Source organism: Narcine bancroftii, chromosome 5 (assembly GCF_036971445.1).
Source record: "Narcine bancroftii isolate sNarBan1 chromosome 5, sNarBan1.hap1, whole genome shotgun sequence".
Classification (NCBI taxonomy): Eukaryota; Metazoa; Chordata; class Chondrichthyes; order Torpediniformes; family Narcinidae; genus Narcine; species Narcine bancroftii.
The window spans coordinates 188550949-188657115 of NC_091473.1; the positions used below are offsets into that span (position 1 = coordinate 188550949).

The window sequence follows — 106167 nt, forward strand, 5'->3', positions numbered from 1 at the left end:
AACGAAGGCCGGGGCTCTGATCCCCCCCCCAACGAAGGCCGGGGCTCTGATCCCCCCCCCAACGAAGGCCGGGGCTCTGATCCCCCCCCCAACGAAGGCCGGGGCTCTGATCCCCCCCCCAACGAAGGCCGGGGCTCTGATCCCCCCCCCAACGAAGGCCGGGGCTCTGATCCCCCCCCCAACGAAGGCCGGGCTCTAACCCCCCCTCCCATGGTCGGGGCTCTAACCTCGCCACCCCCCCCCCGCCCCACCACCCCCGTCCCAAGGGCTGGGTTGTAAACCTCATCTCATCTCCAGACCACAGTCGGTGAAGATTGGTTTGAACTTCTCAATCTCCATCAGTAGTGGAGTACCACAGTGCCTTGCCTTAATCCCTGCTCTACTTACTTTAGACCTGCAGTTGTAACTCAGTGCAACTATAACATCATCAACAAATTTGCTGATGACACCATTGTAGTGGGTTGTAGAAAGGATTGAGATGAGTCAGCAGACAGGATGGTGAGTGAAAATTGGGCAGAATCGTGCACCAACAACAACCTAGCACTCAATGTCACCAAAACTAAGGAGCTGATTGTTGACTTCAGGAAAGGGGTGGGGTTGGGGGGGGGATGTTAGGGGAAGGTCAGAGATGTAGAGGGTGAGCACATTTATGTTTTTGGGATTTACTATCCAGGAGGACCTTTCCTGGTCCCCAACACACCAATGGTATTGTGAAGAAAGCATGACAGTGCCACTACTTCCTCAGGAGGTTTGGTATGGTGTCAGAAAGCCTGGCAAATTTCTGCATATGTGTGATGGAAAATGTGCTGACCAGCTGCATCGTGGTCTGGTATGGGAACACCAACACCCCTCCAAAAGGTAGTGGACACAGCCCAGGGCATCGCAGACAAAACCCTCTCCGCTAGTGAGAACATTTACAGGGAATGCTGCTGGCGGAGGGTAGTAGTGATCATCAAAGATCCACTCCACACGTTTTGTTCTTGCTGCTGCCATCAGGAAAGAGGTGTCGGTGCCACAAGACTCGCACCTCCAGGTTCAGGAACAGCTACTCCCCCTCCACCGTCAGTCTCCTCAACAACAAACTCAATCAGGGGCTCGTATAGGGACTCTTGTACACTTTATTGATTTTATTTATCTCTCTCTCGCACAGTTTGTATACATTTGTTACCTTTTACATTTCTTTTGATTGTTTCCATGCTTACACTACGTGCAGTTAATTTTTGCATTACCAATTAGTGTTAATTCTTCCATGCCAGTAGCAAAAAGGAATCTCAGAGCTGTATGTGATGTCATGTATGTACTCTGACAATAAATCTGAACCCCCCCCTCCCTGAGGGCCGGTGCGCGGAGCTCCCCCCTCCTCTTGGCCAGTGTACAAACCCCCACTTCCTGTGCGTCTACAGCGCAAATTCCTACTCCCTTAATCAGTGGGGGAACAGCTCCTCCTCAGCTTGTCCTACAGTTTCACCTGCCCCCCATTCCTTATTCCTCCTCAGCTGGCCATCCTTGACCCTTAATATTATCACCTTGCTTTGTGTTAAGGGAATGGTGTGGTTATGCTGAAGGAAAGCCCTGCCTTTGAGCAGTGCCATCCATTATACAAGTATTTCTATTGTCAAGACTTCCTTTTGATGCAGAGAGCATGGTTGTCATCCAGGAATTGTTTGTGTTGAGGATTCACATGGGAGTTTGCGTTGTAACTGTCCTGCTGTCTCTGTGTGTGTGTGTGTGTGTGTGTGTGTACAGAGGATACCAATGGTCAGTGCCATTGTCATTCATTGATCGGGAGCAAACAACGAGAAGCTGAAGGAACTCAGAGGGTCAGGATGGTAATACACATGCTGGAGAAATTCTTTCTGAGCACTAGAGCACAGTACAGGCCTTTCGTCCTTCGATGTTGTGCCAACCCATATTTTCCTACCAAAGAAAACTAAACCCTCCTTCCTCCTTCTATTTTTCTTTCACCTATGTCTAAAGTTGCTTTCAGGTGGCCAGAATACCCCGACTGTAAAGCAGCCTGTTCTACCCCAAAGTGGCTGTCGGGTGGCCCCCTGAAAGTGGAGGACCCGGCCTGGAGGAGCACTTACCCAACCCTCTTCCTGTAGGTATATTCTCTGGCTCGGGAAATCCCTGGAAGCAGCACTGGGACTCCGGCCACAGTCCACAGGAGCACGGCGTTCGCTCAGTCACGGCTCTCCTTCGGGCGGCAGAAAGGCGTTTTCTCTCTGCGGCCACCTGAACGTCCCAGCTGCCCTCCCTCAGCTGCGTCTGCCGGCGCATTATCTGCGTCTAAGCATCTGAAAGCGGCTTAAGAGTCTCTTAAATGGCCTTAAGGTTTCAGCCTCCACCACCACTATTCCAGGCACCCACAACTGCCTGTATGTTAATTAAAAAAAAGTCCCCCTGATGTCTCCCCTAAACTTTCCTTCTTTCACTTTGTACAGCTGTCCTTTGGTGTATGCTATTCCTGGGGAAAAAAGTGGCTGTCCACCTTGTCTATGCCTCTCAGAAACTTGTAACCTCTACCAAGTTACCTCTCACCCTCCTTCCCTCCAGAGAGGAAAGTCTTTACTCTGCTAACCTTGCCTCATAGATACATATTTTCCAATCCAGGCAGCATCCTGGTAAATCTCTGCACCCTCCCCATATCTTGCAGATCCTTCCCAAAATGAGGTGATCCGAACGGAACACAATATTCCGAGTATGGTTTCACCAGAGATTTGTACAGTTGCAAAGTGACCTCTCTACTGAACACAATTCCCCCCCAACTTATGAAACCCAGCATCCCAGGGGCATTCTTAACTATCCTATCAACCAGCAACCTTGAGAAGTCAGAAGTCAGCATCTATAAGAAGTTAAGGGTGACCAGCAGTTCATACTTGGGCCTTTCATCAAGGTATAAGCACAGGTGGCACACTTAATGGATGGTTAGCCCAATGTTATTTTGGTGGGTGCCAGTGACCCCGGTTTGAATCTGGCGCTGTCTGTCAGTATGTTCTCCCTGTCTCTGGGCGGGTTTCCTCCAGATGCTCTGATTTCCTCCCACCCTTCCAAACATTGAAGGGTATTTTGGGTGGTATGGTCTTGTGGGCTGAAAGGGCCATGTTACCATGCTGTATGTCTACATTCAATTTTTAAAAATTAAATTAAAAAGGGGGAGAGGAGGAGGAGGGGGCAGTGGCACAGGCTAACAGGTAAGAGTTTATAGTTGCATGCAGGTGGGAGCGTAGGTGATGGGGAGAGGCAGGTCTCTGAATGGAGAGGGAAAGGGGCGGGAAGCTCGAGAAAAGGAGACCGAATGGCAAAGAGACTTGCAGAAGTGGGGGGGGGGGGAGGTGATTAACAGAAACTGGAGAAGTCAATGCTAATGCCGTCTGGTTATAGAATGCCCAGTCAGAAGACCAGTTGTTGATCCTCCAATTTTTGTACCCTGGGCGGTGAGGGTCCTTGAGGTTGGAGGCTGCTTCCCTGCCTCCTCTCATCTTGCCCTACCCCCATCAGTTCTACAATTCCTGCTTTAAATGCTGGGCGAATTTATATTGGCATCAGTCAAATTTAGGACAAATTGCAGTTTTGAGGCAACTCGCAACTGGAGTCTTGTGGCCTGGTGTCCGTAGAGTTTTTCAAAGAACTATTACATTGAGGGTGTAAAAACGAATTGCCAACGTCCCGGTCAGTTATGGGGTCTCTTGTTTGCTTGCTAAATGCCCAGAAGTGAGTTGAAAGGAGGCAATCTGGTCCTTGTTCTTGAATCTACTGCATCTTGTGTTCCCATTATGACCTTCTTCACATCGGAGAGACTGGGTCCAGGCTGGGACATAATTTTTTGAGCACCTTTCCTCCGTCCACATTGGGGATAGGGATCTCCCAGAGGCCGACCATTTCAATTCTGCGCCCCACTCCCACGCCAACATGCCTGACATGGCCTCGTACACTGCTAAACTAAGGCAACCCGTAAATTGGAGAAGCCACACGTAATACAGTAAAACCTCCAGTATCCGGCATCTATGGGGATCGGTAGATACCAGATTTTCTGGTTGCTGGAGATTGCACGTTACATGATTGGCGAACTAACCGCAAGGGGGCACCAATTTTAAACTTTTGTATGTTTTACCTATTTATTTTCTGCAACTTTTTTTGTTGTGTGCTTGAATTCCAGATAACTGAGATTTTACTATGTTATGTCTGGGCACAATTCAACCAGATGGCATCAACTTCTCCGGGTTTCTGATTGCCCACTTCCTGTTCTCCCTCTCTTCCCCATTCCCTCTGTCTCCTTTCCTCCAGCTCTCTACCCCCTCCTCTCCATTCACAGAACAACCCCTCCCCTTGTTTGCTGGTGTTCTCTCCCTCCCATATCCACCTATTACTTGTGGGACTGTGCTCCTCCCCCCAGCTTCTCATTCCCCCACCCTTTTGTTCAAGCATCTGCCTACTTTTTGCTCATACTTTGAAGGGCTCAAACCCGAAACCTTGGTTGTGTATCTTTATTTTTACTACATTAAATACACATGACCTGCTGAATTGTGTTTTTACCTTGTCCTTGTGCTGTTTTGATTTGTCTTTTCTGCTATTGATCTTGACACCTCTCTGCAGACCTGTATGATCCACGTATTGGGTGGGAAGCACTGCCTCTTCTTATTCTGGGCTGCTGGGAAAGCTTAGGTGTTGCTTCACCTGGTCATAAAGACTTCCTGCCACAGCAAGTAATGGCATGTTTGATTCGTAATGGAATCTGATTAAATTTTGAAGTTGTAGCGGCTACTAAAGTAATAAAAAACACACACGCCAGATTAGTCAACTCAAAACTGATTTACTCAGAGTTTATATACCTCACGGGACAAGGTGGGACGTCACTACGAGTTTGCTACCGATCCACGGGACCTTGTGAGTGTCCTGCGCCTTCTGGCAGGAGACTCAACAGATCAATGTGCCATTCCCCAGCACTCAGAATCTCTTGCATGCAGTCCACTAGGTGAGTATTCAGCTGACCATATTATGGTTCCGCAGAACCGTGCTGTGTGCCCGCTCGGCCCGCTACACGGCCGCTACAAAGTCTTGGTTACTCTGTAGGGTCAGTATCCATCCACACACTTGAATTTGTTTCCTTGCTCTTCACATTCATTGCAGTCTCTTTCCATGGAATGTTACTGCTCGGAAACGGACCCTTCACCCCTTCTAATCTGTGCCAAACTATTAATCTGCTCAGTCTTACTGATGTGCACCCAGTCCATACCTCTCTCATCCATAGGACATTATAGCACAGTCCAGGCCCTTTGCCCTCTGTTGACCTACAAATTCCTACCCCCAAAAAATACTAAACCCTTTCTTCCTTGTATTTTTACATTTCTTTCATCCATATGCCTGTACACTGAAACCTCATTAGAATGCGATTCATTAATCCGCAGAATCGCTTGTAACGCAGGTGTCTGTGGACCCCAAACTTTACAAATAAGTTGATTAAAATTCAGAATCCCAATATTAAAAGAATGTGCTTGCTTTCTTTCATTGAAATTGTTAGTTATAGACAGTGGATCCTTCGAAAAATGGTAATATTTGGGTTTGATTATTCGTGGGCACTGACATATATGCATCTGTTCAGCAACTCGGCTGGAATGTGGTATGAAATCTTGGACTCCAACTACCGCGTTCTAACGAGGTTTTAGTGTATAAAAGTAGTGCCTCTAATGTTTCACCCTCCACCACCACCAGGCATTCACAATTCTCTGTGCAAAAAAAACTTAACCCTGATGTCGCCCCTAATGGTTCCTCCCTTCACTTTGTACTGTTACGAGTCCAGAGGACCTCAAAACCCAGCAACAATAGATATGCACCACGACAAAGGATTATTTAACAAAAGTTGCTTTTAATTATCTTTGAACATGAAAATAGAATCAAACTTTAACTTATCTCATTTGACTCTCTTAACCTACTTAACCCCCTTCTAATTCTAAGTGCACGTCTGTGTAATGTGTGTGTAAGTTCAGAAGAGTTCTTTGGTTCTCAGTCCAATCTCACTGGTTGCAGACAATTCTTGTACTGTGCACAGAAGTTAACATTTTTAATAAAGTTCACCAGGCTTTGGTGCTTGAAAGATAAAAGATAACTACTCAGAAAGGTTTTTGGCGGTTTTCAGAGAGAGAGTTTTTCTTGTTCCAGGACATCCACAACTGATTCCTTTTTAATCAGCCACTCCAATGTCTTGCTGACGAAACTTGCCCCCATCAGGGTTCTCCTTTCAGGTCACCACAGATTTCCTTTCTGTTTCCCCTATTCCAAGGGAAACTCTCCTTTGACCAAGCTGTCTTTCAAAGCTTGCCAGCTTGTCCCTCTGGAACCAATGTCTGTTTCTCTTCTCTCTCTCTCTCTCTCTCTCTCTCTCTCTCTCACACACTCCCTCCCTCCAACTCCGAGAGCAAAGCCTCTTTTTTCTGCTCTGTCTGCAAAGATCACATGACCTTCCAGACAATAAATGCCCTTTTCCAGACAGCTGCTACTGCCTGTTGTTACATTTGTTGCCTTTTGCAAATAACAGTCCATCATGAGATTCTCGCAAAAGCTCCTGCAAAAATTCTGTGTTTTAAAGTGTTTGTGTGTGTATTCTCTAACACACCTTTCCCAATTTATCTCCCAAACACCTTGATATACTCTGTCACAGTACAGATGACCTTTGGTGTTTGATACTCCTGCCCGGGGGAAAAGATGGTGGCTGCCCACCTTATCAATGCCTCTCAGAATCTTGTAGACCTCTATTAAGTCACGTCTCATCCTTTTTTGCTCCAAAGAGAAGCCCCAGCTCTGCTAACCTTGCCTCTCAAGATTTATTTTCCGATTCAGGCAACATCCTGGTAAAATTCCTCTGCATAGTTTTCAAATCTTTCCTGTGGTGAGGTGACCTGAACTGAACACACTACTCTAAGTATGGTCTCATCAGAGGTTTGTACAATTGCAATATGACTGCTTGACTCTTGAACTCCAATTAATGAAGCCCAGCATCCCATAGGCCTTCGTAGCTATCCGATCAACCTGTGCGGCCACCTTGAGAGATGAATGGATTTGGTATCCAAGCTCCCTCTGTTCCTCCACGTGTCTGTCCAAATTTTTTTTCACAACGTTAAAATCGAACCCAACATTCACCAGTTCAGCTTGTAGCTCATTCCACACTCCCACCACTCTCTGCGTGAAGAAGATTTGCCCCCCCCTCTCCCACCCCAATGTTCTCCCCTTTCACCTTCAACCCATGTCCTCTGGTTTGTATCTAACCTCAGTAGAGAAAGCTGACTTTTATTTTGTATTTACCGTAATTGTGCGTGTATAATGCTAAAAATTTTGTACCAAAATTCAAGCTCAAAGAAGGGGGTCACATAATACACACATTTTTACGGCAGCGTGAATCAGGCGGGCGAGGAGGAAGAGAGATAGCAGCGCAAATCGGGTGGGCGAGGGGGAGAGAGATGGCAGTGCAAATCGGGCTGATGAGGGGGAGAGAGAATGCAACGAAAATCAGGTGGGCGAGGGAGGAAGAGAGATGTCAGCGTGAATCAGGTGGGCAAGGGAGGAAGAGAGATGTCAGCGCGAATTGGGCAAGGGAGGGAGAGAGACGGCAGCGCAAATTGGGCAAGGGAGGGAGACGGCTACGCGAATCGGGTGGGCAAAGGGAGAGGAGTCGTATTATACATGGGGGTAAAATTTTTCTCCCTTTTTCCCCTCAAAAATGGGGGGGGTCGTATTATACTAGACACGTATTATACACGCATATTTTAAAAAAAAAATTATTTTTCTTATTGACCAAGATACAAACAGACATTTTTCTTCTTAAATATATAGTGTCATTTTCTCCCCCTTTTCCCCCCTCCCTTCCCTCCCTCCCTCACTCCCTTTCCCATTTATTTGGTTCAATCTATAAGATACATTAAACCCGTTAAACAATGTTGTCACTTAATAAAAATAAACAAGAAATTTTACTGAGTCAGTTCTTTTCGTTGTCTTCTCCTTCTGTCATTTTAGGTGGTGGAAGTCCATGGTAGGATTTCTCTATTGTATTTCATGTATGGCTCCCATATTTGTTCGAATATTGTGATGTTATTTCTTATGTGTTATTTTTTCTAATGGAATACATTTATTCATTTCTATATACCATTGTTGTATTCTCAAGTTGTCTTCTAAATTCCAGGCTGACATAATACATTTTTTTGCTACAGCTAGGGCTATCATAACAAATCTTTTTTGTGCTCCATCCAAATCGAGTCCAAATTCTTTGTTTCTTATATTACTTAGGAGAAAGATCTCTGGGTTTTTTGGTATATTGCTTTTTGTGATTTTATTTAATATCTGGTTTAGATCTTCCCAAAATTTTTTCACTTTCTCACATGTCCAAATTGCATGAATTGTTGTTCCTGTTTCCTTTTTACAGCGAAAACATCTGTCTGATACTGTTGGGTCCCATTTATTTAACTTTTGAGGTGTGATGTATAGCCTGTGTATCCAGTTATATTGTATCATTCGTAACCTCATGTTTATTGTATTTCTCATAGTTCTGGAGCATAGCTTTTCCCATGTTTCATTCTTTATCTTTGTTTCGATCTTGTTGCCATTTTTGTTTAGGTTTACCGTTTGTTTCCTTGTTCTCCTTTTCTTGCAGTTTGATGTACATGTTTGTTACAAATTTTTTAATTATTATTGTGTCTGTAATCACATTCAAAATTGCTTCCTTCTGGTAACCTCAGACTGTTTCCCAATTTGTCCTTCAAGTAGGTTTTCAGTTGGTAGTGTGCAAACATTGTATCGTGAGTTATATTATATTTATCCTTCATTTGTTCAAAGGATAATAATTTATTTCCTGAAAAGCAATTTTCTATTCTTTTGATCCTTTTTCTCTCCCATTCTCCAAAGGAAAGGTTATCTATTGTGAAAGGGATTAGTTGATTTTGCGTCAATATTAGTTTTGGTAGTTGGTAATTTGTTTTATTTCTTTCTACATGAATCTTCTTCCAAATGTTGAGCAGATGATGCAATACCGGTGAATTCCAACGTTGCACCAATTTTTCATCCCATTTATATAGTATATGTTCAGGTATCTTCTCCTCTATTTTATCTAGTTATAATCTGGTCCAATCTGGTTTTTCCCTTGTTTGATAAAAATCTGATGGGTATCTTAATTGTGCGGCTCTATAATAATTCTGAAAGTTTGGTAGTTGTAAGCCTCCTTGTTTGTACCATTCTGTTAATTTATCTAGTGCTATCCTCGGTTTCCCCGCTTTCCATAGAATTTCCTTATTATTTTCTTTAACTCCTTGAAGAATTTCTCTGTTAGGTGTATTGGTAATGACTGAAATAAGTATTGTATCCTTGGGAAAATGTTCATTTTAATACAGTTTATCTTTCCTATCTGTGTTAGTGGTAAGTCTTTCCAATGCTCTAAGTCGTCTTGTAATTTTTTCATTAATGGATGGTAATTTAGTTTATATAGATGGCCGAGGTTTTTATTTAGTTGTATACCTAGGTATTGCATTGCTTGTGTTTGCCATCTAAATGGCAATTCTTTCTTAAACTTTGTGAAATCCGCATTATTCATTGGCATTGCTTCACTTTTATTTGCGTTGATCTGGTACCCTGATACTTCTCCATATTCCTTCAATTTCCTATGTAATTCTTTTATTGATATTTCTGGTTCTGTTAAGTATATTATAACATCATCTGCAAATAGACTGATTTTATATTCCTTCTCTTTTATTTTTATCCCTCTTATTTTATTTTCTGTTCTTATCAGTTCTGCTAGTGGTTCTATAGCTAACACGAACAGTGAGGGAGATAGTGGACATCCCTGCCTTGTTGATCTGCTTAAGTTAAATTGTTTTGATATATATCCATTTACTGTCACTTTTGCCAATGGCCCCTTATATAATGCTTTAATCCAATTAATATATTTCTCTGGTAGGCTGAATTTTTGTAGTACTTTGAATAAATAATTCCATTCTACTCTGTCAAAGGCCTTCTCTGCGTCTAAAGCAACTGCTACTGTTGGAGTTTTATTTCCTTCCACTGCATGAATTAAGTTAATAAATTTACAGATATTGTCTGTTGTTCGTCTTTTTTTAATAAATCCAGTTTGGTCTAGATTTACTATTTTTGGTACATAGTCGGCCAATCTGTTTGCTAATAGTTTAGCTATTATCTTATAATCTGTGTTAAGTAGAGATATTGGTCTATATGACGCTGGTGCAAGTGGATCTTTCCCTGTCTTTGGTATTACTGTAATTATTGCTGTTTTGCATGAATCTGGTATACTTTGTGTTTTATCAATCTGGTTGATTACTTCCAGGTGGGGAGGAATTAATAAATCTTTAAATGTTTTATAGAATTCTATTGGGAATCCATCCTCTCCTGGTGTTTTATTGTTTTTTTAATATCTCCTGTAATTCTTCTATTTCAAATGGTTTTATTAATTTATTTTGCTCCTCTGTTTGTAATTTCGGTAGTTCAATTTTAGTTAGAAGTTCATCTATTTTGTCTTCCTTCCCTTCGTTTTCAGTTTGATATAGTTGCTCGTAGAATTCTCTGAAGTTTTCATTGATCTCCGTTGGATTATATGTAATTTGTTTGTCCTTTTTCCTTAATGCTAATACCATTCTTTTAGTTTGTTCTGTCTTAAGCTGCCTCGCTAGAATTTTGTGCGTTTTTTCTCCTAGCTCATAATATTTCTGTTTTGTCTTCATTATGTTCTTCTCCACCTTATATGTTTATAGTGTTTCATATTTTATTTATTTATCTGCCAATTCACTTCTTTTAGTTGTATCTTCCTTTATTGCTAATTCTTTTTCTATATTTGTTATTTCCCTTTCCAACTGTTCTGTTTCCCGATTGTAGTCCTTCTTCATCTTAGTTACATAACTTATTATTTGCCCTCTGATGAACGCTTTCATTGCGTCCCATAGTATAAACTTATCTTTCACTGATTCCGTATTTATTTCAAAGTACATTTTAATTTGTCGTTCAATTAATTCTCTAAAATCCTGTCTTTTAAGTAGCATGGAGTTTAATCTCCATCTATACATTCTTGCTGAGATGTCCTCTAGCTCTATTGCCAATAACAGGGGTGAGTGGTCCGATAATAGTCTAGCTTTATATTCCGTTTTCTTAACTCTCCCTTGAATGTGGGCTGATAACAGGAATAGGTCTATACTTGAGTATGTTTTATGTCTACTCGAATAATATGAATATTCCTTTTCCTTTGGGTGTTGTTTCCTCCATATATCCAAAAGTTGCATTTCTTGTATCGATTTAATTCTAAATTTGGTTACTTTGTTCTTTCTGTTAGTTTTTTTTCCAGTTTTATCCATGTTTGATTCCAAATTAAGGTTAAAATCCCCTCCTATTAGTATGTTCCCTTGCGTATCTGCTATCTTCAAAAAGATATCTTGCATAAATTTTTGATCTTCTTCATTAGGTGAATATACATTGAGTAAATTCCAAAATTCTGAATATATCTGACATTTTATCATTACATATCTCCCTGCTGGATCTATTATTTCCTCTTCTATTTTGATTGGTACATTTTTATTGATTAATATAGCTATTCCTCTGGCTTTTGAATTATATGATGCTGCTGTTACATGTCCTATCCAATCTCTAATTTCTTGTGTTCCACTTCAGTTAGATGTGTTTCTTGTACGAATGTTATATCAATTTTTTCTTTTTTCAGTAAATTTAAGTTTCTTTCTTTTGATTTGGTTATGTATTCCATTAATATTTAAAGTCATATAGTTCAACATAGCCATTTCATACTTTATCTTTCCTTTCCGTTTCCTCATCATCACCTCCCTTCTTATCCATTTCTGCTTTCTTTTTTTTGAACACATTATAAGACAACATTTCTAAAACATAAAATATTTCCACTATTCTCATATCTAAAATTCCTTTAACCCCAATAGTCCCTCCCCTTTCTGAGTTGCCCTTTGTCGGGCAACCACATCTCCCCTCTCCATTTGGATTTGCGAATCTGCTCGCAAGCGTCAACTGATTTTGCAGTGACTGTAACTCCTCCCCACCCAGCGCCCCCAGAAAAGATTTTAATCTTCATATATAACATATATACTTCCTTTCTTCCCTTTCTTTCCCTTCTTAGTTCTTACCTATACTATATTTTTTATATATACACACACACATCACACACGCACACATATATATATATGCATGCACACATATACACATGTGTATATGTATATATATATATGTATGTATGTATATATGTGTATATATATATGTATGTATATATATATATATGTATATATATATGTATGTATATACACACACACACACATACCTACATACACACATACATATAGTTTGTTGTCATTTTTGTTCTTGTTACATCTCTTCATCTCTCTGTTTTGTAGTTGTTCTGCAAATTTTAGTGCTTCTTCCGGATCATAGAATAGTTTGCTTTGCTGCCCCGGAATAACTATTTTAAGTCCTGCTGGGTATTTTAACATAAATTTATAACTTTTTTTCCATAGGGTCATTTTTGCTACATTGAACTCCTTCTGAAGAAGTTCAAAACTTATATCTGGATAGAAAAAAATTTTTGACCCTTGTATTCCAGTGGTTTTTTGTCTTCTCTTATTTTCCTCTTTGCTTTCTCCAATATATTTTCTCTTGTTGTATATCTTAAGAATTTTACTAGAATGGATCTTGGTTTTTGTTGTGGTTGTGGTTTAGGTGCTAATGTTCTGTGTGCCCTTTCTATTTCCATTTCTTCCTGTAATTCTGGTCTTCCTAGGACCCTGGGGATCCATTCTTTTATAAATTCTCTCATATTCTTGCCTTCTTCATCTTCCTTAAGGCCCACTATCTTTATATTGTTTCTTCTATTATAATTTTCCATTATATCTATCTTCTGAGCTAACAGCTCTTGTGCCTCTTTAACTTTTTTATCAGATTCTTCTAATTTCTTTTTTAAGTCATCTACCTCCATTTCTACGGCTGTTCCTCATTCTTCCACCTTGTCCACTCTTTTTCCTATATCTGACATGATCATCTCTAATCTATTCATTTTTTCTTCTGTACTTTTTACTCTTTATTTCACTAAATTCTTGTGACTGCCATTCTTTTACTGTTTCCATATATTCTTTAAAAAAAAAATATCCATGCACTTGCCCTTCCCTTCATCTTCCATTTCTCTGTGTTCTTCCTCCCCTTCTTCTGAGTCCACTCCAGGATCTGTGTCCTTTACCTCTGTCTCTTCTGGTTTTCTTGTTGGGTTGTTTATTTTATTTTGTTGGGTATTTTTGGTCTTCTTATTTTTATTAAAAGTGTCTTGGTGTTGGTCTCCTTCCTCTGGGTGGTCATCTGTTGTTTCTTTGATTTCCTATTTTTATTCTCTTCCTTCTTGTTCCCATTATTTTCTATGTTTTCCTGTTGAGAGTCTTGCTGTCGTGTTATTCTTGTATGTTTCGGCTGTGGAGGTTTACTCCTCAGCTGGTCCCCTCTCCCGTCAGTGTTATTTTTGTCTTGCGCATCGGAGGATTCGCGCATGTGCAGTTGCGCACTTTTGTTTGGCTCCGTGAGCTACGGCGGGCCTCCTCGTACCGGTAAGGCCTTCCCCTTCCTCCTCCAACGTCTTTCCTTCTTCTTTTCTTCCCATTGTCTTTGGTTTTTCTTTCTTCGCTGCCATTTTCTCCACACTTTCACTTTCACTTTGTTGTGGTTTCTATGTGCCTTTGTTTTTTCTCTATCTTTTTTAAACTTTTCTGGAGAGGGCTGGAGTTCCCCTACCGGCCACTACTCCATCACATGACTCCCCTTATACACGCATATTTACGGTACTCTATGCCCCTCATAATTTTGTAGACCTCTATCATATCTCCCCTCATTCTTCTATGCTTGAAGTTTTGTTTACTCAAAAGGAGCCGCATTTCCTTGCCCTCGGCATTCATTGCACATTTTGTTGCCCATCTCTTGGAATCAGAATTTATTGTCATTAACATGTCCAAAATTTGTTGTTCTGCGGCAGAATGACAGATTGCTATAAATTACGTTAAAAAAGTTGTGCCTGTGGTTCATTGTCCATTCAGAAATTTGTTGGCGGTGGGGAAGAAGCTGCCCTTCTGCCATTAGGTGTTTGCCTTCAGGCTCCCGAACCTTTTTCCCCGACCGTAGTGGTGTGAAGAGGGCCTGGCCTAGGTGGTGAGGGGGTGTGAAGATAGACACTGGCCAAGTTCACAACTCTCTGTTGTCCTTTCCTGTCCTGTGCGTTGACCTCTCAATGCCAGACATTGATGCAAGCAGTCAGAATGCTCTCCACGGGACACCTATTGAAATTTGCATAAGTCTTTGGTGACATTCCAAATCTCTTCAAACTCCTCACAAAGTATTACCTCTGGCGAGCCGCCTTCATGATTGCATCACCACACATCTTTAGAGATGTTAACTCCCAGGAATTTGAAGTTCCACTGGTGACTCCTCGATGAGGACAGGTTCTCTTTCCTTGTCTGAGCCATTAATATATGTAATGTAAATTTGAAGCTTTGGCTGAGATCCTGAAGCATGTTGGAGACTTTGTGGCCCATACCTTTCTCTTTTTCTCTTTCTCCCTCCCCCTCATCTGAAGTATTAGGTGAAAACAGGTTCCAGTACAGAAAAATGCTAATTGTAAATGCAAAAACAAAGAACAGTATCAGTCTGACCCAAAGTCATCTCTTTTTCCTACCTTTGTATTAAAATTGGATTCCGATTTCTTGTCGGGGTATATGCATGATATTGCATACCACCCTGAGATTCCTTTTTCCTGCAGGCCAGACAGAATTACTACTTATTTAAAAGCTGTTCTCAATGTACACACCTAGACCTCTTTCCTGATGGCAGCAGTGAGAACAGAGCATGTGCTGGGTGTTGTGGGCTTTTGATGGTTACTGTTGCCCTCCGCCAGCAGCGTTCCCTGTAGATGTACTCAATAGTGAGGAGGGTTTTGCCTGTGATGTCCTGGGCTGCGTCCACAACATTTTGAAGGGCTTTAACTCTCAGGGGTATTGGTGTTCCCCGTACCAGACCGTGATGCAGCCGGTCAGCACACGTGCAGAAATTTGCCAGGATTTCTGATGCCGTACCAAACCTCCGCAAACTCCTGAGGAAGTCGAGGCACAACATGCTTTCTTCACGATGCCATTGGTGTGTTGGGGCAGCACTCAGTTCAGTGACGAATTGTGGCAGTTTGTCACTTAATGCCCCACAAAAGGCTGCAGCAGGAACCTTGGGCTGTTTTGCCACTCTTGTGGTTTGGATTAGATTCACTATTCCTTGAAAGCCTTTATCTGAATTATTAATAGTGCAGAAAACGCACTGGATTTTTGGTTGTATTTTAAAATTAGGCCGTGTCCTCTCTGGAGTCAAGTCTCACTCACTGCCTCTGCTTGCTTTTATACTTTATTTTCAAGTTCAGGTTGATTTGGCTGTACATTTACAAGCAGACAAAACAGTGTTTCTCTGGACTATAATCACATAAATATATTAATTAAAATAAATATAAATATTTTGGGATACTTGGTCACAGGATACTGTTCGTCAATCTCACAGCCTGAGGGAAAAAGCTGTTTCCTAGCCTGGCAGTCCTGATGCTCCTGTCCCTCCTTCTTGATGGTAGTGGGTCAAAGACTCTATGTGCCAGTTTGAAAGGGTCCTCAATAATTCTTTGAGACTACTAAAAAATGCAATGCTGGAGAAACTCAGCAGGTCAAACAGTGTTCTTTATATAGCCAAAATAATGATACATCACCAACTTTTCAGGCTTGAGCCCTTCGTCAGGGTATGAGCAAAATGTAGGCGGGTGCCTGAATAATATGGTGGAGGGGAGGGGGAGGAGGAGGAGCATGGTCCCACTGGTAAGGTAGATAGAGGAGGGAGGGCACTCCTTCACACAAGTGAGTGTTGAGGGAAGGGGGGGGGGGGTGGAGAGCTGGAGAAAAGGAGACAGAGGATTAGGGGAGTGGTCTACCAGAAATCAGAGGAGTCGATGCCATCTGGATGAAGAGTGCCCAGATGGAATATTCGATGTTGCTTCCCCAATTCTTGGTTTGTGAGTGCATGAGGCCATGGACAAACATGTCAGTGCCAGAGAGGGGCACAGAATTGAAATGCTTGGCCACTGGGAGATCCCTGTCATTCACGCACACAGAGCAAAGGCGCTCAGTGAAGTGGTCTCCCAGTCAACATCCAGTCTCTCCGATTATGGACAAGGCCTCATCGAGAGCACCAGATGCCTCCAGCGGATACACAGGTGTCGCTTCACTTGGAAGGGCTGTTTGGGGCCCTGGAGTGTGGTGAGGGGGGAGGTGTGGGTGGAAGTGTGGCACTTTCTGAGGTCACATTGATAGGAAGGGATGAATGAACGAGGGAGCGGTGCCTACGGAAGGCAGAAAGGAGAGGGGAAGGTGTGTGTGGTGGTGGGATCATGTATGTGACAGACATGGTGGGGTGGGTGGTGAGGACAAGCAAAATCCTGTCTTTGTTGTATCTCAGGGCCTAGGGGGTCAGGACAGGAGTGGGAAATGGAGGAGACGTGGATAAGGCTGAGTTGATGGGGGTAGAAGGAAGACATGTTTTTTGAAGAGTGACATCGCAGATGAACCTATTTAAGCAATGCTCCCAGTAAATAGCATCAGTAGAGGAATAGGAGACCCCAGTGATCTTCTTGGCCATTTTGATGATCCTCTGAGTTGACATCCAGCCCAATGCTTTCCAGCTACCGTCCCACACAATGAAGCATTGTAACAACGAACATAGAATGATGAGAAGTGTTCTGTGAACAGCCCTGCATGAACATTACATGCAGCCGTGTAAAGGCCACAATCTACAGGGTTACAATGAAAAGGGAAACACAGTTATGGTGTTCATTCAAGAGCCCGATGCGTGCAGGGATGAAGCTGTCATTAAGCCTATTGGTGCATGTTTTCACACTCTTAACCCTTCTCCCTGATAGGGCAAAGAAGAGAATGTGTCCAGGGTGCAATAGGCCATTCAGTATGTTGAACCCAGGTTGAGGGAACTTGGTCTTTCCTCTTTGGAATGGATGGAGGATAAGGGGTGACCTGAGAAGAGGTATTAAAGACGACGAGCGGCATCGATCGTGTGGACGGCCAGAGGCTTTTTCCCCAGGGCTAAAATGGACAGCACGAGGGGGCATAGATTTAAGGTGCATGGGAGTAAGTACAAGTGGTATGTAAGAGGTAAATTTTTCACACCGAGAGTGGTGGGGGCATAGAATACACTGCCAGCAATGGTGGTGGAGGCAGGGACAATAGAATCTTCTATTAGATAGGTTTGTGGAGCTGAGAAAAATGGAGGGTTATGCAGTGGGGACATTCTAGGCAACTGTCAGAGTAGGTTATTAGGTCAGCACAACACTGTGGGCCAAAGGGTCTCTTCCTATATTCTATGTCTGTCTGAGAGTCTTTTGAACTTTTATGTAAATAGCTGTGAGTGACCTGAACCTCCCCACTCGAGCCACCGAAAGGAAAATTGCTGGTTATCACAATTAGAGGTTTAATTTTCAGTTTCTGATAACCCTTACTTCCTGTGTTCCCCTCACCACTCGACCTGAAGTGTCACCACGAGGCACATCCTCTACTCTCCGCCTTCTGCAGGGACCACTCCCTCCGTGACTCCCTTCCCTCTGGATGCCCCTATGGTTCCTACTGCTGTGATTGCAGGAAATGCCATACCTGCGCTCACACCGCTATTTGGGGCCCCAAAAAGTCCTTCCAATGATCCACTTGTGAATCTGCAAGGGGGTCATCTACTGCCTCTGGTGCTCCCGTTGAGGCCGGGAGATCTCTTCGATGAGCACCATTGCTCTGTCTGCTGCAAAAAGCATGGTTTTCCCCTTTAATTCCCCTCCCTGTACCCATGCTGACATGTCTATCCGTGGTCACATGCACTGCCAAACTGAGACCTCCCGCATATTGGAGGAACAACTTCTTATCTTCCATCTGGGCACCCTCCATACCGATGGTATTAACACTAACTTCTCTGATTTCTGTTTGCTCTCAACCCATTTCCCTATCCCTGTCTTGTTTTCTTCAGTTCCCCTCCTCTTGTGTGTGTTTGACTCTTTCTCTCTCTCCCCTGTCCCTCTGTCTCCTTTCTCCTTGCTCTCTCTCCCAGATGTCCCTCGGTCTCCTTTCTCCTTGCTCTCTCTCCCAGATGTCCCTCGGTCTCCTTTCTCTCTCTCCCCTGTCCCTCTGTCTTCTTTCTCTCTCTCCCCTGTCCCTCTGTCTCCTTTCTCCTTGCTCTCTCTCCCCTGTCCCTCGGTCTCCTTTCTCTCTCTCCCCTGTCCCTCTGTCTCCTTTCTCTCTCTCCCCTGTCCCTCTGTCTCCTTTCTCTCTCTCCCCTGTCCCTCTGTCTCCTTTCTCTCTCTCTCCCCTGTCCCTCTGTGTCTCTCTCTCCCCTCTGTCTCCTTTCTCTCTCTTCCCTGTCCCTCTGTCTCCTTTCTCCCCTCTCTCTCTCTCTCTCTCTCTCTCTCTCTCTCTCTCTCTCTCTCTCTCTCTCTCTCTCTCTCTCTCTCTCCCCCCCCCCCCGTCCCTCTGTCTCCTTTCTCCTTGCTCTGCATTCACAGAATTTATTTTCAGGAACACGTCACCAAATTTGCTGTTTTGCGGCAGCATCACAGTGCAAACATTTATATTAACTACTTTACAAAAGAAATAGTAAGGTAGTGTTTATGGTTCATTGAGAAATCTGATGGCAGCAGGGAAGAAGCTGACCTTGTGCTCGTCTTCAGGCTCCTGCACCTTTTCTCGGATGGTAGCAGTGTGAAGAGGGTCATGCCCTTGGTGGTGGGGGTCCTTGAGGATAGAGGCTGCTTTCTTAAGCCACCCCCTCTTGTGGATGTCCTTGATGGAGAGAAGTCTGGTGCCCGTGATGCCGCTGGCTGAATTAACCCTCTGAAGTTTTTTTTTCTTGTCCTGAGCGTTGATACCTGACAGTGACGCAACCAGCCAGAATGCTCTGCATGGTCCACCTGTAGAGGTTTTCGAGAGTATTCAGTGGACATACTGAATCTCCTCCAACTCCTCACAAAGTATAGCCGCTGGCGAGCCTTCTTCGTGATACTGTTGTTCCAAGAGTTGTTCTGATCTGCAATCTGCTGCTTGGGAGGGTAATAGTAAAAGATTCTCTGATAATTTTCTGAAGACTCTTGGATAACTTTGGCAGTAAATTATGATGTAGGATTATTGGCCAATTGTAATGATCTTTTTGCAAAATCTTTGCAAAAATCTGCCCAACCTCAATTTTTCCTCTTGTGTTCTGTTGAGATGCCGTCGAAATGAAGGTTGTTTGTCGTACAAGATGAGTGATCCTGCAAATGCATTTTCGTGACCTGTCCCTTGTGTCACATGCTGAAAAAAATATGCGCAGCAGAAGGACGCTGTTTCCAATCTCCAGGACTGCACTCTGACCGTGGATATAAGAACATAAGAAATAGCAGGAGTCGTCCATCCAGCTCGTCGAGCCTGTGGACATAAGAAATAGGGGTCGGCCATCCAGCTCATCGAGCCTGTGGACATAAGAAATAGCAGAGCCAATCCAGCTCGTCGAGCCTGTGGACATAAGAAATAGCGGGAGTCAGCCATCCAGCTCGTTGAGCCTATTCTGCCATTCATTGAGTGCTAGGCTGATCTGATGATCGGCTTATCTCTACCGACCTACCTTTTTCCCCTTATAAAAATCTATCCAGCCTTGTCTGAAATACTTTTACTGAGGTTGGCTCCACTGCTTCAATGCAGATTCCCCACTCTCTGGGAAAGGCAGTTCCTCCTCATTCCTGCCCTAAATGTATCCCCCTGAATCTTGAGGTTACATCCCCCTAGTTTTAGTCTTCCCCCACCAATGGAAGCCGCTACCTACCACTTTCTTACCCGCGTCAGGTTTCTGTTGACCTGGCTTTTGTTGCTTGAGGTGAACAGAGTAGTGAGCTTTACCTTTTCCTGTTGCTTATTGCGGGAAAGTCCCCATTTTCACAGGCTTCAAATTAAGCTCTCTCCCTGTGTCAGTGCATCTGGAGGTAACATGTTTCTGCTCGCTGAAGCATTAATCCAGGCTGACTGTGAAACCCACAGATATTATTATACAAGGCTTTATTCCTTTTGAAGAAATTAGCAACTGAGTGAAATTGTTTAAATTCAAGAACCTTTTTTTTCTCGAAATTTGCTTTCAGTGCGAGAGTCTGCCTGTGGGGTGAGGGGGGGGGGAACCCTAAAAAAGCAGCTTCTTTTTTAAAATCAGGACTGCACTACTTACATTTTTTTCCTTTTGTTTTGTCTGGTGTATATTCTAATGAACTATCATTACCAATAGATCCCATTTACTACGAAATTTTAACAAGGGAGTGGGGAGTGGCGCTGACAAAACCAAGTAATTACATGAAAATGTAAATTAAGGCTGTGATCCTCCAGGTATTTTCTGAGGCTGTAGCCTTCACGATGGAAAATTTCAGCAGTCTTTTCTCTTGTAGCAGTCATTAAAGATATCGAAATGGACGTGACTATTGTTCTTGTGCATCAGTTAACAGTCTCTCCCAGCCTCCGAATGAAAGCCTCGCTTGTTCCCGCTCAGCTTTGATGCTTTGACGATGCGATCGCTTCCTCCTTTCGAGGAACGAAGTCGGTCTGATGGACTTGTGGACGCTACTTGGAATTCTAGGTCTGGTGTCCCAAGTCGGCAGAGTACAGACCACAGTGTTTGCAGCAGAAGTACAGAGTAGGCAATTCAGCCCTTCAAGATTGTTCTGTTCTTAAATACGATGGTGTTGGTTATTCCAGATTCAAAGCAGACAGACCCCAGGTTAAAAATGTCCGATTTACGAACAATCCGTAGTTAGGATCCGACAATCCGGCCAGAAGTAGAAAGGCATCAACTTCCTGGGGGGGGGGGGGGAGGAAGAGGAGGTGAAGACGAAGCAGAGGTGATTGTAACACCACTGTCAGGCTACGCCACTGCACATGGGCCTGGGCAAAGCAGCAGGCGGGCGAGGGGACGTCCAGTCCTGCGGCGGGGGGTGGAGGAGGGGGAGAAGAAGAAACAGCAGCATGCACCATTGCCATGCTGCTTTCAGGTTATGCTACGTGCGGCCTGGGCAAAGTGGTGGGTGGGTGAGGGGCCATTGAGTAGGGAGGGAGGAGTGAGTGAAGAAGCCAAGCGCAGATTGGAAGGAGTGAAGATGGGGGAGGGCCGTGGGGTACCTGTACTGTAGCCATCTCTCCATCATCATCTTCTGTAAGAGTTAACTTTTATGTAGTTACTTTTATTAATGTGTGCAGTTCTGTATTACCTGGATTCTTATGTTTAAGATGTTTTAGTGTATTAACGCTAAATAAGAGCCATATGTACCTGTTCCGACTTGCATACTGTTATGGGATATGTTAGAATAGTTATGGGTAAAATATGTCTTTAAAAGAGAGGAACTGAGGGGGGTTTAGGGTTTTTAGGGTAGGTTATACTTCACAAATAGAATAACACTTCACAAAAGGCATCTCATTTAAAATGCAAGAGCTTTGCTGAAGCTAGACATTGAGGCCCCGGTTGGCTTTGCAGAAGCAATGCTTATGAGGAATAAATTCCAGGCTCAGAAATACTGATAAGATCTTTCGACTATTGGGTTTGGAGCCCTGGAAGAGGTAATGTGGTTTTTACAAGCAGAGAGAGAATAAACAAACAGGTGATTTCTCTTTTTGGGGAGAGAGAGAGGTCAGTTCTACAATAATAGTTGAGGCTAAAAAATGGCGAGCTGGCAGGCTTGTTGAAAAACCCCATTTTGAAGGTGGGTTGTGAGTTCTGAGTTCAGCCTGTTCAAACCCTTGTAGTCCTTCCAAGAGGAAATGGCTGGCTAGAGTGTTTCTCCTGAAAGAAGGTAAACAAGAGGAACTCTGTGGTGACCTGGAAGAAGAGGTTATCATTTGGAAAACCCATGATGGGGCAAGTTTCTTTGGTAAGACACCCTGAAGTGGCTGACCGGAGGAAATCAGTTTGTCTGTCCCACAAGCAACAAATCTCTCTTTGAAACCAATAAGAACCTTCCTGAGCAGTAACCATTTAACTTTAAGCACCAGAACCTGGTGAAATATTAAATTCTGTGCCCAGTATGAGAATTGTCTGATACCGGTGAACTTGGAGAAGTGAATGATTAGACTGTGTATCAGAGAAATTTCCTGAACATATGCATATTACATACACGTGCGCTTTGAATTAGAAGGGGGTTAAGTTAATAATAATAATGTTAAATATTGATCTGTTATTATGTTTAAAGAAAATTAAAAGCAACTTTTGTTTAAGTAACCATTGTCTTGGTAAATTTCTATTGCTGCTGGGTTTTGGAATCCTCTGGGCTTGTAACAAGACAAATTTGAATTAAAGACAAACCTAGGTAACAGAACTTGTTTTTTAATCCGGGGACTGCCTGTACCCTGTTCTTGCTTTCACCCCAACCAGCACTTCGTAAAAAGAAATGAAAAGAAAATTTGAAGCAAACAGGTCCTGAGGTTGAACACATCCATGTTGACCAAACCACATACACCTCACTTTTCATGATGTGACAACCAATCCTAAATCCTCAAAACTGCATAAAAATTACAAGTCCATCTTAATTGGCTGTCACTTTCTTCTGCCGTTGACAGAAGTTGGGATCATGAAGAAAGCACATCAGGGCCTCTGATTCCTCAGGAGTTTGTGGAGGTTTGGTATGAGATCAGAAATCTTGGCAAATTTCTACATGTGTGTGGTGGAAAGTGTGCTGACTGGCTGCATCATGGTCTGGTACAGGGACACCAATACCCCTGACCGGAAAGCCCTGCAAAGGTAGTGGACGCAGCCCAGGACGACACAGGCAAAACCCTCCTTTCCACCATCCAAAAGATCGACAGGGAAATGCTGCCATTGGAGAACACCAGTGATCATCAAGGGTCCACACCGCCCGGCACACACTCTGTTCTCATTACTACCATCAGGAAAGAGGTCTCGGGCCACAAGACTCGCACCCATCAGGTTCAAGAACAGCTGATCCCCCTCCACCATCAGACCCCTCAATGACAAACTCAATCAGGGACTTATTTAAGTTTATCAATAAACTTTTGCACTTTATTGATTTTTTTTTCTCAGTACTGCAAAGTCAGTTTGTTTACATTTCTTTATTTGTCTGCATGTGTTCATTGGGTACAGCTTTCTTTTGCATTGTCAATACGTGGTAATTCTGCCTCGCACGCAGGAAAAAGGAATCTCAGGGTTGTATGTGATGTCATGTTTGTCCTCTGACAATCAATCTGAAATATGAGATCAAGCAAGTAGGAGATTGGGACTGAAAGGATTACTCAGAGAGCCAGCATAGACTTAATTGGCTGAATGGCCTCTCCATTAAGTGGAAGTATTCGATTTGTGTTGTGATAAATTCTTCATAATATTCTGCTTGAATATTGTGTTTTAAAGTTCAGACATCGGAAGTTGCAGAAATGGTACTCGAGAAGATGTATGCAAAAGAGATAAATATAAGCAAAGAAAGAAATGTTAAGATAGAAAATAAATATTCAGTGATAAATGATGTGCAAGTAAGAGTCCTTAAATGACTCTTTTATTGAATTTATTGTTGAGGGTTTGCAGCTGCTCCTGAACCTGGTGGGGGCGAGTCTTGTGGCAGCCACATCTTGTTCCTGATGGCAGCCACATCTTGTTCCTGATGGCAGCAGCGAGAACAGAGTGTGTGCCAGGTGGGGTGGATCCCTGATGATCGCCACTGCTCTCCGACGCCAGCGTTCCCTGTCGATGTTCTCGACGGTGGGGAGAGTTTTGCCTGTGATGTTCTGCTCTGTTTCCACCACCTTTTGCAGGGCCTTCTGCTCAATAGTATGGATGTCCCCATATCAGAGCTGCGATGCATCCGGTTGGCGCACATCTGTAGAAATTTGCCAGAGCTTCCGATGTCCTACCAAACCTCCGCGGACTCCCGAGAAAGCAGAGGCACTTGACGTGCTCCCTTCACGATGCCATTTGTGTGTTGGATCCAAGATAGGTGCTCCGAGATGGTGATTCCCAGGAATTTAAATTTGCTTTATTTGCTCTACCTCTCCCCCGCACACCATTGGTTTTCCCTTCCGAAAGTCCATGATCAGCTCCTTGGTTTTGGTGACATTTAGTGAGGGGTTGTTGTTAATACACCATTCAGCCAAGTTTTCAATCTTCTCCCCTGTCCGCTGACTCAAGCCCCTTTTTTTATAAACCCACTAGTGTGTTATCGTCAGCAAATTTCATGTCCTTTTCTGATGTAGAAAATGGTTTGTTTTTCCTTTAAGTCTGTCTCCTGGAGAATTAAGAATAGCCCGTGTATGTGGGATGGCCAAGTGAGTGCACACCAGTGCAGCTACAGTTTGTGTTAATGTGATTCTGCAATTTCTAATCAATTAGTGCATGTTTATCATCGAGCTCTGACTATCTGCTTTCAAAATGCTTCTGAGGACAATGAAACATGAACTTTTGTTTTATCTTTCCAGAGAAACTCTCCCTGTTGTGGTATTTGTTGTATTTTTGGCAGAGCTAGCTGAGAGATGGAGAGAAATGATATTTGGCTCTGTTGTTCTTACCACATGAAGGCAGAAAATCCTGGAAACAATTCTGTAGCAATTGTGGAAAGAGAAATAATTAATATTTTACATTGAAGATCATTTGTTAGTTCAGCTGAGTGTTTCCAGCAATTTTTCTGTAGGTACCATTCTTCTGTTTTCACTGCCCGTCTAAAAGAGGGGCACAAGTTATGGCGTGGAGAGATTGGATAAATTTGAGTTGTTTTCTCTGGAGTACAGGAGGTTAAGAAGAGATCTGCCATGAGAAGTTGGACAGTCAGAAACCTTTCCCCAGGGTACGTTCATTTATCATCTGATTGTACTACCTGATGAAACAGCGTTCTCCAGTCCTTGGTGCAAAACATGCAGACGCACAAATAGACATAACACACATACAGATAAGCAATACATCTTCTCTTTTTCTTCTTTGGCTTGGCTTCGTGGTCGAAGATTTATGGAGGGGTATGTCCACGTCTGCTGCAGGCTCATTGGTGACTGACAAGTTTGATGCAGGACAGGCAGGCACGGTTGCAGCGGTTGGAAGGGAAAATTGGTTGGTTGGGTGTTGGGTTTTTCCTCCTTTGTCTTTTGTCAGTGAGGTGGGCTCTCCGGTCTTCAAAGGAGGTTGTAGCCCGCCGAACTGTGAGGCGCCAAGATGCACGGTTGGAGGCAATATCAGCCCACTGGCGGTGATCAATATGGCAGGCACCAAGAGATTTCTTTAAGCAGTCCTTGTACCTCTTCTTTGGTGCACCTCTGTCTCGGTGGCCAGTGGAGAGCTCGCCATATAAAACGATCTTGGGAAGGCGATGGTCCTCCATTCTGGAGACGTGACCCACCCAGCGAAGTTGGGTCTTCAGCAGCGTGAATTCGATGCTTGCGGACTCTGCCAGCTCGAGTACTTCGATGTTGGTGATGAAGTCACTCCAATGAATGTTGAGGATGGAGCGGAAGCAGCGCTGATGGAAGCATTCTAGGAGCCGTAGGTGATGCTGGTAGAGGACCCATGATTTGGAGCCGAACAGGAGTGTGGGTATGACAACGGCTCTGTACACGCTGATCTTTGTGTGTTTCTTCAGGTGGTTGTTTTTGTTGTCAATCCTTGCATCAGATGAAATGGTGCAGCCGGGGTAGGTAAACTGGTTGACCGTTTTGAGTTTTGTGTGCACGATGGAGATGTGGGGGGGGGGCTGGTAGTCATGGTGGGGAGCTGGCTGATGGAGGACCTCCGTTTTCTTCAGGCTGACCCAGGCCAAACATTTTGGCAGTTTCCGCAAAACAGGACGTCATGCGCTGGAGAGCTGGCTCTGAATGGGCAACTCAAGCGGCATCGTCTGCAAAGAGTAGTTCACGGACAAGTTGCTCTTGTGTCTTGGTGTGAGCTTGCAGACACCTCAGAGTGAAGAGACTGCCATCCGTGTGGTACTGGATGTAAGCAGCGTCTTCATTGTTGAGGTCTTTCATGGCTTGTTTCAGCATCATGCTGAAGAAGATAGTAAAGAGGGTTGGTGCGAGGACGCAGCCTTGCTTCACGCCGTTGTCAATGGAGAAGGGTTCGGAGAGCTCATTGCTGTATCTGACCCGACCTTGTTGGTTTTTGTGCAGTTGGATAACCATGTTGAGGAACTTGGGGGGGGGGGGGGGCATCCGAGGCATTCTAGTATTTGCCAAAGCCCTTTCCTGCTCACGGTGTCGAAGGCTTTGGTGAGGTCAACAAAGGTGATGTAGAGTCCTTTGTTTTGTTCTCTGCACTTTTCTTGGAGCTGTCTGAGGGCAAAGACCATCTCAGTAGTTCCTCTGTTTGCGCGAAAACCACACTGTGATTCTGGGAGGACATTTTCGGCGACACTAGGTATTAGTCTATTAAGGAGAATCCTAGCGAAGATTTTGCTTGCAATGGAGAGCAGCGTGATTCCCCTGTAGTTTGAGCAGTCTGATTTCTCGCCTTTGTTTTTGTACAGGGTGATGATGATGGCATCACGAAGGTCCTGAGGCATCTTTCCTTGGTCCCAGCAGAGCATGAAAAACTCATCACTTTGGTATGCAGAGTTTTGCCGCCAGCCTTCCAGACCTCTGGGGAGTGGGGGGGGGTGGATTCCATCCATACCTGCTGCTTTGCCACTTTTCAATTGCCTTGTATGTCACTTCCCGGGTAAGGACCTCATCCAGCTCTAGACTCAAGGGCTGTTGAGGGAGCTGGAGCAGGGCGGATTCTTGGATTGAGCGGTTGGCACTGAAAAGAGATTGGAAGTGTTCTGACCATCGATTGAGGATGGAGATCTTGTCGCTGAGGAGGACTTTGCCATCTGAGCTGTGCAGAGGGCTTTGGACTTGCGGTGAGGGGCCGTACACAGCCTTTAGTGTCTCATAAAAACCCCTGGTCGCCAATGTCGGCGCTAAGCTGGGTTCGTTTGGCGAGGCTAGTCCACCACTCATTTTGGATCTCCCGGAGTTTGCGCTGAAGATAGCTGCATGCGAGACGGAAGGCTTGTTTTTTTTCTCTGGCCAGAAAGGCTTTGCAAGGTGAGCCTGGTGGGCAGATCGCTTCTTTGCCAGCAGCTCCTGGATTTCCTGGTTGTTTTAGTCACACCAGTCCTTGTTTTTCCTGGAGGAGAAGCCCAGTACCTCTTCAGTGGATTGCAGTATTGCCATTTTCAGCTGATCCCAGAGGGTTTCAGGAGATGTGTCCGTGAGGGAGTTTGCATCCTCAAGCTTTGCTTGGAGGTTTGCCTGGAAGTTTCCTCTCACTTCGTCTGACTGCAAGTTTCCAACATTGAACCTCTTTCTGGGGGCTCCACTGTTCTTGAAATTTGGCTTGACAGACAAGCAATACATATACAGGGCAAATATACATATCTAAAAAGTGAATAACTATTGTTTAATAAATAGTAGAGTATTAGATTTGTGTTATCCAGGAGGGTCAATGCGAGCAGATCCTTTGGTCGTTCAGCGTTCTCACTGCCTGTGGGAAGAAGCTGTTCCCCAGCCTGGTGGTGCTGGCTCTGATCCTCCTCTATTTCTTCCCTGGTGGGAGCAGCTGAAAGATGCTGTGTGCAGGATGGAAGTGGTCCTCAATGATTTTGCACACCCTCTTCGGACAATGATCCAAGTAAATCATATCCATTGTGGTGGGTGGGGGGAGGAAGGATCCTCTTTACCACTCTTATGCAGGTGTAAAAGGGGCTTATAGGATATTTGTACAAAGTGAAGGGAGGAAGGTTTAGGGGAGACTTCTGGGCTTATGGTTTTTTTTTATATATATATAGCCAAGGAATGGAATGCATTGCCAGGGAGGCTGGAATAATAGGATGAAGAACGGAGAATTCAGGATTTTTTTTGCAGGTATACACAATGAGCAAAACATCGTGGGTCAAAGGGCCTCGACTGTGCTTCTATGTTCTATGAACTTCCAATGGCTAGATGATTTCTTTCTGAGCCACATCAAGTGCCAGGAGATGAGTGCAAATTGAGTTTAGCACCTCTGCCTTAGACATTGCATCTGCTGGACTCTTTTTATTTTATCTATTGAGTTGGACATTGCCTCAAAAATTTATTGCATCTTTCAAAAATGACTTGAGCTGGTGGATCTCTGCTTGCTGACTTGGATTTTTTTTTTTTTTTTTAAATTTTTTATTTTTCACACCATAAATCACATTAGCCATGATATACACTTTTTCTTTTTCACACATATACAGTCTGACTTGGATTTGATGCACGGTTTTGACGTGGTGGGTTTTAAATTCTGCCCTTTTGATTATGCAAAGTAGATGGTAATGCAAAGAGACATGACGTGCATAAAATTCTATGGAATGGAGGTGGGAACATGCTGGAAAGGCTGTTTTAGCTGACAAGTCTGGGGTGGTGTAGTTAGCACATTGCTGTTACAGCGCCAGTGACCCGCGTTTGAATTGGCCGCTGTCTGTAAGAAGTTTGCACATACACCCCGTAACTCAGTGGCTGCGTCGGGGCCGGTTGGTGCAGGCATGGCTGCATCTGGTGTCGTCGTAGTGGGGTTAAGACTTCCCTGGCTGTGTCCTGTCTGGTTGGAGTTGGCTGCCTTCTCGGAAGATAAGGTCTAGACAGAGGAATATACTTTGTAGCTCCTCGAGTTTGCTCCAGCATTCAATTCTGATCCTGTGACTCAACTTGCTTTTCCTGCCCGTCTTCCTAATGCTTGAGATTTTTGAATGTAAGCAATCAATCTAATTCTGGAGTAGAGAATTCAAACCAAGAAACCATCAAACACCACAGCACAGAATCAGGCTATTTGGCCCATCTAGTCCATGCTGAACTGTATGCTTCCTGGTCTCACTGATCTGTACCTGGACCGTAGCCTTTCATGCCCCTTCCATCCATGACCTAGCCAAATTTTTCTTAAATGTCCAAATCGAACCCACGTTCACCACTTTGTTCCGCACACCCACCACTCTTTCACCTTAACCCATGACCCTGAGATATTTCTATTTGGAAATCTGTGGTTGGAAAGGTAGATCAGGCAAAGTTGGTTCATGTTGTTTAAGGGAGTGTATCAGTGAGGCCAGTAGCTTCATAGTCACCTTTATTTAATGTCTTTGAAATTCACCAACTGTGTATGTGCGACAACCAGGCCTCTGAAGGAACTTTACCCCAGTAGTACCACACCCTTCATATTTTTATCTGTTTCATCCAAATTGCCATGAGCTGGAGACCAGTCTTGTACTCAGAATATCAGAATCAGAATTTATTGTCATGAACATGTCACAAAATTTGTTGTTTTGTTGCAGCATTACAGTTGCAAATATTGTTATAAATTGCATTTAAAAATCAATAATCTGGTGGTTAAATATACTTTAAGGATCTGGATACAATTTGGAAAACATTTCAGACGCTATTTTTTAAAATTATTTCTTTAAGCCTTCCATGATTGATGTAACCTTTAAAGAATGGTATAAATTGGGCACAAAATATTTTAAAGATTTATTTGTAAAGGGGTCTCGCTTCTTTTGAACAACTTTCAGTTAAATAGGACTACCAAATACTTAGTTAGATTTTTTTTCAATCTCAATTACATACATTTCTTAAGAGAACTGATAAGAATTTAATTGATGTAATTTTAAAATTTACAACCTTTCTATTACGCTTCAATATCTTACGTTTATGATGTTGGGAATGAGAGACTCCCTCAGATAAAATTTAAAAAAAAAAGCTTGGGAACAGGACCTACAGCTTTTAATTTTTGAAGAAACTTGGAATGTAATTTACAAATTGGTTAATACCTCATCTTTATGTGCTCGCTACTCTCTCCTACAATTTAAAGTAGTCCATAGAGCGGATGTATCTCTTCGCTTTGATAAATGCAACAATGGATATGCTTCACTGAGAAGATTAGATGCTCAATTTCTGATTTGAATTTAAAATTTCAAACACTGTGGGGACCCTTTTTGAGTTGCTTTTATAATCTTTGATATGAAGGTAGAAATGCTGACTAATGAGGTAATTTAATCCTCTGATAAGAATTCTCTTTTTTATTTGGCCAAACAGCTTCTTTTTTGGTAGTGGGTTTAGATCTTATTCATAAAATATTAATACAATGTAATTTGTTTGATTGAAAATGTGGGTATCTTGTATGAAATTGATATGATTTAAGTGTATCTTTTTGACTTTTAACATCTATCTTTTTTTAATGTGATAAGAAAAATCAATAAATTAGTGCAGAAGAAGTGAAAGTGAAACCACAATGCTGGAGAAACTCAACAGGTCAAACATTGTACTTATATAGCAAAGATGAAGATTATATAACCAATGTTTCAGACATGAGCCCTTCATCAAGGTAAGAAAGTGAGGTAGTGTCCGTGGTTCATTGTCTATTCATAAATCTCACAGCAGAGGGGAAGAAGCTGTTCTTGTGCCTGTGGGTGCTCGTTTCCAGGCTCTTGTACCTCTTTCCTGATGTAACAGTGTGAAGAGGGCATGACCTGGGTGGTTGGGGTCCTTGCGGATGGAGGCTGCTCTCTTGAAATGCTGCCTCTTGTAGATGTCCATGATGGAGTGAAGATTGGTGCCCATGACTGGCCGAGTTTGTAGCCTTTTCCTACCCAGTGCGTTGACACCTCCCTACCAGACCAATGACGTAACCAGTCAGAATGCTCATCACCCTACACCTGTAGAAATTTGCAAGTCTTTGGTGACATTCCAAATCTCCTTAAACTCCTTGTGAAATATAGCCCTTTGTGATCGTGTCGATGGAGATGTTGACACCCAGGAACCGGTAGCTCTTAATCCTTTCCACTGCTGACCCCTCGATGAGGACTGATCCGCGTTCTCCTGATTTTTTTTTCCCCTCCTCCTGAAGTCCATAATTATCTCCTTGATTTTTCTCCCATTAAGTGCAAGGTTTCTGTTGTAACACCACTCAACCAGCTGATCTGTCTCCTTCCCTGTACGCTTCCTCATTGCTGTTTGCGATTCTGCCGAGACTGATGTCATTTACAAATTTGTAGACGGCATTTGAATTGTGCTTAGCCACACAGACATGGGTGTAGACTGAGTGGAGCAGTGGGCTAAGCACACATCCTTGAGGTGCATCTAGTGAAGAGGAGACGTTGTTTCCAATTTGTGCTGTCTGCGGTCTTCCGATGAGGTCAAGGATCCAGTTGCAAGGGGATGTGGAGAGGCTCGGGTGTTGGAGCTTGTTGAAAAGTACTGAGGGGATAATGGTATTGAAAGCTGAGCTGTGGTCGATGAAGAGCAGCTTGATGTGTGTCTTGCTGTAGTCTGGGTGGAGTGCCAATGATATTGCATCTGCAGTGGAGCGATTGTGACAATGTGCGAATTGCAATAGGTCCAGGAGGTAACTCATGTCATTGAAATACACCAACTGCCTTTGTGAGACAATCCAGGCCCCTGAATCCCAGTCAAGGAGCTTGATCACAGTGGGATCATACCCCTCAAACTATGTCTTGTATATGTTACATCCCAAATTCCCAGAATTGCACTCAAACTGTCCTCATGGGACAGTCTGCTCATCCCAGGATTCCATCTGATGGGTTTCCACCACACTGATTTCAAAATAAGTGTATCCTTACAGAGCCAAAAACTGTGCAGGTGCACCAACAGTGGTCTCCCAAAACTGACAGCATCTCTTTACTTTTATATTCTTCAGACTATTGAAATAATAATATAATTTACCATAGTATTTGCTTACTAGCTTTTCCTGCATCAGGATTCCAAAATTCCTCTCATTTGCACTCACATTTACCAATCTGTTTTTCAAATGTTTATTCTTCTAACCAAAGTGAACATCTTTGATGCATCTTCCCCAATTCTTCCCTCTCTGCCCTCCATAGAGTCTGCTATAACGGGTTGTATTAGTATGATTATGGATAAATATGTCTTTAAAAGAGATAGATTGTGGGGGTTTAGTGAAGGCCACTTCACAAACAGTGCAAGACTTCATAAAAGACAGGTAAAATGCAAAAGCTTTTCTGAAGCTAGACATTGAGGCTCCAGTTGGCTTTGCAGAAGCAATGAAGAATGCTGATCTATTGTGTAGGGGCAATAAAAGTCCAGGCTCATAAGTACTGATAATATCTTTCAAATATTGGGTTTGGAGCCTTGGGAGAGGCTTTTGGTTTTTTACAAGCAGTGAGAGGGGAAAAAAACAAAGAGGATTCTTCTCTGAGAGAGAAGTCAGTTCTACAGAATCAGTTGAGGGTGCAAAAAATGGCAAGCTGGCCAGGCTTGTTGAAAGACCCCATTTTGAAGATGGGTTGCAAGTTTTGAGTTCAGCCTGTTCAAAACCCTTGTAGTCCTTACAAGAGGGAATGGCTGGCTAGTGTTTCTCCTGAAAGAAGGGAAACAAGAGGAACTCTGTGGTGACTTGAAAGAAGAGGTTATCATTTGGAAAACTCATGATGGGTCAAGTTTCTTCAGCAAGACACTGAAGTGACTGATTGTGTGTCTTTGACGAGCAACAAATATCTCTCTAAAACCATCAGGAACCTTTCTGAGTGGTAACCATTTAACTTTAAGCACCAGAGCCTGGTTAAAATTCATAAATGTTAAATTCTGTGCCCAATATAAGAATTTCCTGATACTGGTCAACTTGGAGGAGTGAGAAGTGAGATTGGACTGTAAAACAGAGAACTTTCCTGAGCACATACATCATTTGACATAGAAACTTTGAAATTATTCTGGAAAAAAAATGAGCATACTTACCTCCGCTGTGTCCCATGGTCGCCGTTTACACAGGGGTACTTCTACGCAGCTTTCCTGTGTTGCAGAGTTTGTCGGAGGGGGAACTTCTTATTCATTAGGCCTATTTCTTACAGAGTGGCTGCAGTCAATTTACACTGTGGCCGCTCCTTAAAAATGTGTAGAGGTATGAGTAGGAAAATTATGGGATGGAATTTGCCACCAGAGCTGAAATTTTCTGTAATTCATTTGCTGAGTAAAAGAGCCTAATGTTGTGATGTAGGATTCATCCTTCCATAATAATTGACCTACATTATTTGCTAGTTCACATCATTCTCCTGTCTCCCATTACATGTATAAAATCAATCAATAATTTATATTTCATACACTGTCCTGTCTTGAGGTAATCGAGCTTGCAGCATGGCAACAGACATGGCAACAATCCAGCCCCGTTTCAGAATTTATTATCATGAAATTAGTGGACATCTTGCTTTAAATTACATTTTAAAAATAAATAAATTGGTGTACAAGAGGAAGTGAGGTAGTGCCTGTGCTTCATTGTCCATTCAGAAATCTGACGGCAGCGGGGAAGAAGCTGTCCTTGTGCCCCTGGGTGCTTGACCTCGGGCTCCTGTACCACCCCGATGGTAGCAGAGGGCTTGGCCTGAGCACATTACCCACCTGAGCTCGTACATTTGCCGATGCTTGGCCCATATCCCTCCCCCATGCCGGCGTCCATGCCGACTCACCAATTCCTGCATCAACCTCAGCCTCCGCAAGGCTGACACCTTGGATATCTCTGTGGCTGGATCCCACAGGCTCATTCCCCACCCACCTTCCTTACCCTTCTTCATTCTCTCAAACATCTCCCTACTCAAACCCCCATCTCTTCCTTTGAGCTCTTTTTTCCCATCCCATCCCTTCCCAACCCTTTGTGTTTTTACTGCATTCAAGGTGTTTGCAGACTTCCATGGTTTACTCTTATCGTTTTTGTAACTTGTGTTTTGATGCTCAGACTTTATTATTACATTAATTCATTGTGTTTTTTTTCTTTATTTGCTTAGAGATCATATGGACTTCTGCTACTAAATTTTTGAAATTAAATTTAAATTTAGACATACACCACAGTATAACAGGCCATTTTGGCCCATGAGTCTATGCCGCCCAATTTACACCCAATTAACCTACTCCCCCGATATATTTCAAATAGTGGGAGGAAACTGGAGCCCCCAGGGAAAACCCGCGCAGACAGGGGGAGAACAGTGGATTTGAACGGACGTTGCGCTAACCACTACACTAACTGTGCCACCCCCTACAGTATTTTGGATTCTAAGATTGATTTCATCCCCTCACAAATAGTGTCTTTGTAATAGTCGACCCAATAAATTTAACATTTAAAAAATAATCTAGAAAATTTGACTTTTACTCACGTACATGCGCAAATATTCTGAACCACATTTTCTGAGCCAGAAATTCTGAACTCTTTCTAAATCCTTCTAATTCCATGCACCTGAATTAACTCTAATTGTTCCTTCAATTTTTAAGGAGGGAGTAGGGTGGGGGGGAGGGGGAGAGAATTTCAGTGAATTTGCATATTGTTCTTCTGTCTATAGCCAGCACAGTTAGTGTAGCAAGCAGTGCAATGCTGTTGCAGTGACAGCCACAGGGGATCGAATCCACTGCTGCCTGGAATGAGTTTGTATGTTCTCCCCGTGTATCCCCACATGCTTCCACTGGGTGCTACATTTTCCTACCACACTTCAAAACACACGCAAGTTGTACGTAACTTGGTTGGGCCCCGTGCTATGAGGATAACCTCTCCTGCCTTGAGTGTACGTGAAGAATTTTCTCCGAAACTTTGCCTAAGCAATGTTCGTTTTTGATTTGCCGCAGAGTTCCGCTTCAGCATGTCCCTGAACCCTCCCACCAGCAACGATGCATGCCTGAGCATCGTGCACAGCCTGATGTGCCACCGGCAGGGTGGGGAGAACGAAAGCTTTGCCAAGCGCGCCATTGAGAGTTTGGTGAAGAAGCTCAAAGAGAAGAAAGATGAATTGGACTCGCTGATCACAGCCATTACCACGAACGGAGCCCATCCCAGCAAATGCGTAACGATCCAACGAACTTTAGATGGCCGATTGCAGGTAAGGGAAGATTCTGTGGATCTATCTGAGTAGTGGTCTTTATTACTGTGGCATTGCGTTCGTGCTTTGTGTGAAAGGTTTAAGGCAGATAATTTTTTTTGAGATTCAAGATTTGTCATGTAACAAAGCCGAAAATGTGTTATGACATGAAATTTCGTTTAGGCTACTGTAAGACCAAGATTTGCTATCAGCAGAAACTGCCCTTACAGTCGGAGAAAGAGAAGCAAATGAAAGTCACCGAGCGTCCATGGATTCGCTGCCAGTGCTCCCACAGCCTTCAGTCCAAACCATCAGCCACCTGAGCTCCAGATCCGAACTTCTGACACAGTCAGGAAGCCCTCGGCACCCTCTCGCAATCCGGTTCCGATACCTGGTAACCCTGGCAGCCAATTTCCAACCCATCTCCAGCAGTCCGCAGCCTGGTTTGAGTCCCTTGACCGCAGCCTGCAGGGGGTTCTCCTCCTCGAGTTACCAACTGTGTGTTTTTCACCCTCTGAGCCCCTCACTGGTCCGCCGCCATGGTCCCCAGAGTATGCTACCCTGATCACAAACCCAGACTCTGTGGTTACAGGATTTTAAAATAAACCACCATCAACTCCTTTAACAGGCTGTTTAAAGCCTGTACAGAACCAACGACAGTTGGACTGGGTGGTTCGGGGTAGCGCTCCGTCTCCGCTCCCAGCCCTCCCAGGGTCCACACCAGTGGCAGCACTCCCATTACTGCAACTCCGGCACTGCCCCCACTTTTTTTCTCACCAAGTCAGGGAGATGTTGGGGTCCAGCTCCATTGACCCCCTCAAGGTTGCCACGTGAGTTGATGGAGTGGTTAAGAAGGCAAATGGTGTGTTGAGTTCAAGATCTGTGAGGTAATGTATTAAACTCTGGTTGGACCACACTGGGTGTTTTGCGTTCATTTCCGGTTGTCCCATTACAAGAATGATGTGGAAGCTACGGAGAGGGTGCAGAGATTTACCAAGATGTTGCCTGGGTTGGAGAACATGTCACATAAAGCAAGGCTGAATGAGCTAGGGTTTTTCTCTTTGTTTGAAAGATTATTTAATAGAGGTGACGGCAATAAAGGCCAGAGGATATCTGTTTAAGGTGAATTGTTCAAAAGTGAGAATGGCTAGCCACAGGTTTTGAGGTCAGATTTGATTGCTGTGTACAGTTTTTGATCGATGCAGAGTGATGCAGTTATCTTGGAGTGAAACAAGAAAGTCTGCAAATGCTAAGATTGTAGTTAAAACACAAAAGTGCTGTTAGGCATGGTTATCCATAGAGGTGCAGCGGCGGTTCATATCCAGTGTTACCTGTAAGGATTTTGTACGTTCTCCCTGTGTCTGTACGGGTTTCCTCCCACCCTTCAAAAATGGACGGGGTGGGGGGTGGTGTAGGTTAATTGGCTGTCATTGGGCTCTTGGGCTAGAAAGGCCTATAATCGTGGTGTATGCCTGAATTTAAAAAAAACTGTTGAATCCCGCAGCATCAATAGGAGGGAAGGTATAATACCTATGTTTCGGGCCTGAGCCCTTTCATCCAGATATACAGTATAACCAACATGTTGGGCACGAGCCCTTCATCAAGGGTTCAGGCCCGAAAAGTTGGTTATATATCTTTGCAACCTACCGTATCGATGCTGCAGGACCTGCTGATTTTTCTCCAGCACTTTTGTGTGTTACCTTGGAGGCGATGCAGAGAAGGTTCCCTGGATTGATTTGGGAATGAAAAGGTGGTTGGTTGAGCAGGTTGAATCTAAAACTTGGTTGCAAGAATGTAAAGCAGTATCACTGAAGTGCAAAGGATTCCTTAATTCGACAGCAATGTTGCAAGAATAGGTCCTGATGGGGAAATCTTGAACAAGAAGATGTGGTTGGTGGGTAGAATACACCACTTAATATTCTGAGCCGCTGAGGTTCATCTAGCTGAGTTAGATGTGTTCATCTAGTAAGTACATTGTGCTGTTGGCATCAAGTTCATTATTTTTTGATTGTAGAACTGGACAAAATAATGTCTCTCCAGATCATCTTGGGCGACGCCATTTTATTCAAACACAACTTTATTGAAACTTTGTTCAAGCAGCTGCTGTGGGCGAGACATGATTGGGGTGCTCCGCTGGCTGGATGTTTGTTCCCATCTTCACTAAGGGGTTGTGTGTCACTTCAGAGAACATTTACTTTTACAATTTGAAATAAGTGTTATTTATTTCAAATGTTATTTCCCCTTATTTTGCCGGTTGCTTAGCTTTCTGCTTGGTTGAATTCCAGATAATAGGGATTCTACTGTGGTATAAACATCTTCCAGCCACGTGCTGCAGAAAGAATTTACCCCTCCCTTTGTTTTCACAGCAGTTTTAGCCCTCCTAACTGTGGCTGTATAAGATGCCTTCTCAATTAGCATTCTCCTTCCACACCTTGTCTGTGTTAAGTCACAAGCCACACTTTTGCTGGTAACCAGGCCCTTGGCATTCTCTTAGGAAAAGCTGAGAAGAAAATTATGAAACAATCTGTTTAATTCCAACCCTTCAAATCATTTTTTTTGTTGGCTTGAGCTATTGCCTGTGCTGCTCAACATCAGAGTCGCGTCTGTCTGCACGGCACAATAGCAAGTCTCTGGTTTCACAGATAGTTTACTCTGCTACTTTAACCTCTGAGCATGTTTTTACTATTTAGTGCACTAAGCATAGCTCCCCTGGGAGCTTGTTTCTCATTTGGCAGAGAGAGAGAACGTGAAGGATATGTTCCTTTCTGTATATAGAACATTACAGAACAGTATAGGCCCTTCAGCCCTCCTATTTATTACTACCAATAAAAACCCGAAACCTCTCCTACTTCATAACCCTCTATATTTTTATTTCATCCATATGCCTAAAGTGTCTTTTAAATGCCCTAATATTTCAGCATCTGCCACCACCCCCTGGCAAGGCATTCCAGGCACCCACAACTCTTTTTTAAAAAAAAGCTCACTCTTAAGCCACTTTCAGGTGCTTGGATGCAGATAAATTTGCTGGCAGACATGGTTGGGGGAGTGCAGCTGGGATGTTCAGGTGGCCGTGGAGAAGGCGCCTTTCTGTCACCCGAACGTGCTGGCTGAACGTCTGAGCGAATGACAGGCTCCTGTGGACGTGGCCATCGTCCCACTGCTGCTTTCAGGTGCAACCGGTGGTGTGGGGGTGGGATTTTCCGAGCCGGGTTCTCCACTTTTAAGTGGTCAACCGACAGCCGCATTGGGGTAGAACAGGCGGCTTCACAGTTGGGTATTCTGGCCACCTGAAAGCGGCTCTGAACTTTCCACCCTTCGCTTTGTAGAGATGTCGTCTGGCATTTGTTATTCCTGCCCTGGACTATCAACTTTATCGAAGCATAACAAAATCTTGTAGACCTTTAATAAGTCGCCTCTTATCCTTCTTTGGTCCAAAGAGAAAAGCCCCAGCTCAACTAGCCTGGCCTCCTAAGACTTATTTTCCAACTCAGACAACAACATCCTAGTAAATCTCCTATAATGAGGTGATCAGAACTGAACACCATATTTAGTCTCACACAGCATTGTCACAGTCGACCAACGTAGCAGTAATTTGAAGACGGAAGTGACGGCAGATGCTGGAATCTGGAGGAAAACAAACTGCTACGTGAATTCAGTAGGCTAGGAAGCATCCGTGGACCCTCCCGTTTCCCTCCACAGCTGCTACTTGACCTGCTGAGTTTAAAAACCGCAGTAAAAGCACTAAAAAGCTGCAAGAACTCAGCCAGTCTCGCAGCGTTCACATTAGGAGGTAAAGATATATATTTTGGGCCTGAGCCCTTTCTCAAGATACGAGTTTAAAAAAAGACAGGTGTCTGTATTAAAAGACTGGTTAAAAAGGGGAGGAAGGGAGGGGTACAGAACAGGGCAGAAGTTGTTAATTGGATATAATGAGGGGACAGGAGAGAGGAAAGGTGAGAATTGATTGGCGGAGGGGTAGTTTTTGACTGTGAAAGGAGATGGGAAGAAATGGGTAGGAGAGGAGGATAGGTGGGGGTGTAGAGAGAGAGAGAGCACTAGAGAAAGATGGAGGGGTGAGGTTCTAACGGAAACAGAAGTCAATGTTAATTCCATCCATTCGGTGGGTGCCCATATGCAGGATGAGGTGTTGTTCCTCCAATTTGCGGGTGGTTTGTGGGAATTTGCAGAACTAAAGAACATTACGGTACAGAATCAGGCCCTTCTAGTCTGTGCTGAACAAATGACTTGCCTCGTCTTACTGACCTGCACCTGGGCCGTATCCCTCCATACCCCTCCCATCCATGTATCTGTCCACATTTTTCTGGTTCCTCCAGTTCTGATGGATGAGAACTGGACCAAGTTGCAAATGGGAATTGAAAATTTTTTAAAATGCAGATTCTGGACATGTCCAGGATGCGGCCTGGATTGGAGAACCTGTCTTATGAAGCCTGGTTGATGGAGCTCAGGCTTTTCTCTGGAGCAATGTGACTTAATAGAGATACAGTAAAACCCCTGGTAGTTTTACAGTAAAACTCTCCACACAGTTTCCCTGAATGGTTCCAGCTGCATGGGGGGATTATGGGTAGGAAAGGCAGCCATTGCTTTGCCGCATTTTGAGTTGCAGAGAGCACCCCTGAAGGCCAAAGCGGCCCGGTGAGGCTTTCAGAGCCTGCTCCCGCCACCCCCCTGATGGCTCCATCCCCTGCCTTGAGGGTGTCAAGGAGGGAGATGGGTGAGTGGGGAGATGGGTCATCAGCCCACCCCTAACAGCGGCTGTACATTCATGTCAGCAGTGCTCTGCCGATCATCCTTCCCTAAGGGTTGGAATAGGCTCCTCAGAGCCGGCCACAATGCATTCAAAGAGGACAGTCTTTAGGTACAAGGGTGAAGAACCTCTGCATTTACAGACGGGCATTTTCCTTGCTGGAAAGGGCCTTTAAAGAATCTTCTTATCCCTGCTTAGTAAGAGCTGCCCTGGTTGGAGGCTTTATCTGTAAACTTGGGGGAAGGGAGTGAAATATCTGTAATGCTATTTGTGTGTCTTTTGGGTGGCTGCGTGGAAGAGGAGAAACCTGCAGATTAGATAGATTAGATTCAATTTTATTGTCCTTGTGCCAAGTGCAGATACAAAGCCAATGCAATTACATTAGGATAATACTATTTACAAGTAACTGTGAATAAAAGCAAGTACTCCAGCAAGGTTCAATTTATTAACATCGTAATAAAGCAGTGCCCTATTACATGAAATTTCTTTTTGCCTGTTGCAAGGCAGACAAATTTGCACTGGCAGGAATGACTTACAGTCAGAGAGAGGGAAGGGAAGCAAAAGAGAGTCTCTCCCACCCCCCCCCACCTCCCTCCCCGGGTCACTGAGTGTCTGTAGACCCACCTCCAGTGCTTCTGCAGCCACACACAGTCTATCCAAACCACTTAGCAACCCAAGCTTCAGATCCGAACCTCCGACACGGGTCAGGAACCCCCTCTCGGCACCTCCTCGCATCCCGGTTCCCATTCCTGGGACCCCTCCAGCCAGTTCAAGCCAGTCTCCAACCATCCGCTGCCCAGTGCGAGTCTCCCAACAGCAGCCCCCACAGCTTCCAAACAAGTATAAAAAATACTGACGGTGCAATGTGGGTACAATGCTGCTCGGCACTGTGATGCAAGGTTCAGCAGGGTCACAGCCTCAGGACAGAAGCTCTTCCTGAGCCTGCTGGTCCGGGAGTGGAGACTTCTGTCGTACCTACCAGATGGAAGGAGAGTAAAAACCATAATTAGGATGAGACGCATCCTTGATGATGCTCTTCACCCGACCCAGGCAGCGTTCCTGGTAGATATTCTCAATGGTGGGCAATTGGATGCCGATAATCCGCTGGGCAGTTTTCACCACTCACTGGAGTGCTTTACAGTCGGATACGGGACAGTTGTCAGACCACACTGAGGTGCCATAGGTGAGTATGCTCTCAATGGTACAGTGGTGAAAATCCATCAGGATCCTGGGACAGAGGTGGGCTTCATGCTCTGCAGAAAATAAAGGCTCTGTTGCATCTTTTGGATCTGTATCGATTGTTCAGGAGCCAGGTGAGATCATTGGAAATGTGGAACACACCAAAGAATTTGAAACTTGGTGCACGTTCTGCTATAGCTCCTTTGAAGTAGATAGGGGCATGAGTGTGGCTCCCAGCACGTTTGAAGTCCACAATGATCTCCTTGGCCTTCTGAGGGTTCAGGGCCAGGTTATTGTTGGCACACCATGCAGCCAGATGCTGGACCTCATCCCTGTTGGACGACGGTTAAATGTATTCAAAGAATGTGACTGAAAATCAAATAATGTTTAAACATTCATGCAATGAAGTTTGTTCAGTGCAAGTACAGTGTAGTATTTTTGTATTTTAAGCTGTTTATTCTTAATGTCAGTATGTTAGTTAGGCATTGTAAGAGTAAGTCTCAAGCAACCGGAAAATACATTTACCTAGCATCCACCAATTACCATAGTGTGACAGTACATAGCTGTTTTTGGGAGATAAATTGGGAAAGGTTTGTCAGAGTAGGTCACATACAAACACTTTAAAACAGATCTTATTTGAAATACTGGAGCTCTGCCCCATGCTAGACATGTTGGGGTCAACATTCTTTGCAAGAGCTTTGGAGAGTGCCCAAGAGACTTCACTAATGGATTGTTGCTTACAAAAAGGCAACAGATAAAAGAGCGTGTCAGAGCCGCCTTCTGTCTGGAAGAGAGGGTCATGTGGTCAAGCAGAGAGAGTCAAACAGGCTTTCTCTCGGTGAGAGAGAGACACACACAAACAGATCAATTCTACAGTGTTACAGCCAGTAAGAGTAGCTGGGACTGGAATAGGACAAGCTGGCAAACCTGTAGACAGCCCATTTGGAAGATGGCCTCGTCTAAGCTCTTGTGGCTCATGCAAGAGGAGAGAACTGGCTGACTAATGTTTCACTTGGAATAAGAAAAACAAAAAGGAACTCTGTGGTGACCTGACAGAAAGAGGTTATCATCTGGAGAACCTTGAAGGGGCAAATTTCGTCAGCAAGACACTGAAGTGGCTGATGGAAGTACTCAGTTGTAGATGTCCTCTCTCTGAAAACCGACGAGAACCTTCCTGAGTGGTAACCATTTACCTTTCAAGCACCAAAGCCTGATGAACTTTATAAATGTTAAATTCTGTGCGCAGTATAAAAATTGCCTGCAACCAGTGATCTTGGAAGAATGAGAAGTGAGATTGGACTGTGAACCAAAGAACTTTTCTGAACTTACACACACATTACACACACACACACACACACACACACACACACACACACACACTTAGAATTAGAAGGGGGTTAAGTTAGTGATAAGTTAAAGTTTGATTCTATTTTCATGTTTAAAGATAATTAAAAGCAACTTTTGTTTAAGTAACCATTTGTCTTGGTGAATATCTTGCTGCTGGGTTTTGGAGTCCTCTGGGCTCATAACAATAGGTACTAGATACCAAGGGATTTACTGCGTGTAAGAATAAGGGGAGACTTAAGGTGGACAGCCACCTTTTTCCCCAAAGTGGCAAAAGCAAACACCAGAAGACATCAGTCTAAGGTGAATGGAGGAAAGTTTTGGGGAGAGTGGTGGGCACATTGCCGAAGTTGGTGGCGGAGGCTGCTACAATAGGGACATTCAAAAAAAACTCTTAGACACATGGATGCAAGAAAAATAGAGATAGGGAAAGAATCAAAGGAATAGCTTTACATAGGACAGCAAAACATCAGTGACCCCTTTACACAAGCTCCACAGCCAAGAAAGTCTACCAGCGCCTCTACTTCCTGCGAAGGCTGAGGAAAGTTTGGAAGCTGTACCACCTCGGACCGCAGGACCCTGCAGAGGATAGTGAAATCAGCGGAAAAGATCATTGAGGTTCTCTTTCCACCATGAAGAACAATCGATGAAGGACTTCACAAACCCCTCAAGTAAACTGTTCTCCTCCCTTCTGCCATCTGATAGGAGGTACTGTAGCATTCAGGCCCTTATGTCCAGATTGGGCAAGAGCTTTTTCCCCCAAGCCATCAGTCTCTTGAACTCCCAGAACATTTGGCGATTGAGTACTGTGGACTGTTAATGTACAAGTCTTAATATTTTAAATGTGTTGAACTTCTATTCTTGCCTATATTTATGTAAATATGCTCTGTGGTCCATGTGAACATGAACAGCAAATAAAAGGGACTTGAATAGCTGAAGGGCCTGTACTGTGCTGTAATGTTCTATATTCTGAATATAAGATAACCAAGAAATGTTAGAAACACTCAGTGGGTCAAGTACAGAGAAGCAGATGTACCTTTTCAGGCTCAAGACCTTTTGTCTGTTCAAGTCGAGGTTATTGTCATCTGATTACACAAGTACAACCCAACAAAACAGCGTTCTCTGCTTGATCTGATGTTATTTTTATTGGGTAATATTAAAATGGTTAGTCTTAAATTAAGATTTAACTATGTATCAAATTGAATTTTACGATTAGCTTTAGCCATTTCTAGGAAGTGTTTAGCCATTACTTGGAAATCAGATATCGATTTAGGAATGCAGAGTTATGACCGTGTATTCCACTTGAACTTTTTTTTTAATAGTTTACGATTTTTTTGAAAAAAATGTAGGCCATATTTACAATACCTTGGTTTGAAGATTTAGAGTTTTCAATAACTCATCCCCAGTGGTGATTTTTCAGCTCTACAGTTGTTGATTTGAAGTTGTGGATGTATTTTGGACAATCTCCTTTTCTTTCATTTTATTTAGGGGAGGGGGAAATACCACATGTATTTTTAAAATAATTTATTATTAATAATTGTAAATGTGGTTTAAAATTTGTAACTAAAATAGTTAAAGAAAAATTTCTCTATGATCCTCAGTTCCAAATGTTATGGCCCTATCCTATTCTGAACCCTTAATCTTGTTTTTTTTCCCACTTATTTTTTTCCATCTCACCTTTTGCCCTCTCGCCATTGGTCTTATCCACCTCCTGTCCCAGTGACTCTATTCCCACTGAACTACAACACGTATTTCCCTTTCTGACACACAAAAGCACGCTGGGGGAACTCGGCTGGTCACGCAGCATCCACAGGAAGTGATGGGCAACCTTCATCAAGGGATGAGCAAAAATAGACAGGGGTCTGAATAATAAGGTGGGAGGGGGTGAGGAAGGAGGAAGGGTTGCGATGGGGAGGAGCACAGGCTTAACAGCAGTAGTCATAGCTTGATACAGATGGGAGGGTAGTGGAAAAATCTAAAGTGATGGGGAGGAGATAGCTCTGATAGGAAAGGGAAGGGGTGGGGAGCTGGATAGAGTGATAGGGAAGGGGAGAGACTCAAAGGAGGGGGTGGGGAGCTGGATGACAGAGGGATAGGGAAGTGGAGAGACTCGAGGGAGGGGATAATGGAAATTGGAGAAGTCGATGTTAATGCTGTCTGGTTGAAATAGGAGTTCCTCCAATTTCCAGGTAGCATTGGTTTGGACAGACATATGGAATGTGGGAATGCAGGGTGGAATTAAAGTGGTCGGTCACTCTGAGGTCCTTGCTATTACAGCAGACAGAGAAAGGTGCTCAATGAAACAATCTCCCAGTCTGTGTCCACTCTTTTCGGTGTAGAAGAGGCCATGCAGTCAATGACCCCATGCAGATTCACAAATGAAGTGTCGCTTTGCTTGGAAGGTAGCATCAAAAGCTTGGCTGCACTGGGCTGACCGTGTGCCCTGCTGGTTGCCATCAGTACCGGGCAGAATGTGGCAGCTTTGGAAAGGTTACAGCTGCCCAAATTAAAGGGTACGAGGTTGAATGAAGGTGGCTCATTTTCCATGGGGTGCCTGAGGCTTAGGGAAGACCTAGTGAGTTAATAGAATTGTGAGAGGTATTGATCGGGCAGATAGAATTTTTCTCTCCAAGGGTAAAAATGTCGATACTTTGGGAACATTCTCTTAAGGTAGGGAGGGGTTTCAGAGCTCTGCAGGGCAATTTTTTTTTTGAAGAGTGGTAGGTCTCAGGAACGGGCTGCTGGGCATGGGAGCAGTCCCAAAGGAAGGGTGGCTTGGAGATGCAGTTCACAGATCCATTGCCTCACAGCCACCATGTATAGTGGCCGTTGGAACAATTTTCAAAGTTGCAATTTTACGTCCACAATGTTCAAAATTGCAGTTTATTGTCAGAGTACAAGGTTGGCACGGTTAGCTGTTACAGGTTTGAATCCAGTGCTGTCTGTAAGGAGGTTGTACGTTCTTCCTGTGCCCGCATGGGTTTCCTCTGGATCTTCAGATTTCCACCCACCCTTCGGAATGTACCGAGGGTTGTAGATCAATTGGGTGACATGAGCTTGTGGGCCAGAAGGGCCCGTCACTGTACTGTAGGTCTAAATCTTTTTTTTAAATTATAATACATGCATGACATCACATATAACCCTGAGATTCCAGTCCCGGAGGACCTTCCACTCAGAGGTATTGATGCCCCATGCCTGGCTGTGATGCATACTTTCCACTGCACATCTGTAGAAGTCTGCCAGGGTTTCCCCATGACATGCCAAAACTCCACTGACTCCCGAGGAAGTAGAGGTGTGCACGATGACATTAGTATCTTGGTATCTGTGCGGGCAGGCTTACGCAGCCAGTTTACTGGGGGGGGGGAGGGGGGGGTGTGTCGGTGTGGTGATGCATTTCGTCTCCCAGAGTGCAGATTGCTGACCCGGAGGATGCATTTTATCCCGCACTAACTGCAGCCATTTCATTCTCAAGGACTGGCAGGCACCCTGTCAGGGCAGATTACGTTGCCGGTTTTGTGCAGCCCAAGGTATTAGAACTGTGGAAAAGGGCCAAGGCTAAAGCTTTACCTTTATCTTTCACTTCCAGCCTGGTCAATGAACCTGAATTTCTCCTGATTCCACACAGCTTTTTGATAAGGCTTTGTACCCAGTCATCTGTAGCCTGAGGCACTGGACTCTGCCAGAGACATAACATGGTCTTGCCCTCTCAGCAACATCCCAACTCAAGGCCAGGGTAACTCAACACACGCAAACCTAGGGGGAAGGGAGGGCTGGGATCTGCTTGCAACCACATAAATCTTTTAAACAAAAAGTCAAAGAATAAATACTAAAAAAATAAATCAGGGATGTGTATTCCCTGCCCCCCCCCCCCCACCCACCACCACCTTTAGTCAGGCAGACCAGCAAATGCCTTAAAGTTAGCATTCTGGCAGTATCTACCATCAGTAAATAAGAACAGCTTTTCCCATTTATGTTCAGTTTTATCTCCGCTGGTTTTTTTTGAAAATGTGGGCAGAAAAATTCACATCTCAGCATAAACACAGGCAAACACGGGAACAGTTTCCATTCACAGAACAATTTCAATGCAGCAAAAACATCTCAGAGGCACAAACTAGGAGAAAAGAAAATGACAGAAAGCAAGAAGATGTTTTCATTTCTGAATCTGTGGAGGCCATCGACTGCATCTTGTGCTCCTGTTGTGTTTTCCTCTACATCGGAGAGACTGGACGCAGACTGGGAAATCGCTTAGAGTACCTTTCTGCATCAGTGACAAGAGATCTCCGTCCATTTCACTTCAGAAGAATCAATATGTACAGAGGATCATCAAAACGGCCGAGAAGGTCACTGGGGTTTCCCTTTTCCCTATTGACGACATTCGCCGGGATCATTGCTTGAACAGAGATTAAAGAAATATAGAAGACCCTTTCCATCCAGCGCATAGTATCTGTGACCCACTGCCATCAGGAAGGCCAACACAGTTAGCGTAGCGGTTTGCAAAATGCCTTTACAGCACTAGCGACTCGGGTTTTTACGGCCTCCTCACGTCTGCATGGGTTTCCTCCAGGTGCTGTAGTTCCCCCCCCCCCCCCCACCCTTCAAAACATACAGGGTTGTAGGTTAATTGGGTGTAATTATGCAGCACAGATTTAAATGGCCGGGCATCCGCTTCTACCGTGTTGTAAAAAGGAGGTACAGCAGGTCAGGCTAAGGACTAGGTTCTTCCTCCAGGCTGTGAGAAATGGTGTCCTGTCACCGAGTAAACCATCCCAAAATATTTATATTTATTTATTTGAAATGATATACAATAAAACATCGTTAGGACGTGGTAGTTGGGGTTCGAGTCGCGGACAGGTGCACACATGAAAACAGGTGCACACAGAAAACTGTGACTCAAACCCGATAATAAGACCTCTAAACTCCACATATTAAAATACACATCTTGTAAATTAGTCATTTTTGAGTTTGTGGCTGTAACCACTGTTAGCCTGGCATCCTAAAATCTATTTTTGGGGTCCACAGACACCCGCGCTATAAATGATTCCGCGGATTAATAAAATTGAGTTCTAACGAGGTTTCACTGTATTTATGTGATTATTATGTGCTGCATCCTCGCACCAACCCTCTTTTCAATCTTCAGCATGATGCTGAAACAAGCCATGAAAGACCTCAACAATGAAGACGCTGTTTACATCCGGTACTGCACGGATGGCAGTCTCTTCAATTTGAGGCGCCTGCAAGTTCATACCAAGACACGAGCAACTTGTCCATGAACTACTCTTTGCAGACGATGCCGCTTGAGTTGCCCATTCAGAGCCAGCTCTCCAGCGCATGATGTCCTGTTTTGCGGAAACTGCCAAAATGTTTGGCCTGGAAGTCAACCTGAAGAAAACTGAGGTTCTCTATCAGCCAGCTCCTCACCATGACTACCAGCCCCTCCACATCTCCATCGGGCACACAAAACTCAAAACGGTCAACCAGTTTACCTATCTCGGCTGCACCATTTCATCTGATGCAAGGATTGACAGCGAGATAGACAACAGACTCGCCAAGGCAAATAGCGCCTTTGGAAGACTACACAAAAGAGTCTGGAAAACCAACCACCTGAAGAAACACACAAAGATCAGCGTATACAGAGCCGTTGTCATACCCACACTCCTGTTCGGCTCCAAATCATTGGTCCTCTACCGGCATCACCTACGTCTCCTAGAACGCTTCCATCAGCGCTGTCTCCGCTCCATCCTCAACATTCATTGGAATGACTTCATCACCAACATCGAAGTACTCGAGCTGGCAGAGTCCGCAAGCATCGAATCCACGCTGCTGAAGACCCAACTGCGCTGGGTGGGTCACGTCTCCAGAATGGAGGACCACCGCCTTCCCAAAATCGTGTTATATGGCGAGCTCTCCACTGGCCACCGAGACAGAGGTGCACCAAAGAAGAGGTACAAGGACTGCTTAAAGAAATCTCTTGGTGCCTGCCTCATTGACCACCGCCAGTGGGCTGATATCGCCTCCAACCGTGCATCTTGGCGCCTCACAGTTCGGCGGGCTGCAACCTCCTTTGAAGTAGACTGCAGAGCCCACCTCACTGACAAAAGACAAAGGAGGAAAAACCCATCACCTAACCCCAACCAACCAATTTTCCCTTCCAACCGCTGAAACCGTGCCTGCCTGTCCCGCATTGGACTTGTCAGTCACCAACGAGCCTGCAGCAGACGTGGACAAACCCCTCCATAAATCTTCGACCGCGAAGCCAAGCCAGAGAAAAAAAGGAAAAATGTACCGTGCATTATGGTTACACTGTGGTCTGGACAAATGCCATTTCGATGGGTTGAATGTGTGCAGTCAGTTGATAGTGACTGTGGTTAGGGAGAAGGACTGGGGTCAAACACGGAAGGTTGGGGAGTTGGGATGCCATCTCACTGGAGATGGATTGAGAAGAAAGAGTGGGTGAGCGTAAAACCTTCAGCAGAGGTGAAACAAAGGAGATTGCTGCGAGCATCAATTTTTTAACCAATGAAATAGACTTTATTCACAATAAATTATTTATAAAAAGAAAACCATTCAGAGTCCCTTTGCGCCATTAGTGTCGTATCCATACATTTCCATCACTGAAAATTGTTACATTAATTTTCTACTTACTCCATTGCTACCACTGCATCACCTTGTTGTTACTTCCCCCTCTGTTGTTTGAGGAGCTTCCCCTCGGTGTCAGTCCCTCAATGCCCAGTGACGGAGGGACTCCAGACCGTGTTCCTTCCCCACAGCCCCCTTGTGCTGGCTGCACCAAGCATCAGCGTGTACTCCTGCACCTGGAATGTGAAAAGACGTGCTGGCGTTGGAGAGGGTTAGGAAAAGATTTACTAGAATTATACCAGGAATGAAAGGGTTAACATATGAGGAATGATTGCCTCTTTGAATGTACTTGTTGGAGTACAGAAGGATGAGGGGGGAACCTCATAGAGGCATTTCAAAACCTGAAAGGCCAAGACAGAGTAGATGTGGCCAGGATGTTTCCCATAGTCGGGGAGTCTAGGGTACAACTTCAGGATAAAAGGGCATCAATTTAAAACAGAGATGCGGTAAAATTTCTTTAGCCAGAGAGTCGCGAGTCAGTGCAACTTGTTACCGCAGGCGTCTTGGAAGCAAGGTTGTTGGGTGGATTTATGGTGGAGATTTGCAGGTAATTGATTAGTCAGGGCATCAAGGGTTACAGGGAGAAAGGGGGGGGGAGCAGGGCTGAGTGGAAGGATGGATCAGCTCCTGATTAGAATGGCGGAGCAGACTCGATGGGCCTTCTGCTCCGATGTCCCATGTCAGTCAGCACCATTCCCTCTCCGACATCCCCGTGTGCTAAAAGACCAACAGGTTTCGGGCGGACAAAAGGTGTATCTTTCACTGTGTTGACTGTTTATGGCCCATTAAACGTGTCTGCTGTGACTAGGACCCCTTCATGCCACATATCTAGTTCTCCATTACACACCAACGGTTCAGTTGTGGAGAGAGAGGGCACAAAGTTCCTTGGTGTGCATTGTCAGGAGCCTCGAGGGATTGCAGAGGACAGGCACAGAAAGCACCCACCCAACCTTCTGTTTGAGGAGGAGGCGACCCACGGGATGGGAACGAGTGAGGGGCTCTGTGGCTGAGGGGGACGCAGGTGGTGGATCGTTGGCGATTCGAGGTGAGGAACCCACGCAGCCTGCTGGTATCTTCAATCAAAAGGATTCACACCAGGCTGCAGACTGCTGGAAACTGGCAGAAGATAACCGGAACCGAGATTGCCAAGGGCGCTGAAGGTTTCCTCATCGTGTCAGAGATTCAGGTTTGGATCTCGGATGGCCGATGATTTGGACTGGAGAAATGTTGGAGGCGAATCCACGGACATTTAGCGACTCTGAAGGGACTCTCTCTTGCTTCTCTTTCTCTGACTGTAAGAGGCGCCCAGCAATTTCTGCAGATGGTTAATCTCTCCGCCTTACACTGCTTAGACCCACAAAACCTCCTCATTCTTACTAATGTTTGTTTAGTTTAAAGATGAGCTGTGTCTCTCCAGGAAAAGATAGGATCTCAGCCAGAATCAGCTCAGGAAGTGGACCTTTGTTTGCACGTGTTTGGTGTAGGTCTGATTTAAAAATACCCTAATAAGATTAAGCCTGTGAACAGCGGAGGTGTGTGCATGTTGGGGTGGGGGGGTGGAGGTGGGGGCGGTATTGCCCTTCTTGCAACATGCCGATGGGTCAGAGCCGGTGTGCATTGCACAGTGGCGCCAGTGTAGCCGGCGTGACTCGATAAGTTTTGACGGTTTGACGTTTTGCCAGAATGCAGTAAACAAGAAACCCTGTGCAGGGTCACTGGGGTCATTGAAGATGAAGGGAGAGTGTCACATTTCAGAGCTGAAGGAATGTTTTAGGGGCCCTTAAGTTTCATGCCATTAACAGGATCTTTTTCTAGCCCTTATCAATTGTTAACTCTTGCTGCACTGATTTGCCTCAAGCTTGCTTTCCTGACATTTGTCATTTGCGACTCTGAACAACTGGAAACGTCCCAGTTCATCGAGAACACAGAACATCACAGCACAGCGCAGGCCTTTCAGCCATGATGTTGTGCCGACCTATGTAAACAGACTCAACAATTATAGAGCGTTACAGCACAAAGCATCAGTATGAACATTTATTGTTAGATACAGAACAACAATGTTCGGGCGCTTGCCTAAATTTTGCTCAAACCTTGATTTTGCTCAAACCTCAAGCCTGAAACATTGTTTATGTAGCTTTATCTCTGTACGGAAAATACATTGTTTGAACTGCTGAGTTTCTCCAGCATCGCGAGTTTCCTTCATACACGGCAGCTGGAGACTTTCATGTACAGGTACACAATTCTTCATCAAAAATCCAGAAAGCTCCAAAAACTGACATTTTCTTCCTGGTGCTGGTACAACGGAGGGTGGGGGGGAGAGAGATACAGCTGCGCGACTTGGGTGGGTGAGGAGGGAGAGAGACAGCAGAGTGACTAGGTTTGGCGGGGGGGAGAGACGGCAGCGTGACTCAGGCGGGGGGGTAGAGAGACGGCAGTGCGACGCGGGCGGAGGGAGAGAGACGGCAGTGCGACTCGAGCGGGCGACAGGGATAAGCGAGACGGCAGTGCGACTCGGGTGGGGGGGAGGAGAGAGACGGCAGCGCGACTCAGGTTGGCGGGGAAGAGAGAGATGGCAGCGTGACTCAGGTTGGCGGGGGAGAGAGATGGCAACGCGACTTTGGCGGGCATGGGGGAAAGACGGCAGCGCGACGCAGGCAGGGGGAGAGAGAGATGGCAGCGCGACTCGGGTAGGCGAGGTGGGAGAGAAACGGCAATGCGACTCGGGGGGGGGAGCAGAGAGACGGCAGCACGACTCAGGTGGACGAGGAGGGAGAGAGGCGGCAGCCCGACGCGGACGGGGGGAAGAGAGATGGCAGCACGACTCGGTGAGGAAGGAGAGAGAGATGGCAGCGCAACTCGGGCAGGTGAGGGGGAGAGAGACGCCAGCGTGACTGGATACGGCAGCACATTTCGGGTGGGCTTAAATCTGTGGTAGCTGGCTTTTGTTCTGAAATCCGGAATTATCATTGTGAACCTCCTCTGAACCCTCTCTTACTTAAATGAAAAGCCCAAGATACTCAAGATACTCCAAGTTAGACCTCACCAGGGCCTTGTAAAGCCTCAACATCACATCCCTGCTCCTATATTTCCTACCTCTTGAAACGAACACCAGCATTGCAATTGCCTCTTCACCACTGACTCCACCTGCAAGTTTACCTTCAGGCAATTCTACACAATGTCTCCCTGGTCCTTTTGCAGCGAAGAATTTTCAGTTTTCTTCCCATTTATTTCTGTCCATTTATTTTTCTCTATCAAAGTGCGTGACCGTACATTTTCCGACATTGTATTTCATTTGCCACTTCTCTACTATTCTCCTTCTGCAGCCTCAGCACTATCTGCCCTCTACCTACCTTTGCTTCATCTGCAAACTTGGCCACAAAGTTTGATCCCTGAATTCCGACACTGATCCTGGCAATCAGCCAACACTTTACCACTCTAGTAAGTGTCCTGTTGCACTCTGCGCTTACCTTGTCAAAGTAGCCTCTTGTGGGCACTTCATCAAAGGCCTTCTGAAAATCCAAATACACAACATTCATTGCATTTCCTTTATCTAACCTCTTTGTCCCTTCTCTAAAGAATTCCTATAGATTTGTCAAATAAGATCTTCCCATGCTGTCTTTGGGCTATTTTGTCATGTGCCTCCAAGTGCAGGCCCTCCCCCCACTTATGACCATAATTGGGATCAAAAGATTGGTTGTATCTCGAAATAGACGCAAGTTGGAATTTTGCCCGCGCTTGTGGCGTACTGAAGTATTAAAGCAAACTTTTTAAATCAAATGTTGTATTTGACAAATGAAAACAGGGATACAGGGCATGCAAGAGCCAAAATGTGCATACTTACCTTGTTAGTTGGCATCCTGGGGTCCATATGCTGGGTGCAGCCATCTTGATTCCTGTGCCCATGCACGAGTCTTTGGTTGGCGCACGCACAGTGAGTTCGCGTATTGGAGTTCGGTTGGCGCATGCCCGAGAGTTAATCGCCCTGACTGTATTAGATTTGCGCCCATAATTCTCGCGCATGCACCAACTGAACTCCATTATGTGAACTCACTGCGCATGCGCCAACGAAGACTCGTGCATGTGCACAGGAATCAAGATGGCCATGCCCAGCCTTTGGACCCTGGGACGCCAACTAACAAGGTAAGAATGGACATTTTGGCTCTTACCTGCCCCGTATCCCTGTTATAGTTTGTCAAATACTACATAAGCTGCGTAAATTTTATATTAAAAAAAAAATCAGTCGTATGTGCGGATGGATATAAGTCGCATAGCTCACGTCGGGGAATACCTGTACCCCGAAACCCCAACCTTGACAATCAACTCCAACAGCTTTCCAACCACTGATGTCAAGCTAACCGGTCGGTCTATAATTTCCTTCCTGCTGCCTCCCTCCCTTCTTGATAAGAGGGGTGATAGTTTGATTTTCCAGTCCTCCATGTCTGAGTCTTTTGATCCTGAAAGATCATTGCCAATACCTCTACAATCTCTACCTCTATTTCTTTCAGAACCCGAGGGTGCAATCCATCTGGTCTACGAGACTTATCTACCCTTAGACCAGACAGTTTTTTGAGCACCTTCTCCCATGTACTCACTTCCCTGATACCCGTCAATATCCACCAAACTTCCACAGTGAAGACAGAAGCAGAATACTCATTTAGCTCCTCCGCCACCTCCTCTGAGATATCAACACATTTGAATTTAATTTTTCCTTGCTGAATCTCAAATTGAAATCATTTCATGTTCTGATCACTGTCCCCTTATGGCTTCTTTACCCTAAGCTCTCCTATCACCTTGATTGTGTTACACAACACCCAACCCAGTGCAGCCGATCCCAATGGTGGGTTTATTGTGGTTGTGTCCTTAACTTTGTCGGGAGCAGTGCCGGCCGCTGCTGATGTGACGTACGGGAGTAATAGCGTGCTTGCGCGGGTGTGTTAAGCGTCAGTATACGGGTGATGGATCTCAGATGCAGGAGGAGAGTAAAGCTCCAGGATCATTCATGTGGCAGTGAGCCAATGAGAAGGTCAGAGGAGTTTAGCTGAGTGGTGTTTGGGGAGTTGAAGAATGCAATGTTGTGTCTAGTGAATAATAAAAATGAAAGTCGACTTCATGGTGTGCTGGGGAAAAAAAAGTGATTGTATTCTTTATTCGTCCGTAAGTTGTGGTGAATCAGTGCTGTGACAAGTGGTGACCCTGAAACTTCATGGTACCTTTGTAGCGAGGCACGAATGCCGAGCAAGAGAAGAACGACAAGCACATGGGTGTAAGTGAAGTCAAGACTGACTTATCGATCTCCCCCCAGCCCTGCTTTTGTAGACCCAGCTTCCCGCCACTGGGCCTGGTATTCCTGCTGCTGCGGGCAGATGTGATGTCACCGGCGGCCTGGCCTCTGATTCCCGCCGTGCAGGCTCCTGGCTAGTGAAGGCCATTAGTGTGTGTGGGCTTTCCATGCTCAGCACGTTAGTCCGCCATTTTGAGTGTCGGTTTGCTTTCTAGGTAGCAGGCCACTACACCTTCTAATTTAAAATGATGAGGATAAACCTCTTACAGGGAGCAGTTGGGGAGGTAAAACTGAAGATTTCCATCCTCCTTTTCTTTAATCAATAATGCACCAGCATGGTTCATGATTCTCAAAGCACATTTCTCTGCCCTTGGTGTGATGAGTCAGAAGACAAAGTGCGGTTTACTGTGGAGTGCATTCCAGAGGAGATTGCCTGTGACGTGGAGGATGTCTTAGTGCCTCCTGATGATAATCTCCCGTACAGCGTGCTGAAGCCAGCTATGCTGCAGTGTATTCAGCCATCTATGGAGACTCGGATTGCCCGATTACTAGTGGATGACAGCTTGCCCTAGGTGACAAGCGGCTGTCACAGGCTGGCTGGAACAGACCATGTTGAAGGCAATTTTTGGAAACACAGGCTCCTTCAATATTTACCTCGTCGCTTCCAAGAGTATTTGGTGAGTGACTTTCCAGTGTCCACCCTTGCTCAGTTGGCGGATCGTGCATCACAACTGGCCAAAGATAACGGGTGTGGGAAATTCTCAAATCTCTCGCACTTTCGATTAGTTGGGCAAAATACCATGTTGCGTAACTCTATGTCCCAAAAATATGAGATCAGCGGCGCCAAAAACACATTTACTGGGATTGATCACAAAACTCATTAAGGTTCAAGCAGATGCCGCGAGTCCAAGCACACACCTCTACTTGCCCAGAGAGATTTGGCTCTTGGACTTCATCCTACAGTTTTCATCGGACATTCGGCATATCTGAGGGAAAGCGAATGCCGTGGCCGACACCTTGCTCAGGCGCGACGTTGACGCCTTATGTACAATTACTGCCATCGATTTCACCGCCATGGTCTGCGCACAGCACACCGATCCCGATCTTATCCGGTATCGCTGGGTCAACTCTGGTCTCCATCCTCAAGATGTGACCCTGGATGAATCAGGTGCAAAGTTGGTCTGCGATTTTTCCACAGTGAGCCTTTTCACAATCGATCACATCCTGGTAGAAGAGCATTAATCGAACTAGTTACGGAACGTTTTTTCCTGGCCTTATGTTAAACAAGATGTTGGATTATGGGCAAGGATCTGGTAGCCATGTCAACGCTCTAAAGTCTCCAGGCACATGAAATCCAACCTGGGGGATTTTGTTTATCCGGATTCCCATTTCCAGCACGTGAATCTAAGCCTGCTTCTGTCATCTCAAGGATATACTTCTCTGTTCACACATGAAGACTGTACTACCAGGTGGCAGGATGCCATTCCTATCATTGACATCTCTATGGAGACAGTTGCCAGGGCTTTCATGGATCGTTGGATTCCAGCTGGTCATTGTTATAACAGGTCAAGGGTCTCATTTTGAGTTAGCGTTGTTCTGAACTCTCACCGATCTGGGCGCTACCCATATTCACACTACGGCTTACCATCCACAGGCCAACGGCATTTCCGTCAACAGTTGAAGGCAGCATTAACAGCAGGTGGTGATGCTTCTACATAGAGCAAACATTTGCCCGTGGTTCTCCTTGGAGAGCGTACTGCTGTTGAGGCAGATCTTGAATGTTTAGAGGCAGAGGTAAATCCAACTCCTACAGTGTCATCATGTTGGCAGATGACACAAGCCGTCGGCCTCACCAGCAACAACGACGAATTGCACTGCAGAGAAGAGGTGGAAAATGTTCCATTTCTAACTCCAAGGGTAGCGAGAAGATTGGTGATCCTCTCTGCACATCAACAGCTCTGTAGTGGAGAGCTCCAAGTTCCTTGAAGTTCATTTAACTAATAACCTATCGTGCACTTACATCATCTCCTCATTTGGCAGGAAGGCGCAACTTCTTGAGAAGACTGAAGTGGGCGAGGCTACCGGCCACCTATAGGTCCTATAGGAGCTCTATCGAGAGCGTCCTGGCTGGCTGCATCACCGTGTGTAACGGTTGCTACAGAGAAATGGATCGGAGGTTAATCCACAGGACCGTAATAGTGGCAGGGAGAATCACTGGAGTCTCCTTCCCTCCCATTGGCGTGATCTACCGGGATTGTTTCTGATGAGGGAGTGCAAATTGAGGGCCCCTTCCATCCCTGTACACATCATCTTTCTGCTGCTCCCGTTGGAGAAGAGATACAGGAGGATCAGAGCCAGCACCACCAGGCTGAGGAACAGTGAGAACGCTAAATGACCAAAAGAACTGCTTGCACTAACCATCTGAGACTCTCACATTTACAAAACACTTTATTTATTTGAATATATGAGTACAGTGTGACCCCTGGTATCCAGCACTAATGGGGATTGGTAGATGCCAGATGAGTGTATTTTCTGGTTGCTTGAGATTATGTCTTTGGCTTGGCTTCGCGGACGAAGATTTATGGAGGGGGTAAAAAGTCCACGTCAGCTGCAGGCTCGTTTGTGGCTGACCAGTCCGATGCGGGACAGGCAGACACGATTGCAGCGGTTGCAACGGAAAATTGGTTGGTTGGGGTTGGGTGTTGGGTTTTTCCTCCTTTGCCTTTTGTCAGTGAGGTGGGCTCTGCGGTCTTCTTCAAAGGAGGCTGCTGCCCGCCAAACTGTGAGGCGCCAAGATGCACGGTTTGAGGCGTTATCAGCCCACTGGCGGTGGTCAATGTGGCAGGCACCAAGAGATTTCTTTAGGCAGTCCTTGTACCTTTTCTTTGGTGCACCTCTGTCACGGTGGCCAGTGGAGAGCTCGCCATATAATACGATCTTGGGAAGGCGATGGTCCTCCATTCTGGAGACGTGACCCATCCAGCGCAGCTGGATCTTCAGCAGCGTGGACTCGATGCTGTCGACCTCTGCCATCTCGAGTACCTCGACGTTAGGGGTGTGAGCGCTCCAATGGATGTTGAGGATGGAGCGGAGACAACGCTGGTGGAAGCGTTCTAGGAGCCGTAGGTGGTGCCGGTAGAGGACCCATGATTCGGAGCCGAACAGGAGTGTGGGTATGACAACGGCTCTGTATACGCTTATCTTTGTGAGGTTTTTCAGTTGGTTGTTTTTCCAGACTCTTTTGTGTAGTCTTCCAAAGGCGCTATTTGCCTTGGCGAGTCTGTTGTCTATCTCATTGTCGATCCTTGCATCTGATGAAATGGTGCAGCCGAGATAGGTAAACTGGTTGACCGTTTTGAGTTTTGTGTGCCCGATGGAGATGTGGGGGGGCTGGTAGTCATGGTGGGGAGCTGGCTGATGGAGGACCTCAGTTTTCTTCAGGCTGACTTCCAGGCCAAACATTTTGGCAGTTTCCGCAAAGCAGGACGTCAAGCGCTGAAGAGCTGGCTCTGAATGGGCAACTAAAGCGGCATCATCTGCAAAGAGTAGTTCACGGACAAGTTTCTCTTGTGTCTTGGTGTGAGCTTGCAGGCGCCTCAGATTGAAGAGACTGCCATCCGTGCGGTACCGGATGTAAACAGCGTCTTCATTGTTGGGGTCTTTCATGGCTTGGTTCAGCATCATGCTGAAGAAGATTGAAAAGAGGGTTGGTGCGAGAACACAGCCTTGCTTCACGCCATTGTTAATGGAGAAGGGTTCAGAGAGCTCATTGCTGTATCTGACCCGACCTTGTTGGTTTTCGTGCAGTTGGATAATCATGTTGAGGAACTTTGGGGGACATCCGATGCGCTCTAGTATTTGCCAAAGCCCTTTCCTGCTCACGGTGTCGAAGGCTTTGGTGAGGTCAACAAAGGTGATGTAGAGTCCTTTGTTTTGTTCTCTGCACTTTTCTTGGAGCTGTCTGAGGGCAAAGACCATGTCAGTGGTTCCTCTGTTAGCGCGAAAGCCGCACTGTGATTCTGGGAGAATATTCTCAGCGACACTAGGTATTATTCTATTTAGTAGAATCCTAGCGAAGATTTTGCCTGCAATGGAGAGCAACGTGATTCCCCTGTAGTTTGAGCAGTCTGATTTCTCGCCTTTGTTTTTGTACAGGGTGATGATGGTGGCATCACGAAGATCCTGAGGCAGTTTACCTTGGTCCCAACAAAGCTTGAAAAACTCATGCAGTTTGGCATGCAGAGTTTTGCCGCCAGCCTTCCAGACTTCTGGGGGGATTCCATCCATACCTGCTGCTTTGCCACTTTTCAGTTGTTCGATTGCCTTATATGTCTCATCCAGGGTGGGAACCTCATCCAGCTCTAGCCTTAGGGGCTGTTGAGGGAGCTGGAGCAGGGCGGAATCTTGGACTGAGCGGTTGGTACTGAAAAGAGATTGGAAGTGTTCTGACCATCGGTTGAGGATGGAGATCTTGTCGCTGAGGAGGACTTTGCCGTCTGAGCTGCGCAATGACAAGGCACACCAATTTTAAATTTCAATATTTCATTTTACCTATTTATATTCCTCAATTTTTGTTGCCAGTTGCTTGAATTACGGATAATAGGTTTTACTGTACTTGTCCTGTTTGCCGGTATGCGTGTTATATCTGTTAGTGTGTCTGCGTGTCTTCCCCGAGAACTGGAGAACGCAGTTTCCTCGGGTTGGACTTCTGCAAACAGTTGACAATAAACTTAACATTGGTGTTGTACATGGTGTGCCTCTGGGATCTGATTAAAATGGTTTAATGCAGGCAGAGTGGAGCTAATCCAAGCTGAATCCAATGAGGAAAGGATTGCATATCTAATTCAGAGTGTATTGAGAGGATCAGTTGATCTCTCCGTTGCTCCGTGTACTCAGCCTGAAACCAGATGTGGTTTGCTTGTTGCGGCTCTCCCCACTGATATAGCCTCTGATGGAAGGGCTGTCACTTCCTTCACCTCCTCGAAGCAAGAACGTGTTTGGCAGGCAGCCGCTCTCTGCAGGCCTCAGAAAGCATGCTGACCCCTTCTTTCTTAATTTAGAAGACGTGTTATGGTGCGTTTGCAGATAGATACCTTTGCAAAATTTTGAGGGAAGCAAATATTTCTCGATGGAGGGAGGTCATTCAGCTGACTGACAAGAGGATGATGAATGTGAAGAGAACAGAGGGATTTCAATGTTCCTTTTATTGTCATGTAAAAATGTACTGTACGTGGGGAAACTTTTGCCTGGCTCAAGGCAAACCAAGAGTGCCCCTAACAATAGGAGAAAGAGAAGCAATAGAGTGTTCCTCAGAGACCTCAAGTGTCCGTGGATTTGCCTTCTGCAGCCACACAGTCTCCTTTACAAACCATCAGCTGCCCGAGCTCCAGATCCAAACCTCAGGAAGCCTTCAGGAGCCCTTACTTGCCCTCAGCACCGTCTCAAAACCTGGTTCCGGGAAACGTACCGAGTTTCTCCAGCACTTTTAAGTATTGACTCAACTCAAAACATGAAAGTCTGCGGACGCTGTGATTGTAGTAAAAACACAAAAATGCTGGAGGAGCTCAGTGGTAAAGATATATTACCAATGGTTCAGGTCTGAGTATAAAACGAAAAGTCTGCAAATGCAGTGATTGAAGTGAAAACACACACTGGATAAACCCAGCAGGTCAAACAGCATTCTCTATGGCTTTGGCTTGGCTTCGCGGACGAAGATTTATGGAGGGGTAAATGTCCACGTCAGCTGCAGACTCATTTGTGGCTGACAAGTCCGATGCGGGACAGGCAGACACGGTTGCAGCGGTTGCAGGGGAAAATTGGTTGGTTGGGGTTGGGTGTTGGGTTTTTCCTCCTTTGTCTTTTGTCAGTGAGGTGGGCTCTGCGGTCTACTTCAAAGGAGGTTGCTGCCCGCCGAACTGTGAGGCGCCAAGATGCACGGTTTGAGGCGATATCAGCCCACTGGCGGTGGTCAGTGTGGCAGGCACCAAGAGATTTCTTTAGGCAGTCCTTGTACCTTTTCTTTGGTGCACCTCTGTCATGGTGGTCAGTGGAGAGCTCGCCATATAACACGATTTTGGGAAGGCGATGGTCCTCCATTCTGGAGACGTGACCTACCCAGCGCAGTTGGATCTTCAGCAGCGTGGATTCGATGCTGTCGGCCTCTGCCATCTCGAGTACTTCGATGTTGGTGATGAAGTCGCTCCAATGAATGGTGGAAGCGTTCTAGGAGCCGTAGGTGATGCCGGTAGAGGACCCATGATTTGGAGCTGAACAGGAGTGTGGGTATGACAGCGGCTCTGTATATGCTAATCTTTGTGAGGTTTTTCTGTTGGTTGTTTTTCCAGACTCTTTTGTGTAGTCTTCCAAAGGCGCTATTTGCCTTGGTGAGTCTGTCATCTATCTCGTTGTCGATCCTTGCATCCGATGAAATGGTGCAGGCGAGATAGGTAAACTGGTTGACCGTTTTGAGTTTTGTGTGCCCGATGGAGATGTGGGGGGGGGGGGGAGCTGGTAGTCATGGTGGGGAGCTGGCTGATGGAGGACCTCCGTTTTCTTCAGGCTGACTTCCAGGCCAAACATTTTGGCAGTTTCCGCAAAACAGGACGTCAAGCGCTGAAGAGCTGGCTCTGAATGGGCAACTAAAGTGGCATCGTCTACAAAGAGTAGTTCACGGACAAGTTCCTCTTGTGTCTTGGTGTGAGCTTGCAGGCGCCTCAGATTGAAGAGACTGCCATCCGTGCAGTACCGGATGTAAACAGCGTCTACACAAAGATAAAGATACATAACCAATGTTTCGGGATCGGGCCACCTTGCTCATACCTTGAATTTAAAAAAATTTTCCAGAGAGGAGTTTAGCCTATGAGGAGAGATCAAGTTGCCTGGGACTCGCTGCAATTTGGAAGAATGAGAGGGAATCTTACAGAAATATATAAACTAACAAGGGGCATAGATAAGTAGGCAAGTTGTTTTCATTGGTGGGGGAGACGAGAACTAGAGGACATTGCCTAAAGATCTGAGGGAGTAGATTTAGAATGGGGATGAGGAGGATCTGCTTTTCCCAGAGAGTGGTGAATCTGTGGAATAATCTGCCCATTGACACAGTGGAGGCGACCTCATATTTAAGGCAAGGTCGGACAGTTTTTTTTAGGAGGGGAATTAAGGGAAATGGGGAAAAGGCAGGCCAGTGAAGATGAGCCTATCATCAGATCAGCCATGATCACATTGAATGGCAGAGCAGGCTCAATGGGCTGGACCGCCAACTCCTGCTCCTATTTCTTATGTTCTTTTGTTTGCTTTATAAAATATGCGGTTTGACCTGCTGGGTTTCTCCAGAATTGCATTTTTATTTAGAGCCTGAGGCCTTTATCAGGGTCGACTTCAACCTCCTGTGGGCGCTGTGAAACCTGCTGAGTTCCTGCAGCCTTTCCGTGCTCAAACTTTTAACCTGTGCCTGTTTCTCCTCAGGTGGCAGGGAGGAAAGGCTTCCCGCACGTCATCTACGCTCGTCTCTGGCGTTGGCCTGACTTGCACAAAAACGAGCTGAAGCATGCCAAGTTTTGTCAGTTCGCCTTTGACCTGAAGTACGATAGCGTCTGCGTCAACCCATATCATTACGAGAGGGTTGTGTCACCTGGGATCGGTGAGTGTCAAGCACGTGTCAGTCATTTTTTGCCCCTTGAGTTTCTGAAACTGCTACCTTTGTTCATTTGCGTTCTGTAGCCCTCTGCTCTTGTATGAATTGTTCTGGGTTAACGTTTCAGTTTGACAACCTATTATCTAAGCTTCGATCAGTATCAGTTGGCAGAAAGACAAGGTTTATTTGTCACTCATGTCTGTTACAGTGATTAGGGGCCTTCTGAGAGGTGAGAGGAGTGAAACAAAGTCTTCGGGCGTTGTGATTGTAGTAAAAATAAAGAAAAGTTGGATTAACTTGTAGTGTCCCTAAGAGGTAAATATTACAGTCTCTTCCCTGATGTTTGGGACAAAGACATTTTTGTCCTTTATTTGCCCACAGTTTTAAATTTGTAATCAAACAATCCAAATGTGATTAAAGTATACATTCAAGATTTTATTCAAGATCATTTGTATACATTTTGGTTTGACCACAGTTCTTTTTATACATAGTCCCCTCATTTCAGGGCACCATAATGTTTGGGACATTTGTCTTCATAGGTGTCTGTGAGTACTCAGGCATGTTTAATTGCTTCATTGGTGCAGGGGTAAGAGAGCAAGGCTTCCTTCTTAGGTTCTGATCACCTTCAAGTCTATAGTTACAACATGAGGACCAGAGTTGTGTCAATTAAAGTCCAAGAAGCCCTTATGAGTGTTATGTACTCAGACAGCAGCAATAGAAATGAGCCAAGTGTTATATTTAAAATAATATTTTAATTTATTGATCACCAAATATATAACAATTTATCTAAACTAAACTTAATCCCCAACTATGCAGAACTATACCTGTGTGTGTGTGTGTGTGTGTGTGTGTGTGTGTGTGTGTGTGTGTGTGTGTGTGTGTGTGTGTGTGTGTGTGTGTGTGTGTGTGTGTGTGTGTGACCATGCTTTTGTGTTTGGTATATTGTGTGTGTGTGTGTGTGTGTGTGTGTGTGTGTGTGTGTGTGTGTGTGACCATGCTTTTGTGTTTGGTATATTGTGTGTGTGTGTGTGTGTGTGTGTGTGTGTGTGTGTGTGTGTGTGTGTAAAATATCCCAGACCATTACAGTTCAAGCCCAATTCTGGAACATCAATTCGAAATCCAGTCTCAGAAATCCAGCATTGACGTGAAGACTCTTCAATTGTTGCAAAGAAGTGTTTATGAAAGAGGTGGGAGAGACCAGGGTGACAGTAAGCACACAAAATCCTTATTGAGTTGCTTCCCGAGAAATGTCCTTCCGGACAAGTGTTAGTCAGAGCTCCCCTTTTCCTTTTCTAAGGGAAATGAAGTGAGTGGCTTTCACAAAGCTTCCAGAACCCTTTTGTGGGTCAGCCAAAAGGTGATCTTTCCTTTCTAGTACACTCCCTTTCCTTTGGCAATGGTGGGGCACACTCCTCCTTATAGGGAGAAATCAGACAAATTGTCCATTACCACATGAGGTTACTTCAGCAAACTTACTTCAAGAGCTCCTGCTCCTGTGCTGCCTCCTTAAAATGGCTCCTGATCAAACAGTGTACTGTTTTAATATGTTGGTCACATGGTCTCTGCACCTGTGTCCCAGGACTTTCCTCTCTCTTCAGAAGTATCGAATTTGAGTACATGCTATCACCAGCCTGTCAGCCCACAGACAATCTTCAAAGCTTGTAGGGTTTTTAGCTTGATTTGTTCTCTTAAAGTGACAGTCTCGCTCAAATGAAAATGAACTGGGAGCACATAATAGTGAGACCGAATAACAAGAATAAAATAGTAAGAGACATGACCCAAACCTTAAGATGACCAAAATCAACTGTTTAGAACATAATTAAAGAGAAAGAGCGCACTAATAAGCTCAGTAATCATAAAAGGGGCTGGTATTTCAAGAATTCTTATTGTAATGAAGAAAAATCCCCAAACACCTGTCCGACAGATTAGAAGCTCTCTTCTGGAGGCAGGTATAGATGTGTCCTCAGTAGACTTCATGAACAGAAATTCAGAGGCTGCACTGCAAGATGCAAACCATGTGCAAATTACAGAAACAGGACGGCCAGATTCTTGTTTGTGAAGAAGTATTTAAAAGAGCCTGCAGAATTCTGGAAAAAAAGTCTTGTGGACAGACAGGACCAAGATTAACCTGTGTTAAAGAGTGCTGGCCCGAGCAGTGGAGAGGCATAAAGGAATAACCTTAGATCCAAAGCATATCAATTCATCTATGAAGCATGGTGGTAGAGGTGTGATGGCCTGGGCATGTTTGGCTGCCGCAGATACTGGTGCACTTATCTTCATTGATAATGGCAGTAGCAAAATGAATGAAGAGGTGTATAGAATCATCTTATTTGCCAGTCCCTGCAAATGCCTCCAGACTCATGGCACGAAGCTTCATCCTCCAGTAAGACAATGATCCCAAACACACTGCCGAAGCAGCAAAGGAGCTTTTCCAAAGCCAAAAACTGAGAAGAATCTTGAATGGCCCAGTCAGTCACCCAATCTAAATCCAATCGAGCACGCCTTCCATAGTCCATATGCTGAAGAGAAAACTTCAGGGGACAAGCCCCCCCCCAAAACAAGCAGGAGCTGAAGGTGGCCGCAGTAGAGCATCACCAGAGAAGATACTCCGCACCTGGTGATGTCTATGAATTGTAGACTTTGCCTGCAAGGGATGTGCATGCAAAGCACTAAACAGAGGACGGCCGATTGCCCAAAGATGCCCTCTACGGTGGGCTACCAGATGCTCCCTGGCCTGTTGGGCGCCCATGTCTTCACTGCAAAGACGTAATCAAGTGCGATCTCCAGTCATCTCTATGTCAGCCATACTGATCGGGAGGATCTCGCCAAAAAAATTGCACTGCCTGGCGTTCCGCAATTCGCAGTGGCACGTCGCAATGGGCCAACAACTACAAAAAGTTCTTGTGAGGGCAGAAGAGCTACAAAGCACCGTGTTCATCTTCGCTTGCGAAGGGATGGGCCATGATGATGCTATGTCCCAAATATTATGGTGCCCTGAAATGAGGAGACTATGTATAAAAAGTGCTGTCATTTCTACATGGTCAAACCAAAATGTACACAAATGACCTTGAATAAAATCTGAAATGTGCACTTCAATCACACGTGAATTGTTTGATCACAAATTTAAAACTGGAGCACGGGCAAGTAAAGGAAGAAAATGTCTTGTCCCTAACTTTATGGAGGACACTGTATATTACTGACATTTTGGGCGTGAGCCCTTCTTCAAGGTATGAAGGTGCCTGTATAAAGGAAATGGCAGGGGGGAGGAGTACAGACCAATGGAGGTCAGGAACAAGTAATGGTAGGAATTGTTTGTGAGGGAGGGGTAGAAGAGTCACAGGAAAGGAGACATGAGGGTGGGGGTGAAGGCTAAGATGTTAAACGGACAGCCTGGTTCGAACAGCTGTCGGCACGACACTTGCAGCGCCAGTGACCTACAATCACGGTGTCTACAGACCTTTTTTTTTTATTTTTTATTTTTTACACTATAAACCACATTGATCAAGATACATACATTTTCCCTCTTGAACTCCCCCCCCCCCTCCTCCCCTCCCTCCCTCCCTACCTCCCCTCCCATTCATTTAAAGTTCAGAAAATAGGATACATTAAATCCGTCAAACAATGTTGTCACTCAATAAAAACAAACAAGAAATTCCACTGAGTTAGTTCTTTTCATTCTCTTCTCCTTCTGTCATTTTAGGTAGTAGATGTCCACGGTAGGTTTTCTCTATTATGTTTCATGTATGGCTCCCATATTTGTTCAAATATTGTAATGTTATTTCTTAAATTAAAAGTTATTTTTTCTAATGGAATACATTTATTCATTTCTATATACCATTGTTGTATTCTCAAGTTAACTTCTAATTTCCAGGCTGACATAATACATTTTTTTGCTACAGCTAGGGCTATCCTAACAAATCTTTTTTGTGCACCATCCAAATCAAGTCCTTCTTCTTGAAGTCTGTAATTATGCTTTTCCCTTCCACTTTACACAGCCGTCTGTACATTAGAGTTTTAATTTTTAAAATTTTAAATGTTTAAATATATTTTTACAGCACAGTAGGACCTGATTCTGGCCATTTAAAGCCGTGCCACCCACTTACACCCAAATGCCTAATCTGGGGCAGCACGGTTGGCGTAATGGTCAGCGCAATGCTGTAACAGCGCTGGCGATCGGGACCGGGGTACGAATCTGGCACTGCCTGTAAGGAGTTTGTACATTCTCCCCGTGTCAGCAGGTGCTCTGGTTTCACTCCTCCCTTCAAAAACATGTGTGGATTACAACATAGAACATTGTAGCAGAGTATAGGGCCTTCAGCCCACAGCGTTGTGCTAACCTAGCTATACCTACAAAAAAACCAACAACTAAACCCTTCCTATTTCACGACCCTTTATCTTTCTTTCATCCATGGGCCGGTCTAAGAGTCTCTTAAATGCCCCGATTGTTCCAGCCTCCACTACCAGCCCTGGCAAAGTGTTCCAGGCCCCCTCAACTCTCTGTGTGTAAAAAAAAAACTAAAAAAAAACCCAGAACTTACTCCTGATGTCTCCCCTGAACTTTCCTTCCTTCACTTTGTAGGGTTTTTTTTAGACTTTTTCGGTCCATGAGCCCGTGAATACTTTGTATTCAATTAACCTAAACTCCCAGTACGTTTTGAGGAAACCGGAGCCCCCAGGGAAAACCCACGCAGACACAGGGAGAACATACAAATTCGTTACAGACAGCGCGGGATCTGAACCCCAGTCCCAATCACTGGGGCTGTGACAGCGTTGCGCTGACTGCCTCGTCTACCCGGTTTGGGTATTTGGGTGTAAGTGGATGGCATGCTTTAAATGGCCAGAATCCGATTCTACCATGCTGTGTAAATTAGAAGGGGAGAGCACAGTTACAGACTTAAACAAGAAAGTCTGCAGACGCTGTGATTGTAGTTCGATACACAAACGTGCTGGAGAAACGGGTCAGACAGCATTCGTTATGTAGCAAAGATATGTAGTCAACGTTTTGGACCTGATCCTCCTTCAAGGTGTGAGCTAAAAGTAGACAGGTGCCTGAATTACAAAGTGGGGGAAGAATGTAGAGTTACAATTTGCACCAAGCAAGGGCAGCATCCGAGCACTGTTGTGGGGCTCATTCATGAGCCTGATGGCTGCAGGGAAGCAACTGTCTGTAAGCCTGTTGGTGTAAAAAAACTGCAACGATGGAGAAAATCAGCAGGTCAAACCGTGTACTTCATGTTATGTAGCAAAGTTGAAAATATATAACCCACATTTCGGGCTTGAGCCCTTCTTCAAGGTATGATGTAGGCAGATGTCTGATCAAAATGGTGGGGGTGAAGGAAAGGGCCAGGAGGAGGAGCACAGTCCCACAGGCAGGAGGTAATAGGTGGATCGGGAGGGAGGGCACACAGTCAACAGGGGGGAGGGGTGATGGCTCTGTGAATGGAGAGGGAAGGGGGTGGAGAGCTGGAGGAAAGAAGACAGAGGGATGGGGAAGAGGGGGAGAACAAGGAGAGGTCTAGCCAAAACCAGAGAAGTCATTGTTTGTGCCTTTGCGTTTTCTCTTTTTTTTTAAACTTTTCCGGAGAGGGCTGGAGTTCCCCGTCCGGCCACTACTCCATCACGTGACTCCTAGAGAAGTCATTGTTGATGCAGGCCCATTGAAGAGTGCCCAGATGAAATTAGGTGTTGCTCTTCCAATTTATGTGCGGTCTTGGGGTTTGACAGTAAGTGAGATCATGGACGGACGTGTCAACGTGGGAGTGGGGTGCAGGATTGAAAGGGCTGGCCACTGGGAGATTCCGGTCACAAATGCGAGCAGACTGAAGGTGCTTGGCAAGGTGGTCTCACAGTCTGTGTCCAGCCTATCCGCTGTAGAGAAGGCATTCTGCCCCTCACCTCCATCCCACACCTGCCCCTCTCCCCCACCACTTTGTTCGGGCGCCTGTCTACATTTTACTCATACCTTGATGAACGCCTCAGGCCTGAAATGTGGGTTATGTTTCTTTATCTTTGCTAAATATGGAACCTATACACAGTGTTTGCCCTGCTGAGTTTCTTCAAAATTGTGTTTTAACTTCAATCACCGTGTCTGCAGACTTTTGTGTTTTTAGTCCTGTTAGGCTGTTGGTGCCCGATTTCGCTCTGGAGCCCAAAAGGGAGGAGGGAGCAGAGTGTACGCGGTTGCAATGCATACTCCAGTAGATTAGCTGGGCAGAGGAAGATGAGAAGGATGAGGGTTAGGGTGGGGAGGGAAATTTGCTTGTTCATCAGCTTCTTCATATGCAAAGCAGCTCAATTCAGATGGAAGATGAGCAATCTGAGGCGCGGCGTAGAACTTCGTTTGAGATGCTGGATAGTACAAGCCCTTGATGCATTGAAATGTAATACAGGTGCCCAGCCTTTTAACCGGGATTCCAAATGCTGGCAACCTCCATAAACAAGTACCTTTTCAGTAATGAATACTCCCAACCGCCTCGCTCCTAGCCCTCTGTCCATCTCCCACCCTGCTCCCGGCCGTCCAATGATTGCCCCCACCACCGCGGTCCCTGGCCATCCATCAGTTACCTGCTTCCCGGCTGTCCGTCCATCCATTCCTCCCCTCAACTAACTTCTGACCCCCCCCCCCCCCCCCCCACCACAAACCCATCTAACTCCCGAAGCAGCAGCAGGGGTGCAGTGCTGCTAAGCCTGGAGTTCACTCGCAGTGGCAGCTGGCGACGGCTGAATGTGGAAGTGATGCCTGTCTTCATTACCCACAATCCCCCACATAGCGGGAACCACTCTGCTAGCTCTGCATGGGGGATTGTGGGTAAGGAAGATGGCCATTGCCAGCTGCTACCTGCTTCTCTCCCACCGAGTGCTTGGGGCCGAGAGCCACCTTTCCATCAAAGGTAAGAGAGGGTGAGGACAGTGGCAGGGACGGGAATGGAGATGGCAGTCTGAGCCAGTTTTATTTTGCTCGTGATATTATGGTCTTTTATGGCCTTTATTTATCTAAATTCATTTAACACCCCGCGCCCCCATTTTGTGCGATTTTTGAAACGTTGCATTTGCTTAAAGGGACTGCCATTTTAAAATGATTCCGAATTCTGGAAGATTCTGAACAACGGCAGGTGTCCCGATGATCCTGGATAACAGGTTAGGCACCTGTACAGTAAAGTCCCTGGTATCTGGCACCTATGGGGATTGGTAGATGCTGGATAAGTGAATTTTCTGGTTTCTTCAGATTGCATGATCGCGAGGGCTACCAATTTTAAACCTGTATTTTTTCACCAATTTATTTTCCGGAATTCTTTTTTTTCGCTGGTTGCTTAAGACTGCCAGTTGCTTGAATTCCAGATAACAGGGGGTTTAACTGTATTTCAATGCACAGCTGAGGACCAGTAACCTGCGGGCCTAGATCTTTCTTTTGATAGCAACACTGCAATGGGCCAAATGGCCTTCTCCTAAAGTGTGAGCCTGAAGTTGACTTCTGGCTCAGTGAGTTTCACATTTGCTTTCTCCGCCCGTGGTTCTTGATCAACGTTTGGATTTATTGCTACATGACAACACATATAACCCTGAGATTCTTTTTCTGCAGGTCAGATTTATTAATCTCTTTAAAGGTGACTATGCTGTAAACAAACTATGCAGATGTAGATGTAGGTATCCGTGTACAGTAATAAAGATCAATGATGAGTCTCTGAATGAGTGTTGTTTAGGAGACTGATATATGGGGGGAAGTAATTATTCCTGAACCAGATGGTACGAGTCCTGGGGCACCCATACATTCATCCTGATGGCAGTAGCGAGAACAGAGCGTCTCCTGAGTGGTGTGGATCCTTAATGATTGCAGCTGCTCATTGATAGCAATATTCTCACTGGGGAGGGGGGGTGAGCCCCGTGATATACAAGGCTGAGTCCGCTACCCTTTGCAGGATTTTTCGCTCGGAGGTATCAGTGTCCCCGTGCCAGGCCATGATGCAACCGGTCAGCCCACTTACTGCTACATGGTTTCCGGTGACATACTGGACATCCACAGACTCCATGAGGAGGTAGAGGTGCTTCCTTTACAATGGCGTTAATATGATGGGTCCAGGACATGTCCTCTGAGATAGTGACTCCAACAATCTAAAGTTGTTTGATGTCCTGTGTGCTGGTTTGGCCATTGGCTTCTCACTGGTCACTCCACTACTGCACGGTCCACCCCCACGTTGGTGTCCTAGGGTCTCCATGTCGAGGCAGTCCCAAAAATAGCAATGTTTAGTTAAGGGTTTGAGGAGGTTTGGTATGCCACCAGAGAGTTTTGCAAATTTCTACAGGCGAACTGTGGAGAGCATTCTGACTGGTTGAAATACTGTCTGGAATGGAGCTGCCAATGCAAAGGGCAGAAAAAAATTACTAGAGAGTTGTGAACTTGGTCAGTGCCATCATGGGCGCAAGTCTCCACTACAAGAGCATGTGCATGAGGCAGTGGCTTAAGAAAGCAGCCTCTATCCTCATAGACCACCACCCTCCAGGCCAGGCCCTCTTCACTCTGCTACCATCAGGAAGGCGGTACAAGAGCCTGAAGACGAACACCCAGCGGCACAAGGACCGCTTCTTCCCCTCTGGCAGCAGATTCCTGAATAGACAATGAACCACAGATATTGCTTTCTCTTTGCCTGAATTTAAATGTAATTTACAGCTTAATATTTGTACCTGTAATGTTGCTGAAAAAAAACCCAAATTTTGCGACATGGTCACGACTATAAATTCTGATTCTGATCTTTCTTTTCCCCCACCTCACAGGTCTCAGTCTCCAGAACACGGGTCAGTATTTTTGCGTTGCCTCTTTTTAATAGTTGCTGCCCTAGGGAAACTGCAATATTACCACGAGGGGCACCTTTATAGATTACTGCTCTGCACATTTTCATTTTTATCCAGATGCAAAGTAAATGGGATGCAGTTGCCGAGACTGGATTGCTGCATTAAGGGGAGAGGTTGAATATCCTGTGTCTTTATTTCCTGGTGTGTAGCAAGCTAAGGTGTAACCTTGTAGAGGTTGATAAAATCGTGAGGGGGCGTGGAGTCAGTCAATGTAGAGCAGGGGTCCCCAAACTTGTTAGACTGGCAACCCCTTCAGGGACGATGTGAAATCTGGTGCTGGACGGGAGAGAGGGGCACTGGGTAGGGTGGCCAGACGTCCGGTTTTAGGGTGGACTGTCTGGCTTTTGGGGCCAATGACCTTGGTTCAGCACCACCTCAAGCCGGATGTTAATTTCTCCTCCACTTGGGGCCTCCACTCCCAAATGGTGGACAAATTAAGGGGCCTGTTAAGGGCAGCATCCCGGGGTCCACAGGACCTGCGCGGCCGCTAGCGCATGTGCGAAAGATGAGGGGGAAGCGTGATGGCGGAATATGAAGGTTCGTGGCAGGTAAGCCTCTGTCCACTACACCCCCCCCCCCCCCCCACCAGTACTGGACAGGGAGGGGAGCGGGGGTGGTGGTGTGGAGGCGTTATTTTAAATTGATGCCTCCCCCCACCCCGATGTTATCAACTTCCCTTTTGACCCACCCCTGGAATTTATCAACCTCGACCCTCCCCCCCCCCCCCCCCAACCGGATGGCCCCATCAATCTTGGGGGTCGATATCAATCACTTTGGAGACCCCTAATGTAGAGGGATGGGTCAGTAAGTTTGCAGAATGACACGATAGTGTTGAAGATGATCATGGGTTATAAAAGGTCATGGACAAGATGCAGAGTTGGGCAGAAAAGTGGCAGGATATCTATCTGGATAAGTGTGAGGTGATGTATTTTGGAAGGTCAAACCTGAAGGCAGAGTGCAGGGTTAATGGTGTGGAAGAACAGAGGGCCCAAATTCATAGCTCTCTCAAGGTTGCCATGCTGATTGATAGGATAGTTAAGAAGGCCTATGGTCTGCCGGCCTTCATTAGTTGGAGGATGGCGTTCAGGGGTCACAAGGTGATATTGTAGCTCTATAAATCTCTGGTGAGACCAGAGTTCCACCAGAATTTCAGAACCCTGGGAAAGTCTGCTCATGCTTCAGGCTTGCTTTGTCAAGCCAATGAAGAACATGGGTTACAAAATAAGGAGCTGGTCATTTAAAACAGAGTATATCGAGGTGTTTGGGAGATAAATTGGGAAAGGTTTGTTAGAGCAGGTCACACACAAACCATTTAAAACACAGAATCTTTGCAGGAGTTTTGCAGAGTGCTATTTGCAAAAGGGAATAATGTAGTAACATACAGCAGCAGCTTTGTCTGGGAAACAGGTTGTTGTCTGGAAGAGCAGGTGACCTTTGCAGGCAGAGGCAGAACAGCTTTGCTCTTGGAGTTGGAGGGAGTGAGGGAGAGGAGAGACAGAGACTTCAGTTCCAGAGGGACAAGCTGGCAAGCTTTGGAAGATGGCCTAGTCAAAGGAGGACTGGCTGTCTGGTGCTTCCCTTGGAATGGGAGAAACAGAAAGGAACTCTGTGACGACCTGAAAGAAAGAGGTTATCATCTGGAGAACCCTGAAAGAGGGCAAGTTTCGTCAGCAAGACACTGGAGTGACTGTCCTGGAATGAGATAATTCTCTCTCCGAAAACCAACAAGAACCCTCCTGAGTAGTTACCATTTGCCTGTTAAGCACCAAAGATTGATGAACTTTATTAATGCTAACTTCTGTGCACAGTACAAGAATTGCCTGCAACCAGTGAGATTGAACTGTGAACCAAATAACTTTTCTAAACTTACGTACACACCACACACACATGCGCTTAGAATTAGAGGGGGGTGGGGGGTTAAGTAAATCAATAGAGATAAGTTAAAGTTTTCATGTTCAAAGATAATTAAAAGCAACTTTTGTTTAAGTAGCCCTTTGTATTGGTGCATATCTAATGCTGCTGGGTTTAGGGGTGCTCTGGACTCTTAACACTAGAAATTCCTTCTCGCGGGTAATAGTCTTGAATTTTTTTGTCCTCAATAAAATATAAAACTTTACAGCAAGTACAGGCCCATCGGCCCACAATGATATACCTACCAAAAAAAAGACGTAACCCTTCCTACCTTGTAACCTTCTATTTTTCTTTCGTCCACATGCCTGTCCAAGAGCCTCTTAAACGCCCCTATTGTTCCAGCCTCCCCCACCACCCCTGGCAAGGCATTCCAGGCATCCACAACTCTTTGTAGAGGGTGCGAGAGCACTGGAGGTGCTGAATCCGTGGACACCCGTTATCCCTGAAGGGATTCCCTTTGAAGAACTAGGAGTGGGAGTCGGCCATCCAGCCCGTTGAGCCCTGCTCCGCCATTCAATGAGATCTTGGCTGATCTGATGATAGGATCATCTCCACCAACCTGCCTTTTTGCCTCCACTGCTTCAACGGACAACAAATTCCACAGATTCCCCACCCTCTGGGAAAAGCAGTTCCTCCTCATCTCCATCTAAAATCAACTACAGTTGCTTCTCTTTCTCTCGTTGGGCATTGCTAATGGCAACTCAGCTTGCCTTTATGGTTTGCAAAAGCTGAAGTATATTGTGTGGTTTTTTTTGTTGTTATTACATGACAATAAAAAGAACCTTGAACTGACTTGAGTTTTCCCCATTGTGTCTGTGTGTGTGTAGCTCCACCCAGCCGGCTGGTGAAGGATGAATTTGTCCACGAATGCGTGCAGCTGGACAGACCACAGGTCATGCCGCACCCCGAAGAGCACGGGCTGCAGTCAGTCAAACATCCGCCGAGCACACTGCCGCCCTCGGACGCGTATGCCCAGCCTCTCCCACCGCCGATACTTCCCCTCCCGGAGACTTCCAGGTCGACGGTGCATACCTACCCAAATATTCCGATGACTCCTCCCCGTGAGTACCCCATTCTACCTAAAGGTCTGCCAAATAGGGCCTCCGAGCAACAGGGTCAAAACTGTGCCTCAAAATCTGGGCTTGTTTAATAAGATGGATGCACAGCAGATTTGTCTGCAGGGTTGTGCTGCGCACCGGATATGCCATTGTATAGGACGACCTCGGGATTTCCACCTAAGATGAAGGTTTTGAGCGATACCCAATGTATAAGACAATTCCCCCCCTCCCCCAAAATAAATCTGGCACTTACTGCTGACCAGTGAATGCTGTTAAAAGCAAATCACAATATCTTAATACCACGTTGCCATGTAAAGGTTTTAATTTTAAATTGCTATTTTAAAATAAAACACCGTCGGCTCCTGTAACAGGCCATTTCGAGCCTGTATACGGAGCCAACGTCAGTCGGACCCCTCAGGGGAGCACTGAGACTTTGCAAATAGTTAATGGGGCATGCTCGAGATTGTGCTGTAGACGGCAGCAGGTTTGAGATTTCAGCGGCAAGGTGCGGATTTTAGAACGACTGTGATTTTTTTAAGCTGAAATTATTAAGATTGGATCCTATACAATGGCATATATGGTATCTCCTCTGGGCACTGTCACGTCAAGCAGTGTTAAAGAACCAGAGCTACACACGGTTCCACGCGGAGTTGTTAATTCCTGCTGGGCTTCCTGACAGCTTGTTTTCTCTGGATTTATTAGTTAGATTCTTCTGTCATTGAAGTTTATAGAAGTGGACTCGAGTGGTATAAATGTTTGGTTTGTCATGTGTGTTTCATTATAGAATATGTTTTCTTTCTGCACAAAATACTCTGTCTTGTTTCTCAAGGTCGTTCATATTTATTATCATCTGACTGTACATATATGCAACTAGTCGCAACAGTGTTTCTCCAGACACACACAATACAGCACATGATAACATATGGACATAAAGATCTAATGTAAAAAATATCTAAATATTTTGAAATAATTAACTCAGATACTGTTCACCAGTCTCATAGTCTGCTTGAAGAAACTATTTCTCAGCCTGGACGTCCTGATTTTGATGATCCTGTACCTCCTTCCTGACAGTACAGGTACACAATCCTTTATCCGGAACCCTTGAGGGACAGTGTATTCTGAATTTCGGATTTTTCCGGATTTCAGAACAAAGGCCAGCTGCCCCAGATTTAAGCCCACCCGAAATGTGCTGCCGTATCCACCCCCTTCCAGTTGTGCAGGCGTCTCTCTCTCTCTCTCTCTCTCTCTGCCCTTCGCCTGCCCGAGTCGCACTGCCGGCTCTTCCCCCCACCCCCCCCCCACCCGACCCAAGTTGCACTGCCGTCTCTCTCCTCCCCCCGCCCACCCGAATCGTGCTGTCGTCTCTCTTCCCCCTTGTCCACCCAAGTCGTGCTGCCATCTCTCCACCACCCACCCCCCACCCCACCCCCACCGCTGTACTAGCACCAGGAAAAAAATGCCAGTTTTTGGAGCTTTCCAGATTTTAGATGTCCAGATAAAGGGATTGTGTACCTGTAGTGGGTCAAAGATACTGTACGTTGGATGGAAAGTGTCCTCGATAATTCTTTGAGCCTGATCTAAGCAATGTTCCCGATGAATGTCGTCAGTGAAGTGCACCCCACATTCTGTTTCGTTCTATCTCTTCACTGTCTCTCTCTCTCTTTCATTTCTCTCTTTCTCTCTCTCACACACTCCCTCATCCACCCTCCCTTGTTGCTCTGATTCAGATGTTTGGAAAAACGAATAGGTTTAAATCTTTTCAAAAGTTTCATTGGAAAAAATTTGTTTTAAAATAAAGCCGTTTGGGAATGCTCCTTAACCTGCTTTCTCTCAGCAGCCAACAGCTCCCTCATATCCATGAACCACAGCGAGGGCCTGCTACAGATTGCCTCACCTCTACAGCAGATGGCCCCTCCCCCGACACCCCCTCCGACCACCGCTCCCCATCCGTCTCAGCAGAACGGCTACCCCCCATTGAAGCAGCCATATCACAGTAAGTGGCATGCGCCCCCCCCACCTCCCGGTCATCGCTGTGGGTAAACCCTACCTGGGCCATGACAAAGTGGGACCTGGCTCTCGGCAGGTCGAGCAGTGTCTGTGGAGGGAGTAAGGGTTAATGTTTCCGAACTGAGACTTTTGTCAGGTCTGTAGAGCGTGCAGGAGAAACTCAGCAGGTCGCACAGTGTCTGTAGGAAGCAAAGGGACAGATGGATTCTGGATTGGCTTGCCTGCAGGAAACAGAGAGTAGAAGTGAGTGGAAAGTATTCTGCCTGGAGGTCAGTGACTAGAGGAATCCAGCAGTGATATTTAAAAGAAGCTTTACAGAAGTACATGGGTGCAGGAAAAATAAAGGGTTATCGGTGAGGTCGGGAAGGTTTTTCAAACTGCCCCCCTAAATTCATGTTCCACCTTAAGTAATCCCTAGGCCATGAGTGCTCTGTGATCAATAAGGGATTGCTTAAGGTGGCATGTGGATGGAAAGAAAAAGTTTGAAAGACACTGTTTTAATCGTCCCTCATTGATTCATTATGTGCACGGTTTCAGAACTCCGAAGGAAATGGGCCAATGACAATTTTTCTCAAGCAAAATACAGTGAAACCTCATTAGAATGTGGTAGTTGGGGTCCAAGATTTCATACCCGTGTTACAGCAGAGTTGCGGAACAGACGCATACATGTCATGATTCAGGAAGCAGGAAAACAGATTATTGTGACTCAAACCCTGTAATAAGACCTTTAAACTCCACATATTAACATACACACCTTGTAAAAGAGTCATAATAATCCATTTTTGAGTGTGTGGCTGTTCGTCACGGTGAGCCTAGCTCCTAAAATCAATGTTTGGGCTCCACAGACACTATAAGCGATTCCACAGATGAACGAATCGCGTTCCAATGAGGTATTTCAGTAACGATTGGGTCTCGAGCAGCAGTTCTCAGCCTTCCCTTCCCACCCACATCCCAAGGTGGTCATTGTGACACCACTCAACTAGTCGATCTGCCTCCCTCCTGTACACTTCCTCATCACTGTCTGTGAATCTGCTGACAGTCGTGGTGTCGTCAGCAAACTGAATTGTGCCCAGCCCCACAGTCATGGGTGTAGAGCGAGTGGAGCAGTGGGCTTAGCCCACTTGAGGTGCACCTGCGTTGATCATTAGTGAGGGGGCGCCAGTGTTTTCCATTCGTGCTGGCTGTGGTCTTCTTATGAGAGATCCCAGGGTTTGGAGCTTGTTGACCACCACTGAGGGAATAATGGTGTTGAAGGGTGAGCTGTAAATCGATGAAGAATTGCCAGATGTATGAGTTGCAGTTGACTAGATGATCCAGAGCTGAATGGGAGAGCCAGTGTTATTGCATGTGCTGTGGTGGTAGGTGACAAAAAGCTTTGTATCATGAATGGCAGATTCTCCTTCCACAGATGCTGCCTGACCTGCTGTTTGATATAGATTTTTAAGAGAAGAGAGGCACTGCTGCAGCTAAATGCTCATCAGGCCGTCACTCGGCGCTGAAGAAACCAAAGGCAGGTTGGCGCGACCACCTCTCGATTCAGTCCTGCTTGCCCCGAGCTTTCAGCTGCTTGTCGCTCTCATTCTTCACCACGCTCCTGCCTTTGGTTCCTTTCCATTGAAGCAATGGAAGCACCTTCCAGAGGAGCGTGATGGTGCAGAGGGAGTTCCGCAGGTGGCTGGTGAGGCCGCGTCTGGACTAGTGCATGCGGCTCTGGCCTCCTTACTTGGCATTAGCTTTGGGGGTGGTGGAGAGGAGGCCTGGGAAAAGCGGGGGTTCGGAGAGATTGAGTCATCAGGGACATTGGAGTTTGAAAGGATGAGGGGTGGATATTCAGAATTCATTGTGTTGCAGTAGTATCATTAGTCCAATTCACGTAAACCACTTCGCAAAATAGATAAAGACAATGCAAGAAAAAGTCACATGAAGGTAGCCTCTATGGTTCATTCTTCATTCAGCAAAAGGGATCATCGACATGTATAAAATTCTGCAGGGAATAGATAGATTCACAACACTATTCCAGCGACCCCGGTTCAGTTCTACTGCTGTCGTTAAGGAGCTCCCACATCCCAAAGACGCAGGAGATTGGTAGGTTGATAGAACCCATGGCTGTATTTGGGCAGAATGGGCTCAAGGGTCTGTATCTCTAAATTTAAAACAATTTTTAAAAACAAACATCGAAGAAAGGAGCTTGTTTTTCCTGGCAGGTGAGACTAGAGCTAGGGGGTCACAGCTTCAAGATTTTGGAGAGCCGATTTGAAACAGATGAGCAGGAAGGGGACGAACGTGTGGAATTTTTCACCCAGCAGAGGCTGCCTGGCCGAATGGATTTGAGGCACAGGTGGATAGATTCATGTAAGTGGAGCTGTCTTCTTCAAGCCATTTCAGTCCCGATCTTGCTGGCTCAACGGGCCTCCTCCTGGTTTATAGACCTGAAATGAGTCAGTGCTGAAGAAAGCAAATGTCATTCATGTCAAGAGGATACAAGAGCAGGGGATGTGATGTCATGAACAAGTCATGAAATTCGTGGTTTTGCGGCGGCATTATAGTGCAAACGTTCAGATAAACCCCCTTAAATGGGGAAAACAAAGGCATGAAAAGTAAGTCAATTATTTGGGAATCTGATGGGAGCTGTGCTTGTGCCACTGAAATTGAGGCTACTTAAGGCACTGGTGAGACCTCACTTGTATTGTTGTGAGCAGTTTTGGGTTCCTCATTGTGCTGACGTTGGAGAGGGTTCAGAGGAGATTCACAAGGATGATTCCGGGGAAATGAGAGGGTGATCGTATGGGGAGTATTTGACGGCTCTTGGCCTGCAATTGGAATTTAGGAGAATGAGAGCGAAACATTTTGAACATTGAAAGGCATGGACAGAGTAGATGTAGAAAAGTGGTTTCCCATGGTGGGGGTCTGGGACAAGGGGGCACGACTTCAGAATTGAAGGGCATCCGATTAGAACCGAAATGCGGAGGAATATCTTCAGCCGTGGGATGGTGGAGGCCAGGTCATTGGATGTATTTAAGGCAGGTTCTTTATTAGGTTGTGGGGAGAAGGCCTGGCAGAGGCTGAGTGGGGAAATGGATCAGCCCATGATGAAATGGCAGGACAGAATCGACAGGCTGCTTGTCTATTTCTGTTCCTATGGCCTTATAAAAGCAGTAATACTGCAGGCGTGTGTCGAGCTATGCTGGCAATGAAGGGTTTCATTTCTACCCCCGCCCCCCAAACAGATACGACAGCAACGTGGACGGGCAGCAGCACAGCCGCCTACACCCCAAGCATCGGTCCCCAGCAAAACGGACACGGGTCACACCAGTCGTCTCTCCATCACTCAAGCCATTATTGTGAGTCCCTTTTGTTTGCGCTGGAGACAAGGTGCAAAAAAGATTTTTCCCCTCCCTGTCGCCGAACTGAAAGTTAATTGTCAACGACCCAATCCTTAAATGTCGCTCGTTCCCTCTGCGTGATATTCCGCACTTCTGTAATTTTTTTTAACATTAACGCATCTTGATGTAAAAATTCAAAGTTTCACCAAGTTGTTATTGGCATGCAATTCTCCTGCATTGTTATTATCAAGATCTTAATTCTCTTTACATATAAAATCTATTCCCTCCTATTTTATTATGGCGGATTTTTACTTCTCCTAACTGGATGTCTTAATTTGCAGAGCTAACTATGTTTCCTGTGCTTATTATCCACTGATTAATGATCTGTGTGTCGGACATGTTCTGTATTTCGATTGAAACACGAAAGTCTGCAGACACTGATTGTCGTTGAAACACAGTCAATGCTGGGGGACCTCAGCCGGTCGCCCACCGTCCATAGCAGGTAAAGATATTTTACGGATGTTGCGGGCCTGAATTAAAGCCTGCGGAAAGAAAGGGGGATGAATGGGAGGGGCAGGCAACAGACAAAATGTGTTGATTGGATATAATAAGAGGAAAGCCACTCATTTCAATTTCCTGCCCATCTCCCTTGCTGACGTGTCTGTCCATGGTCTCATGCACTGCCACTGCCAGACTGAGACCACCCGCATATTGGAGGAGCACCACCTTATCTTCTGACTGCGCACCCTCCAACCGGATGACATCAACATGAAGTTCTGTGGTTTCCGTTAACCCCACCCCCCACACGCACACACTTTTCCCTGTCACCTTTCCCCCAGCTCTCTCTCTCTCTCACTCTCTCTCTCTCTCTCTCTCTCTCTCCTCCCCCCCCCCCCCAACTTCCCTCTGTCTCCTTTCCCAGAGCCAAAATCAATTCTTACCTTTCTTTCATTATATCCAATTAACCCCTTTGGTCTGTTGGGATGAACTCCCTGCACCTCCCATTCATCCCCTTTTCTTACTCCAGTGTTTAATTCAGACGGCTGTATTTTTTCCACTCGTACCTTGAAGAAGGGCTCAGACCCGAAACATTGGTAATGTATCTTTACCTCCTATGGGCGCTGCGAGACTGGCTGAGTTCCTCCAGCAGTTACTATGTTTTGACGTCCTGTGATTCGACTGATAAAAATAACCAAGTTGACCGTAGCTTTGTGGATCCAACAGGCTAACTTGTACTTGGCCCACTAAGCAGTGAAGTTAGCTAAGATCGGTACATGAGGGCCCTTTCCTTACATTTGCCTGCTGGCTTCTTAATGCAAGCATTGCAGATACAGCTGATCGTGCGGTTCGGAGGATCGCAAGTGAGAACGGCAGTGAGTAGAGCTCGGGGGGCCCAGAGTCCCAGGTTTCATCCCCATCACTGGTCCCGCACGTTCTCCCTGTGACCGAGTGGGCTCCCTCCCACATTCCAAAGTCACGACAGGTGGATCTGTTAATCGCCCACTGTGTATTGTCCTCCATATCTAGGTGAACACTAGAATGTAGGAGTTAGAAGATAAAGCATAGAAAGCTGCAAAATAGAGGACCTTTGGCCCACAGTGTTGTGCTGACCCAATAAACCACTCTCAACAACTGCCTACAATTTCCGGACTGCATAACCTTCTGTTTTTCTCATATACCTATCTAATAGACTCTCAAAAGATCCTATTGTACCAGCCTTCACCACTGTTGCCAGCACCACATTCCATGGACCCACCCCCCATCTCTGTGTGAAGAACTTACCCCTGTACTTACTCCCAAGCACCATAAAACGTTGCCCCCTCGTGTTTGCCATTGCAGCCCAGGGGAAAAATCCTCTGGCTGTCCACACGATCAATACCTTTCATCATCTTGTGCACCTCTATCTGGTCAACCCCTCATCCTCCGTCGGTCCAAGGAAAAATGTTCACTCATTCTGTTCTCAGAAGGTGTGCTCTTCAACCCAGGCAGCATCTTTGTGAATCTCATCTGCACCCTCTCCATAGCGTACACTTCCTTCCTGTAGAGAGGTGACCAGAACTTAACACAATATTCCCAAGTGGGCCTTTTAGAGCTTCAACATTACCTTACTCGATCCCACTGTTAATGAAGGCCAACGCGCCTTCTTAACCACACTATTGACCTGTGGCAGCAGTTTTGAGTGTCCTGTGGACATGGGCTCCAAGATCTCTCACTCAGTTGGATGGAATGCAACAGGAATAAAGGATGGGATTAATGTAGGATTTGCGTAAATGGGTGGTTGATGGTTGGCATGGTTTGAATGGGCTGAAGGGCCTACCTTTGTGCTACCTTTATGTAACCCTGCAGGTGAAGAGGAGGTGCAAAAATTGGGTGATTTTTGTTTCATGCCATGAATTCATAGGCAATCCTAACACTTATTCTCCCAAACTGACTGCCACTGAAGGCAGGAACAGAAAGGAGGGATATGGTCCTGATACAGGGCAGAATAGTTAATACGGCACAGACTAGAAGGGCTTGTGTTTATGCTATGGTCCTCAGAGAGAGTCAGTCATGAAGTTGTCTCTAGGCAGTCGGGATAAGGGCAGCGCTTCCAGGACGCACTTCGCCTCACTGCAGCTAGCTTTTATTGTGAACGCAACACCTTGTGATGCACAGCAGGTCAAACTGTACTTTATGTAGCATGCATAACCCACGATTCGGACATCATATCAGGTTGTGGACAGACATGTCAACATGGGAGTGGGGCACAGAATTGAAATGGCTGGGCACTGGGAGATGCGAATAGAGCGGAGGTGCTCAGGCAAGTCATCTGTTGGTCAGCGTCCAGTCTGTCCGATGTAGAGGAGGCTGCAACGGGGGCACTGGATACAGTAGATCACTCCTATACACAAGTGAAACGTTGTTTCACTTGGAAGGACTGTTAAGAGGCCTAAATAGCAGCGAGGGAAGAGATGTGGGTGCAAGCGTGGCATTTCATGCAGCCGCAGGGGAAGGTGCCAAGGGGGTGATTAACAGGAAGGGATGAGTGGACGGGGGTCCTCCCAGCACTGTGTTTCTGCTTCAATCCTGGTGTCTGCAGACTTTTGTGTTTTACACCTTGTGCTGGATGCCTGTCCTGTGATCTTGTCACCCTTCAGGTCAGGGGTCACAACCAGCTGTCATGCCATTTCTCCTGGGACACGCAGCCTCAACTTCGCAGTCGCATACGGCGCACAACGGTGAGTCCGTGTAGCCCCCATCCTCTGAAAGGGAACAAAACTTTGCCTCTCCTTGAGGGAGGAGGCATTAGAGAGTTTATTGTCATACACAGAAGTACAATGCACAGATGTCCAAAAATTCCTGCTTGCTACAGCTACGCAGGCCTGTAGAATAACACTAACAAACAATAAGCATAAACCACCCTCAAGTTATTGGTGTGGTACGTTTAGCACAACGCTATTACAGCACCAGTGACCTGGGTTTGAATCCACCATTACCTCTGTCTGCGCAGGTTTCCTCCCACCCTTCAAAAACGCACAGATGGGGAGGGGTGGGGTGTGATGGTGTAGATTAATTGGTGGGTTTTGGCAGCGCGGGCTCATGGGCTTGTTACCGCGCCGTACCTCTAACTAGTAAAAAAATAGTACGTCAGTGATAGAAGGTTCACACGTGCAAGATCACGCACCAACAGATTCAAGGACAGTTGATTTCCCCTCTGCCTCCAGGCACCAGAACAGACCTCACTCTTAAAACATTGTTGTCTTTGCTCTGCTCGACTGATCTCCCTCGAACTCTGCAATCTGTACTGTGTTTTCACCACGGTACATGTCAAGATTGAGTTAGCTGGACTGTTAGCAAAACAAGCTTCCTTGCTTTGCAAGAGAATCAGAATGAGAATTTATTGTCTTGAGCATGTCACGAAGTTTGTTGTTTTGTGCCAGCATCACGGTGCACATATTATATAAGCCACCTTACATCAATAAAAATAGAGCAAGAAAACGTCCAAGTGAGGCAGTGTCTGGGGTTCCCATTGTTCATTCAGGAGGGGAAGAAGCTGTCCTTGTGCCGCTGAGTGCTCGTCTTCAGGCTCCTTTACCTTTCTCCCGATGGTAGCAGAATGAAGAGGGCATGTTCTGGGTGGTGAGGGTCCTTGAAGATAGAGGCTCTTAAGACTCCGCCTCATGTCCTCGATGGAGTGAAGTCTGGTGCCTGTGATATTGCAGGTCGAGTTAACAACCCTCTGAAGTTTTTTCCCGTCCTGTGCACCACATCAGACAGTGATGCATCTAGCCAGGATGCTCTCCATGGTACACCTGCAGACATTTTCGAGAGTCTTCAGTGACAATAAACCAGAACTCCTGTGAATGATTTCCTACAACAGAGTTTGAGGTTTGTATTTTATCACCTCTACCAAGGCACATTGAGAAAGTTGGATTTACGAGAAGTCTAGCTCGACATTCCATGCGTAGGACAGCAAGTGAGGGACCAGTTCAGAGAGAGCCTTGGTGCAAAGCAACATTTCTCTGAGCTTCGTTCGGGTGGGGGGGTTGGGGAAGAGTGGCGGAGGAGGGTGCACGTTTGGTGGGAGAGGCCACAAGGGTGGTGAAGCTGCAAGTGGGATGGCGTTGTTGTCATGCCGAGACACACAGTTATCGGTGTAGAGCAGGGCGCTAAGAACCCAGCCAGTCCAGCTGGAGATTGTGGAGGAGATGTTCTTGCTGATCCTCACTGATTGCAGTCTGGAGATGAGGAAATGCAGACCACTGCCTGTTTCATCTTTGTCGGTATTACATTCACTCTTTGTTAAAACCCTAGCCACTGGCTTCCTTCATGTCAGTTCCCTACTTGAAAGCATCTCAAATTAGTGTGGGATTCATTTAATTTACAGGCCCTTCTGGCCCACAAGCCCATGCCGCCCAATTAACCAAAAACGTGCATTTTCGGAGGGTGGGTGGAAACTGGAGCACCTGAAGGAAATCCACGCAGGTCACAGGGAAAACGTACAAACTCCTTACAGACACCACTGGATTCGAACCCGCATCGCTGGCACTGATTAGGTGGGCAGCGAAGTGACGGTGTCAGAAAGTGTACAGTCACGCATTATGGTAGAAATAATAAACGAGTGGACTATTTCCTAAATGGGGAGAAAATTTAAAATACCTAGATGCAAAGGGACCTGGGAGTCCAGGTGCAGGATGGCCTGAAGGTAAATGGGCAGGTGGAGTCTGTGGTGATCAAGGCAAATGTGATGCTGCCCTGATTCTGGAGGAGTTACACATACTGAGAGTCTCAGTGGACCTGGCAACATCAGTGGAGAGAAATGGAGGATCAACGTTTGAGGGGGGGGGTCCTCAGGCCTGTGCTAGAGCCCACCCTGATGTGTTTCCCTTCTGCGTGTGGGGGTCTTTTATGATGTGAGGAACAAGTTCGGTAGGTCGCAGAAGCAACTGATCATAACTTGGTTGCAACAAAGGACCTTTATTTGCCCTAGAGGGAAAGTCACAACAGGGATCACACACACATGCAGATTCAGACAAGGTGCACGCATGCACGCAGACAAGGCGCACGCATCCACGCAGACAAGGCATGCGCACGCACGCAGACGAGGTGCGCGCATGCAGATGAGGCGCATGCACGCACTCAGGAGGTGCACGCACGCACTCAGACAAAGCGCGTGCACTCAGACAAGGCGCGCGCACTCAGACAAGGGGCACACACTCAGACAGGGGGCACACACTCAGACAGGAGGTGCCCACACACGCACGCCCTCAGACAGGAGGCGCCCGCACACGCACGCCCTCAGGCATGAGGCACCCGTACACGCACGCCCTCAGACAGGAGGCGCCCGCACACGCACGCCCTCAGGCACGAGGCGCCCGTACACGCACGCCCTCAGGCACGAGGCGCCCGCACACGCACGCCCTCAGGCACGAGGCCACGCACACTCATACACTCAGATAAGAGGCACAAGCACATGCATGCACCCAGACAAGGCGCACGCACACGCATACACTCAGACAAGGCCCACGCACACACTCAGACAAGAGGCACCTGCACCCGCATACGACAAGACACGCACACTCTCTGTCCCCCCTCTCTCTGACAAGATACATTCGCATTGGAATGCAACAACAGTACCGGCAATCGCTACACTCTGGGACCGTTAGCATATAGCAGAAAGATGCAGCAACAGATCCCCACCACCCTTGACCTGGCGCAGTGCGGCACCCTGATTAAGTTATGAGAGAAAGAAAGGAGTTGCAATGATTGATCGATTTATATGTGCACCACCATAAGCCCACTCCCCTCCAACCCGTTACTAGCACACAACTTGTAATTGACCTTCAAGCATCATCTATGGCTTGTGACCTGGAGGGGTCTCGAGTTTGTCCTCCTGGGAAAAGAGAGTCGCAGATGGTGGGCTTCACATCCCCAGTGCACAGGGGCTGACTTGGGTATGCCCAAATGTGGGTCAGCACAATATTGAGGGCCGAAGGGTCTGTATTGTGCTGTATTATACTAAAGACAGGCGATTAATGTAGCCAGGGTTAAGGTGTCTTATTTTGAAGGAGCCAATGTGTGCTTGGTGTGGAGAGTCTTGACCTTGATGGCAGATGTGGTGACTTTGACCAGGTTCCCAATGGTAGGATTACGTGACCCTCTATACTGCAGCTGTCTAACACAATCTGCTTCATTTCAGGTTCCTTGCATCTCAATGGAGCGTCATATCAACAGCCAATTTCCAATCATCCAGGTAAGAACAGACAATAGACTGTCAAACTAGTGTACAAGATGAAGGGAGGAAAGTTTAGGGGAGACGTCAGGGGTAAGTTTTTTTGCACAGAGTTGTGGGTGTCAGGAATGCATTGCCTGGAGTGGTGGTGGAGGCTGGAACAATAGGGACATTTAAAAGACTCTTAGGATGAAAAATTGAGGGTTATGCAATAGGAAAGGTTTAATTTTTTTGGGTAGGTATGTATCGGTGGGCACAGCATCATGGGCCGAAGGGCCTGTGCTATGCTGTAAACTTCAAGTCAAGTATATCGTCATCTGATTGTAAAAGTGCAAACCACACAGACAGAACGCACATACAGACAAGCAATACATATGCAGGACAAGTATTCTTCGATATAAATAAATATTTGTTTCATGAATGTGAGAGTCTCGGGTGGTCAGTGCGAGCAATTCCTTTGGTCGTCCAGCGTTCTTGCTGCCTGTGGGAAGAAGCTGTTCCTCAGCCTGGTGGTGCTGGCTGTGATCCTCCTGCATCTCTTTCTTGACGGGATCAGCTGAAATATGCTGTGGGGGGGTGGGGAGGGTCCTCATGATTTTGCGCGCCCTCTTCAGACAACGATCCCAGTAGAGAGGGAATCTGCAGGGATCCCCTCTGCCATTCTTATTGTCTTAGTTCTATGTTCTAGTGCATGACTGCAAGTTCCACGTGAATCTCTTGCCATCCATCGACAAACCCTTCTCTTCCTTTCTCCCCGGTGTTTATCCGGCTAGCTCTTCTTTGCCTTTCTCTGCACAACTTCAGAACATGGAGCGTGGCTGGCGGAGCAGTTAGTGTGACGCCGTTACAGCGCCGGCAACTGGGTTGGCCTCTGCCGCTGTCTCTCAGATGTTTTACAATCTCCCCACCATGACCTGCGTGGGTTTCCTCTGGGCGCTCTGGTTTTCTCCCACGTTCCAGAGATGTACGGGGTTAGCAGGTTAATTGGGCACGTGGTTATATTTGGGCAGCAGGGGCTCGTGGGCCATGCTGTATCTCCAAATTTTAAAAAAAATTAAATGAATACAAGTGCAGTAAAAGTCCCCCTTATCTGGAATTCAAGCAACTGGCAAAAAAAAAGTGCAGAAAATAAATAGGTGAAAAATACTAAAGTTTAAAATTGCCCCCACCACCCTCCAGCGATTAGTTCACCAATCTCACACCACGCAATCTCAAGCCACCGGAAAATGCACTTATCCGGCAACTACCCATCCCCATAGGTGGTGGATACTGGGGAGGTCTTACTGTAAAATATAAAATCTTCCCAGCACAGTATAGGCCCTTCAACCCATGGTGTTGTGCCAACATGAAAACCTTCTCCACAACAATGTACACTTCGCTACCTCCATGTGCCAACTAAGAGTTTTGAATATCTCTATAGTACCAGCCCCCAGCAATGCATTCCAGAAACCCACCACTCTCTGCGTTTTTTTTAAAAAAAAACCTACCTCCAACATCTCCCCTAAACTCCCCTCCCCATACCTTCAATTGATATCCTCCGGTATTAGCTATTGTCACCCTGGGAGCAAAGGTACTGCCTGTCCACCCCATCTATGACCTCATACACCTCTCATCCTTCCATCGCTCCAAAGGGAAAAGCACCCCCATCTCCATCAATCTCAAGTCTCCCGCCCACAATGTCCTGGGGTCTCCACTGACCATAAACTCAGTGAGCAAGTAAGATCTATCTTGGACCCACACCACCTTCTGGTTAGTTAGATTCAGATTTATTGTCAGAGAACATACATGACATCATATACAACCCTGAGATTCCTTTTTCCTGTAGGCGTGGCAGGATTACCACTTATTGGTAGTGCAAAAATAAACTGTACACAGTGTAAGCATGTAAACAATCAAAAGGACTGTTAACAACTAGTGAATGTAACCAAACTGCAATACAGAGAGAGGGGAAAAATCAATAAAGTGCACAAGTTAAGAGTCCTTAAATGAATCCCTGATTGAGGTTGTCATTGAGGAGTCTGATTGTGGAGGGGTAGCAGGTGTTCCTGAACCTGGTGGTGCAAGTTTTGTGGTATCAATACCTCTTTCCTAATGTCAGCAGTGAGAACAGAAGAGTGTGCTAGGTGGTGTGGATCCTTGACGATCGCTGCTGCTCTCCGATGGCACTGTTCCCTGTAGATGTTCTCGATGGTGGGGAGAGTTTCACCCTGATGTCCTGAGCTGTTTCCACTACCTTTTGGAGGGCTTTATGCTCAGGGGTATTGGTGTCCCCATACCAGACCATGATACAGCGGTCAGCATATTTTCCAACACACCTTTAGGTGGCAAGTCTGTATTCGAGGCTTGGGATGCTCGGATTGGCAGGTGGGCATCCGGGACAGGGTGATAAGTCAGGAGCTCTGATGGACGGGTGGATGGGGCCAAGGCAAGAGTCTGTGGTCGAGGCATCAGGATCTCCGATAGGCAGGCAGCTGGGGCCAAAAATAGGAGGGGTTCGACTTTTACATGGTATCAGCTTTTCCATGATTATTTATGGGATGTGATTATATGTGCTATGTATTGTGGTCTTGAGAAACGCAGTTTTGTCTGGATGTATACGTGCAGTCAGATGATAATAAACTTGAACTTGACATGCAGTAGCATCATTGTTGCCAAATCTCCCATCCACGACGTCCTATGGACCAGAAACCCAATGAGCGAGGGGAAATTCCGCTGCATCTGCGCATTGTACTGGCGCGTAGGACAATAAACTCTGACTCCCTTCCACATTTCCTGTTCTACAGGCCCAGAGTTCTGGTGCTCAATCACCTACTTCGAGATGGATGTGCAAGTAGGTGAGATGTTCAAGGTCCCCTCCAGTTGTCCGGTGGTGACAGTCGACGGCTACGTGGACCCATCAGGAGGAGACCGCTTCTGCCTTGGCCAGCTCTCGAACGTGCACCGGACGGACGCCAGTGAGAAGGCCAGGTCAGCGGCAAGACTTGGTGCGGGACGGCTCGTAGCTCTGCTGTTGGGGCCTGGTGATGGGTCGTCCCCCCCCCCCCCCGATTGATGGAAGATCAGGATCTCGGCCTGTTCCCTCTTGCAGAAATGGGCCTTTCGGCCCATAGAGCCCTTGCTATCTCTCTTACGTTCATCCCACCACTCTCCCTGCGTTCCACCCGGTTCTACCTAGAGAGCCCTAGAAAACTACAACACCTAAACAGTCCCTTCTAGTCTATGCTGAACTACATTTATACTTTGTCCTATTGACCTTATCCAGATCATATCCCTCCATCTTCATCCCATCCATGTACCTGTCAAAATTTCTCTAAAATGAGCCTGCATTCACCAATTCAGCTGACAGCTCGTTTCACACCTCCACTACTTTCAATGAAGTTCCTCCCCCTTATAATCCTTTAAACGTTTCCCCTTTTACCCTTAACCTATGTCCTCTAGTTTTTATCTATCCTAACCTCAGTGGAAAAAGCCTATTTGCATTTATCTGTGAGTAAAACACAAAATTCTGCAGACACCGTGGTTTAAAAACACAATGTTGGAGACACTCAGCAGGTCAAACAGTGTAATTTATATAACAAACAGAGATACATAACCAAAGTTTCGGGCTTGAGCCCTTCATCAAGGTACCCTGTTTAACCTGAGAGTCTCCAGCTTTTATATATACCCCTCATAATTTTGTCTGCCTCCATCAAATCTCACCTCATTCCCAATGGTCCAGGAAATGAACCTGTTTAACCATTCTCTGTAACTCAAGTCCTGGCAACATACGTAAATCTTCTCTGCAGTCTTTCAGTGTTGGTAAAAGGTTCCATTCTTGTCATGTAATACGTGCATTTAGATTGTGACACGCATGGAATTCTTTAACTTTTGTCTATCATAAGGTAGACAGAGGGTCGCCACTTTGTCCAGCGCCCCTCAAAGAAACCTACAGCACCTGGCGTTCCCAGGCAGTCTCCCCTCCAAGTACTGACCAATCCTGAGCCTGCTTAGCTTCCGAAATCAGACCATCTCAGGCTATTAGGTGCAAGGTCACGTCTCCAGAATGGAGGACCATCGCCTTCCCAAGATTGTGTTATATGGCGAGCTCTCCACTGGCCACCGTGACAGAGGTGCACCAAAGAAGAAGTACAAGGACTGCCTAAAGAAATCTCTTGGTGCCTACCACATTGACCACCGCCAGTGGGCTGATATCGCCTCAAACCGTACATCTTAGCGCCTCACAGTTCGGCGGGCAGCAACCTCCTTTGAAGAAGACCGCAGAGCCCACATCACTGACAAAAGACAAAGGAGGAAAAGCCCAACACCCAACCCCAACCAACCAATTTTCCCCTGCAACCGCTGCAACCGTGTCTGCCTGTCCCGCATCGGACTTGTCAGCCTCAAACGAGCCTGCAGCTCACGTGGACATTTACCCCCTCCATAAATCTTCGTCCGCGAAGCCAAGCCAAAGAAGAAAAGAAAGAAGAACATCAGCAGTACAGCCCGTTATGGAGCAGTAGACTCCCACAAGGTGCAGTTCATGTCAGGCACGGCAGCCTGGGCGTCTTCCACAGACGTGCGGCGACCGTAAACATGCAATGCCAGTCGGCCACTGTGATGCCAGAGACACAACGGGCTGCAAAGGGTGAATACTGGCCAGAAACATCCACCGTTCTATCTCTCCTCCACCACCAAATGCCAAACCCCACCACCAAATGCCAAACCCCCCCCCCACCAGTGCTGCTCCACCTGCTAAGTTCCTCTCCCACAGATTGTTTTCTCCAACGAACATGGCCCACCGAGAATCGTACAGCGCAGAAACAGGCTATTTGTCCCACCACTGACCCAGTCCCGTGTTTGTGACACATTTAGCGCAGTGCTATTACAGCACCAGTGGCCTGGGTTCAAATCCAGCCCTTACTGTTTGGAGTCCATGAGCGCTCTGGTTTTCTCCCACCCTTCAAAATGTATGGGGTTTGTAGGTTAATTGGGGTATTTGGGTGCCAAGGGCTCAGGGGCCTGCCGGTCAAAAAAGGATGCCTGTTTTTAAGTCTGCATCCTTCTCCATCTTGCCTTTTTAAGTGCCTACCTGAAGCCAAGTGATTGTGTCTGATTCCACTCACTAAGTCTGGCAAAGATTTCAATCACTTTTTGTATCTAAAAAAGAACTTACCCATTTTAAAAAGAACTTGCACCTCAAACCAATATGCCTCCTTAATTTTCCTATCACAGGGAAACACTTAAAAAAAAAAATTATTTATAGAATTAAGTCATATAAATCCAACGATACAATTAACCAATGTACTTAACAACAATCCTTGTTGACTTTTTGTGGCCCTTTCGTGCCAGGCCTTCAAGCGGAGGGAAAACGTAAACTTACCTTTCATGGACCAGCCCCGAAAGGCTGTTCTCGAGTTGCACTCATGTTGAGCAGCGCCTCGTAGTTCCCACCCACCACCCCCCCCCCACCCCCCGCTGCCCCAGGAGCTGTAGCGCCACCTGCTGAGTCAATGCCATTCATACGCACCGAGCTGTCAGCGTTTTGAAAATCCCGCTCCTGCATCTCAGGCTGACGCAGTCAGCCAGCCCCACCCCCACCCCCAGCCAGCCGCATTATGTCCATGCTCAGTGGCGCTCTGCCACTGACCCTCCCTTCCCCCGAGAGGGATCGCAGTCGGCGCCTTCATGGAGGTAAGTCTCCCGACGTAAGGGCGGAGAATCTAGGGCTTTTTGATTGTATGAAGGGACCTACTAATTGTAAATAACCCTCCCCCAACCCCCATCCCTTGGAAAAAGAGCAAAGAAAGAATCGGTCTAGGATAGAAAAACAACAGAAATATGAAGATCTGCCAGGCCCCTTCACCAGTTTCTCAGGTCTAAAAATTATCTGGATCAGAGGTGGGGGGGGGGGGGTAAAGGTAGAGGGTGGGGGGGCAATGGAAACAACTTGCCCCCCCTCTATCTATTAGTCTTCTCACTGATGTTTTGGACTTGGCCTCCTTCATCAAGGTATATAATTTTATTTTTATCCATGATTTTATCCCGAGTCTCAGGAGACCCAGCCTGTCCCACCCTCCCCCATTGTGTCCAATGTAGCCCACGGCCTGGTGAATGTTCTCTGCTGAGGACATCACTATCTCCCCACTATGCGTGGTCAATCCCCCACCCCCACCTCCCCTTTTTTGACTTTGTATGGGCCAGGCAGGCCATGAAGACGGTCATAGCCAATCCCATGATGGCAGACAGCAGAAACCATGTAATCACTGCAGCTGTAGAAATCCAGGTTCAATCCCCACACTCATTAGGGTGGGTGTATGTGTGTGTGTGTTGCTGTATCTGAGGGTTTATCTTTGTAAGTGTGTGCATCTGTGTGCACATTTGTGAGTGCATGTATGAGTGAGTACGTGTTTTTGTGAGCATGTGTTGCGAGGAGCAAGTGTGTGAGGGTTTGTGTATGTGTGAGTGAGCATGGTATGATCACGTGAGTGAGTGAACATGGTGTGAGTGTGTGATTGAAAGAGTGAGCATGGTGCAATTGTGTGAGGGTGGACATGTGAGTGAGCGAGTGGGTGAGTGTTTGTGTATGTGTGAGTGTGTACATGTGAACGAGTGCCTGTGGGTGTTCGTGTACGTGTGAGTAAGTGAGCGAGTGCCTGTGAGTGTTCGTGGGAATGAGTGAGCGAGTGCCTGTGAGTATATGTGTGAATGAATGAGCGAGTGGGTGTATGTGTGAGTGCCTGTGAGTGTGTGTATGTGTGAGTGCCTGTGAGTGTGTGAGTGAGCGAGTGCCTCTGTATGTATGTATGTGTGAGTGAGTGAGTGAGTGCCTGTGAGTTTGAGTGAGTGTTCGTGTATGTTTGAGTTATCCCGCTGACCCCAACGGGGATGCCTTGTGTTTCGAGGGTGGGGATGTGAATTGATGGCTTCTTTGGTGACATTGCAGGTTGCACATCGGTAAGGGCATCCAGCTGGAGTGTCGAGGTGAAGGGGATGTGTGGATGCGGTGTTCCAGCGACCACGCTGTGTTCGTGCAGAGCTACTACCTGGATCGAGAGGCCGGGCGGGCACCCGGAGATGCCGTGCATAAAATCTACCCAGGCGCTTACATCAAGGTGAGGGCAGGCTGGTCCTCCCCCCCCCCCCCCCCCCCCACACCCTCTATCCTCTTGCCACACTCAGTCTGCACTTGTCAGCAGATGACTCACCTTCCCCTCTCTGTCTGGGACCTGCCAATCAACTGCCTCTGTCCATCATCCTTTGCCTCCCCCTAACCCTCCTCACATTGGTCCTTTCCCACCCTTATCCAACCCCTCCTGCCACTCTCCCTCATTACACTAGCCATCTCCTGGCCCAAAACACCGCCGTTCATTTTACCCCACTGATGCTGCTCAGCCCACTTGGCTGTTTGTCTCTCCAGATTCCAACATACAGTGGTGCAAAATAGAAGCACAGGACCGGTTCGGTGGAAATTAGTGCAGTATGAGTGAACTGTTATGAGGTTTATTCAAGAGCCTGATGCGTGCAGAAAAGAACTGTGCGTGACGCAGCTCTCAAAGTTCAGACTTATTCTCTACGTGGCGTCACATGCAACCCCGAGATTCTTTTTCCTGTGGGCCAGGCAGAATTTCTACTTGTTGGTCACTGTAAACCAGTGGTTTTCAAACTTTTTATTTCCACTCGCATCCCACCTCAAGTAATGGCTCTGTGATTGGTAAGGGATTACTTGAGGTGGAAAGAAAAAGTTTGAAACCCCGTTTTAATCATCCCTCATGGACTCGTTATGTGCACGGTTTCAGGACTTCAAAGGAAATGGGGCCAACAACCATTTTTCTCAAGCAAAATATTTCAGTAACAATTGGGTCTGGAGCAGTGATTCTCAACCTTCCCTTCCCACCCACATCCCACCAAGCAATCCCTTACTAATCACAGAGCCCTGATAGCAGAGGGATGACATTAAGGTGGAAAATCACTGCTGTAAACTGTCCTCAAGAAAATATCTCAACAAAAGAGAAACGTGAACAAACTGTGCAAAAAGGGGAAAAAAAAAAATTCAGTAATAAATAATGAGCAAAGTAAGAGTCTCGCTGCTGCCATCAGGAAAGAGGTGTAGGTATCACAAGACTTGCCCCACCAGGTTCAGGAACTGCTGCTCCCCCTCCACCATCAGACTCCTCAACGCCAAACTCAACCAGGGACTCATTTACGGACTCTGACTTCTGCATTTTATTAATTTGTTGTCTCTCTGTGTTGCACAGTTTATTTACATTTCTTTACTTGTTTGTAAAGGCAAAAGTTTTTTTTTTGCACTGCCAATAACTGATCATTCTGCCTCACCCACAGGAAAAGAGAATCTCAGGGTTGTATGTGATGTCATGCATGTACTCTGACAATCAATCTGAAATTTGAGGCGTGGATCCATGACGATTGCTGTTGGCAGTGTTCCGTGGAGAGATGGAGGGGAATTTTGTCCTGGGCTGCATCCACTGCCTTTTGCAGGAATTCAGGAGCATTAATTATTCCTGGTCTTTGCTCTACACGTTAGAACGTTCCAAAGTGCCAGTGACCTGGGTTCGTATCTGCCACTATCTGTAAGGAATTTCTACGTTTTCCCTGTAACCCTTCGTGGTTTCTTCCAGGTGCTCTAGTTTGCTCCCACCCTTCAAAAACCATAGAACATTACAACACAGAAACCGGTCCTTCTAGTCTGTGCCAAACTATTTTTCCATCTCGTGCCACTGACCTACACGCAGCCCACAGCCCTCCTCCTGTGTACCTGTCCAAATTCTTCTCCAATATTAAAAGTGACTCCTTGTTCACCACCTCAGCTGGCAGCTCATTCCACACTCCCACCACTCTCTGCGTGAAGAAGTTCCCCCTCCTCTTAACCCAGTGGTTCTCAACCTTTTTCTTTCCACTCGCATCCCACTTTAAGTCATCCCTCTGCCACGGTGCTCTGTGATTTTAAGGGATTGCTTCAGGTGGGATGTGGGTGGAAAGGAAGAGGTTTAAAAACCACTGTTTTAATTGCCCCCCCTCCTCATTGACTCGTTATGTGCGCAGTTTCAGGACTCCAAAGAAAATGGCCCAATGATTCTTCTCCTCAAGCAAAATATTTCAGTAACAATTGGGTCGAGAGCAGTAGTTCTCAACCTTCCCTTCCCACCCACAGACCACCTTAAGTAATCCCTCTGTCAACGGTGCTCTGTGATTAGTAAGGGATTGCTTAAGGTGGGAAGGTTGAGAATCCCTGCTCTAGACCCAATTGCAACTGAAATATTTTGCTTGAGAAGAATCATAATTGGCCCATTTCCTTTGGAGCTGTGAACCCTTGCACATAACGAGTCCATGAGGGATGACTAAAACTGGTTTTCAAACTTTTTCTTCCCACTTACATCCCACCTGAAGCAATCCCTTACTAATCACAGAGAACCAATGGCATAGGGAATACAGGTGGAAAGAAAAAGGTTGAGAACCCACTGTGTTAACCATAGAACATGTCACATAAAACAGGCCCATGGGCCCTTCTAGTCTGTGCTGAACTATTATTCTGCCTTGTCCCATTGAGCTGCACCCAGTCCATACCCCTCCCATCCATGAACCTGTCCAAACTCTTCTCAGATGTTATAACTGAGCCCACATTTACCACTTCAGCTGGCAGCTCGTTCCACACCCCCACCAGTCCTGTAGGAAGAAGGTGAATGCTCCCCCAAAAGTTTTCCGCTTTCACCCTTAACCCATGTCCTCTGGTTTGTATCACGTAGAAAAAGCCTACCTACATTTTAAATACCTCCATCAAATCTCTTCTCATTCTTCTACACTCCAGGTTTAAAAAAAGTACATGTTTCTTTACAGGAGGTTGTAGGTTAATTGGGTGCATTTGGGCGGCATGGGCTTGTGGGCTAGAAGCCCCGTTACCATGCTGTGTGTCTAAATTTATAAACCTTCCCCACAACAAATTCAACGCTCCCCTACCTCACACCCATAACCCCCTATTTTTTTTTTCTTACATACACGTGCCTCTCTAAGTCTTTTGAATGTCCCCCATTATATCAGCCTCCACCACCACCCCCGACACCCTGTGTAGAAAAAAAAGCCAAACTGACACCTCCCCTAAACTTTCCTCCCTGCACATTAAACCATTGCTACAGTCGCCCTGGGAATGTCCACCCTATTGAAGTCCTTCATCATCCTATACACCCCCTATTAAGTTGCTTCTCATCCTCCAGCGTTCACGGAACTAACCCTTCTTGCTCTACCCATGACGTGAGCATGAACGCTTTACATCAAGTGCGACCGTGCCAGAACTATCCTAGCGAATCTTTTCTGCACCTGTGCCAAGTTACTTGCGTCCCTCCTGTCACTGGGCAGCAGAACTGTGTGCCATGCCTTCCAAATACGGTTTCATAAAATGTCGGGAAGACCACGGTTAAATGGGCAAAACTATATCCTAAATGGAGAGAAAATTGAAAACACCCAGATGTAAAGGGAGTCCTCGGCGGAAGGTAAACCTGCAGGTTGAGTTGGTGGTGAAAAAGGCGAGTGCAATGCTGGTGTTAATTTCAAGAGGAATAGAATATAAGAGCAGGGATGTGACATTGAGGCTTTTCTCAGGCACTGGTGAGACCTCACGTGGATTGTGAGCACTTTTGGGCTCCTCATTTAAGAAAGGATGTGCTGATGTTGGAGAGGGTGGAGAGGACCTTCACTGGGACGATTCCGGGAATGAAAGGGTTATCGTACGAGGGAACACTTAATGGCTCTTGGCCTGTACTCATTGGAATTTAGGAGAATGAGGGGGAGGATCTCATTGAAACATTTTGAATGTTGAAAGGCGTGGATAGAGTAGTGTAGAAAGGTTGTTTCCCGTCGTGGGAGAGTCTAGGACAAGAGGGGACAACTTCAGGATTGGGGGGGGGGACATCTGCTTAGAATAGAGACGAGGAGGAATTTCTTCAGCCAGAGGGCAGTGAATCTGTGGAATTTGTTGCCATTGGCAGTTGTGGAGGCCAGGTCATTGGGTGTATTTAAGGCAGAGAATGGTAGGTTCTTGATGAGCCAGGGTTATGGGGAGAAGCCGAGGCTGAGTGGGAAAATGGATCAGCTCACAATTAAATGGTGGGGCAGATTCGATGGGCTGAATGGCCTATTTCTGACTGCTCCGATGACTTATTATGGTCATCCTCTGTATACCTGGCGTCGCTGTTCCTACTCTCAATGGCCCAACACACAACGGCCTTCGCCACAGTAGGCCGTTCGAGGCCAGCATTTGTTTCATTGCCCTCCTCTTCCCCCAACCCCTGCACAGGTGTTCGACCTGCGCCAGTGTCACCCGGCAGATGCAGCAACAGGCAGCCACGGCGCAGGCGGCCGCGGCTGCGCAGGCCGCAGCTGTGGCAGGCAACATCCCAGGCCCAGGTTCCGTGGGAGGCATCGCACCCGCCGTCAGTAAGTAGCCACTTGCTCCGTCGCCTCATGGCACCGTTTGAAAAGAAATAGATGAGTGTAAAAGAAGAGAAGGTGAAGTAGCGTCTGTGGTTCATTGTCCATTCAGAAATCTGATGGCGGAGGGAAGGAGCTGTCCTTGTGCTGCTGAGTGCGCGTCTTCAGGCTCCTACTCCTCCTTTCTAATGGCAGCAGGGTGAAGAGAGCGTGGCCTGGGTGGTGGTGGGGGGGGGGGGGTCTTTGAGGATCGAGGCTGCTTTCTTAAGGTACCGGCTCGATGGAGTGAAGACCCAGGCCCGTGATGTCGCAGTCCGAGTTCACAACCCTCTGTAGTCTTTTCATGTCCAGTGCATTGGCCCCTCCTTTCCAGTCAGTGATGCAACCAGTCAGCATGCTCTCGACAGTACACCTGAACGTACCATGTCTCTTCAGAAAGTGCAGCATTCTCCGAGATAGCATCGACGTGGAGAATCCGGGACAGATCCTCAGAGAAAGTGGTATCTGGAACCTGGTGGAATCTGATCTAATCACCATCCAGGAGGGATTGAGACGACCCTGCCTTGCCCATTCGAGGGACGTGGCCATAACGTGCGTCGGGAATCAGGGCAGAGTCAGCACGGAGCCAATTGACCTGCTTCAATGCTGAACCAAAGGGTTTGGTGACCGGGCTTTGTCTGACAGAAGTAGAGGAGAGTTTGGGGAGGTGGGCATCGTGGGGGGGAGGTGGATGGGTAACATAGGGGAGTATTAAGAGCGAGGGGGGCATGGGGCAGATAGTAGGCTCTGGGTGACTGATGAGGTGGGGAAGGGGTAGAGGGAAGTGGGTGACTGCTGAGATGGGGGGGGGGGGGGGGAAAGGTGCTGAGGTTGCCAGCATGTTGGGGAATTGAACAGCCTCAGTCCGGAACATGGAAGACTCTCCCGACGAAATCCACCCCACCCCCTTTGTCCTTCCAGGCCTCTCTGCGGCTGCCGGGATTGGCGTCGATGACCTGAGGCGCCTCTGCATTCTGCGGCTGAGCTTCGTCAAGGGCTGGGGTCCGGACTACCCGCGCCAGAGCATCAAGCACACGCCCTGCTGGATCGAGGTGCACCTCCACCGGGCTCTGCAGCTACTGGATGAGGTCCTCCACACCATGCCCATCACTGACCCCGGATCCGTCAACTGACCTCTCCCCCCCCCCACCATCCATCCACAGGACCCCGCAAACTGACTTGAATCAAAAAGGAGCTCCTGTATTCTGCCGTAACATAACTTTATTTTTGTACGTTTTATCTAATTTCTCATTTACTGCGTCACGTAAAAGAGCTCACACTACAACCATGAACAGAGTGTGGGGATGTCCCATCTCTGACCTGTCCCTGCAAGATGTATTTATTTGGGCTTTCGGACACGAACTGTGTAAAATGTCGTCCTGTTAACTTTGCAGTCAGAATCTGAATTATTTCTCATTCCAGAAACACTTTATCAGGACGACCTTCCTGTGATGTCTTTTTTATTGTTATTTTACCCTTAGTTGTGTGAAAGGGGATTTTTTTTTTAAAAAGCCCTCTTTATTTTATTAGATGTCACTTTAATCGTGCAACTCTGCCCGAACGAGAGTGTAACTTTCTGGCATCTGTTTTTAAAACTATCCGATTGAATAATAACGTCGTCTGTAATGCTGGGTTACGGCCGTCTCTTTCTTAAATAAAATGCACCAGGACTGTAGCGACCGTTTAGAACAGGCCAGAAAGGGGGCAGCATAAAACGCTGGAAGAGGAGCAGTGCTTCAGGTTTGGCGACTTTCCCTCCGACCCGGGTAAGTGCGGAGAGATGGTGTTGCACTTTTGCATTGTTCAGCGCGACGCTGTTACAGCTCCAGCAACCCGTGTCAGAATCAAGTTTGGCCAGTCTTCCAGTATCTGCCAAGGGGTTTGGAGAGGTGCGGACCACACGCTGGAGGAACTCCAGCGTCAATAGGAGATGAAGATAGATTACTGGTGTTACGAGCCTGAGCCTTCCAGGTACGAAATAGACGTCTGAATTTAAGGCTGGGAATGGGAAAGGGAGGAGTCCAGACTCACCGGCAAAAGTTTGGGTGTGATAAGAGGAACATGAGAATTGATTTTGGCTCTGAAAAGAGAGAGAGAGACGGGGAGAAGATGATGAGGGTCGGGGAGGATTTCCATGGGTTCCTCCAAATTGTTGGTGGTCTCAGTCTGAGGGCATGGACAGAACATGCCAGGAAGGGAATGAGGTGGCTGCTGGGAGATCTATGCTATTGCAGCAGACAGAGGCAATATAAATACAGGTATACCCCACTTTTTAAAAATAGAGCGTTCCTATGGAACCTTTCGAAGCTGAAATGACAGAGCGAAGAAGCAATTACTATTGATTTCTCTGGGAAAATTTTTTGAGCGATCCCAGACCCGGAAATAACTCCGCAAATCACACCAAACCCTAAAATAACACTAACATTCATTAAAGCCAGGAATTACGTGATCAATATACAACTTATAAAGTAGAAGTTTGACCCTTCTCATACGCTCCAGTTACAGCCGCTCCCCTTCCCCACCCTACTCGGCGTCACCCTGGACAGCAAGGAGCACACATCTGTCCTACGGTCAGTCCATTTGGGGTGGGGGGCTGATTCCAACCCTCGTGTCGCCACTGAGTGGGAGGTACAGGAGACTGGGATGGAGGAGAGAGGAAGTGGGGTGGGGGGGGGGGGGGGTCATCTATCGACAGATCGTAGTTCCTGGGGAGGAACTTTGTGTCTAACAGCTGCTGGTTTCGGAACAGGTTTTTTCGTAAAATCAATTTGTGAGGAATACCTGTGTATATATTTATTTACAACACAGTAAAAGCCATTTAACCCGTTCTGCCCAGTTACACCCAAATTAACCCTGGTATGTTTTGAAAGGTGGGAGAAAACCCACCCAGGGTGAAACTGCAAACTCCTCACCAGATTGCAACCCAGACGTTGGTGCTGTAAAAGCGCCACGCTGACCACTGCCCGTAGAGGACCACACGCAGGCAAGTGAGAGCAGCCCAAGGTGCTAACTCGGTGGGCATGGATAAGTTGGGTCAAAGGGTCCTGTTTAGAATGGACGGAGACCGATACGTGTTCGTGATACTCTCTACCTTCGTCGCGAGTTACCTGCTGAGAGTGATGTTCACTCCAGCAGGTGGCGCCATTGCACCAAAGTTGCTTCCCTTCTCCAATCCAGGGGTCCAGGTTGAGGCGCCTCTCCTGCAGTCACGCCGACCCCTGTGACCGCGGGAGGTGCTCCACTCGTTCCCTCACCACCATTCGCGGCTCCCAAACAGTCCTTCCACGGGAAGCAACATTTCACTTGTGAATCTGCAAGGGATCATCTACCTCATCCGGTGCTTCAGTCGTGGCCTCCTCCATGTCAGAGAGACTGGACGCAGACTGGGAGATTGCTTCATTGAACACCTCGGCTCCGTCCGTCGCAATAGCGCCTTGTCTCCCAGCGGCCGCCCAACCCATTCCCTTGCCAATGTGTCCGTCCATGGTCTCATGCATTGCCCGACAGAGACCACACGCAAATCAGAGAAATACCACATCATCTTCCATCTGGCTCCCTCCAAAGGGACGGCATTAACATGGACCTCTGGTTACTATTAAACTACCCCCACCCCACTTTCCCCTCTCTCCCTTCCCTTTATCTCCTTTCATATTCATAGAGACAAAATTAATTCTCCCCTCTCCTCATCCAATTAACACCTTTTGTTGGGTCTGCAGTCAGGAGTTTGGATGGACGGGCGGGGGCAAGGATCCACTGACGGGGCGTCAGGAGCTCCGGTGGTCAGGCGGCTGGAGCATCAAGAGCTCTGGTGCGTGGGCGACCAGGGTGAAGGTCCACAGTTGGGGCATCGGGAATTCCAATGGGTGGGCGGCCAGGGCGAAGATCCACTGTCAGTTCAGATGGGCAGGCGGTCGGGTTCAAAAATAAAGGGGGGGTGTCCGACTTTTACAGGGGAGTCACACAAAAACATGATTTTTGGGCCAAAAGGGTGGGGGGGGGGGGGTGGGAGACGAATACACGGTAAATATATTTCTTTGGCTTGGCTTCACAGACGAAGATTTATGGAGGGGTAATGTCCACGTCAGCTGCAGGCTCGTTTGTGGCTGACAAGTCCAATGCGGGACAGGCAGATATGGATGCAGTGGTTGCAAGGGAAAATTGGTTGGTTGGGGTTGGGTGTTAGGTTTTTCCTCCTTTGTCTTTTGTCAGTGAGGTGGGCTCTGTGGTCTTCTTCAAAGGAGGTTGCTGCCCGCCGAACTGTGAGGCGCCAAGATGCACGGTTTGAGGCAATATCAGCCCACTGGCAGTGGTCAATGTGGCAGGCACCAAGAGATTTCTTTAGGCAGTCCTTGTACCTCTTCTTTGGTGCACCTCTGTCTCGGTGGCCAGTGGAGAGCTCGCCATATAACACGATCTTGGGAAGGCGATGGTCCTCCATTCTGGAGACGTGACCTACCCAACGCAGTTGGATTTTCAGCAGTGTGGATTCAATGCTGTCGGCCTCTGCCATCTCGAGTACTTCGATGTGGGTGATGAAGTCGCTCCAATGAATGTTGAGGATGGAGCAGAGACAATGCTGGTGGAAGCGTTCTAGGAGCCGTAGGTGATGCCGGTAGAGGACCCATGATTCGGAGCCGAACAGGACTGTGGGTATGACAACGGCTCTGTATACGCTAATCTTTGTGAGGTTTTTCAGTTGGTTATTTTTCCAGACTCTTTTGTGTAGTCTTCCAAAGGCGCTATTTGCCTTGGCGAGTCTGTTGTCTATCTCGCTGTCAATCCTTGCATCAGATGAAATGGTGCAGGCGAGATAGGTAAACTGGTTGACCGTTATGCGAACAGTGTGCCCGATGGAGATGTGGGGGGGACTGGTAGTCATGGTCGGGAGCTGGCTGATGGAGGAACTCCATTTTCTTCAGGCTGACTTCCAGGCCAAACATTTTGGCAGTTTCCACAAAACAGGTCATCAAGCGCTGAAGAGCTGGCTCTGAATGGGCAACTAAAGCGGCATCGTCTACAAAGAGTAGTTCACGGACAAGTTGCTCTTGTATCTTGATGTGAGCTTGCAGGTGCCTCAGATTGAAGAGAATGCCATCCGTGCGGTACCGGATGTAAACAGCGTCTTCATTGTTGAGGTCTTTCATGGCTTGTTTCAGCATCATGCTGAAGAAGATTGAAAAGAGGGTTGGTGCGAGAACGCAGCCTTGCTTCATTCCATTGTTAATGGAGAAGGGTTTAGAGAGCTCATTGCTGTATCTGACCCGACCTTGTTGGTTTTTGTGCAGTTGGATAACCATGTTGAGGAACTTTGGGGGGCATCTGAGGCGCTCTAGTATTTGCCAAAGCACTTTCCTACTCACGGTGTTGAAGGCTTTGGTAAGGTCAACAAAGGTGATGTAGAGTCCTTTGTTTTGTTCTCTGCACTTTTCTTGGAGCTGTCTGAGGGCAAAGACCATGTCAGTAGTTTCTCTGTTTGCGTGAAATCCGCACTTTGATTCTGGGAGAACATTTTCGGCGACACTAGGTATTATTCTATTGAGGAGAATCCTAGCGAAGATTTTGCCTGCAATAGAGAGCAGCGTGATTCCCCTGTAGTTTGAGCAGTCTGATTTCTCGCCTTTGTTTTTGTACAGGATGATGATGATGGCAACACGAAGGTCCTGAGGCAGCTTTCCTTGGTCCCAGCAGAGCTTGAAAATCTCATGCAGTTTGGCATGCAGAGTTTTGCCGCCAGCCTTCCAGACTTCTGGGGGGATTCCATCCATATCTGCTGCTTTGCCACTTTTCTGTTGTTCAATTGCCTTATATGTCTCTTCCCGGGTGAGGACCTCATCCAGCTCTAGCCTTAAGGGCTGTTGAGGGAGCTGGAGCAGGGCAGATTCTTGGACTGAGCGGTTGGCACTGAAAAGAGATTGGAAGTGTTCTGACCATCGGTTGAGGATGGAGATCTTGTCGCTGAGGCCTTTGCCGTCTGAGCTGCGCAGCGGGCTTTGGACTTGGGGTGAGGGGCCGTACAGAGCCTTTAGAGCCTCGTAAAAACCCCTGAAGTCGCCAATGTCCATGCTGAGCTGGGTTCGTTTGGTGAGGCTAGTCCACCACTCATTTTGGATCTCCTGGAGTTTGTGCTGAAGATGGCTGCATGCACGACGGAAGGCTCGTTTCTTCTCTGGCCAGGAAGGCTTTGCAAGGTGAGCCTGGTGGTCAGATCACTTCTTTGCCAGCAGCTCCTGGATTTCCTGGTTGTTTTCTTTGAACCAGTCCTTGTTTTTCCTGGAGGAGCAGCCCAGTACCTCTTCAGTGGATTGCAGTATGGCAGTCTTCAGCTGATCCCAGAGGGTTTCAGGGGACGAGTCCGTGAGGCGGATTGCATCCTCGAGCTTTGCTTTGACGTTTTCCTGGAAGTTTCCTCTCACTTCGTTTGACTGCAAGTTTCCAACATTGAACCTCTTTCTGTGGGCTTTACTGTTCCTGGTCTTTGGCTTGAAGTGAAGGTTGAGCTTGCAGCGAACAAGCCGGTGGTCAGTGTTGCATTCTGCACTGGGCATGACCCTGGTGTGGAGCACATCTCGTTTGTCTCTTTCTTGCACCAGGACGTAGTCCAGGAGGTGCCAGTGTTTGGATCGGGGATGCATCCAGGTAGTCTTCAGGCTGTCCTTCTGCTGAAAAAGGGTGTTTGTAATGACAAGCCGCTGTTCTGCGCAGAGCTCCAACAGGAGGCGCCCGTTGTCGTTGCACTTGCCGACAGCATGCTTGCCCAGGATTTCTGGCCAGGTTTCAGAGTCTTTACCGACGCGAGCCTTGAAGTTACCAAGAATGGCAACCTTGTCGGCTGTAGGGGTGCGTTGAATAAGGTTGCGCAGATCAGTGTAGAACTTGTCCTTTTCTGCTGGTTCCGCCTGAAGGGTTGGAGCATAGACACTGATGAGGGTGATGCGACGCTTGTTTTGAAGGGGGAGTCGCATGGACATGATCCGGTCCGAGTGCCATGTCGGGAGGTTTTCAAGTTTGGAGGCAATGGAATTCTTGACCATGAAGCCTACACCAGATAGGCGACATTCATCCATAGGCTTGCCAGACCAGTAGAGTGTGTAGCCCGCGCCGCCTTCTTAGAGGCTGCCTACATCTGCAAGGTGGACTTCACTGAGAGCGGCTATGTCGATGTCAAGTCTGAGGAGTTCATGTGCGATGAGGGCAGACCAACGTTCAGTTCGGTGGCTGTCACCCTTGCCTAGCATGGTTCTGATGTTCCAGCATGCTAGCTTGAGTTTGTGAGCATCGTTTGAGGGGGAGGACGTGTACCTGTCCTCGGGCCTGCGCAAAGGAGCTTTTAGGTGGAGTGCAGTGTTCGTACTACTGGCCCCACCCGTTACACCCATGGTTCGTGTGCCGTGGCCAAGCAAGCTGGGATGTGGCAGCGAGGTCCTTGGGTCGTAGGTTTATATCGGAGTGGCCTTCTCCTATGCAGGTTTCTTACCCGGGCTGGAGTGGCCTGCCTCCCCTCCTAGGTCGGACCATACCTGGTCCGATTGGTACAGGTATAACATTGTGCATGAGGAACACGGGAGATGGGGAGGGGTGAGAGTTTGGCAGGGACTAGACTGAAGGGAATGGGAAAGAAATAGAAGAAAGATTCAATCTGATGTGTCTGCACTACATCAAGCAAGTCAATTAACCCCTAACTATCCTAATTGTGGTTGCGTATTTTGTAAAGCTGTATTGTTAAACTAGCGAGGGGGAGGCAGTGGCCCCGGCCTCGGCAGAGTGAAGCAGGTGGAGGCCCCGGTCCGGGCAGAAAGGAGGAGGCGGCGGCCCCGGTCCGGGCACAGGGAAGGCAGCGGCGGCTCTGGCCCGGGCAGAGGGTAGGTGGCGGCAGCACCGGCCCGAGCAGAAGGTACGCGGCGGTGACCCCGATCTGGGCAAAAGTGAGGGGGAGGCGGTGGCCCCGGCCTCGGTAGAGCATAACAGGCAGAGGCCCTGGTCCGGGCAGAAAGGAGGTAGCAGCCCCAGTCCGGGCAGAAGCGAGGGAGAGGCGGTGGCCCCGGCCTCGGCAGAGTGAAGCACGCGGAGGCCCCGATATTCAGAGAGCATCCATTAGAGCCAGAAAAGAGAGACCATCTTGTATAATCGAGCCACTATAACATATAACACTATAATAGATTCCCCTATAACATGGATCAGACAAATTGTCTATCGTCACATGAGGTCACATTCAGCAAAGTATCCTTTCAAAGGATACTTTTTCCATGTGGTAAATATATTTCTTTTCTTTGGCTTGGCTTCGCGGACGAAGATTTATGGAGGGGGTAAAAGTCCACGTCAGCTGCAGGCTCGTTTGTGGCTGACAAGTCCGATGCGGGACAGGCAGACACGGTTGCAGCGGCTGCAGGGGAAAATTGGTTGGTTGGGGTTGGGTGTTGGGTTTTTCCTCCTTTGCCTTTTGTCAGTGAGGTGGGCTCTGCGGTCTTCTTCAAAGGAGGTTGCTGCCCGCCAAACTGTGAGGCGCCAAGATGCACGGTTTGAGGCGATATCAGACCACTGGCGGTGGTCAATGTGGCAGGCACCAAGAGATTTCTTTAGGCAGTCCTTGTACCTTTTCTTTGGTGCACCTCTGTCACGGTGGCCAGTGGAGAGCTCGCCATATATATATGAGGACCATCGCCTTCCCAAGATCGGTAAATATATTTAAGGCACAGTTATATAACCATATAACCATTTACGGAGCAGAAACAGGCCTTGGCCTTTCAAGTCCGCACCGGTTCACTGATTTTGTGCGCCCTCTTCAGGCATTGGTCCCGGTAGATCTTCATTCAATAACGATGGGCGAATTCAATGCAGGTGCAATCAGATAATAGCAAAACTATGAGCAAACAGATTGGCTGTCTGTGTACCAAAAATAGTAAAACTTGACGAAACTGGATTTATTAAGAAAAGACAAACAATGGACAATATCTCTAAGTGCATTAACTTAATCCATGCAGTACAAGAAGACTCCAACAGTTGAATGGATTTTTGCATCCTTGGGGAATTAAGGGTTAAGGGAAGGTTGTTGGAGATTAGTCCACATCCAGATCAGCTGTGATCTTATTGAATGGTGGAGCAGGCCAGATGGATCTGTTGCACTAT

The 106167-nt window shown here is 46.6% G+C and overlaps 1 protein-coding gene across 1 annotated transcript; it reads left to right on the forward strand.

Annotated features, from left to right (window-relative positions):
* The first annotated feature begins 26563 nt into the window (after window positions 1-26563).
* Window positions 26564-98670, forward strand: smad10a (SMAD family member 10a). The gene is given in 15 exon segments (XM_069940279.1): window positions 26564-26635; window positions 30269-30405; window positions 34662-34912; window positions 61561-61735; window positions 70499-70519; window positions 73315-73548; window positions 75383-75538; window positions 78780-78893; window positions 82013-82093; window positions 85555-85608; window positions 88371-88554; window positions 92510-92678; window positions 96872-96895; window positions 96897-97011; window positions 97966-98670. Coding segments are annotated over 13 exon segments (1776 nt in total). The 5' UTR covers window positions 26564-26635; window positions 30269-30405; window positions 34662-34675; the 3' UTR covers window positions 98178-98670.
* The last annotated feature ends 7497 nt before the right edge of the window (window positions 98671-106167 follow it).